Source organism: Mirounga angustirostris, unplaced genomic scaffold (assembly GCF_029215605.1).
Source record: "Mirounga angustirostris isolate CCGP_5_RB_7025 unplaced genomic scaffold, mMirAng1.0.hap1 SCAF_10, whole genome shotgun sequence".
In the NCBI taxonomy this organism is placed as follows: Eukaryota; Metazoa; Chordata; class Mammalia; order Carnivora; family Phocidae; genus Mirounga; species Mirounga angustirostris.
In genome coordinates, this window is record NW_026991718.1 from 38,039,301 (window position 1) to 38,182,378 (window position 143,078).

The 143,078-nt window shown below is 44.9% G+C and overlaps 5 protein-coding genes, 2 non-coding genes and 1 pseudogene across 14 annotated transcripts in view; 4 read left to right on the forward strand and 4 right to left on the reverse strand.

Annotated features, from left to right (window-relative positions):
* Positions 1-11,713, reverse strand: part of THNSL2 (threonine synthase like 2) — a 15,587-nt gene extending 3,874 nt beyond the window's left edge. For all 3 annotated transcript variants that reach the window (XM_045884584.2, XM_064572226.1, XM_054509728.2), the window contains exons 1-7: positions 11,581-11,713; positions 9,653-9,887; positions 7,973-8,167; positions 7,396-7,548; positions 4,253-4,483; positions 1,007-1,155; positions 777-902 (exon numbers count right to left, since the gene is read on the reverse strand). In XM_045884584.2, the coding sequence (XP_045740540.1) occupies positions 777-902; positions 1,007-1,155; positions 4,253-4,483; positions 7,396-7,548; positions 7,973-8,167; positions 9,653-9,875 (1,077 nt within the window). In that variant the 5' untranslated portion in view covers positions 9,876-9,887; positions 11,581-11,713. The remainder of the gene's footprint in view (positions 1-776; positions 903-1,006; positions 1,156-4,252; positions 4,484-7,395; positions 7,549-7,972; positions 8,168-9,652; positions 9,888-11,580) is intronic.
* A 26,079-nt stretch (positions 11,714-37,792) lies between these two features.
* FABP1 (fatty acid binding protein 1) lies at positions 37,793-41,447 on the forward strand. The gene is made up of 3 exons (XM_045883742.2): positions 37,793-37,859; positions 39,481-39,653; positions 41,316-41,447. The coding sequence occupies exons 1-3, from the start codon at positions 37,793-37,795 to the stop codon at positions 41,445-41,447; spliced, it is 372 nt and encodes a 123-aa protein (XP_045739698.2).
* Positions 41,448-51,157: 9,710 nt separating this feature from the next.
* On the reverse strand, positions 51,158-98,418 carry SMYD1 (SET and MYND domain containing 1). Of its 4 annotated transcripts, XM_054509729.2 has the most exons (11): positions 90,542-90,626; positions 87,593-87,644; positions 74,901-75,077; positions 70,713-70,926; positions 69,659-69,789; positions 67,575-67,613; positions 65,511-65,700; positions 58,793-58,885; positions 57,071-57,234; positions 55,876-56,044; positions 51,158-55,147 (listed from the first exon to the last, which is right to left on the reverse strand). In XM_054509729.2, the coding sequence occupies exons 1-11, from the start codon at positions 90,585-90,587 to the stop codon at positions 54,989-54,991; spliced, it is 1,434 nt and encodes a 477-aa protein (XP_054365704.2). In that variant the 5' UTR covers positions 90,588-90,626; the 3' UTR covers positions 51,158-54,988. The 4 variants fall into 4 exon arrangements, with proteins under 4 accessions (XP_054365704.2, XP_064428297.1, XP_045740541.2 ...); XM_064572227.1 differs by lacking the exons at positions 87,593-87,644; positions 90,542-90,626 and adding an exon at positions 98,327-98,418; XM_045884585.3 differs by lacking the exon at positions 87,593-87,644 and having other exon boundaries at positions 90,542-90,760.
* Positions 60,551-60,746, forward strand: LOC123852246 (U2 spliceosomal RNA). The gene has a single exon (XR_006792848.1). It is a non-coding gene; the product is annotated as a U2 spliceosomal RNA (small nuclear RNA).
* On the reverse strand, positions 69,333-69,521 carry LOC123852247 (U2 spliceosomal RNA). Its single transcript, XR_006792849.1, has one exon. It is a non-coding gene; the product is annotated as a U2 spliceosomal RNA (small nuclear RNA).
* A 176-nt stretch (positions 98,419-98,594) lies between the features above and the next one.
* Positions 98,595-115,971, forward strand: KRCC1 (lysine rich coiled-coil 1). 3 transcript variants are annotated; one of them, XM_054509730.2, is made up of 4 exons: positions 98,595-98,758; positions 110,397-110,502; positions 111,134-111,245; positions 114,588-115,971. In XM_054509730.2, exon 4 carries the CDS (start codon positions 114,610-114,612, stop codon positions 115,381-115,383), a length of 774 nt encoding a protein of 257 aa, XP_054365705.1. In that variant the 5' UTR covers positions 98,595-98,758; positions 110,397-110,502; positions 111,134-111,245; positions 114,588-114,609; the 3' UTR covers positions 115,384-115,971. The 3 variants fall into 3 exon arrangements, with proteins under 3 accessions (XP_054365705.1, XP_064428298.1, XP_045740543.1); XM_064572228.1 differs by lacking the exon at positions 110,397-110,502 and having other exon boundaries at positions 111,073-111,245; XM_045884587.3 differs by lacking the exon at positions 110,397-110,502.
* LOC123851083 (ribosomal protein uL24-like) lies at positions 111,780-112,260 on the reverse strand (annotated as a pseudogene).
* A 14,814-nt stretch (positions 115,972-130,785) lies between the features above and the next one.
* The window catches only part of CD8B (CD8 subunit beta), a 20,323-nt gene continuing 8,030 nt past the window's right edge, over positions 130,786-143,078 (forward strand). Inside the window, exons 1-5 of the mRNA XM_045883743.3 lie at positions 130,786-130,904; positions 131,446-131,497; positions 132,990-136,115; positions 139,101-139,460; positions 143,075-143,078. The exon at positions 143,075-143,078 is cut by the window's right edge and continues 86 nt beyond it. Of these exons, the coding sequence (XP_045739699.2) occupies positions 135,878-136,115; positions 139,101-139,460; positions 143,075-143,078 (602 nt within the window). The 5' untranslated portion in view covers positions 130,786-130,904; positions 131,446-131,497; positions 132,990-135,877. The remainder of the gene's footprint in view (positions 130,905-131,445; positions 131,498-132,989; positions 136,116-139,100; positions 139,461-143,074) is intronic.

A 143,078-nucleotide genomic window follows, 5' to 3' on the forward strand; every position in this document is an offset into this window, starting at 1 on the left:
AAGCGTCGGACTCTTGATTTTGGCTCAGGTCATGATCTCAGGATCGTGAGCTCAAGCCCTGTCTCGGGCTCCGTGCTGAGCGTGGAGCCTGCTTAAGATTTTCTCTCCCTCTGCCTCTGTTTCTCCCCCAACCCCATCCACTTGCACGTATGTGTGCTCTCTCTCTCTCTCCCTCTCAAAAATAAAATAAAGTAAAATAAATAAATAAATAAATAAATAAAATAAAAGCAGTCCTTCCTAACTAGATTCCTACCACTCTGAAGAAATAAAATTTCTCCTTTCCTTTTTAAAAAGAAAAAATACTCAAGAGGATAATGGTCAAACTGGATGGGCAAAATGGCTGCCAATCGTTGCTACTGCTGAAAATCAACAACAATAATAAATAAAAATAATAATAGTTAATGTATCAAGCCCTATATTTCCAGGCAGTGTACGAAGTGCTTCATGGGCATTATTTGACTTCAGTTTTCAATAGCAATAGGCATTCTCATTAGCCCCACTCTACATATGAGGAAACTGAGGCACAGAGTTTAAGAAAGGGGCCCAAGTTTTCATGGCCGGCTTGGAGCCAAGCCCTGTCTGACTCTAAATCAATGCTCTCTACTGCATCTCCTCATTCAATAAATTAATCCATAGAAAGTGACTGCAAAGCTGCCCACCTCTTAGCAGGTGCTCAAGAAACAGGTGCCCTCTTCCCGTAACCAGATTTCCAAACCCACGTTGGGTTTCATGGCTGCACCCTTTGCTGTCTCCGTGGTGCGTGAGTGGTGACTGACCTTGCTGTGCAGTTCCTTGGGTAGACTCGTGCTTTGGGTCCTTTCAAACTGCTCCATGAGGGCTCTTGTCCCCTGGCTGTCAGAGGCCAACAGCAGCCAGAAGATCCTCTCCATGTTGTAGGGCACCTGGGCAGGAAGGCAGGGTGCCAGGGGCCACACTGATCTCAGCCCTTGTCCATCCCCACCGAGTCAACACCTGGGCCAGGTGCCCACTTTCCCACAGGTCCTACCTGAATGTCCATAGCTGATGCCAAGGTTGGTTCGACAGCCTTGGACAGAGAGAAGTCTCCCCGCTGCACAGTCCTGTGGATGATGTCATTACGGTTCACTGCCGCGACCAGGCGGATGGGCAGGCCCATCTTCTGAGCAATGCACCCAGCTTAAGACAAGAGAGGAGAACAAAGGTCTCAGACATGACGCCCAAAGTACAAGAAATAAAAGGAAATTTAGATAAACTGGACTTCATAAAAATTAAGAAACTTTGGTGCTTTTGAAGATGTTGAAGATTTGTGCTTCAAAGGGCACGATCAAGAAAACGAAAATGCAGCTCACAGAACGGGAAAAAATATTTGCAGATTGTATATCTGATAAAGGACTAGCATACAGAATATGTAAATAACTCTTCAGGGGCGCCCGGGTGGCTCAGTCGGTTAAGCGCCTGCCTTCGGCTCAGGTCATGATCCCAGGGTCCTGGGATCGAGCCCCACATCGGGCTCCCTGCTCAGCGGGGAGCCTGCTTCTCCCTCTCCCACTCCCCCTGCTTGTGTTCCCGCTCTCGCTGTCTCTCTCTCTGTCAAATAAATAAATAAAATCTTTAAAAAAAAATAACTCTTCAAACTCAACAATAAAAATACGAATGGTCCAATTTAAAAGTGGGCAAAAGACTTGGAAAAGCATTTCTCTAGAAGATATACACATGGCCAGTGAGAACATAAAAGATACTCGACATCAGGAAAATAGAAACCAAAGTCACAGTGACATACCAGTGCATGTCCATTAGGATGGCTAGAATCAAAGTGTTGGTGGGGCTGTGGAGAAATTGAAACCCTCATACACTGCTGATGGGAATACAAAATGGTGCAGCTGCTTTGGGAAAGTCTGACAGTTCCTCAAAAAGTTAAGCATAGACTTACCATGTGACCCAGAAATTCTACTCGTAGGTATATATACTCGAAAAATGAAAATACTGGTCCACACAAAAACTTAGACACCAATGTTTACAGCAGCATTGTTCATAATAGTTACAAAATCGAAGCAATCCAAATGTCTAATAACTGATAAATGGATAAACAAAATGTGGTATATGCATACAATGGAATATTATTCAGCCATAGAAAGAACGAAGTAACTGAAACATGCTACAAATATGTGAAACTTGAAAACATATTAAGTGAAAGAAGCTAGACACAAAAGGTTACATATTGTATGATTTTATTTATATAAAACGTCCAGAACAGACAAATCGATAGAGACAAAATAGATCAATGGTTGCCTAGAGCTGGGGAGATGAGGGGAAATGGGGAGTCACTGCTAAAGGGAACAGGGTTTCTTTTCCACGTGATAGAAATGTTCTGAAATTAACTGTGGGGGTGGTTGCACAAATCTGCACATATACTAAAAACTATTCAGTTGTATCCTTTAAACAGGTGAATTGTATAGTATGTGAATCGTGTAACAAGCTGTCACTCACACACACACACACACACACACACAAAACAGGAAAGAAGAGATGTTACTGTTCCCTGATATTCTTCTCCACCTCCACGTTTCTCCCTCCCTCCCTTCCTCCCTCCCTCTCTCCCTCTGTCTCTCTCTCTCCCTCTCTCTCTCTCTCTCTCACACACACACACACACACACACACCAGGCACACATGCTCGCTACCACTTGCAGAAGAGAAAATGAAGGTTCTGGGAAGTTGAAATGACCCCCACTCAGCCTCCTAGAAGCAGCGTCTGTGGACACCCCGCCCCTCCTGGAGAGCCCCCTGGGTGGGGGGGAACAGAGCTGTGCCCTCTACCCTCCCAGCCACCAGTTCCTGTCTGCATGGAACAAACAAGGAATTCTTCACGCTGGGAGAGGGTTTTACATACTTCCACGAATGGTTCCTCTCTGGTGGGTCATTAAGAGGAGTTAGGGATCACCACACCTCACCCGGAATTTTGCAAAGCACTTTCACATTCTTATTTTCACTTGATCCCCATGTAAACATCGTGCAGAGGAGAAATGGATGCTCAAAAGGGCCCAGGAGCTTAAATTTACACGGCTAGTTCCTGATGGAGCAGAGATCGATAGGAGCACTCTCTGCAAACGTTCGTTTTGTGCCAGCCACTGTGGGAGGCACTGGGACAAGTGCAGGCGGCACCATTCACGGGAGGCTGATGCAAACTGGGAGCGCTGTGGGGCCCCCCGCCCCCCCCCACCCCCCATGGATGGTGAAGACCGCTGAGCTATCCTTCCCTAATCGCCAGCGCCGCTCTTCCCATCCCCGTGGGAGTGGAAGAAGTCAGGCAGCCTCGGGACCACTGAGATGCTTTCTCGGTCTCGCCGAAGCCATCCTTGGCGCCCATCAGAAGCAAAGCCATGGACAGAGCCATCAGAAACAGCCGTGCCCGTGAGGAGGCAGCCTCGCAAGCTCACGAGGACGCGGGCTCTGGAGCCAGCCCGCCGGGGTGGTCGTCCTGGCTCTGCCACCGACCGCTGTGACCGCGGGGGCAAGCTGGCCAACTTCTCTGTGCCCCCACTTCCTCATCGTGACGTGGAGACAATAGTACCGTCCTCACAGGCGCGCGTGAGCATTAAACAAGGTGATACGTGGACAGCACTTGGATGGGCGCCTGATGCACAGCAAGTGCGGGATGCATGTTTATTATTATTCTAGAAGGCGATTTTAAGGCCACGCAGCGGCACAGCACTGCATCTTCACGAAGTTCATACACACGCGTGAAGGATCTTACTTGCACTTCACAGGAGCCCTGAGAGATAGGATAAGCTATCCAATATTGTTTTTACAGCTGAGCAGCCGGTCTAAGGGACTGCCCCAGGGCCACTCAGCTGGGGCCAGAACCCAAAGTCCAGACATCTTTCCCCCTGACACGGTCTCTGGGTGGTGACCCTAGGGGTGGGAACGTGTTGTGCCGGTTGCCCTCATAGCAGGCAGCTGGCTGAGGCTGGGAGCAAAGTCAGCCTCTCTGAAGCGGGCGATGGCAGGCCTCCACAGCGGCTGAACCGTGACCGCATCTCTCCACAGCCCCCTGAGGGGGGCGAGCCCATCCTGCCCTCCTGCAGCAAGAGGCCAGGCGGTCCTCCCAGGGAGTGACCGGGACGTTTGCTGGGGACTTCTTCTGCCTGGGTGCCTGTCACCTTCAGAGCAGGGACTCCAACTTTCTCCTCGCAGTTGCAGCCCAAGGGCAGCTGGGAGGATGAGGGCCACAGGGATTTTTCCAGAAAGCCCATTTCTGCCCAGGGGTCTCCTTACCTGCAAGGTTGCCGGCAGCCCCTGTTGGCACAACCACTTCCACGGGGGGCAGGGGGTGCGTGTCTAAGGATGGCGCACACTGGAAGTAAGCGAAGAAGTGGTGGGCCATTTGCACGAGGACCCGGGACCAGTTGATGGAATTCAGACTCATCAGATTGTGCTTCTTGACAAAAGCCACGTCAGCAAACACGGCCTTGATTGGCTCATCAAGCTCGTCGCTGTTGCCCTCCACTGTCAGGGAAGAGGGGGGAGGGGAGCTATCAGGAGCACGAAGAACCCCCAGGTGGTCGGCACCTGCCTGGCACAAGGCTCTCGCACACTGGGCCCATCCAGCCGGGACCTTCACTAGGCCCTGGTGTCTGCTCTCCCATGTCCTGGCCTGGCTTTCTAGACTCGACATTAAGCAACTCAAGAAAAGAAACCATGTCTCATATTCTTGTGGTCATACTTCCAATGTTTCTACCATTGTATAAAATTAGACATAAATTATCAACCTGCTGGGAGGTTGGGAAAAGGCTTCCTCTTTGGAGTCCGTGCCCACCTGCCCCACTCTCCAGGAACAAGGAGAGATGGTTTATGAGGCTATGCGGTGGCAAGAGGCTGATCCTTTCTTCACTCCACGGTCCTCTACCAGGACATGGGGGTAAAGAGTCTCTGTTCTCATATGCTCTGCCCCTCTCTCAGTTAGATCACAGAGAGGCATTCTGCTCTCTGCTCCCACGTGGTAGGTAAGCTGGCATGGACCTTTCCTCCCTGAGCTGGGTGTGGGCACAGTTTAATTTATGGATGAATTACTGGGTAAATTTATGGGTGAGTTGGCTACTAATCCAAGTTGCACTCCTCAATCCAGCCCAACTAGCAATCAAGCCAATATTGATCTCTTATCTGAAACCTGGGTCTATTTCTCCACCGGATCCAAACTTGAAGGAGAGGGGTAAGGTTTACTGCAGGAAGTGCCAGAGTCAGCACCAAGGTTCTCATCCATTCTATCCTTCTCACTGTAGAGCAGTAATGAGGCCACAGGGCTGACTCTAGATCCACACACCAGCGGGATGTTTGCTGGGGTTCCAGGAAAAAATTTACTGCTCTTAAGATGGAGCCACAGGAAGAGAGACTTAGTTACCTTAAGTAAGCATCATATGCCATGAGAGAAATGAGCCTTAGGATGGGGAAGGCAGAGGAGAGAATGCCAAGAACCTGGGTCTCCGCTGAGGGACTGCTGAGTCACTGAATCAACTATTCAGGAACCCCATCCCACCTCTAGATTTCCAGTTCTATAAGCTGGAAAATATTCTTATTCAGACTGGTCGGAGTTAGATTTTCTGTTACTTCCAGCCAAAAATATCCCAAATAATGTATAACCAGCACTTGTTGATTATTCTGTGCAAGAAGAACCAAGTATAAAACATATGTGGAAATTAATGACTTTAAAAAACATCAGTGTCCAACACACAACAATCCAGGTGGCCCATCCCTACTCCCTGAGCTCCCTGGTCTAAGGGAAAAGACATGTCCACTCTTAGCTCTGGAACAAACACACATCCTCCTCGAAACCAAATCAGAAGATTCCAGAATGAAAGGAAGGACCTGAACAGTGCTATTTAGAAACAAAAATTAATTTCTTTAAAGTCCGCTGTCTTATTTTCTTGAAGCTCAGAACGTGGATAAAACAGAAATGCCCCTTGGGCTCCAGCAAGAAGACATTCATAACATGTTGCACTCATCACCATCCACATCTCTAGCTCTACTACTATTTTACAAATGGGCACCGTTCTCCACTCCGTGGTCAGGAACCGAGCTTACACACAAGCCCTTAGGTAAAAGCCTTCCAATATCTGGTATAAGGCAAGAAGGGAGAAGGTGGCAGAACAGACATAAGAAATGTTATTCTCTGCTTCGATTCTAGGCAAAGAAAGTCCTGGATCCATAACTAGCAATTTTAGTCCTTAGAGTATAATAGGGACCCTCAGGAGCCCAGATATCATACATCAAAATTTTGCAACGAGTGCAGGAAAATGCAGCCAAATATAGGCAACCGCCAACACTAACATGTAAGATTTCCCAACACCTGCATTAGCTAAACCCAGAATTTTCACTGAAATGTGTAGGTGCTTGTTAAAGAGTAGAAGGGGGTTTTGCTTACTTTTGAACCAGTGGACGAAGGATCTTCCTGCTACCGCCATGGGTAAGGTTTGTTTGCACTATGCTTTTTGCTCCTTGACAAAACCAGTGTTCTTTGAAAACATCCTCTGTGGGATTATATACCAGGAGGCCAGGCGATTTGTAGGAGGAATGTCTTCTGCTACCAACATTGCTCTCCTGCTAAGTGAGTGACCAAACCAAGCCAGGCCTCCGAGACAGCTCTCCTAAGGCCACAGTGTACAAAACCTCACCAAGACCCCCTACTCCTCATATCCTTACCCTTACTTCAGGGCTACCTGGGGTCTAGCTAGGTGTGCAAAAGTGGAAATAAGAGTTTACGGCTCCATTCAAGCTCACTCTGCCCTTCTAGAGTCTCGATTTCCATAGAACAGATGCCCTGACATTAAAGGAGATCATTTTTTGCTTTTCTGTGAGTACAAAATGCCAAAATTCATGATGTGGCTCAGGAAGAGGTGTCTCCAGCAGTGGGTACTATTGAGTAATTTCCCAGACCTGCTAACCAAATGCACGACTTAGTTGTTTCTACACCATAAGGGAGGGCCTGAGCTGTTAACATGTAAGGATACACTCTTTTAAAATATTTAACATTTTTGTGGCCTCTAAAGTTCAGTGCACTGAAACAAAGCCCGGGTCACTTGGCTTGGGCTATGGGTCTGGGGCTGCCTTTATATATGGTACCAGTAGGTTGAACCTACACAGAGGTGGCATTCTTTGGGGTTTAGTGTTGGGTTATACTGTCAGTAAAGGTTTATGCACTTGTCACCTCCAGTAGCTTATGAAACTGTGTTGCCAAGAGCTTGCCCAAAGCTGGGCAAGGCATATACCAACCTCATGATTTATGAGGGGAGGGAAGGACAGAGACAAAGTAGGAGCAAGGGTGGTCAACTAATCAATGGACCAGTTGTATTCCAGCCCATCTCCCAAAACAGACGCGCTCAAGGCGGCCATGCTTTCCCTGGAGCCTCCATCCCAGCACTCACCTCCAAACACATGGACATTCTCCCTCACCACCGTGGTCATCTGGAGCTCTTGGATCTTCGTGCAGTGACCCTGGGGCAGCAGAACGATGATGTCCACGTTCTTTGCTCCCTGAACACTCTCAATGGCAGCACTTCCTGTGTCCCCAGATGTTCCTGGATAGGAAGAAAAAATAACCCTCCCCTTTACAACAAGGAGACAGAAAAGGAAAGAAATGGTCCCTAAAGCATTGCTGCACAGAAGGCAATGTCTACTTCAAATACCTGAAGAGATGGAACCTCGTACTTAACCTGGGGTCCATTAACCTCCTAGAGATCCAGGGACAGAAATCAGGGCATCTGTGAACTTGGTACCACACAATCTTACATATTTTGTGTACTTAAAATATTCTTCTGAGAAGGTTCCGTAGCCTCCACCAAACTGTCCAAGGGTCCACACCTCAGGAAAAGGTGACGAACTCTGCTCTAGAAGAACCAGTCACACACACTCCTTGAGACATGCATGCGGAGCATCCCGTGGGTAGATACTGGCACGTCAGGGCACCTACGGGGCTCCGGCCCTCACGCGCACGATGCACACCTACAACCACAGTGACGTGCTTCTTCTCCTTCTCCAGGAAGTACTGCAGGAACTGAGCTGTGCAGCACAGAGACAGGTCCTTAAACGCGTACGTGGCCCCATGCCACAGCTCCAACACGTTCAGCCCATTCCTCAGCCTGGACAGATGGACCACCTCTCTGTGACGGAATCTGCGGAAGGCTCGGTCGATCAGATCTGTGTGGGGAGAGGGGTGAGACAGTGGGGGAAGGGCATTAGCTCTGCCTCAGGCTCTCTCCCCCCTCCACTCCCCTGCACCGTTTCTTTATGCTTTTTTTTTTTAAGAATTTATTTATTTATTTATTTATTTGACAGAGAGAGACACAGTGAGAGGAGGAACACAAGCAGGGGGAGTGGGAGAGGGAGAAGCAGGCTTCCCGCGGAGCAGGGAGCCCAATGCGGGGCTCGATCCCAGGACCCTGGGATCATGACCTGCGCCGAAGGCAGACGCTTAACGACTGAGTCACCCAGGCACCCTCTTTATGCTTTTGAGTGTGAAGTTTCTCTCTCCTGCTACCAGATAAGAGACCAGAAAGGTTTACCCCAAAGGAGACTATCTATGAATAAAATTACTTAATCCTAAGAAGTAGTCTGCAAAGACATGAACCACACTGTTCATAGATTCCTCAAAGTGATGCCCCCCAGAGAAGAGAAAGAGTATAAGACTTCCATTTTTTACTTTATAAACTTCATCATTTGGATGTCTTGCGTGCATGTATGCCAGTCAAATTTCAACTCAACAATTGTGCAACAAACAAATCAATGTCTCATCTCTTCCCATGTTCCCTCCTAAAGCCCAGACATGGTTTGTTTTTGCTATACTAAATTTCACACCTGTGATACCAGAACCTTGGGATGGTTCACATATAATCCTACCTAAGGCAGGTCCACCATAGGTAGTGCTTCTCAAACTTTAATTGACAAACCAATCACCTGGGATCTTAAAATGCCGATTCTCGTTCAGCAGGCCTGAGGAAGGCAGAGAATTCTAATAAATGCCCAGGTGATGCCAACAGGGCCGTCAGCCCACATTCTAGAGCAGTCCTCTTCTTCCCAGCCCTAAACTCCCACCATCACGTTGTGGATTAGTTCACATGTCGGGCCCATGGACCAGCAGCACTAGAATTATCTGGATGCTTGGTAGGAATGCAGAATTCTCAGGCCCCACCCCAGACCTACTGAATCAGAATCTGCATTTTAACGGGATCCCCAGGGAAATCGATGGGCACGTTCCAGTTTGAGAGGAGCTGGTCCAGGACACTCTCCAAGTCCCTTCTGAAATTACCATTCAAGGAAACAAAACAGTAATCTGAGGGTCCAGGTGTTTTATATACATACAGGTAGGAAATATCCCAACATTCAAGCATCTCAGGATGTTGGTGAAGTCTCTAGTCTTAAAGAGATTTTTGAAAAATAAACTAAAGGAAAAACATTCTCTGCAGATCACCATGGCATTCATCCCATTGGAGATGGAAGGTGGAATGGATAAACTCTTTGGGGATATTTCCATTTCTGGGATTCTAGAATCTGGGGGAAAACACCAACGTTTGAGAAATAGGACTAGAAACCTCCTAGGGGTTAAGTGACGGATTCGCAGCTCTGTGGGGGGCTGGACTGGCAGGGGAATGAGGTGGGAGAGTAGGGAGGCTGGGGGATGCTCACCGTTTAAGACATCTCTTGGAATGAGCTCAGGACCAATGAAGAGGGTGCACAGCTCCTTAACCAGGCTGGGGTAGGAGAGCGTACTCCAGTGACGCAGGGTCTCTATGCCCAACTGTGGGAGCTCCTCGGGCATGAAGAGACCTCCATCGGGAGCATAGCCAGAGAAGAGGGCCCCCTCAAAGTCGACCCGTGGGGCCATCCCCCGAGTGCTGATGTACCACATGATCCTGGTAGCCTGCAGAGGGAACAGTCCCAGAGGCACCTGATCTCCAAGCTCAGTACCCCACAGGAGGAAGCTGAAGTGTACAGAGCACCCTCAGCTAGCCCTTGGATCACCACTCACGGGGGTAAGCATCCCAGCCTGAGAGACTAGAGCCCTGTCGAGTCTCATGCCAGCTTCATTTGGGACTGTCCAAATCATGACCTCGCCAGTCAAAATGAGGCAAATTCACTGACCTTGGGAGAGGGGGTACCAAGTCATTTCAGGAAAGGAGAAAGTTTGGTCCTCACGGTCAAGGAGTAAGGGAGCTGGGAACAGATCATAGCAATAAGGCAACTGCCATTTTGATAGCCCTCTTGATAAGGAGAGGACCACCACAGTTGGTTGTACACCCTTTTGAGAGATATCTGGGTCCACTTCTGCTCAAAAAGTAACCACCGTCAATGGTTGTCTATAACCTAGTGGTTCCTCACTTTGGTAGTTTGTTGGAATCAACTTGGGAGCTTTAAAAAAAGTATTCCTATCTGGGGCCTTCCCTGGATCAATGAGATTAGAACCTCTATATGAGAGGCTCCATGGGTGAAGCTGTTGTGCAGCCAGGGGTAAGAATACAGTAACCAATTTGTCCCACTTTGCCCAAGACCTTCCCAGTTTTAAAACCGAAAGTCCCATGTCCCAAGAAACCCCTCAGTGCCAGACAAACTAGAACGGTTTGGTCATCCTAGTTGAGAACCAGTGCCCTACCTCTCAGCCTAATCCCGGAATCGTTAGAAGCGCTGGCACGCTACCCTAAAGACTGTCTAGCCAAGGCTAACTGGCCCTGTGTGGACTCAGGACTCCGATCGGGGTTGTGGGGAGGAGCATCCAAGAGCGCCCAAGGCCTAACTGTGGTCACAATGCTGCATCAGTTAGGTTCCCAGGAGCCAGGTGCCAGGTCGAGGAGCTGAGCTTGAGCTCTGAATACCGTTCTCTGGATCCAGGTGGTAAATCCAGGAGCTCTGGTTTTAAAGCCCCAAGGCCGGGAAACATTTCAGAAAGGGCCAGCTGGTAAAGAAATCTTCTGACAAAAGGTGGGGCAGGGCAAGGACTTGGACCCGAGGAGCTGAGCCCCTCGCCACTGATTGCAGGCAGACAGTGCCCCTGGGCGGCGGGGGGGCGGGGGTGGAGGCGCCAGCAGGCTCAAGTAGGCCTCTGCCTCTCTGGGGCCACCGGGGACCAGTCCTCCGGCTAACCAGGCCCCGGGTCAGGGAAGGAGGTTTTGATAAGGCCTGCAGGATAAGGCACACTCCCAGCCTCCGAAAACACGGTACTACAGAAACCCTACAGAAGGTGCAAAGCCTCGGAAACCCAGGTTCCTCCGAGTCCGAGCCGAGCGCCGCAGCTAGAGGTTACAGAAGGGGCCGGGAGGCCGACACAGCCGAGCGGAAGCCAACCGCGAGAAGTTCAAGAGCGCGGATGAACCGCTACGGACGCCCCCCCCCCCCCCCCGCGCGCGCCCCCGGGAGGGCTCCGCGATCGGCGGAAGCGCAGGCCGGCAGGGGCCCCCGCGGCCGGCCTGTGTGCGTGGAGCCCGGCCGCGGGGGCGCCGGCTCGCGTGGGGCGGTCGCCGCGGCGAGCGAGCGGCGCCCCCCCCCCCCCCCCCCGGGGATCGGCTGGCCTGGGCCCGAGGGGCCGGAGGGGCTGCCCGGGCCGGGCGGGGGCCGCTTACCGGGTCCGCGGCGCGGGCGGTGCGCGCTGGCCTGGGCTGCAGGGTCAGGCTTCCGCCGGGAGAGGGCGAAGGGCCGCGGGGGAGTGAGGCCGAGCGCGGAAGGCAGCGGCGCGGGAAGAGGTGCAGGAGGGCGCCCGAGGGAAGGCCAGTGTGAGCGCAGCCCTGTAAGCCTCACTTGGCATGTTTTTAAGGCACCTGGCAAATCACTGACAGTCAGTCTCCCAATCTTCACTGCCGCCCTGGAACCTCATTTTTTCCGATTAGAAGGCAGGACAAGATGGAAAGAAGAACCCCTTTTCTTTGGGCTTCGTGCTTCTCACCTGCAAAATCAGACGTCTGGACAAACTCCTTGTTCCTCAGACTAGGGCTAGTACATCAGGAATTCGGAATCCACAGGGATACATGGCATTGTTTTAGCTCAACAGTTCTTTGTAGGAAAACACTTTTTATTAAGTACAGAACTTTTCTAGAGTAAAAATCCTCCCCAGTTTATTTATTTTTAAAGAAGCAAGACACTTGAAAAAAATGTCCTCCAGACATGGCAAATGCCCCTGGATTCACATTCATCCTCCTGGGTCCCATCTCACTTAGGAGGCAAAGTTTGAGGAGCAGGACGGATGTCAGCTAAGGGTTAGTCTGTTCCTCTGTACTGGGCCTGGTCCCTGTAGCTGGGCCTCATGGGGACAGAGAATGTGGATGACTGCCCTCCTCCTTTCTTCCTCCTGTTTATGACATTCTCCTAAACCTGGTCTCTGCTTATTCAAGTTACCTCTCTCCAGACTTTGGCTCACATGTGCTCATTGGACATATCCACCCAAGTCCACATACCTGCCATTGACTGACTCGAGTCTGGATGGATCTCAGATTCCAGAAAGAGAGAGTCTGACTGGTCACTGCTCCGCTAACGGACTGTCGTGGTGGACTTCACACAGAGGCCAGGGAGCCATTCCCAGAGAGGGATCCAGGCCAGGCAGGACCCCCAGAGGGTATCCACTCCTTGTATCCGGTATACTTTGTCACTCAAAGGCCGGAGAAGCTGAGGCACTTGGCAAAAATGCCCTAAGACGCGGCCGTATATGTTACAATGCTCATGACCAACCAGGATGGTATCTCAAAAACCCCACAAGGACAAAAGTACCTTCCACGGAGTTCTCCCCTCAGGCCCCTTGCCAGACTTACAGAGGCCTCAGGACTTCATTTCTGACTCCCTCAGAAAGGAGAGGAGCAAAAGGCTCGGAGAAGAAGAGGTTTAATTTGTTAGGAATCCCCGCCCAAGACATTCAGAACAATGCGGCTCTGGAAAATAAAAACTTCTGCACGGCCGGCCTATGAGGGGGACAGAATTCGGAATGTCGAGCAGGAATAGTAGGGGGGCGCCTGGGTGGCTCAGCCGTTGAGCGTCTGCCTTCGGCTCAGGTCATGATCCCAGGGTCCTGGGATCGAGTCCCACATCGGGCTCCCTGCTCTGCGGGAAGCCTGCTTCTCCCTCTCCCACTCCCCCTGCTTGTGTTCCTGCTCTCGCTCTCTCTCTCTCTCTGTGTCAAATAAATAAATAAAATCTTTAAAAAAAGAAAAAAAAAAGGAATAGTAGGAATGTGGAGTTCCCTGAGACTTTTACACTGGACCAACGTTGAGTTTTTATAAGATTAAAAATTGCTTTTTATGTATTTATTAAAAAGCCGGTGCTCAGGCTTTTTCTGGAGTTCTGGTGGGGCAAGGGAGCAAGGCAAAGGGGAGAAAAGATGGCATTCAGAGACAGGACACGCCTGGTCTCTCTGAGCATTTTGACTTCCTAAACTGATAATCCATTATTTTACTTAATGTGTGTGGTGGTTGCTTGAGGAGATGGGGTGGTATTTAAGCTCACATACTCTGAATCACCCTCATTACTCTGAGTTCCTGACTCTGTAACTAAGGGTTTCAAATAATTAGTCTCAAATTATCAAGAAAAAACTGACTAGTATCATTCCAACTACCTTTTTTTTTTTTTTCAGAAACAGGTTGATCCTAAAATTTATATGGAAATGCAAGGGACTCAGAATAACCAAAACAATCTTGACAAGAAATTACAAGTGGAAGACTTACACTTCCTGAGTTTAAAACCTAGTTCAAAGCTGTAGTAGTCAGGACAGTGTGGTGCTGATACCAGAATAAACACACAGATCCGTGGAATAGAATTGATAGTCCAGAAATAAACCCATGCATGTATGGTCAACTGATTTTTAACAAGGGTGCCAAGATTCTTCAATGGAGAAAGAATAGTCCCTAAGCAAATGATGATGAGATAACTAGATATCTACATGCAAATGAGTGAATATGGACCCCTATGTCACACCATATGCAAAATTTACCTCAAAATGGACCAAAGATGTAAATGTAAGAACTAAAACTATAAAACTCTTAGAAGAAAACAATGGAAATCTTCATGACCTTGGATTAGGCAATGTTTTCTTAGATATGGCACCAAAATCAAATGCAACAAAAGAAAAAATAGACAAATTGGGCTTCATAAAAAATTAAAGCTTTTGTTCATCAGAGGAAACTATTAAGTAAGTGAAAAGACAATCTATAGGATAGGAGAACATAGGGGCGCCTGGGTGGCTCAGTTGGTTAAGCGTCTGACTCTTGGTTTTGGCTCAGGTCTTGAGCTCAGAGTTGTGGGATCCAGCCCCACATGGGTTCAGCATGGAATCTGCTTGAGATTCTTTCCCTCTTCCTCTCCTTCCCCCTCTGCTCCTCCCCCCGCTCATGCATGCATGCGTGTTCTCTTGCTAAATAAATAAATAAATAAATAAAATCTTTAAAAAAAAAAGGAGAACAGATTTGCAAATCATAAATCTGATAAGAGTCAAGTATCCAGCATATATAAGAAGCTCCTACAACTCAATAATAAAAAGACAACGTAATTTAAAAATGGGCAAAGGACTTAAATAGACATCTCTCCAAAGAAGAGCTATGAATGGCCAGGAAGCACATAAAAAGATACTCAACATCATTAGCCATTAGGGAAATGCACATCAAAACCAGTATGAGATACCACTTCATACCTACTGGGATGGCTGACATCAGAAAGATTCTGTTGGTGAAGATGTGGAATGATTGGAACCCTCATACACGCACCGAGATCCATTGCTGGTGGGAATGTAAACTGGAATATCCACTTTGGAAAACAATTTGGCACTTCCTCAGAATGTTAAAAAGTTACCAGATGACTCAGCAATTCCATTCCTTGGTGCATGCCCAAGAGAATCGAAAACATATCTTCCTACAAAATCTTGAACATAAATGTTCATAGCAGCCTTATTCATAATAGCCCCAAAATGGAAATAACCCAAATGTTCACCATGTGATTAATGGATAAACCAAATGTGGTATATCCGTACAGTGGAATATTATTCGGCCATCAAAGAAATACTATAGCATGGATGAATGTAATATGGCATGGATGAAACTTGGAAACATTCTGCTAACTGAAAGAAGCCAGACACAAAAGTCCACGTCTTGTATGGTTCTCTTTATATGAAATGTCCAGAACAGGCAAATCTATAGAGACAGAAAGGAAATTAATGGCTGCAAGGAGCTGGGTGAGAGGGAAATAAGGAATGGTTGCTAATGAGGACAGGGTTTCTTTGGGGGATGATTTACGTGTTCTGGAATTAGACAGAGGTGATGGTTGCACAAATTTGTAGTATAATAAGAATACTGAATTCTATACTTGAGAGGGTGAGTTTAATGCTCTGTGAATTATGTCATAATAAAAAAAAATTGCAAAAAAAACCCATAAAAATTGATTGGCTAGGAGTCAGGGCACATTATCCAAAATAGCTGCCCGGAGAGAAAAGCTTTGAAGTCCGGAAGGGACAGACTGAGTCCTGAGAAGGGGCACATTGCTCCCACTGGGAGTACAAAATAAGAGGAGAGTGGTTTTGATTCAGACGTGATCTAATTCATCAGTAAACAACTTTAGAAATCATTCATAAAAACTCAGGGAAAGACAACCAAGCCTTTTTCTTTTTCTTTTTTTTTTTTTTTTTAAAGATTTTATTTATTTATTCATGAGAGACAGAGAGAGAGAGAGAGAGGCAGAGGGAGAAGCAGGCTCCCAAGGAGCAGAGAGCCGGATGCGGGACTCGATCCCAGGACCCTGGGATCGTGACCTGAGCCGAAGGCAGACGCTTAACCATCTGAGCCACCCAGGCGCCCAACCAAGCCTTTTTCAATGCTGGAAGTTTCTTCTGTGGATTCTTTGCTACTGTTCTAAATAAATTCCTCCATTGCTGAATTTATTTGGAAGAGCAATCAATGGTGCATAATTAATGCAGGTCAGAGATGCATTATAACATCCTGATACCTGGTTTTACTCCATAACTTTTGAGAAACCTGCAGAATACACTGGGGAAGAGTACAAATAGTTCCGTAGCTGATGTCACTTCAGGTGCTGCTCTCTGACCATCTGAGATGAGTGCACAATCCTAACAGATGTCTGTCCTAAGGACTGGATGCTGCTTTCTCAGTCATGTCTTTTTCCTTCCCCTGGCCTGTGCCAAGCATTTCATGCTCCGCGTGCATGAAAGCATCTGTGCCAAGTTCAAAGGTACTTTTGCTCATGCAAATAGGAAATCATGCCAACCCAATTATCTCCACTGAAGCAGAATTAAGTAAAAGCCTAGACTCATGTTCCATGATCTCGAGACTGTAAGAGGTTATTACCACTATAAGTGGTAATAATTGTAAATGGCCTGTACAGTTCAGCAAGCATGGGTATTGTTGGCTGTCAGGATGTGAGGTCCTGTTCTGTGGACTTGGATATACCACGTCACTGGAGCAGGCTCTTGCTTTGTTCTGGGAGGGGACTTGGCTCCTTGCTGCCTGACAAGTGTTGGACCTGCCCTTTGCTCTTCCACTCTCTCAGCCAGGACTCACATTTCCTAAGAATCTTCACATATATCAGCCCATATATCCTCCCGGTCACCACTTCAATTCCAGTTTGCAGGAGCGGAGACTCAGCAAGATCGAAGCCTACCGAAGGGCATACCATTAGAAAGCAGGGCAGCTGGGATTCCCCCTAGGTCTCCCAATTCCACATCCAATTTTCTTCTCATTCCGCCACAACTGTAAGTTGCTTGGAACTTGGAAACGAGTTTCTCCATTAATGAGAAATGATGAAAACCTGGGAAAGACAGCAGTGTAAGAGCAGGCTTACAAACGTCCCAGGACAGAGCACTGCGAGATGCTTGACCAACATCCACTCTCACCTCCTCCCCCGCTGTGGCAAGATGTGCAGCTGGAAAACTCACATGTGTCCTCAAACCTCTCTGCCTTGAGAAGTGGCCAAGTGACCAAGTTCTGGCCAATGAAATATAAGCTAAAAATTCTGGGAAGGGTTCCAGGACAGCTTTTGTAAGGAATAGCTCAACTAGTGAATGCACCTGGGACTTAGATTTGTTGCCTGGTGTTAAGTCGGAAACCATGAAGTGTCTGGGACGTTACCCAGCTTGGAAGCTAATGTTAGCATGCCATACTTTACGTATATCTACTGACAGGAAACATGAGGTTTTCTGGATCGGACAAACAGTTGATCACTCCTGACAAAAACAGGCAGAGAAGCATCTTAGCACCAGTTCCCCAACCCCTCAACCCCCAAAGGAGAAGATGGTGAGAACCAGATTAAACCTGTACATACAGTGGGGTTGGCATCACGGTAGAGGAACCCTGAAATTCAGAGTTTCTTAGGCCATTGGCACATCTACCCCTTGAGATGAGTCATTTATTTGGCCTCCGGGAAAGAGGGAAGACATCACTAGGTGTATTACCTTGGAATGTTAAGAAATGTCTCCAGGATGTAGAAGGAGAGGGCTTTAACTTCCCAAATCTTTCTGGAGGTCTCTACATTTAGGGAGACACTCTCCATGTTCCCAGCGCTTTGCTGGTCATACATACCCTTTGTACAGAAAGCCTGGATCGGGCGAAACTATGAAATATCCATTGAGAATTTTCCCCCAACACCTCAAGGCTCAGCAGCCACTTTGTGCCATAGTGGACAGCAACAAACTAAGGATGGAGGGGCAGAAAGATTGAAGGTGCCTAAAGCCTTGGTGACATCCTTGAGCGGCTGACCCAGCCCTGGACTCAACTTGTTTAAACGTTGGTTTCTCAGGGTTTCTAGAAGCTAGAAGCCAAACAACATGCTAACTGCTAATGTCTTCTATCACAAAATGATAGGATGAAAGAGAATCCCCAAAAAGAGGGGGTGGGCAGGCAAGTGAGACAAAGAATCACTACGAAACTTGAGAATGGAAAGATGGCCTTTCATCTTCAATACAACATGCCATACACAGAACTTTTCATCCACCACCTACTCTTCCCTCGCTCGGTGGATGGTCTCTTATAGGCTCAGTTGCTAAAAACTCCCAAGTTGGAAATCTTCATTTTTCCTTTTTCTTTATCCCCCAGATCCAATCCATCACAGCCCCAAGGTTGTACCCACAGAATCTACCTTCTTGGTCCATGTGCTACCGTCTCCACCTCATCCCCACCAGCCCCCTGGTGCCTCTACCCTCCCAACCCACCATCACTTCTCTTGGCAGCAGGACTGGTCCCAGCACACCAGCCATTAAATCCTCAGTAGTTCTTGTCACTATTAGAATTTAGTTCTGAGCCCATGTGGCCCGAGAGAATTCTCCAACATCACCTTGAAATATTCCAACCTTCACCCACTGTGATGACTGAGCAGCACTCAGCTTTTTTCCCTTAAAAAATAAGCCAAGTGTTTTCATATCTCTAGGCATTGCCATTCCCTCTGACAAAATGCTGTTCCCAGCCTCTTTCACGACTGGCTTTTTCTCACACCTGAGGTATTTGCACTCATGTCCTCTTCTCAGAGAACCCTCCCTGATCACTCTCCCTTCCCTGTTTCTGTCAAACTATCCTTCTTATTTCCTTTATAGCACTTACTAGATTCTGCAGTTCTCTTGCTTGTTGTTATTCAATTTCCTGTCCACCTACCCACTGAAGTGTCAGCTGCTTGGGAGCAGACCTTTGCTCCACTCACCACTGTGCCTGCAGATCCTGTGCCCAGCACCATCCACTGAAGCTCTTAATCGGTGTGGGCTTGGGTAGGTGAGACAGCCACATCTATTTTCTAGGAGTGAAAGAGTAGATGGCCTTGGAGGAACCCTCAGAGCTCACCCTTCCCCAGCCACCACCATACGGCCCCGTTTGTCTTTTTTTTTTTTATGTTCAATTAGCCAACATATGATACATCATTAGTTTTTGATGTAGTGTTCAACGATTCATTAGTTGGGTATAATACCCAGTGCTCATCACCACACCGTTCCATTGTCTTCATGGCACACCCTTCTGCTATTTCTTCAGCTGCCATTTGCTACCTTTCAAGGCAGCTTGTTAACTCATCACTCTTCCTGAGTTTTTTTTACGACAATGGTCAAAAGCAAAACCCACTGTGCCCATTCATCTGAGTGAATTCAGCAGAGTGGGGAGACTATGACTTGGACCACATGGCTGGCAAGGCCTAAAAGCGGGCCCTTTACAGAAAAAGTTTGCCCTCCCCCCAACCGGGTTAGAAGATTTTTCTTAAGTAGAATTACAGTCAGGGAGGCAAAGGTGGGCAGTATTTATCTGAACACTTGGGAGGAGACTCAGAACTTGTCAACTCTGTTTCTCACGACGGGACTTCACAAGAAGAGTCAGGAAAACACCCACTCAGGGGAAGGAAAGCAGGCGTGGGGACCAGGAGGCAATGCAAGTCACACAGGGACTCAGAGGCAAGGGGAACAGTTTACCCCACAGGCTCCATTTTTAAAAAATATATGATACTGAGCTGAGCTTGCCTGACAGGAGTAGGAAAAGGAGTGGGGACACTCGACAATGCGTACCCCAAGCTATGGGAGGGGAGGAGAGAGCGGCATGTTTCCTCAGGTGTAGAAATGGGACAAGTCACTCAGGGCTTGAAAGAGATGGAGGCCGCTGGGGGCAGACCTCAGAAACACCCCAGCATCCTCAGGAATTGGATGTGATTCTATAAATGCAGACCTTTGCTCTCCCACATTGGTTAGTCATTGCCTGTGGCTGCCCCAGAAGGAAGCGTGACCTTGGGTAAGACTGGTACGGTCAGTGTCTACAGCTGTATCTTCAGCTGATACAATCCCCAAAGAAGGCTGGGGGCTGAAGGCCTTCTCCCCACAGTTCCCAGCAGCTGGGGAATAAGCTCTTTCTTCCTGAAGGAGGTTATGGGCAGCGCATCACAGCATCCCCTGTATTTAGAAAATGATTTAAGAGGAGCCCCACCAGGATTGGGAGTCTCATCTCCAAGGTAATATGGTTCATTTCCAGTAATCTCCTTTTGATGGGAATAAAATTCTCATTTCTTATTAACTAAGCCAGTATTGTGTCTGTGTTTCATAACTTTAGGGAAACTATATTTTCAAGAATACCAGCAGATATTTTGCAAGGCAAAGTTATTCATTCAACAAACATGCATTAGGCATTTGCTAGATGCAAAGTGCTGCATGGGGGCGGAGAGTCACTGCTGACTGGTGGTCTCAGCCTTGCAGATACTTACCATCAAAATGGGGGACGCAGAGGATGTTACACAACCAGTAAATGTCAAGGTGGTAGACATTTACTCTGCCATTCATTCATTTTTATTTTGTTAGTTATGTATAATTGTACATACGGTGTCTGGTGTATGATTATATTCCATATATATTGCGCACCTACAGAGTAGCAGGTGCTGGGCCAGGCTCTAGACATGAAACAAGACCTCTGCCCTTCAGGACCCCACACTCTGGGGAGCAGAGGGAGAGGGACACGCACAGCCCAACTGAGCAGTGCTCTAAGGGAAGCAAGCCCCAGCCTGGCTCAGCACAGAGAGCTGGGGTTCAGGAGTCACACCCAAGGCTTCCTGGAGGAGGTGGCCCCTGGTCCAGCCTCTCTGACTCAGGTGTGCAGCTATAGGTAGAACAGAAGAGGTCTTCTTTTGACCCACTCACACCAGGCAGGAATTTGGCTGATACAGAGCGTTTGACTCCCTTCTCTCTTACCTGGTACCAACACCCTGAGTGCCACCTCCCATTGCTGGTTCCATCATAAACCATAGCGCCTACATTCAGTGTCGCTAGATGGCAGTATTGGGTCAAAAGCGCTGCCACAGCTAAACTGCTTTATTGCAAAGTCAATCCCAGATCCCGTTGTGGTTTATCCTCAGGGTGAGCTGGGTGGGGGTGGGAGTGAGTTCCTGGGAATGGCAATAGGATTTTCTGTTGTTTTTTTTTTTTAACTTTAATTTATCAAACTGCATATGGTATATATATTCATGTGCCCAAAAGGATTAAAAAATCAAGCAAATGGTAGAGTATTGTTCTCCATAGTAGACTGAAATTACTCTTCCATGTTTTCCTAGAAAATGGGTAAACTGGAATTTTCATGGGAATGATCTTTTCTTACTATGTCCTCCCTGGCCAGGTACCAGGTGTACACATTGGTGATGTTATACTTAATTATCTTCATGATCTCCAGTTGGCACCATCTTCTATCACTTTTGCCTGTTCCTCCAGCCTCTCTAAGTACATGATGATTGGAAAGCAGCTATTGTCTGCAATGTTTATGATATGTTAGAATCAGAAGATAGGTTGGACTTCCCTGATAGTTTACAGATGCAAAACCAGGATTGGGAGTCTCATCTCCAAGGTAATATGGTTCATTTCCAGTAATCTCCTTTTGGTGGGAATAAAATTCTCATTTCTTATTAACTAAGCCAGTATTGTGTCTGTGTTTCATAACTTTAGGGAAACTATATTTTCAAGAATACCAGCAGATATTTTGCAAGGCAAAGTTATTCATTCAACAAACATGCATTAGGCATTTGCTAGATGCAAAGTGCTGCATGAGGGCGGAGAGTCACTGCTGACTGGTGGTCTCAGCCTTGCAGATACTTACCATCAAAATGGGGGAAGCAGAGGATGTTACACAACCAACTGCCTTTATGGAATGACCTTTTTTTTTTTTAAAGAACACAAATGGGAGAACAACACATTAAAGAATTATGGACAGTTCTATCAACTTCTCATGAGTTGGGGAGATGATATAGAGGGAAAAGGGTGCAGGCAGAGGAACGAAGCCGACACTGGGGTTAGGAGCCCATGGCAGAGAGGCAGCTGGTTGGCATTGCAACCCAGGAAAAGCAAGGAACCCCTCTCTTACCCACATGTGCCTGGAGAGAAGGTTTAGGAGGGATTCCCAGGTTTCTTGAGGGTTCAGAGCTGCAGTGGAAGGCAGGGGGGAACACAGCGGGGGTGGGGGGGAATGGGCCACTCTCCAGCGCCCCCCAGGGGAGGGGAGGATGGACTTGCTGTGGCAGGTGAAATGGGGTTTACTTGTACATCTAGAACATTCACCAACCAGAAAGATGGCAGAGGTGAGACCAGATAGGCACCTGGAAACCACCAAAGAAGTCTCATGATCCTAATCCCCCATGATAAACTTAGTTGATAATATCTATGGCTGAAAAAGGAAGGAGAGAAGTAGGACGAAAGAAGGAAAGATCATAAAACAGTGTTATTGAGAAATGTGGAGAAAAGTGCCAGGAAAAGAAAGCCAAAAGAGTTGAAAGTGGTTGCAGTAGTCTCATTACCTTACCATTTAGGTGTGGGTTTTTGTGTTGTTGTTTTTTTAAAGTAGGTTCCATGCCCAGTGTGGAGCCCGCGGTGGGGCTTGAACTCACAACCCTGACATCAAGACCTGAGCTGAGATCAAGAGTCAGGTGCTTAACCAACTGAGCTACCTAGGCACCCCTAGGGGTGGTCCTCGATTCTCGAACTTTAGCGTGCCCTAAAACCCTAGGGAACTTCCTAAACCCCCAGCCCCACCCTCTGACTCTGAGCAGGTCTGTGGCAGGCCCAGATACCTGAATGCTTAACCTGATACCAGAGTTCAGAGGACCACTTTGAGGACTTCTGCTCTAGGTTCTGAGCAGGGATAGAAAGCGGGTTAGAGCCAAGCCCCAAATTCTCTTCCAGGCCCACTGTGGGACTCTGAGCCAACCACTTCACTTTTCTGTCTCCCCATCTTAGCAAGGGATCAAATTAGGTCAGAGCTTCTTGAATTTTTTGAGAGGTGAAGGTTGAGAATCTAATTAAAGCATTATCAGAAAAATGTAGTATATGTTGCACACAATTTCAGGGTGTTCCTAGACCATTCGGGGTCCCTTAGATTTTTGGTTACAATCTTTTGGAAATAATGTTCTCCAATAACACGTCCCTTTCAGCTCTGATGTTCAAGACTGATCTGGATTCTGGAGGCTGTGGGCTGGCTGGCTGGGGAAAGAGGGCAGGACTCCCACCCAGACAGAAACTTTAGAGTCCTAGCCCATGGGTGGTCTCCTGCATTGAATGGGCACCTCACACTACATTTTATGGGATCGAAGATCTGGTCACTAACTTGGCAGATACAAATCTCTCCCACCTTGACCAAGACACTGGTGGCCAAGTATCCTGGGAGTGATGAAGGACCAAGGACATCCAGAGCTATAATAAAGCAGAACATCTCAGAAGAGTTGCATTTACTAAAAAACTGACTCTAAGAAAGACAAGTCATCTTGAGGAAGTGGTCCCAGCTCTACCCTTCTCCTTCAGATCCTAGAAAGAACGGTCTTTCTAGATAAGTAACGATATTGATAATGGCCATGGTGCTCATTCCTCATCCAGTTCATGGGCTCAGATGCACTGAGAAGGGGTAGGATAACCCGTGCAGTTGTGAGGCCCAAAGGTCTTCAGTCATCTTTGTCAAACCTGAGAAGACCTTTCATCCAGACCAGAGCCAGGGTACAGTTCTGCCTATTATCTAGGGCCATTGGAGGCCTCTAGATTGAATGCTGAGTTCAGACCATTTCGAGCCTAATCAAAGGAGCTATTGGCTTTTGATGCTTCCCTAATCTGAATGAGATTAATTGAATCTGTGGCACATGGCCAGCTGGTCAATGGTCACAGGGCCAATTTCTTAGATAGGAAGAGTAAACTCAGGGCCACTGAAGCTGTGAGCCATCCACAGGGACATGTGTGCTGGCAAAGGACTCCTGACTACTGTCCATCATCCTTCCAGCCTGGAGGAGAGGCCATACATGGAAGGATGGTGTGACTTGCCTGCCCAAGATATCTATGTCCTGCATCATCAGCCTACTGTCCTCTTCTTGTTCCCAGCCTCAATATCCCATTATTACATACATATATAACAGAGCAGAATAAGGCTGTCAACTGTTCCATCTGAGGTTATGCCTCCTTTTGTTTGTTTTTGATTTTTTGTTATCTATGGTATGACTTGATTATATTAAATTAAATGTCAGACAAAAAAGTATATATCTGGTATGATTGCATTTATACAAAACTCTAGAAAATTCAAACTAACCCAGTGACAGAAAGCAGATCAGTGGTTGCTTAGGAATGGGAGCAGTTGTGTGGCAAGGAGTGAGGGGAGGAATTACAGTGGGCCATGAGGAAAACCTAGACTGTGATGAATATTTCATTACCTTGATTGTAGTGATGGTTTTAGGGGTTCATACGTAAGTCAGACTTATCAAATTATACATTTTAAATATGTGCAGTTTATTGCATGTCAATTAGACATCAATAGAGCTGTTAAAAAATTAGTCTTTTAGTATAAAATAGTTCAACAAGGTTGCCAGATATCTGTCAACAACAACAAAAAAAGCACTTATCTATACCAGCAATAATCAATTAGAAAATATCAGCAAAAATCACAAAGCATCTAGGAACTGAATTTATAAAACATAGGGTACCTCCGTGGGGAAATTTAAAATTTTTTAAACTCTGTTAAAGAATTTAAGAGGATGTGCGTTTGATGGGATGACTCAATATTATAAGGATGACAATTCTCTATAGGTTGATGTAGACACAAACATAGGTATAGAAAGTACTTGATTTATCAGAAATGCACAGAGCTCCAAGTAAGAGAAAGTAGAGTACCATCTGAACAAGGATGGGGTTTTATAAGCAAAGAAGATATTAGGAAACAATCAAAATTGTCTGCTGCATTACTAAGCATGGTGTAGGGAAACATTTCTGACCTGGAGTCAAGAGCCTAGGGTTCGAATACCAGCTCCCATACAAGAGCACTGGAACTTTGGGTCAATCTCCTAACGTTTTTGGTCTTTTACCATCATCCATCAAAGCAGAGTCTAGACCATTTGATCTCTATAGTAAATTTAGCTCCACATTTTACCATTGAAGTAACAGGCTTCAGGAAGGTTGAGTGAGCTGCTTATGCCCAGCTCCCTGTCCCTACACCTTCAACCCAGGTAGTAAGGAGGTGCCTCCAGCCCCCGGGATCCTCCTTGCTTGTCCTTTACAAAGATATCCACGTGATTGATGTCCATTAATCCTCTCAGCAGGGGCACCTGGGTGGCTTAGTCGGTTAAGCGTCTGCCTGCCTTCTGCTCTGGTCATGATCTCAGAGTCCTGGGATTGAGCACCGTGTCAGGCTCCCTGCTCAGTGGGGAGTCTGCTTCTCCCTCCGCCTCCCCACCCCCCAGCTCTCGTGCTCGCTCATTCTCTCTAAAATAAATAAATAAAATCTTAAAAAAAAAAAAGATCCTCTCAGCAAAGCCAAGGGACAGCCATTCTGTCTCGTGGGAGGATCAAATCTCTGCAAACTTCTCAAGGACAATGGCCGCAATGTGTTAATATCTTGGATGAGCAAAGTCCTGGGAAGAGGTAAATGCTTGATAAATATTTGTTGAATGAGTGAATGAGTAAATTGCTTCTTATTCTACAAATGGGAAAATTGCAGTCAGAGAAGCTGATGCACCCCCAGGATGGTGTAGCCAGGGATCCATGATACCTGACCCACAAATCCTACAGTCTTTTCAATGGATGGCAATACCTATTTCTCATGTCCGTTAAAGATTGGGAGCAGAGGTGGGAGTTAAGAAGCAGCAAGATGAGCAGCAATAAATTGTAAAGGCTGCAGTCTGAGTCTGTGAATGGTTCAAGATACAAATCGAGGCAGTCTTGTTATATTCACTTGAGGGCCGGAGTGGTCTCCCGAAGCCAGGGTGCAGTGATCTGTTCTGGAGATCTGAATGGCAAGGATAGTAGTTAGCTTGCAGGGCTAGTGGGGGCTTTCCAAAGGGGGTGGAGAAGGTAGGAAAGGGGACACCCTGGGGAGATCCCAGGATGCTCAGACAGGCCTCCAGCAACACATTCAAACTTATCAGCAGAGTCAAGAGTCAGAAGTACAGAAATCTCCTTGTTTTGTTTTGTTTTCTCTTATAATGTGGATTCAAGCTTCTTTCTGTGACTATGGGACACTCATCCCTTGGTCCTGATATGCACCCCTGAGGGTGAGAGGAAGAAATGGCTCACACTAGAAACCGGGCAGGTCAGTGTGTGTTGCTTGTGTGTGGAAGCAGAAGGCAAGGTCGAAAACCACTTGCCGCCATAGAGGCCCAGTTCGGGGCATGGGCAGGGGCCAAGGGAGCTTCGGTGGCTGAGAAGCAGTGGTGACTGGAGCAGACGGGGCCTGGGAGCCGAGGAGTCTGCTCCTCCCTGGGCAGCTCCTGCCTGGGCTCAGCCTGGGCCTGAGCTGAGCTGATAGGAAAGGCTGGGGGTTGTTGCTGCTGCAGCATGGGGCCTTCTGAAACAGTAGTAAAACCCTAGTCATTCATTCATTCACTCACTCACTCATTCAATAAGTATCTCTTTAGCCCCTGCAGTGCACCAGGCACTGATTTCTCTGGGTCTTTGGTCTAGTAGCCAAACTTGCTGGTGATGAACTAAAAGAGAAATTTCCAAACTCTGAGTATGCATACTTCATTAAAATACAAAATTGTTTTTGCATTTGAATGAAAATGCGAAGAGAGGCATCTCTGGCACAGAGGACAGAGTTCTAGCATTACTCCCAGAAGGGCTGCCTTCTCTGCCGTTTCCCAGCGGTGCAGCCTCGGACAAGACACTTTCCCTCTCTGGATCTCAGTTTTCTCCGGGTGAAACGTGAGTAGCAGTATGCATCATGCCTTCCCAAGGGGTGCTTGGGAATGCATACATCCTGCTGAGCTGTGCTGTGCAGATTATGGTTTGGCATTTTATTCTAACCTTTGGCGATCTGGGTTCTCTTTGAATCGGTCTCCCCAACCACAATGAAAAATATCATCCAAAACCAGGGTCAAGAGTTTGTCCACTTGGGCCTATTTGGAAAAGGAGTCAAGTAAATGGTTTGAGACATCGGACTGGTTGCATTCAGGCCCATACATCTTTCTAATAAAGGTTTGATTCCCGTTTAACATGGCCAATGCTGCCCTTTCTCAAGATACCAGCATCTCCTTGGAAAACTTTGCCCTGACCTTGGAAAACAACTGCTATCAGAACTATTTTCAGCAAAGACAGCCAAAGAAAGCTGACAGACTCCAGGGCCCTGAGTTACAAAGGGGGTAGTTTAGTTAAATAATACTTAGTTGAAATTTAACCAAATTGTCAAAAGCTTTGGTCAAAGGAGAAACTTGGGCCAGAGCTGAACATGTGATTAAAAATGTACCTACCCCTGAAACACACACACACACACACACACACACCTGTCAGCAGATGGGGTGATCCCTCCTCTCAATGGACAGTGTGCATGTCATGAGCTCTGCCCACATCATGGAATCCTGTAACTTCCCCATGCTATTTTCCAAGGGTGGTGGGCTTTAGCATTTCTATGAAATGTTTATAAGGATATTGCTTAAACAGACCTGCTGCCCTTTCTCATAGATCTCTAATGACATCTCCACTCCGTACAATGAATTTGTTCCCTGTGTAATTGAAGATCCTGCCAGCAGGCAAATGCCAGAAGAGTTGTCACTTGTAAGCAAAGTTTGTGACATTTTATTCCTTTTTTAAAAGATTTTATGTATTTATTTGGAGCAGGAGCAGGGGCAAGGGCAGAGGGAGAGGGAGAAAGAATCTCAAGCAGACTGCACTGAGCGTGGAGCCCGATGAGGGGCTGAATCTCACAACCCTGAGATCATGACCTGAGCTGAAACCAAGAGCCGAAGCCCAACCGACTGAGCCACCCAGGTGCCCTGCATTTATTTTATTCTTATCTGTTCACTTGGTCATCCCACAGGCAGGTCCTGAGAGCTCTCTACTCTCAGGGACTTTGCTAAGCTCTAAAGATACACGTCAAAACACAGTCCCTGCCCTCAAGAAAGTTGCAAGTGATAAACAGAAGAAAACAGAGATAGAAATGTCATTACAAACCTAAACCTTCCAGTCGTATCATTGTACTCCCGAGTTAATATTATGATGATCATTTCCTCAAAGTTGAAATCCTCCCAGTCATGGATCAATAGACTGAAAGTAAGCAGTCAAAATTTTTTATTTTTTGTGTTTTGTGAGAACTGTACTTCTTAATCAAATTTTCATACATTTAAAACTTAATAATTCCATCAGAGTTGGAGGTACAAAAGAGGAGGTAATAATTCAGGGAGCCCCGAGATTTTCCCTTTAGCCTCAGACCAAATGGAGCCTCGGGCATCCCTGCGCTTGCTGACGGTGCTAGGGAATGCCTCAGACTTGAAACCTACCACTCTTGGAGACCTTGGCCGCCTCAAAAACTCTGCGGAGCATTTGGTGAGGTATCACTAATTGTGAGGCAGTCCCGAATGTTTGGAGAACATTTGTGGGAAACATCCTGATGAAAGATTTAGCATGGTTCCTCCTAAGTGGACTCACTCCCAGGTCCAGCATTAACAAGGAGAAGATCAGAACGATTTTGACATTAACAAATCCTTCAGCCTTGATTTCCACCCAAGTTTCCTATGAAGTTGGTGAGTGTAGGTGGGTGCCTGTGAATCAGGATGCACCTGGGAAATAGGATAGAGTCTGACTCCTCATCTTGCATTGATGTCACAGGTCTGGGCGGTGCAGCCAGACTCTGTGGGTTTGAATCCTGGCTCCTTCCTCTGTTCCTCACCTGGGAAGAGCTTAAGTTTCCTAACTTCTCTCTGCTTCAGAGTTCTCATCCCTAAAGCGGGTCTTAATGTGTTGCGAAATGGGTAATTCATGAAAGTGTGCCTGGTCTAACAGTGAGCGTTCAGGAAGTGTTAGCTGGAACAGCAAGGACATGCGGGAGGGACGCATGGGTCTGCAGCAGTGCCGTTGGGAGGCATCTATCTCCTCTCCTCGCCCACCCATGTGCTACAGGGGACCCCCAAACGCTCTCAGTTACAGTTTCACAACAGTGCTCCAATTCATACCCGCCCGCCTCCTCCCAAGATCAGGTCCTCCTCGTCTCTTCCCACAACTTTTGCTGGAGTTCCCTACCCATTTCTCCACCTCCAGATCTCTCCCCAGTCCGGCCAGTCTTTCCTGTTGCCTCCAGAGTAATCGTCCAAAACCACAATCTCACCTCTCTTCTGCTCTTTTGTTGACCGTCCATCGCCTGGCGTAGCAATATCCAAAATGCTGTCACTAGTTTATCAGCCTCACGGTTTCTTTTTGTCATAGCTTCAGGTGTCCCTTGTGCCAGGGTTTTGCCTGTGTCTCTGTATTTTAGGGACTTGGAGTCTACAAACTACATTTCCCGAACTCCTTTGCCCGCTGCCTCCTGTCCAGACCTCGGGCATGCCGATGAGCCAAGCGGCGGGAGCGTAGAAGGCGGAAGGAAGATGCAGTCCTGCTGGGCAGCATTCGCTCGCAGTTCTAGTGGCTGCTGGTTTGGCAGCAGGAATGCAGTGGCTCTAGGTTCCAGCAGCCTGCCTGGGGGTGGCCCCTCTCAGGGGTTCAAGCCCAAGCCAAGGAAGCACCACTTTACCAGTTCCACAGCTGGAGGCACCAGCCACCTCCAACCCTGTAGAAGCACGTGTAGACCTCTGGAACCCTGCGCAGGGGCATTCACAGCCTTGACTCCCCTTTCTTTTGCCGTTCCAGCTCTTTTGCTGTTCCAGCTCTTCCAACAGCTCGGTGACCAATCCCCTGTATTAAATTTCCTCATTTGAAATGCCCAAGGCAATATCTGTTTTCTCTCCTGGACTCCTGTCCTATGGGTTATTTTTTCTCTAAGTTACTCCTAAAACAACAACAACTCACCCTTGTCCTAAGCAATAACATCTATGAGGTCCTAAGTTGGTGTATGTTTTTCTAATCTGTATTAGACTAAATGCATAACTATTAATATTAATATATTAATATAAAAGTGTTTGTCCATTACCATCTAAAATCATGTCCTGTGCTGATACATACCCCATTCTGGGTATACACACACACTCTCATCTGGGGATACAAAGCAGTCTCCCCTTCACCATCTGGCTACGGCCTCCCTTTCTGGCTCCCATCCCCAGGTCTTCCTTCTCCTCTCTACTCTTCCTCTCTGAACCTCATGCTTTGTTCAGCAACAGCCTATTTTTCTATGCCTTTGCATGCTTTGTTCTCTATTCACGAATCTTTCATGAATCTTGACTCCCCTGACCAGAAAATTCCTTCTTACTCTTGACTCAATCATTCTCTACATTTTGAAGTTTTATTCAAACTTCATCTTGGTCAAAAGAGAGCTTTAATTCTCATCATGCTCCCTACTACACAAGTGAGTTCCTTTGTAGATTCAAAACATAACCCCTCGCCCCACAAATTTCACATAGGAGGTCAGAGTATGCTTGTTGAGCGAATATTCGAGAAGTAGATGAATCATCTGATGCTTGTGGCTTTGTTGGGATAGAAGCTGGGGAAAGGCTACCCTGGAGGAGGGGACAGAATGATGTGCATGATCACCACAGACAACAAGGTGTGTGTTTCCAGAGTGACCCATATGGGATATCCCAGTAAATCGAATATAGGAAGAACTGCAGATGCTAGCTTTAAAGAATTAGAATTTAGTGAAATACGCTTTGCACTCATCTCTACCGAACACAAAGCCAGCAACCACCTCAGGATTTTTTATTTCTCTGAGTTCTCTCTTCATGCACAAGCACTGTCAGTTTATTTGGTCTAGAATAAGAGGACATTTCTGAGCTAACAGTAAGCCAACCATGAATGATTCAAGAGGTCAACAATATCTGGACTATTGTCCTATCAACATTTTCTAGACACGTACTCCGTGGAAAGTGCAACACTAAGCTCTGGTTTAGAAGAATTTTCAGGAAAGTAACCAAGATATACACCTTTGAGAATTATAATATGGGAATAATAAAGGTTGGAAACATAAGCTTTGGAGTCCAACAGACTGGGTTCGTGCTCCTATTTGGCAAATTCCTATTTGCATAACTGGAAGCTGTTACTAACCTTTTCATACCTTAGTTTTCTCATCTGAAAAATGGCAATAATAACACCTTATAATACTGTTTTGAGAATGTGATGAGATAGTAGAAAAAGCACCTACTTAGTGTTTGGTTAATAGAAGCTATTGTTTTATCACTATGAATATAATAGACCTAATGGAACAGAATAGAAATTGGCATTGCGGACATTGATCTAGGACAGCAGAGAAAGCAGAGACCTCAGGAGGGTTGTACAGGGAGGGAGTGTAGGCTGAGCTTTGGGGATGTCAGTGGAGTGGCCATCCTGACTCCAAAGGGCTGATGACTCACAGCTCTAAAGCAGAGAGAATGCAGGGTTGGAAGATGAGGGTGACCGGTTGGCCAAGGATCACTTGGAAGAGATTTTTCTTTGAAGTGTCAGGCTGAATTTGAGGCCCACTGGGCTAGCTTTCAACCCTCAGAGGGTAAAAGACACAAGGACACAGGGATATAGGACAAGCAAGCACTATTAGGTTTACAGCCAAAATAGGAGCCTTATAAACAGCCTTAGAGATAAGTTTTGAGTTCTATTTTGATTACACCAGCCTGCAAATCACCCCCACTACCTGCCACGTAATCCATAGGATTTTCCACTCTACTGTGTCACAGTAAAGGAGAACTCACAGGGGTCCTTAAAATAACTCATAGGAAGGTCTCGTTTCTACAACAAGGATATTCCTAAAAATTATTTGTAAAAGGACATTTGGTTGAGTATACTATTCAGGGCAATCTGTGTGGTATGATTTTTTTTACAGTGCAAACCACCACCCACAATGTTTGTTTATCATATTTGCATCCTCCCCCCACCTTGGGTTCTTCAAGTGGGCAGACCTCCAAAAATGCCAAGGATATTGGATGGTTTTAAGGCAGATTCCATTCCAGGTACTGGACAGTTGTTTACAGGGGTTCTTTAAGGAAATTCAATGATCGAAGACATAGAATATGCATATGAAAAGCAAAACTTAAGAATGTCTTTTAAAATTATTTGTTGAAGGATGTACATCCTGAAATTCCACTGAAAGGATTTTTTTTTTTTTAAAGATTTATTTATTTATTTGACAGAGAGAGAGATAGCGAGAGAGGAAACACAAGCAAGGGGAGTGGGAGAGGGAGAAGCAGGCTTCCTGCGAAGCAGGGAGCCCGATGTGGGGCTCGATCCCACGACCCTGGGATCGTGACCTGAGCCGAAGGCAGACTCTTAACGACTGAGCCACCCAGGCGCCCCTCACCAAAAGGATTTAAAACAGCACATAATAAAAACACAAGACTTCCAGGACCCACAACATGGTCAACAGAGCTGATGCAAGCTCTTCCCTCAGCAAGGTTAAAATGTGCAGGTTGAACCATAACAGTTTTTCAGAACTATAGCTGAGGTCACAAGAAGGAAAGAAAGAAAAATCCCCAAGTGTCAGAAGCACAGAGAGAACTGAAAGAGCAGTAAACACTGCGATGAGGCTGGGGTGCCTGGGGTGATCGCCAGACCTGGAAATAGGCCTGGGAGGCCAGGAGTGTGGATTTCCATACCCTCAGGAGCAGGAGATGAGGCGCCGGGGCTTGTAAAAGACACGAAGTGGGGATGGAGATTCCCACCGGTAGGCCAGTGCACCTTAGCATACCGGGCAGGGATGGAAGTCACTACCCACCTGCCCAGGGAGATGGGAAGAAGCTTGTCCCCAAGCCAAGGGATAAACAAAAACCAGTCCTGAGCTAGGGATAGCTCTGAGACACCTGGAAAAGGCCAATGCAAAGCGCTCTGATCCCCTCTGATAAGAGCTTCACATTGCTGAAGGACTTGACAGTTTACCCAAGGCATTCACAGGGCAGAGAATGTCATGACCATTTCACAGATAAGGAAGCAGAGGCTGGTAAGGCTGAGTGATTTGTCCAGGATCACAGGTCAGGTAGGGAAATCTGGGCCCAAACCAAAGTCCTTCCTCTCCAGAGCCCTTTGTCTAGCAGAAGTATGGGCAGCTCAGGACACCTCCAGCAGCTCACAGGACATGAGCAAGCTGACGCGGCAGACACCCTGGGGTCAGACACACCTGAAGAGGGGCCTGGCCTCTCATGTTCCGGTCACCAGGAGGCACATCACCTCTTCTTGCCCACCTCCACACTGCTCACCCGAGTAGGGAGCATGAGGAGAGGGGATGTCTAGTGGGCACCGAGGAAGCATTACACTTTGGGAATTGAAAACTGCTCCCATGAAATGAGAGTCTTTTTTTTTTTTTTTTTTTTCTTGAAAGCCACTTGAACTTTGTCATTGCAATTAAGCTTATCTCTTCTTGTGTTTGCTTAGCTTGTGGACCGGAGATGTCATTACCCTCTCCTAATTTTATGGAAAACCACTTGTAAGTGTTAAATTTTGAAATGGCCACTGACCTCCTCAGCTTCAAGACTCACACACACACAAATTTGGCCTGAAGGAGGCCGTCGCGGATTGCCTGAGAAGGCCCCATCTGGGATCCTGGGGAGAGAGGAGGTCCTTGCGTCATGTCTGTCAGGCTGTCCATTTGCAGGTCTTCACCACTGTACCAGCCTCTGGGCCAGCCTCTGACTGAATCCTGCCCAGGTGCTCCCTGGACTGGGTAGGCAGGGAGTGAAGGGCCAAGGAGAAGGGTCTGCAGGGAGTCAGACACCAGAAAAGAAGGACCTGCCACAGCCTCCCTGCGAGGGCTCTGGGATGAGTGCTAACTTGCCCTAGGAGAAAAATTCATGACCGTCCTTCCCACTCTCCACCTTAGAGCCCAGAGAGAAGCACTGTGGGGTGTGTCATGTGACATCCATGGTCAAGGGGAGAGTGTCTGGATGTGGACCCAGGTATTCCTTTATCTGAGGAGAGATGCTGGGCAGGCAATGGCTGCGTGGGAGAGCATGGTGTATCCAGGAAACTTCCAGTAGATCCTCCCAAATTAAGCACTTACTGGCCGCAGGGGGAGGGGGTTAATGGCCTCATCATCGCCATTTCCTTAGTGATTATTTCATTGCTTTTAAAAACTCCCAGATTCCCCACTGAAGCAAGTTTCTACTGATTTGCTCCCTGATAAATGTTTGAGAAGTTCTTCGGATAGGTGGTGGGTGAGGTGGGGTGGGTGGGGTCTCAGGTCCGACTTGAGTTTAGTCTAGCACTCGGCCAATGCGGTCATTAGACAGACACAGACCAGCTATCAGCCTGTGGATATTAGTCTACGTCACCAGATACCATCTGGGATCACATGGCACTCTGGGATTTGGGTAAAATTAGCTTGAATTCCTCCAAAGCCCTCACTAAGATTTCTGGGGATCCTTGGGGGGACTGTGCTCCCATACACACCCTGCTTCCTGATACAGATAGTCCCTGACTTATGTTCAGCTTAGGATTTTTTGAGTTTACCATGGTGTGAAAGTGATACTCATTCAGTAGAACCCATACTTTGTGAATTTCGATCTTTTTCCGAGGCTAGTGATAATGCAGTACGATCATCTCCTGTGAAGATGGGCAGCCGCTGTGAGCCTTGGCTCCATCAGCCACGTGATCACAAGAGTAAACAATCAATACACTTAAAGCCATTCTGTACCCACGTAAACTTTGTTTTTCACTTTCAGTACAGTAGTCAATAAATTACATGAGATATTCAATACTGTGTTATATAATAGACTTTGCGCTAGATGAGTTTGCCCAAATGTAGGCTAATGTAAGTGTCCTGCGTACGTGTAAGGTAGGCTGGGCTAAGCTATGAAGTTCAGTAGGTTAAGTGTAGTAGATGCATTTTCCATTCATGGTATTTTCAACTCACAATGGGTTTATTGGGACATAACGCCATCATTAAGTCGAGAAAGATCTCTATGGTTTCAGGTGTACTGTCTCATCTCCATGGCATGAATCCAGAAATGAAACTCAGCCCTTCATCATTTTCCATTTGCACCTGTATTGATTTATGAATTACCTTTTACTAAAGCACCTGAGGTCGTCGGAGAGGGAATTAAAGAAAGATGGATGGGGATTCACTTGGCGGCAAATGAGCAGCTTCAAAAGCAACAGGAACTTTCGGAAGCGCTTCGCGCTTTACTGTCACCGGGGTGTCTTCGTGCCCCGTCACCCCACACCCACTCACTGGTTCCCCTCCTTTCTGCCCACTGCACTGCTCTTCCCTTTCCCGACGTCCAGGGGCAAAGGGGGGCCTCTCCCAGCGTCCTGCACAGCGCAGCAGGCCTTCCCCGTCACCGCCTGAGCCCTTGCTGATCACAGATTTTGGGTTTCACTCACTCTCTCTTCCAAGCAGCTACTCCAGCCATTTACACACACACACACACACACAGAGTTTCCTCTCCAAGAGGAATTCTGATGCCAATTCTTTTTTTTTTTTTAAAGATTTGATTTATTTATTTGAGAGAGAGAATGAGATAGAGAGCATGAGAGGGGGGAGGGTCAGAGAGAGAGGCAGACTCCCTGCTGAGCAGGGAGCCCGACGTGGGACTCGATCCCGGGACTCCAGGATCATGACCTGAGCCGAAGGCAGTCACTTAACCAACTGAGCCACCCAGGCGCCCTCTGATGCCAATTCTTAAGATAATGGATTTTTCACTGCCTTACATATACATATATAAAATAAAAAAACCATTGTCCCTGGGGCCACTGTGTGGCTCAGTCAGCTGAGCATCCGATTCTTGATTTTGGCTCAGGTCATGATCTCGGGGTTGTGGGATCAAGCCCCACATCTGGCTCATAGCTCTGCTTGGAGTCGCTTGGGATTCTTACCCTCTGCCCCCTTTCTCTCTCTCAAGTAAATAAATCTTAAAAAAAAAAAAATCATTGTCCCACTTGGAGGAGATTAGGCTCTAATATGGGTACCCTCAATACAATGAGACATATTAAAAGGTACATAATCAAGGTTCAGAACAAGATGTGGGTGTCATGCTTTGAGCCACTGTCCCAATGGTGCTAGGGCTTTTGTGGTGCCTAAAAATGGCTGTGAGTTCTGGGCCTCCAAGCCTGTGTAACGTTCTCCAGGGACCGTCCTGACCCGTGGCCCGGAAAGCACTCTGTGTCCTGGGCACTATCAGAGGAGGACCGAGCAGAGAGGGCAGAGTGGAGCACCCCTCTGCCCCAGAGGGAAAGGCTTACTGGGGCTGGGATCTGCGGGGCAGCTGTCAACAGGTACCCTCTGCCCGCGCTGCTCAGAAAGGACTGACCTCTCCGTGGCAGGGCATATGCTGACGCCACCTGTCAGGGACTCCAGAGGAGGGCTTAGGCATCGAGCACATGTGGGGATGAGAGGACTTCTCGGGTGCTTTGCTGGATCCACAGGTCCACATTCTGGAAGTTTGGGAGAGTACGTGTGAGGGAGTCGGAGACACCAGAGCACGACTCTCCGGTGGACTGACACGCTGTATTAGTGCTGGGCTCCTCCAGCTTGTCTTTCTGCAGTGTCAGTGTCCCTGGCATGAGCCCCCACACACTCACATGTCCCCCTGACTCCCATACAGCCAGAACCTGAGGGCTGCTGGGCTTCCAGGGCAGATGCCCCGGCAGCCCAGACAGTTGGCAGCTGAGTGAGTGAGCGTGCAGTCATCCTGGTGACCATGCTGCAGGTGAGGACAGACAGGGTCCCCTGGCAACGGAGAGCATTGTCCAGGAAACAGAAAGCTCCTGCTGCAATCTCCCATCATCTATCCTGGTGCAGGCTGGAATGGCAGAGCAGGACCGCAGAGGAAGGAGAAAGAATGGACATGGACGGGAAGAGAGTAGCTGGCTCTTGGTCTCAGGGTTACCCCGTTGCCAGCCCTGTTCACTGGAGTCTCATCTATGCATACTTGCCTGGTCAGACACACAGAGACACACACACACACACACACACACACCCTGATCCTGGCTGCCCAGCGCCAATGATTCAGTGATGTGAGGGGCTGTGCCAACCTAATTCTCCATATTTCTTATTTTCCTTTAACAAGAAGATCCATGGCCTCATTATCTTTTGATGGTTTTTATTTACTGACCTATTACAGACACCTACTAGGTGCCAGGTATTGGGAATGCCAAGGAAGAAATGAAAAAGAATACACAGAGAAATAATCCCAGTAGGATTTGGAACATAGGTATTTGCAAAGTGCTCTATGAGCCTAGAGGATTTCTAGAGGAGGTGAGCAGGTGGAGAAGGTGAGGGAAGGGCAGAGGGTGCAGTGGGAAAGCATGGCCCCCCTGACATGTTCGGTTGGCCCAGCAGATACTACCTGCTTTCTCTCTCCTACCCCGTCTCTGCCTAATAAAATGCATCTCAATTTCCGCACACCCAGTTTCCATGGTTCCCACCTGCCCTTCACTATGCAGTGCTTTGTCTGACACCTTTAAACGGAGACTGATGTGGATGGTGCAGAGCTTGGAATTATCAAGAGGAATCCCAGAATACAAAATGGTGCTAGGGGCTTATGACATCTTTGTAAAAATTAAGTTTGTGTAATAAGGTTGGAAGAGATCATAAGGTTATGTAAAGAAGGGGAAGTTTTGGGTTTAAAAGGATTCTTTGGTATTTTTCTGTGTGTCTAGATCTAAGTACACACACGTATATATGCACACATCTCTAAGCGCACAGGCACATACATACGTGTGTACAAATATGTATGCATACACATAGGCACACACACACATTTAATGGAGGATTGGCGCATTAAAGGCTGTAGGAACTTAGAGCTTTGCACTTGACTGACATCCATTAATGTTTGCTGAATTAGAGCAAACCTCTGCTGTGCCCATCCTGTTTTTTTATCGTTGACCATTGCTCTTAGCAGTTAATGTTTGAACCTGGCCATAAAGGAGTAGACAGCTGCTGACCTATGTCCAACATCCAAAGCGGAAGGAGCCCCCTATAAATCAGCCCACACTGGGCAGCCCAGCCAGCAGGGCTGCAGATCTGCTGTGGAGTGAGACTTGTCGCCACCATGAACTTCTCTGGCAAGTACCAACTGCAGAGCCAGGAAAACTTTGAGGCCTTCATGAAGGCAGTTGGTGAGTGCTGGGCTGGACACCAAGGCTGGGGGGTCACAGGAATAAGGGTCTGGCCCCGCTGGCGGTGGCTAATCAGAGTCTCGATGCTGGGATGGGAGAAAAGTTTCAGGCTTTGCACAGACCAAAGGCCATGTTATGCATGGGACTTTTTTAGTCATTTGCAGCTTGTGCTATTGCTCCCTGGACAAGGCCATTCCATAGGCAATCTCTGCTGGCACCTCACTGTGTGACCTCCCTCCCTCCCTCATTCATTCATTCATTCTTCTAACAGACGTTGATTCAGGGCCAACCACATGCTGAGCACGGTGCAAGACGGATACCAAGGAGACAGATAACTTGGAAATGGGCCCCATTTCCAAGTCACAGTTTAGAGAGAGAAAAAGAGAAGAGATAAATACAATAAAGTATCCCCTAATGTGTACTGAGCACTGACTCATTACCAGGCACTGTGCTAAGCCCTTAGTATGCAATATCCCAATGAATCCTCACCAAAAAACTCTGAGTTGGGTACTAATATTTTTCCCATTTCACAGTCAAGACAACTGAGACCTAGAAGGGTTAAGTAATCCCGACCAAGGTCACACAGGTAGGAAGCATTTGCATTGGGATTTGAAGTGGATGCTGGTTCCAGAGACCCCACTTTACTCCTCTGTGCCTCCCAGAGTCATGTGCACAAGGATGAGGGGCTCACGGGAGGGCACGGATGGAGGGCTTGCTGGTGATGAAGGTGAGCCTTGGCTGGGCCTTGGCAGATGAGCAAGTGGTTCCTAGGGGATGGGGGAAGGGAGCATGCTCCAGGTAGAGGGAACCCTATGAGGAAAGGGGCAGTGAGACAAAGAAGGGTGCCGGGGTGGGGGGGGGAAGTGTGGGGAAGACAGCAAAGGCAGAGAGAGGAGGACCTTCAGGGCTAGCCAAGAGCTAGGCTCTCCTCCTGCAAGGTGTCACACCACCTCTGTTCCCTCTGTTCCGAATCCCTTACCTGGGCCACAGGACCTTCTACCCCCACTGCCAATGCACATGGACCTCACTTCATATGACAGTGTAGATGTGCCCTGAAATGTGTAAAGGTCTGTCCCAGGGCAAGGGACTCCCACTGCACCTTCCTTAAGAGCCTTGACAGCAGAGGTCTAGGTGGGGATGGGTGGCCAGAGGCTCGCTGGACACTGTCCTGGCTGGCCCCTATTGTCCTGGCATATTATTCATTGTTCCCCCTCTCACTCTCAGGAGGGACCCGGCTGGAACACAAACTGTGTGGTCACTCTGGGTGTGGAATGAAACACTGACACTCAGAGCAAAGTCTGGTGTGAGATAAGAGAGCGAGCGGGAACCGGGGTGCTCACTAGAGGAAAGGTTCTTCAGGACACAGGAGTGTCTTCTTTATAAACCCACTCCCCCCCCACCCCGGTGAAATAGTGGACTGCCAGGTCAGGCGGAGTCAGGCCACTGACCCTTCCTTTCAGAGGTCAAAGCCCATGTTGCTCACAGGACTCAATCCGGGCCTCTGGCCCCTGGGGAGACACAGCACTTCCCTGTCTGACTCCACGCCACAGAGTTTCTCTATGACCGTCGCCCTACAGCTCCCACCTCTGCTCATCTCTGAACCTTAAATGGTTTCCACCAGGTCTGCCTGACGAACTCATCCAGAAGGGGAAGGACATCAAGGGGGTGTCGGAAATTGTGCAGAATGGGAAGCACTTCAAGCTCATCATCACCACGGGGTCCAAAGTGATCCAAAATGAGTTCACCTTGGGGGAAGAGTGTGAACTGGAAACCATGACTGGGGAGAAGGTCAAGGTAGGAGGTGCCCCCTCATACCACCCTCTGCTTCTGGAACTTTCCCTGGAACCTGGCCCCAGGGCCTGATCCCGCCAGACTCCCACCTCACAGTTCCCACCTCAGATACCTTATTTGTGACTCCACTTCTGGGGTGGGAGCCAGAGAGACCAAGACAGCCCTAGGGAAGCTCTAGGGAGGCCCTTCCCGTTTTCCTGTGACTGTCTGGGTGCTCTGGCCGGAGAACCCGAGCTCTCTCGTGTGGAGGACGTGGTAGGGACCAGGCACAGGTTCGCCCAGGCCCAGCAGTGGACAAGCAGGAATCCGTGAAACACCCTAAACAGAGCTGTGACGTCATCTTTGAGCCCAAAGTAAACTGGCCTTGCTGAGCCTACAGCTGCTGGTCATGGGGAGAGATTTCCTGAAGGAGGTGCTAGCAACACCAAGAACACCAGAATACCAAGGCCCCGGGGCAGGCTCTCAGACCAAGCCTTCAGGGGTCGCTGAGCCCCTGGCCTCAGCTACCTTATCTGTAAAATGGGCATAGCCACCCTTCGCTGACTGAAGGGAGTGGGCAGGGCGGCATCACTCTGCTGGGCTGCGGCTCAGGGTGTGCAATGAGAGCTGGGTGTGCATTGTGGAAAAGACCAGAAGATGATGGCAGAGAGATCCGAGGCAGTGCGGTGCCCCTCACTAGAGACTTCGCTTCCTCCCTGGGAAACTCCGCACGCCTAACACAGCCAACACCACAGAGCAGCTGTCTTCACGCCTCCCCCTCCAGACAACTTTGTGCCTTGGCCTCAGCATGTTGGTCTTTTTACCTCTTCTGACGGCCTCTTATTTCTGCCTCTCCAGATATGACATTACAGGTCAGAAAATCTGTGATAAACTTTAGGAGGGAAATCGTCTTGATGTGCCCGTAGGAAGGGCAGGCCATCTTGGGTTTTACCACAGGCCTTTTCCAATTGTCCATCTTGGAGGCACATTTTTAACCTTGGCCAGGGTCTTCTGTTTCCTGCTGGGATTCTGCTATCTCTTCCTGGATGCATAAAGTTTGGAAAAGAGACCACAGTAGAAAATATAAATGTGCTGGAAGGAACATATACCAAAGCTTAATAGGTGTTCTCCCAACCGGCCAGTATTTTGAATTTTGCTACTCCTTCTGCCCATCAGTATGGAGAATTGGGATTTTACCAATTTTATCTTAGTGCTTGCATTTGAGACCACTTAGGTGTCCATGCTCATTCTCATAGTTCACGTACCATAAATGAGAAGTTTGACCAAAGAAGCACTGGCATTTCCTTTGGCTTTTAAAGGCACCTCCTGGGGGCGCTCGGTGGCTCAGTCGGTTAAGCGTCTGCCTTCGGCTCAGGTCATGATCCTGGAGTCCCGGGATAGAGTCCCGCATCAGGCTCCCTGCTCGGCGGGGAGTCTGCTTCTCCCTCTGACCCTCTTCCCTCTCATGCTCTCTGTCTCTCATTCTCTCTCTCGCAAATAAATAAAAATCTTTAAAAAAAAAAAATAAAATAAGGGCACCTCCTGTCTTTAGAGCCGGAGGACTGGGGGACGTGAGTGGCTTGGCTGTTGTCTGCCAGGACCCAGGCAGGGAAACCAGTGTCACTGGTGAGGGTCCTGCTCCCTCCCCTGACTTTCCTCACAGCTCATTTCTTCTCTCCCCTGCAGGCAGTGGTCCAGATGGAAGGTGACAATAAACTGGTGACAACTTTCAAAGGCATCAAGTCTATGACCGAACTCAATGGCGATGTGATCACCAACGTAAGTTGGCACTCTGAGCTGCTGGCTCCCAGTGCTTGAGGGGAAGGGAGAGGTCAAGGGAGAGGTGCAGCTCCCCCGCCACCTTTCCTGTGCTCAGCCTCGGCTACCACTTACTGAGGACCCATGATGTACCAGGCAGTTTACACACATTATCTCCATCTTCCCACAGCCCTGACTTTTCTAAGTGGGGAAACTAAGGCAACAAATAGCCAGGGAATGGCAGGATGAGGGTTGCTCTGAGCGGGGCCTGTCACACAGGGCTGTCATCCACAGTTGTATATGCACAATCCTACACGGAGCCAGCCAATCCCATTATAGATGGTGTGGACTCGTATACTCAGTACCATCTTGAAGCAGATGCTAGTTAACCTCCCCCTCTTCCTTCTCTCCTCATTGCTATCCCCCTTTCTTCATGCATACCCAAATAGGATGGGGTAAGAGAGGTGCTTGTTAGAAGGAGATAGAGGGTCCTGCAGAGCCACCAGCATGACCCACCTTTCTCAGTCTCCACAGGGATGTAGCCATAAGACTTGCTCACAAGGAGAATCATATTCATAGCAATTTTATGGCAGCCTTTAAGAGTGGCACACTCCCGTTGTGCAATCATCCTTGGTGCCTGATAGTCGGCCATGTCCTGTCCCTGATTTGGGGGTGAATAGCACAGTGTTTCTCCTGCAGTTACGTTCCTCTGGATCTTCTTTGCCCCCAGGATGTGCTTTGGGGAGTAATAGAAGGCAGAACACTACCCAAGGGGTCTGTCACACCCCTCCTCATTGAAGTGGGAGAATCCCTCAACTAGGTAGAGTGTGAGGGTCAACAAGGAAACATGCTGTCCCCACCCCTGCCGGCACATTCACAGAACAGCAGGAAGGTACCAGTAGGGTGGAGGGAGATGAGCCTTTCCTGGACTCAGTCCTGGCCAAAGTCCTTTGATAGGCTTTTTTCCTGCTTTGATATGCTTTTGTTATCTCCCCTAACCTTCCCCTCAGCTGTGAGGGAGGCGGGATGAGGGATTTGATAGATAGGTTGACCTGTCCAAGGTCATCCAGCTAATGAGCTGTAGAACCAGGGTTCAAACCTAGATCTTTTCATTCCATTCCATTGCTGCTGAAGCTAAGAGGCTCCTTTGGTACATAGCAGGCACTCAATGAAACTTTGAGAAATTGGATTAGACTGGACTCGTTTGGATGGTCTTGCTCTCACAACCATCGATATAGAAAGGAATTCACTAAAAGGCAGGACAACTCTTCACATGAGGAAGTGAAGTGACAAAGACCTGGCATGGAATTTTAGAAAAGATTGCCCACCCTTTCTCTGATCTTACAAAAAACAGAGACATCTTTGGGTTGTTTCATATGCTAGCATATTTGGGATGATTTTGTGGCCTTAATTACCTTTTACGATTCAACATCAGATTAACATTTTGTGTTTTTCTGTTTGTTTTTACTTTCAGACCATGACACTGGGTGACATTGTCTTCAAGAGAATCAGCAAGAGAATTTAAACAAGTCTGCACTGCATATTCTTTTACTGTGTAAAATTAATGTAATAAAGTGAACTTTGTTTTAAAAAAAAATCTTTTCTTCTCAATGGCTTGTCATTGATGGGCTATTGGTATCAATGGGCCCTGATCACCTATATTTTTGTAAATCTTGATGATCTGCTTGTTCTATCCTGCTGGGTCAGGTCTGAAGGGTGATTCTCACCCTGAAAGCAGGCCCCAGGCTGCTCACTCAGGTGATCCTACAAGAAACATGAGATGTGGCTGGATCTGGGAAGCCACCCTGGAATGACCTTTCCCGGTCAGCCATACAGGCAAGGAGCTGGATGCCCCTTTCTCTCTTTTCTACCAATCTCCACTAACAGCTATCTTCTTTAAAAACAGCACTGATCATAATGCTTCCCATGTCATTGCCTAGCACCTAAGAGTAAAACTCCTAAACCTTCACGTCTCTCTATCAGGGGTTGGGAAACTTCTTCTGTAAAAAAGCCAGAGAGTAAATATTTTCAGCGTTGTGGGCCATCCACTCTCTGTCACAACTCCCCAGTTCTGCTCTTAGAGCACGAAGCAGCCCCAGGCAATACACCAACAAATGGGCATGCCTGTGTTCCAACAAAACTTTATTTATGGACGCTGACATTTGAATTTCATATTCATTTTCATAAGTCATAAAATAGTATTCTTCTTTTTTTCAACCATTTAAACACAGAATACCATTCTTAGTTCGCACACCATATAGAAACAGGTGGCAGCCGGATCTGACCCACGCACTGTAGCCTGTCCCGCCCTATCTAGCTGCAACCCTTTCCTATAATATGCATTCCAATCAAGCTAAACAACCTCTCATTCCCCCAGCAATTTAACTGCCACCTCCTTCAAGAAGGCTTCCTAAATTGCACCACTGAAAGTGCTCTTTCCCTCTCTCTGGCATTTTATCAGCACCAGTCTATTGGATGAGATTCTTCCTGCCTTGCACTATACATAGTATTTACCATGTTTTCCCTCCTTCTCCTGTGTGGAGCACGGTCTTGGGAAAAAAGGGAGACCATAATTTGGGGAACTAAGTCACTCTTAAGGAAAGAGTTTCAGAGCTTCAGTAAGAACTCAGAGTTGGGAGATACAGGGGAAAAATCCTATAGCACACTACAATATACCATTTACAAAAATAAATTCCAGGGCGCCTGGGTGGCTCAGTTGGTTAAGCTACTGCCTTCGGCTCAGGTCATGATCCTGGAGTCCCTGGATCGAGTCCCACATTGGGCTCCCTGCTCGGCAGGGAGTCTGCTTCGTCCTCTGACCCTATCCCCTCTCAGGTGTTCTCTGTCTCTCATTCTCTCTCTCTCAAATAAATAAATAAAATCTTAATAAATAAATAAATAAATAAATAAATAAATTCCAGATGAACTAAAGAGCTAAATGAATAAATGTGAAATATGAAAAATAGATACTGTAGATAAACAAGTATATATTGACGTATAGAAGACCTTCTTTAAAAAGGTGCAAAAACCTATGAAGGAAAAGATTAATCCATATTACTACCTCAAAAATATAAAGTTTTGCATAAAAAGAGACACTATAAACACAGTTTCAAAAATAAAAGCAACAAAGTGGGAGAAAAGATTTGTGACTTACATAATAGAGGTTAATAGAATATAAAAACCAGTAAGAAGCCCAGCAAGTCAATGGGAATGTGGGGTGAGCACATAATGAGCAACTCACAGTGTGAAATAGGCTTAGTCTCAAACTAATCAGGGAGGAGGGAGGTAAGATGAGATACCATTTTACAAATCAAACTAGTAAAAAGTAAAAGGATTGATAACATGGAGTGTTGGCAAGGATGTGAGGAATGGCTCTCCCATCAGTGGTACAGAAGAAAATTGTTACAGTCTGTGTGGAGCGCCATTTAACAATACTCACTAATATTTTCAATGTGAATTCTCTAACACCTAGCAATGCCATTGTTTTATTTCTCCCTAGAGAAGTGTTTAAACTCATACCAAAAAAAAAGCATATAAAGGATACAATAGCCAAAAACTGGAAACAAATACCCATGAGTAAGAAAAGGTTAAACTGTGGTACAGCCATACTTGGAAATAACCTGTGGTAGAGTAAACGTCCGAGGCAGATCTATTAAGTGCCGTCGTAGGACTCTCTCTGACAAAACTTTAAAAAAACAAAGAAAGTTTCTGAACAGGATCACCTGTACAATATCATGTAAATTTTGTTAAAATATGAAACAAAATTATATATTTATATAGATATACATGCATTTATGTGACCATGGATTGTTGGAACGCCAGATAATAGTCATCACCTTTGGTGTGGGAAGTCAAGAGAACTTTTTGCATTATTTATATTGAATTTTCTGCAAGGAACTAATTGTGTGGAACTATTTTTTTAAGTGAGCCATGACTTTTTAAAGAAGTAATTGACTCAGTCTGTTAAGTGTCTGCCTTCGGCTCAGGTCATGATCCCAGGGTCCTGGGATCGAGCCCCACATCAAATTCCCTGCTCAGCGGGGAGTCTGCTTCTCCCTCTCCCTTTGCCTCTCCCCCTGCCTCTTGTGTGTTTTCTCTCTCCCTCTGTGTCAAACAAATAAATAAAATCTTTAAAAAAAAAGTAGATGATTTATAGTAAAAATATTGGGCTTGAGGGGCGCCTGGGTGGCTCAGTTGGTTGAGCGTTGGACTCTTGGTTTTGGCTCACGTTGTGATCTCAGGGTCGTGAGATGGAGCCCCCCACACACACACACACCTTGGGCTCCACGCTCAGTGCAGTCTGCTTGAGATTCTCTCTCTCCCTCTCCCTTTGCCTCTCCCCGCCTACCGCTCCCGCACATGTGCTCTCTCTCTACATATATATAAAAAAAAACAGGCTTGAAGACATGGTTCCAGTTAACTAATCCCTGATTTTGGACCATAGTTTTCTCATCTGTAAACTGGGCAACACAATACCTCCTCTTGTGGCTTTGGTAAAGAGCAGATGAAATGATGCACGTGGGGGCGCCTGGGTAGCTCAGTCGGTTAAGTGTCTGCCCTCAGCTCAGGTCATGATCCAGGGTCCTGGGATCAAGCCCAGGATCAGGCTCCCTGCTCAGCGGGGAGTCTGCTTCTCCCTCTCCCTCTGCCTGCCACTCCCCCTGCTTGTGTGTGCATGCACATGTTCTTTCTCTGTCAAATAAATAAAATCTTAAAAAAATGATGCATGTGCCATCCAAACAAGGCATGTCATTACTGCCCCTTGGATTCCTGAGAAAACTGCAGTTGGGTCTGACCTCCAGACCATTAGCAGCAGCTCTGTCATGCCCAGAGAAGCATCTGTGCACAGATGAAAAGGCACGGAGAGGAAAGAGGTTTTCTAGGGCCACACAGCTGATGAGCTACACAGGAGGAGGAATGTAGTAGAAACAAGGTCTCTTCGACCAAGCCTCTTGGGATCTGACACAATTCCCAAAGCCTCCTCCTAACTGAGATCTTCTCCTGGGAACAAGTCTTGCTTTTGGAGGAGATTGTTTGTGTGTTTATGCCTGAAAAAGAAGTTTAATTTTCTGCTGAATTTGGATTTTGTACAGGTGCCCAGAGAACTTTTGGGCCTGAAGTTAGCTTTAAATAAATCGAATAAACAGTTGTTGATGGTATCAGCTATTTTTGCCTTGACCCCTCTCCCCTCCTGCGACTTCCCCCACCTCTCCCCCTGTCCTGTGGGCACCCCAACAACCGAGCACCCTCTGCGCCCATGAGTGCTGATTGATTTGTAAAGAGCCAGTTTTGGCATCTATATTCATGCAAATGTAGACTTTTCCACTTACCTTCTTTTTTTTTTTTTTTTTAAGATTTTATTTATTTATTCATGAGAGACAGAGAGAGAGAGAGAGAGAGAAGCAGGCTCCCAAGGAGCAGGGAGCCTGATGCGGGACTCGATCCCAGGACCCTGGGATCATGACCTGAGCCGAAGGCAGACGCTTAACCATCTGAGCCACCCAGGCACCCTACCTTCTTTTTTAAAAACGGATTCCCACTAGGGTAAAGAAAGTGATTTGGGGGGATGGGGTGTCTAACTTAATCTATATTCGATCTTCAGAGTATATACTTTTTCTCTATATGCTAGAGGCACATTAACCATCCCACGATTTTCTAGGATTTCATGGAGTAAACATGGGGTAAACATGGAGATATAAAATTAAATGTATCTTCTCCACACAACCTGGCCTCATTCAGTCAAATCAGGACGGGGCAGTGCTAAGCTCTGACAATGATCCCCAGGAGACTTGCTGTCTGGGGGGTGGAGATCAACCCACATAATCCATCATGGCGACAGTATGATCCATGCTGTGATCCTGGTGGGTACAAGCTCCAGACATTTCAGCTGACTCTCAAAAGCATTCAAGGATATTTGCCTGGCCGGGAGGCATGGTATAAATGGAGACTTGGCAAAAGATGAGGCAGAGGATACAGAGTCTCTGTTGTGAATATTCTTTTACTCTGGTAAGCAGTCTGGACTCGATCCTGGAGACAGTGGGGGATCAATGAAGAGTTTTTAGCTGCAAGAATAACATGATACTGAATGCAATGTAGAGGATATTCTGGCCATGGTGTCAAGGTCCAATGAGAAGAGTCAAGGCTGAATTCAGAGACACCATTAAGAGACTGTGGCAGTGGCCCAGGTGAGAGATGTGGGGGCCTGAACCAAGGCATTGCCTGTGAGATGAGAAGCACATTGGAAAGATATGTCAGGGATGTATCAGCAGGAAACAAGTCTCACTCAAAAGGGTTCTCCCAATGAGAATTTAATGGAAGCACTATTTACACAGGTGTGGTTTGAGTAAAGGGAGCCCACAAGGAAGGCGAGGCACCCAGGGACGAGCAACCACCGAAAGCCATTACCACCCATAGGCCTGAAGGGACAGTGTGGGGAACTGCATTACTTAAATTCACTGAGTACTGGAGCCATTGGAAAGCCACCCAACAGGAGCTGAACCCTGGATAGGCAGAGAGGGGGCAGGAATGGGAGCTTGCTGTGGGGAATAACATGCCACCTCTCGATCTTTCTGCCTTCCCTTCTTCTATTGGGTCCTCCCATTGGCTGAACAGGAAAGCAGAGATCAGCCTTCTGGGCACAGAGCAAGGGGTGGAGCAAGGATGTAAGATAAATGGAGACAAACTAGCACAATGGGAATTCCTTCAGTCACAAGTGGAAAAAAATACTTACTCTCACTTAGACTAAAATTAAAGGTGGGTCGGGCGAAGAGGCAGTTCACTGACTCAGAACTGGAAAGAGCAGGGGGGTCCAAAGTCTTACAACAATGTTACCAATAGTTCTCTCTTCTATCCAGTCCTTTTTCTCCCTCAATGCTAGCTGTGTTCTCCCAGAACTTTCCAAACAGCAGTGAGTATGACTACCGTCACCTCCAGGGTCACAAACTGAAAGTTGCATTCCTAGAGCAGAGCAGGGACTCTTCCTCCTCCAATTCAGAAGGGTCTTGGCAAGAATCCAATTGTCTAGCTTGGGTCACATACAGTGGTGTGCTGGAATCAGCTAGTACCAGCTCCCAACTCAACATGCAACTTGGTAGCTTAGACATTGGCCATGGTGAGGGTATTTACATATACCATAAAAATCAGCAAATGTCATAAATCTGGGCTCTTCTTAACAATGTTGTTAAATATTTACCAGCATTGTGTGTCAGGGAATGCCGCATCACGATAGGTCCAGGCTGGGTCCTGAGCCGACCTGTCCTGAGCAGCCTCCTATGAACTTCATAGTGCAGAGGAGAATCTCCAGAGTGTGAGTTGGTACTGTTTTCAGAAGTGGAGAAATGCCGGGCTGAAGAGACTGGCTCAGAAGCCCATTATAGCAGGTGAAGGAGAGGGAGGCACCTAATAGCCCAGATCTTGGGGAACTAGGTGGATGCTGGGTGGTTTGGAGGGAAATGATGAGTTCAGCTATAAACAGTATGAAGGGCCTGAACACCTACCATTGTGAGCAAGACAAAATTTCCCTCAAGAAACACACTCTGACAAGCTGGATGGTGAATAAGGAGAAAGAACCATCCTTCGAGGCCAAATGTAAATACCACTGAAGGACACAAACCACACGTCTGGAACACTATCTTCTGCTTCAAATTGTAGGTCCCTGCACTGCCCCCAGCTCTTTGCCATACCCAGTAAGGTGCCTGGTCTACAAAGGGATTCCACCACACCACACCTGCCCAGGACAGGCGGGCAGAGGAAGGCAGTGAGCCAGGGCTGTGTTTCACTTAGTAAGCACTTAGAACCCCTGTCTTGGTGAATGAGGAAGAGAAAGAAGGCAAATTGTACATGGCTGCCAATGTGATGCAAGGGAAGGAAGATTCATTCTCCTGGATCCTGGAGCTCCAGATTCAAGTCCCGGTCTTCTGCTTAGTGGCTTGCAGGTGTGCATAAATGACTTCTCTGAGGGCTTAGTAGCAAGCCTGCTGTAGGAGGCAGAATCATGACCCCAGAGATGTCCACACACTGGCCTGCAGACCTGTGAATATGTCACCTTACAGGGCAAAGGGCGTTTGTACATGTGATTAAGGTAAAGACCTTGAGATGGGGAGATTATCCTGGATTACCCCAGTGGGCCCCAGGTATCCTTATAAGTGAAAGAGGAAGGCAGGAGGGTCAGAGAAGGAGTGATAAGGTTGCTGACTGGGGCCACAGACCAAGGAGTGTGGGTATTCTAGAGGAAGTTTCTGGAAGCTGGAACAGGCCAGAAACAGATTCTTCCGTCAGAGTCTCCAGAAGGAACTTAGTCCTACTGACACCTCAATTTTAGCCCTGTGAGACCCCATTTTGGACTTCTGACCTCCAGAACTGTAAGATGATAACTGTGTTATTTTAAGCCCCTGGGGTTGTAGTAATTTGTTACAGCAACTATAGGCCATAAATACAGCTCCTAAAGACATTGGGGAAACCTTAGTCCTGTGCCTGGACCAGACTGTTCTCAGACCAAGCTGAGCTGGGGCTGCTGATAATGAGGATGAGTTCATGCCAGAGTTATGGAACACATGTGGTGGCCCTGGTCGTGCTGTGTGTTGTTCCTTCCTGAGACTGATGAGGTACTCTTGGGTGCGTTACATACAGATTGGGTGATCTGTATGTAATGCTGGGCCAGGGGCAAGCAAGGGAGCTCCCGAAAGTGCTGTTTATCCTCACGCACTGGATGTTATCATCTGTTACCATGGGCACACCTCGGACCGGGGGCTTGCACCTCTGACTGCCCTCCGATATGTTGCCACTCTTTCTCCTGTGCGCCCCAACTCTACTGATTCTCTCCTGCAGCCTTTAGAGAAGAAAACCCTGAGCAATTGGCCCAAGCTGTGGCTGTATCTGGCCCTAAATACATGTGTCTGTCGATACATTGGTGGTGCGGTGAGCAAGTGGCTTAGTTGGAAGGGGAGTAATCAGAGGTCTTAGATTTGTTTAGGCATGGCCCTGAGGGGTACAGGCTTCATAATGCAGATTTCACCCCAGCGTAAGTAAAGATTTCTTTAATGGTGTTTTTAACTATTCATTCTGTTACTTCCATGTAGCAAACCCCATTTTTAGAGATCGCCAACACCACAGATTAATGTGTTCTTCTAAAGTTAAGCCAATTGCTCCAGTATATTCTCACCATGGCCAATGTCAAGCTATCAATTATGTTGCCGAATGCGGAGTATGGAAGAGATGGGCACAGTCAGCTCTCAAGAGCTGCTCCTGCTGATCCTTCACCTTCACTTTCTCTGTAGGGGCAGGGATCCTCAACACAAGCATGGCTGGAGTGCCCCTGGAGCGCTTAGAATGGGCCAGACACTGTTCAAAGGGCTTTCACATTTTCAAAGCTTAATTCTCCCCAGCACATCCGTGTGGTAGGTAGGGACGTAGAAACAGGCCTGGGTGAACTCACCAGTCCAAGGTCATAGAGCTGACGATAGGAGAGCTGAGATAGGAACGTCACTGGTCTCAGTGTCCATAATCTTAAAAAGTACACTGTTCTCTAAAACTGCATTGTCTAATACAGGAGCCAGTAGCCACGTTGGCTATTTAAACTGAAATTAAATAAAATTTAAGATTCAGTTCCTCACTCACCCTAGACACATTTCACGAGCTGGAATAGTCACATGTGGGTAGTGGCTAGCTACTATATTCGATAACACAGACACAATATATTTTCATCATCACAGAAAGTTCTATTAGACAGCACTGCTCTAAATAGACTATCAGAAAGAAAGAAGTCACACATATTTGCTTGGAAATACAGATGATTTAATGGCCTTTGTTGACTGCTGTAACATAAAAACTCAAAATATGCAGTTTCAAGTCTCTTCTGCTCTGAGATAAGCAAATTCACTCACTTATTCATTCATTCAACACACATTAACTGAGCACCTACTATGTTCCAGGACCCCAGGCTAGGTTCTGGGGATAGAAAGACAAATAAAGGGACACGGCTCCTGCTCACAATCTGGTGGAGGAGGCAGACAAGTAAAAGGCAATTATAATGCCATGAGGAGAGTGCTCTGGTGGCAGGGGAGGTTCAAGGGTGATGTGAGAGACTCAGACAGGGAGCCAGCAGAATATAAGGCATTTGGGAAAGGCTTCACAGAAGGGGTGATTTCCTCACTGGATGTTTAAAGATGAATAAGGAGTTGACAGGTTTCAGATATTTTAGATAGAATGTTTCAAAATTCGAGAGGCACAGGAGAACGTGAGTCACTCAGGGACCCATGAGTGAGCGGGTTTGATTGATGTCTAGGATGCAGTGGAAGTGAGTGACTAGAGCAGAAGTCAAGTGTTCTTGGGTTGTGTGCTGAGGGACAGATGTGGGGGAGGGGACAAGGGAAAGAGAATGTTTCATTTTGGATGTGCCGAGTGTGATGTGCCTGGAGAACATTCGAGAGAGCATGCGGAGCTGGAGCTCAAGAACAAGGTCTGGGAATATAGAGTTAAGAATATCAGACTCAAGGTGGTGATTAAACAAAGGGCCTGGCTGGGCTCATGCAGGGAATGTGTGCAGAGTGAGATGAGAATGAACCAAGAGCGACCAGAAGGAACAAAGACAACCCCAGGAAATGCCAATGTATCGGGGGCAGGTAGAGAAACGGGGTTAGGGAAGAAGACGGCGAAACCACATACATCAGAGGATGATCACAAGGACGTGATATCCAGAAATCAAGGGCCCAGAGTGTCAACTGATGCAGAGAAGCCAAATAACATACGGACTAAAAGCAGGCCACCAGAGTTGACCTTGTATGAGCCATTTTAGTGGAGTTCAGGAAGGCAGCCTGCAGTGGGTTCAGGAAGAAATTGAAGAAAGTGAAGAAAGGCAGATAATAACTATGAGAGACAAGTCCTTTAAAAAAAATACTCAGCTGTGAAGATTATGACCCAAGAATCCTCAGCATGGTTGTTGATGAAGAAGGCAGCAGATGGAGGAATGTCAAGGATCCAGGGTGGGGAGGGAATTAGAGGTGAAGCAAGGCCCCAAGGACATCAGAGGGAAAGGGGTCCAGAGCACAGGTGGAGAGTTAGCTTTGTGGGAGGAGAGGGGTTCCCATTCCAATGGTATCAGAAGGAGGAAAAGAAGGTCAAGCACAGATAAGACGTGCATGAATGTGGGAAGAGGATTGAGGGCGTCCCATCTTCTGACCTCTGTTTCTCTACAAAGCAGGAGATGAGCTTCTGCTGAAAGCTGAAGACTGGAGGACAGGAGTGAAGGCCTGAAATTGCTACTGGGCAAAAGGGAGAGCCAGCCAATGAGGGGCACATGAAACACTTCTGGGCTGCGCCCAAAGGCCAGCTGAGGTTGGCAAGGCGTCTGTAGAAGTGCCTGTGTTCAGAAAGGTACTGTTCTCCTGGGCTGTGCTTAGCATCTCCTGGAGCAGCACAGGGAAAACAAGACAGCTACATGAACCCAGGGTTGGGACTCTGCCAGGCAGGAAGGGAGAACGGGCAGATAGGAAGGAGGGCTGATGAACTCGCTTATCTGGAAGGAAGTCAAGACAGGAGGAGGGTGAAATACTAGAGTATACATGATGTCATCTAGTAATCTGCGGTGGAGAAAAAAGAGAGGTGGAAAGGTAGGAAGCAATGACCAGGAAGTTAGACACGAAAAATGGAGAAATTATGACCAGGAGAGGGTATTAATGAAGAAACTGGAAAGTCATCTGTTATTGAGTAAATTGAGAATCTGTGAAGCAAGAGGATTAGATGATTTTTGTAAGTGGACATTGAAGACACCAAATTTGAGGCAGAGGGGATGGGAAATGAGACCATGAATATGGGAGAATGACCAGCAGAATGGCAAAGGACAGTGACAGAGAAGGGAAGAGGCTTGGGGGGAGGTTTTATAGGAGGGCAGGAGAGTGATCATTTGAATGTGCACTGGGTTCCTGGGAGATTGCTGGTGCCATCTCTAGGCCTGTTAGTATGAAAGCTTAGAAGACTGTCAGTCTTCCTGTGAAAGCTTCTAGAGAAGGGGGTATCCTTGAAGAAGAGCTGAATGCCAGGTATGAGTATTTTGCAAAGAGGTAGCACATTCACAGAGCTTTGGGCCAATTTTTGGCACATTTGCAGAGCCATTGGAGAGGTTAAGAGAGAGGCAGCAGATGGTTCTGAAGATGAAGGGGGTAGTTGGAGGAGCTAACACTTTAGGCACAGATGATAAATACGGGGCTTGGTGGAATCACTTCAAGATGGTAGCTAGAGCTCTGGGGTCAAGGGTGGCCCCAGATGGTATGGAAGACTTGGTGACACCCCTAAATGGATAGCTTTGCTCCAGGATTCCCCTAAAACACTGGTGAGAATTTTAGAACTCCAGAAGATAACAGGACAGCTAGATTGGCTGATTCCAAGACCCTCACTCTTGGGTGGAAACCACAGCAACCTCCCAGGATGTGATGGCAACTTGGTCATATTCCCAAGGAGATCCTAACCTAGGCGTGTGGAGTCTGGATTAGACATCCCTCCTGGTGAGAAGAGCAGAGGTCCCAGGTCATGGGCAGTGAAAGAAATTAAGCAAAGGAAATCATAATTATTCCTTACTAAGAACAGAAATTTACTGGGGGCCACTGATGATGTCTAAGCTGGTAAAGACCATCCAGGCACATGTAACCAAATAAAACTCCCCAAAACCAATTCTGCTGAACCTAAAACCATCAGGTATGTGTGTTTCCAAGTTTCTCCCTCAGCTTCATCCTGCTAAGACTTCAATCCTGGTTGGCCAATGGCCAGGAAAATCTCAGATATCGTCCAAGTGGCACCCACATCACAGGGAATCAAGGCTTGGCAGTGAGGGTGGGGGAAAGAGACACTCCTTCTGGGTGTTTTAGAAATAGTTTCCGAATAATACTTGGAATCCAGACCTTAAACTGAGGCCTCAAGTGGCTAGGGCAAAGCCCCACCTCTTTCTGCATATTCACCTCATTCTCATATTTACTAAGAGGTTTTGGTTCTCTGAGTAGAAACTAAATGGCCCCAACATGGCCCCTTCTTCATAGTTCCACGCTAACCTGAAGAAATTGAACATCACCCATCCTCGTCAGATAAGACTGTAGTATTCCAGACCATGAGTAAGACTAGCAGTCCCAGAGATATATGCACAGATAGGTGAGCAGCCATCTGAGACTCCAGGCACTTGCCACCCTCAGCTCAAATGTCATCTCCTCCATGACACACTTCCCAACGCATACACACACACCCCCACATACCAGACATATGCCTGCCACTGCACCCCCCTATATAGTTTACCATTGTATTTATTATACTGTGCTTTAATTGTTTACATTTTGCCTCCCCAGCTACATTTGAAACTTCTTTATCCCTAGGGCCTTCCACCCAGTAAATATTTGTAGGATAAGATGGGCTAGCCTGGGCTGGGATAGAGTTCAATTGGGAATTGAACTAAGTTTAAATGAACCAAAATGAACTGAGGAATACAGAACAGTACATTCCCAGAGCAACAAGAGTGAACATTATTCTGCTTTCCTCATCAAGGGTCTTCCCAGAAACCCACTACCTCCAGAATGTCTCCCCAGTTCCCCAGCCACGGTGCCCCTCCTCCACCAGACAGGTCCTCATTGCTTCTTATGGAACAGAGCCGGGGCTGGCTCATTGCTGGGCTCGGCCATGACCTGCATGGGCTGGTTGCTGAGGGCGGCCTCGCGCATCTTGTGGTACATGAACTCGTTCTGGCGGAACATGTGCAGCTCCATCTCCGTCTGCACCCGCATGGCCTGTGGGACACAGACACACCATAAACAGTGATGACAGGCTTAATATACTAGGCATAAAGTTAGTCTTCTCAGACATTTTATGGCACCAAAGTCTGTCCTCTTTCCCTGTACCATACTGCCCTGAGGACAGTCCTTTGGACCCTGTCACCCTCAAAAAAACCAGCTCTTCAAAGCACAAAGGAAACCAGCAATTATTAAGAGCATGCCATTTGCTAGGCACTGTGCTGAGGGCTTTTCGCACATTAACTCACAGAACCCTTATTACAACCCTATCCCTTTTCTCCATTTTACTGATGAGGAGACTGAGGCCCATACATTCCATGTTTGCGCTCACACAGCTGAAAAGTGGTGACACTGGAGTTTAATCCCAGCAGTCTGACTCCAGAGCCTGTGCTCCCCAGTTCCACTCTAGGCAGCACGTTTTCCAATGTACGTGGCTGCACGCACACTGCTGGGTAGGCTTTCTCCATCCACGCTTGGAGCATCTCGGGCTTCAAACCTCAACTTTGCCATCCGCTCTCTATGTGACTATGGCCAGGCTAAGCCCTTCCAGGGGCCTCAGTTTGCTCAGATGTAAAACAAGGGAAGTGGACTAAAGCATTTCTGAATTCCCTTCTGGTCCAGTGGGCAATCTATGGACTTTCCAAAAGCAGAGTCCAGAACCCAGCTCCCATCTGTAGAGAGAGCTCAGACCAGAAAAGAAGGCCCAGCCCTGACATGCTACTTGCCTCTAAGTCCTTGGTGATTGGGTGGGAGGGTCCGTGTGTCACCAAGAGAATGGCATAGGCTCTGCAGATCATCCCGTGCCCCACCTCAATGTTACCAGCATGCCAGTTGGTCAGGCCTGCCCGCATCACGGCCATGCCCAGTTGGGCATTGTTGGGGTGGTAGAGCTTCCTGTGGGGACACAGCAAGTAACTGTCACAGATAATCCCAACCTTCCTTATATCTGCACAGCATTTGACAACTTACCAAGTACCCTCATTGACTTGGTCCATCTGCTCTCCCACCAGTGCCATGAGGTATCTGCAGCCCGTGGAGCAGGGACTGAGCCACAGAGAAAGGGAAGAGTTACCAAACACCCCACATGGTGAGGCTGTGGGAGCTGAGACTGCCCTGGGCCACAAAGCCAAGTCCTCATGGGCAAAAGAGTCAGGACTCCACGAGAGAACAGGAAGTGGGGAGCTCTCGGGGACACCCCAGCCCTCTTCCTGGAAAGCAGTTCAGGGGAATAAAAAGAACTTGAATGTCCTTCTTGGGACAGAACTGTAGTCTCACCTCCTTGGCACCCTCCTAACAGAGCTTCCTTTTAGCATATTGTACTAATTTTCCTGGCTTTTGTTTATGAGTAACATTCTCTCAGAAAAATGGAACCTGCTTGTGCCAACTTACTCATTTGGCTAAAGATACAAAGTCACATCCAACGTGGACATGGAAGGCAAGAGAAGACATTGGCAGAGGGAAGGCAAGGGCTTTGCATTTTATAATTTGTAAGCAAGGATGGCTAACACCTCATTCATTCATTCATTCATTCATTCATTTTTAAATAAAAGAAAAGGTTGCTTGTGCTGACTGCTGGGGGGGAAACTTCTCGAAGCACTTAAAAAATCAGGCGGGACTTAGCCTTAAGAAAACCAAAAGCAGGAGATGCCGCCCATGTGATAGAGGAGCTGGAGGATTTGGGAAAGACCAGGGATGACAGATAGGTTTCATCTCGGGTACCAGCCCTGATGATGTGGTCATTACTCCTCGGAGCACCGTGGTAAAAAGGCTCAGTGGTAAAGATAAAAAGGACCGCGATCGATTACTGATGCCTGCTGCGGGTTACAGGAGGGGGACGTAGCAACGTGCGTGCCGTCTACATGCCAGCCCTGAAACAGACACATGCCAGGGCACTTTCTGAGACCCAGCATTGCTACCTACATATAGCCATCCACCATCCTCCTGGCGTAGTACGAGGCCTCCTCAAAGGCCTGGAGGTAGGAGAGGACCTCGGAAACAGTGCTCAGCATCCGCAGCGTGTAGAGGTTGGTGTCGGCAAACACTGGCTCCTGCTTCTGCAGGCACTCCCGGCATAATTTCACAACCTGGAGGAGACATGGGCCCTGTCCATTACCACTGCACTCACGTAGGGGAGCGTCACCACGACACTGGACACTCATTCTTTTAAGGTTGAGGACATTGCTGACGGGGTGGAAAAGCACGGGTTTGTAATCAGAAAAGCAAAACGGTCCTATTTGGCTGCAGAGTAGGGATGAAGAGGGTACCGGTGGGAGATGTGGCTGGCAGGGCAACGTGCAAAGTGAGGTGTTCTCATCGTCAGTAGGTGGCAGAGAGTTAGAAAGGGAGAGACTGACTGACTGACTGGTTCTCACAACCATACGATGACATAGGTACTACTAATATTCCCATTTTGCCAGATAAGGAAACTGAAGCACAGAGAGCGTAAGGACTTTGCCAAAGTCACACAGGTAGTAAAACATGGAGCAAGAATTCAAACTAAGCAGTTGTGCTTTATCTTAACCACCATTCCTGGGATTCTCCACTCTGGCCGGGCTCTGGAATTACTCGGAGACCTTTTTAAAAACCGCGTTGTCTGGGCCCTAGCCCAGACCAAGTGAAACCAAATATCTGGGGGAGGGACCCTGGCATCTGTACCTGGGTGGTCCTTACGCACAGTGAGGTTGGACAATCATTCCCCGAGGGAAGTGTACAAGATGAGCTGTCAGAGAGGGAGGCTCCCAGGAGGCTGGGAGTCCCGCCAGGAGGATGTCGCATTGGTTCCGGTAAGGAATAAGTTTTGTGCTGGTCACCCCACTAAGGGCTCAAAAATGTGCAACGAATGAGTAAATGAGGAGGATGAAGATAAAGGAAAAGCAGATAGAAACGAACACAAACTAATCTCCCACACTGCCATGCCTTGGTGGCTTCCAAACCCAGCTACATGCCTGAGATGTTTAAAGAGCTTGGATTCACAGTCTGTTGCAGATTGGATGAATCACATCTGAGGGGGTGAGACAGAGGACTGTGCATTTCCAGCAAGCTGCCCAGGTGAATTTGATGCAAATGCTCTGCAGATCAGTGTTTGGCGGGGGGTCTCAACTTTGGGTGCCTGTTGAGATCACTTGAAAGTTTTAATTAAAAGTCCCGACATCTGGGCTCCACCCCAGGAGATTTTGGATGAAATTGTCCTGGGTCGGCATCTGAGCATCAGGATTTTTCAACGATTCTAGTGTACAGCCAGTTGATAATTCCTGCTGCTTTGAGAGCCAGGGCTGAATGCTCAGTAGAGACTGAAAACTGCAGCCAGGACATACACTCAATTACGAAAAAGCAAGCAATCCACTGCCATCTCCATTGCTCCACCTCTGATGCCAACCTGAGATATCACAGATCCCCCGGGGACATTTGTCAGGCTGCCTGTGCTCTCCCCAGACCCAGCTTCAGTAGGCTGAACAATCACTGAGAACACACCTCTAAGAGGCACTAAAGGCAAGAAGAGTCACAGTCCAAACCAATGGACATCCTCCAGAAAAACAACCTGCTCGATAGCCTCCCCATCTCCACCCCACCCCATTTCCCCCCCTTGCCAGAGAACCATTCTGCTCTCTTCCCCTACCCATCCCTATAAAAATGAATTCTTACCTCATGGTACAGACCCTCAGAGCGAGCCCTGTCAATTTTTTCCAGTGTATCCTTGGAGAATTGTATCATCTCCTTTACCACTTCCTGAGATGGCTGGGAAAGAGAGGGATGATGAGTTAGACACCTCTTCACGAAGCAACCAACTGCATCTCTGAATAGCCGCCATCTTTGACATTCAGTGTCGTGCAAGATTGATGCCTTCCTCATTCTGAATGCTTCACCTCCGTACATGCTGCTCCAGATCCCTATAGCTTTTGCAGCTCCCTCATCAAGCTTCTGACTCAGGTGCATTTTCCACTGACCAAGCCCTGGAGCCTTGCTGCCAGCCGGTCATTCCCCACCTTGTGCTCATGCCTGGGTTTTGGGAGCCCAGGGCAGAATCTGACCTTGATCTCTGTGGTATTTTCTTTGGTATTTTGGATTTTTATTCTATCACCCAAAATAGTTTCCATTGTTCCTCATTACTTCAAGTCAACCACATATTGCACAGGTATGCCCTTGCGTTTTAGTCTTTGCTCAACTCACTGATTTTTTTTTTTTTAAGATTTTATTTATTTATTCATAAGAGATAGAGAGAGGCAGAGGGAGAAGCAGGATCCCCACTGAGCAGGGAGCCCAATGAGGGACTCGATCCCAGGACCCTGGGATCATGACCTGAGCTGAAGGCAGAAGCTTAACCATCTGAGCCACCCAGGTGCCCACAACTCACTGATTTAAATACTGACCAGCACAGGGCTGAGGACAGAAGCTTAAAGCTTGACCCAAAAAAATCCTTTCCCAGCTTGCCATTGGAGTTTATTAAAGAGGGGACTTGTGGCTGTGGGCATTTAAATCCTTTCAAAGTATCTTAGCATCCAGTTCCTATTTCTTTGTCTTGACCACGTGATATCATGCGAGAGTTTGTCAGCTGTCTCTGTGAAATTTGAATTCATTAGGCTTACAGTGTTTGCCTGAGCAGTCTAGTGCTCTTTTTTCTTTTTTAAGATTTAATTATTTATTTGAGGGGGGGAGGGGAAGAGGCAGAGTGAGTCATAAACAGACTCTGCACTGAGCACGGAGCCCAGTGCAGGGCTTGATCTCATGACCCTGGGATCCTGACCTGAGCCAAAACCAAGAGTCAGACATTTAACCAACTGCACCACCCAGGTACCCCTTTAGTGATCTTTTTTTTTTTTTTGATTTTTTTTTATTTATTTTTGCGAGAGAGAGAGAGTGCAAGTGCACGAGCAGGGTGAGGGGCAGAGGGAGAAGCAGACTCCCTGCTGTTCAAGGAGTCTGATGTGGGACTCGATCCCAGGACCCTGGGATCATAACCTGGGCTGAAGTCAGACGCTTAATGGACTGAGCCACCCAGGTGCCCCTCTAGTGATCTTATTTTTAAAGAATGAAGCTTTGATTATTTCAGGGAAAGAGGTACCTTAATTAAAAAGCCCATAAGGGAATCATAATTTTGAAGAAAAAGTGCCAAAGTTCTCAATGTCCAAAGACAAAGTTTACTTGCTTGTGCTCATCCATATCAGAAACTCTTTTCTAGAATTAACTTTTTTTCTTTTTTCTTTTGCTTAGGCAAATCTGATAAAACTTTCTTCCAAAATGAAAATAACTTAATTATTTATTTGGACCATAAAACTTATACATGGAAACTAAAAAAATAAAACATATGAAAAAAGCATGGAATAAAAATAGAAATCCCTAGAATCCACCCAAAGATGAACACAGCATTTTGAGGAACATTTTCCAATGCATATATACAGGAATATCGCTTCTCGGCCTTTTGGCTAAGATCAAGTGTAGCATATATACAGGAATAATATTTAAAATATTTAACAAGTGGCACAGGAAAGGCACTGACCAGTCAGAACAGACACTGACCGTAAACAGCAAGCATGTCGATCACGGCCTTCTCGGTATGTACTGGCTGAACTGCATTCCCATAGGCGTGCACATGCACGTGTGTATAGGCCAAGAGCACTAAATATCTCTTCTAACTGGAAGAGGACCACATCTCTGTCTATGGTCTGTTCTTTCACTTAGTAGGTATGGATATTTTCCCATACCAATATCAAAATATATCACCACTTTTAATAATTGTAGCAGTTTCCACTGTATAAAGCCAGAATAAGTTATTTAACCAGGTCTCCAGTTTTCCAAACTTTTCACTATAAGGAATTGAGTTCAGTGGCTCCATTTAGATTTGCTGCTTACATTGTTTTGTGAGGTCACCTTCACTAAACTACCAAAAAGTAACAGGAGGATGGGCATTCGTTCCCTTAAAAACATACTCCCTTAATAGATGGAGATCGGGATCTTCCCCTCAGTCTGGCAGCTGTCCTGAGCCAGTTCTGCAGTGTCCACCTTGCAGTATGAGAGGCCCCTGGCCAGGACAGCTTGCTTCTGGGTTAGGATCTCCTAAAGGAACGGGCTTTCTATTTACGCTTCTACCCACCTCACTTATTTTGGCTTCTGTGGAGTTCTTGACTATCCCCACAACTTTGACTATCCTCATTTCCTTCTGTATCTGGCCTCTGCACATCTACCTATACTTGCCACATTGCCTGACTCCAACCATTGATGCATCCACCACTGCTATGACTTCTGCTCACAGGCCTCACTCCTGACCTCACCTTTGTCTTGATCTTTGATATGGCTGAGATTTCTGGCTTCTGGCTATCTTCTAGCCCCAGAGTACTACTTAGCCTTCTGTTAACTTGGACCTTGTCTTGGTTCCAGACAAGTCATTTAAGTGCATATTCACTTTCCCAAACTCATTTGAATCAAGCTCATAAGTAAGAGGGGGTCCGTGTCTCACCTGGTTGTACAGAGTTCTATAACTGCTAGTCCAGAGGTGTACCAGTAGTCTGCCAAACCTAGATTCTTGGTGTCATCCATAGCTTGCTGCCCAAACAGTGGTTCATAAAATCAATCTAGTTTATGCCCACTAGTCTCTAATCTACTGTAAGTTCCATCATCTTTAAAACTCAAAATTCTTAGTGAATCTTCTGGAGTAATCAATAGCTTGCAGGGTAGAGTTGGAGAATACCAAGTGGTCAGGATGTTAATAAAAAGTCTTGTTCAATTTGATGTTGTAAGGAAGAGTGTTACTTCAAGCTTTGGAAGTGAATCAAATTTTTTCAAGGAGGCAACTGCCAAGATTCTCAAAGCAACCTGGCTAGAAGGTTGTTAATTACATGTGCAACATGTGATAAAGCTATTCTGAGAAAGGAAATGGGGGCTGTTCCACTTGGCTCCACTTTTCAGAGTAAAGGCAGGAGGAAAGCATGATCTGCAGATAGGATTTAAGGAACCCTACAGAGAGAGACTCCCCTCCTAGAAGCACAAAGTAAATAGACAACCAGGAGGAAAAGAGTGAGGAGCTGGAGCAGGGGGAAATGCCAGTGGAGAAGGAGCCAGAGGAAGGCTAGAGGGGGAAGGGGAGGAGTCCGCAGAAGGGGAGGAGCCACTGAGGGAGAGGAACTAGAAGAGGAAGAGCAGAGCAAAAGAAGGACGCTGGTTCCCCAACCTTGAAAAACTAGTGCCTTCTTATCGTGAAAACCAGGGGTGAGGGCTGGGGAGAGACAAAAAGAAAAACCTAAGCAACCTAAACAAGGAGGCTCCAAAGCCACAGTTGAGGGGAATGTTCTACATTTTGGTGTTATTTTCTCATTTTTTAAATATTTGGTTTTGATTTTTCTCCAGGTTACCGTATACATTTAACTTTGGAAGGGAGAAAAGAGTCTGGTCTCTTAACAAAAAATTAAGTAGTGGTGGGAGCAAGTTACGAAACAAATACTCAGGGCCACATATCAGGAAGGAAGACTGGCTGGCTTGCAGATAAAACACACATTATCCCACGGGTTCTAGAAGGTCAGGGTAAGGGTGGACACAGGAGCTAATTCTTTTCTGTAGCTCCTATGGTACTGTGCTTGGTGTCCTGGACATACATGCCAATATACAACGGCAGAATACAGAACCTTTGACTTTGTGAAAAGAAGGGTGTTCCTACAAAAAACCCGTATTAGGGGCGCCTGGGTGGCTCAGTCAGATAAGCCTCTGCCTTCAGCTCAGGTCATGATCCCGGGGTCCTGGGATTGAGCCCACCCCACACATTGGGCTCCCTGCTCAGTGGGGAGTCTGCTTCTCTCTCTCCCTCTGCCCCTACCCCCCGCTCATGCACAGGCTCTCGCACTCTCGCTGTCTCAAATAAATAAGTAAAATCTTAAAAAAAAAAAAAAAAAAAAAATAATCCATGGGTCCCAACTCCTTTGTATCCTATCTGGAAAGGGTGACTCTCAACTTGTCCACACCAAGCATCACTGATCTATTGCTTATAGCCTTCTCCTCCTCCTTCTGTCTGTATCAAGCCTGACTATGCTTACACAGGCATATGTGTGCATGAATCTGTGTGTGTGTGTCCCTTTTATTTTTTATAAATGGCAGCATACACAGTGTTATGGGTTGAATTGCATTCTCCCAAAATTCGTATGTTAAGTCCTAACCCCCAGCACCTCAGGATGCACCTTATTGGAAATAGGTCACTGCAGACTTAATTAGTTAAGATGAGGTCATAACGGAGTAGGGTGGGTCCTTAATCCAATATGACTAGTGTCCCTCTAAAAAGAATACCAGGTGAAGAGAAAGAGACACACAATGTGAAGAGACACAGAGAGAAGACAGCCATCTGAAAGTCAAGGAGAGAGGTCGGAGCAGAGCCTCCCCTCACAGGCCCCAGAGGGAACCGACCCTGCCAACATCTTGATTTCAGACTGCCAAGCTCCAGAACTGGGAGAGAGCATATTTCTGCTGTCAGCCACCCACTCTGGGGTCCTGTGTTATGGCAGCCCTAGCGAACTAATACAGTGGCAATGTTTGGCTCTTAATTCTTTTCCCTTAAGAAATAGAGCTCATTCCATATTTGTACACAAAAATCTACCTCATTGGTTTTAGTGACTGCAAGGTAATTTAATTTAAATATTTCCCTATTGGTGGTTATTTAGGTTTCATTCAGTCATTGTTCTCAACAATGCTGCAATATATCTCTTTATATGCATACCTTTGTGCACATATGCAAGTAACTCTGCTGGGTAAATTCTTAGAAGTAGAATTGCTTGGGCAAAGAGTAAAAAATATTATATCTTAAGAATAAAAATAAGTTAGTGACAGGGCACCTGAATGGCTCAGTTGGTTAAGCATCTGCCTCTGGCTCAGGTCATGATCCCGAGGTCCTGAGATCCAGCCCCATGTTGGGCTCCCTGCTCAGCACAGACGCTGCTTCTCCCTCTCCCTCTGCCCCTCTCCCCCACTTGTACTCTCTCCCTCTCTCTCTCAAATAAATAAAATATTAAAAAAAATAAGTTAGTGGCAAAAAACAAAGAAGTCTAGAATAGCCAGAGGATGAACAAGAGAAATGAATCAAGTAAGGAAATAGTGTTATCTAAACATTAGCACTGATAGCATTGAGTAATGAATTAATCGAGAGTGGCCCCACCACCTGCTTGTAGTCTTTGCTCTAATCAGAGGCAAACTTCTGCCCATTGTACAATGCAGAAGTTAACTACATCAAGAAGCATATCTGTGTATCTGTATATTAAATGTACTAGTGGACTGTGGATTATAGAGAAGGGCTCAGACAGCCTCCCAACAGGAGTCCAGCTCCTGGCTAAAAACCTATGTGTAATTTTTCAGACCTGACCACAGACAATTACAAAGGCTCTACCTGGCATGCCTGTGGGGGAAAGTGCCCTCCCTTCAGAGCCTGTTGGGAGGCCCAGTCAAGGACCCAGGTACCCTCTGCTGCTCATGTTCTTTGCACAGTTTCATTCCTAGCCAGGGGCCTTCATTCCTAGGCCTTACAGCGGAGGAGGAGGGAAACTTGAAGACACTCTTTCTCGCTCCAACTCAGTACCCAGCACTTTTCCACTCCTAGCCCTTCCCCCACACCTTCTACCTTACCATAAAAGTGCTGGAGCCCTTTATTCTGAGCCCCCCTCACCAGTGAGAAGACCCCCCCACATCTGTGCTGATCCACCTGACCCTCCACCTGTGCACCTTTCCATGGGGGAAAATGGAACAGGAGGAGTCCAGTTTTAGCCTTTTGTTTATACCATTGCTGGTCTCTCTCCCAGCTTAGCTGAGCTTCTGACATCCCCCTCCAAAACCCTTCAGATGCTCAACGGTCTCACCATCAACCAGGCAACAGGCTACTCAGGAGTTAAGCATACAAACCAATCTCCACATTGCCCAATGTCCACATTACCCATTCAAGGGGACTAGGAATATCTTGGTGATAACCAGGCCACTAATCCCTTTGCCCATCTGGTCTCAATAAATGAAATTCTCAGCATTACTTAACCAGCAAAAGGGCAAAGAGAGGAACTAAAATTTACTCGGTGCCTACCCTATATGCCACTCCCTTTACAGATATTATTTTGTTCAATCCTCTTAACAACCCCTTCTGGTGGGTGCTATCATTCTTATTTTACAGAGTAGAAAACTGAGCAACTTCCCAGTGCAGACTCCTGGCAAGGGGTGGCTCTAGGACGCTAGCTGGGACCTGTTGTCAGTGCTCTGTCCATTACCCCATAGCATAGCACCTTTCCAACAGTTACAGGCTGGTTCTCCAGGAACTAGCAGCCAGGGTGCGCTGATTAGCGGTGACCTCCAGCCTCACTGGCTCCTGGAGAAGTGGATCGCCAACACCCCAGTAGCAGGGCGCGCGTACCTTTGGGTCATCTTTGACCCCCAGAAACAGGTCATCCTTTAGCTTTTTTTGGCAGTGCTCACATGTGCAGTCAAAGTAGTACTGCTTCTTCAGCTGCTTCTTGCGCTCTTCGCTGACATTAAGGAAGTCGATATAGGACACTGTCAGCTCCTCTCCTTCTGAAATCTTGCCCAGGGCCCGGAGCTCAATCCTGGAGAGGGTAAAGGAAAGAGGAAGTCAAATCCAGGGTCATCAGAGTGGGGTTTCTGCTCTTCAAGGTCTCTAGGAGTTGAGTCTCAAAGACAGCTTCCACTAACACTCTGAGAAAACTCCCATTCCCCCCCACCAAAAAAAGGGGAAATGTGACCTAAAGGACAGTTTTCTGGATAATTCTGTTCTACTCATAGTAACAATCAAATCGGCTCCATTTAGTTAACTGCTCTGAAATCCAATTAAAGAGATTCCAGGTAGAGGGCTGGACCTGGTCACAAGGCCGTACCTAGCTTCCATGCCTGCAATTATCCCTGTACAGTTTGGCTACTGATGGCCTGCAACAAAGGGGATCAACCTCCCCATTTCACAAGGGAAGGCATTGCCACCCAGAGATGGGAAGGAACTTCCCCTGAGGTCCCACGGCACTTTGGCAACAGTCAAGATCAGAAATCAAGTGCCATGCATGCTTCACCTCACCATACCACTCTCCCTGGATAGTCCTCAGTTTGCCTCCCGGGTCTGCCATGTGCAGGAAAGGAGATACACCAAAGCCCTTGATTTTAGAGCTCTGCCAGTATTCTAAATAGTTCCATGTGGCCAATTCCTGGGCCAGTGTTGAGTGTGGATCTCTGATGTCTGGTCCTGGTGGGGTAAGTCAGCAGTTCTGCCCCCACCAACCCCTTCTCCAGGCACGGCTCCATTGTGGTATTCAATGGTGATTCAGTACCAGCTGAGTTAGGATTTCTAGCAGCTTTGCTTCCCATCATGATTCAGGCAATTCTTGCAAGGTTTCAGAATATCTCAAATTATTTCAATCGTGTTAAGAGAATTTTCAAAACCAAATTGATTTAATGTCACTCAAACACGAAAATACGCATGCCCCATTTTACCTAACTCGGAACTGGGGATCAGGGGATGAATAGTGACCACCACTCCATTCTGCCTCTTCCATGTCTAACGCCCTGCAATTCTAGAGTTCAGCTAATTGAGCCACACATGGACAATTTAAGCATTCCTTGGAGAGATGAGAAATGCAGCCCAGAGCCACAGAGACTTAGAACAAGGAAGGTCCCTAGAGATGCTCTCATCTTGACCTTTGCTTTATAGATGTGGAACCAAATGCCCAGGGGATGATGGGAATCATCTAAAGTCACGTGCAATGCAGGCTAACACAGACTCCAATGCACCAACTACTCCTATCCCTGCCTTCCCAGAGCCCAAACTCCCACACAGAGCTTTGTTCTTAATCCAAAGAGCATTTCAAGTACTTTCAAACTAAACCTGAGAAAAAGACCCATCTGGGGCCATTTATTTGTCATTAAGAGAAGTCAAAGCAAAATCTAACCCAAGCCACTAATTCACAATTGGCCAGAAGCAGTAAACAGAACAGTGTGAATAAATATTTATCAAAAATATCACAGTTACGGGTGCTATTTTCAGAAGCCAGTCTGGGTGGGAAGTTGGGGTTTATAAACAAACACAGTCCTTTAGTAGGTCAATAACATCAGCAGTCCTCATTTTATGATAAGCAGGACTTTGAGAGACAATGTGGGATTTGCTAAGGTGACGTGGACTAGAAAGAATCGTCATGCTTTGGGGTTGGGGGAGTGAGAGAAATAAGGTGTGAAAGATGGGGAAGAAAAGAAGCAAAGGAAAGCAAAGGCACAGCAGGGAGTGGGTGGGTGAGGAACAAAATGATTCATATATATGCATTTAAAATACAGCATTCAGCAAAGATGAGACTCTGGGGATGCAGGAGGACATTACAGCCAGAGAGCAGCCACGGAGTCCCAGGAAGGGATGGCCCCAGCAAACCGGGCAAGTGAGGAAGATGGGTCAGGGGAGCAGGGATGCTTGCAAAGACTGACCCACCTCATCTGGGTATGAAACATGGATTTCACTGCCTCATGACTGAAAGACAAAACAGACACCCGAATGGAAATCATTACCACTGGCCACTCCAGTACAGCTAGCAAGGGGGCACAGCATCCCAGCTGACGCAATCAAAGTTTTGGCCATCACAACCACCTTTATATCCCAGCCCCTTCCAGCTGGGCTCACTTGACAAGATGCAGCCTGGTATAGTGGAAAGTACACTGGCTTTGGAATGAGAAGTTCTGGGCTTAAAGGTCCTCAGCCTTTCCTGGGCTCAGTGTTCTCAACTGTAACCTGGTAATGGGATTGCCATGAGACAGTGCATTTAAAAGTAGGTGCCAAAAAATGTAATGGGATGCTATTGTTATCTCACTCAGAAGCATCTTGGCCGAATAAGTGTTGCCTCTTTGATGTCTATCTTGGAGGCTGTGTGAACTGTGTGTGGAGATTGGTTAGGTCACACAGGTCGTATATAAAATTTGTTGGGGTTAGAATTGGGTTCTTTCCACTATGGCAGGCAGCCAGGCTGTGACTGCAAAGTCACCTCTTGCACAACAGCCAAGAAGCCAGGTAAAATGTGGCTGCTCAAAATTAGTGGGTGCAAAGAAGCCAGAGCAGACACCAGAAATGATCTGAAGAAAGGGCTCCCAGGTTCCTGTGGCTGTCACATGCAGTGACAAGGGGAGGCCTGGGTCACCACTGCTTGGGGGAGTGGCATCCTGAAAGACCAGCCCCATATGTGGCTAAATTTGATCCTCGGCAACCAGGCTAACCTGGGACAATAGCCCCTCTGAGGAGGATTCCATGAGGTTTAGGAAGGGAACTGCAAATGCTGGGGGAAAATTATCATTTGGATTCCAAATAGACTTTCTCACTTGCTCAAGAGCTTGATGTCTTACAGGCCCTTCCTTCCAGAAATAGGAAGGAAAAGGGGAATAAGAGTCCCTGCTAGATTGGGGTTTAGGCTTGATTCCTGACTGAGAACCAGAAACCATTGTCTCTGGTTTTCAGGAAGTTTTGGGGGGGAAACCTGCCCATTGTTGATGGCTCAGAGATGACTTGCATCTGTCATGAAAGCTTGTCTCGTCTCTAAGAGCAAAATAAGTAATATTGCTTAGGTCTTGTTCCTCCAAATCCCCCCATCCCTGAGCCATGGACAACAAGGGTCTCTTCCTGTTTGCTGACTTCTCCACTGATGCCCACCCCCAAGACACATTCTTTGTCCTTCTGTCCCCTGATCTGTGCCTTTGGAGTGGTGGGTCAGGGGCACTGGCTTCTAAAGGGCTTCATCACTCAGTGTCCTTTGCTGTCTGGCTTCTGGTTGGAGTTTGGCCAATGGGAGGAGATCAGAAAGTGGGAAGAGAGAGACGTTGGGATATTCAGTCTCCTGGCTCCCTCTCTGCCTCACCATGGATCCAGCAGTGGCTGCTTTCTCTACCAGTACAGCCAAGTTATTGGGTGGGGGGTGAAGAAAGGAACCTCTCCCACGGCTGCAGCTCTCACCAGGTGCAGGAACAGTACACCTGCACCTCTAGGTCTAGAGGCGGTAATGATTTCATACTATTGCTAGACTCTGGACATCTCACCATTCCTTGTTAGTTTCTTAAACTTTACCCTTACTTCTGTAGATTGTCCTGTTATTAAATTCTCTCTGGGTAAACTCTGAGTGTGCCTTCTGATTTCTGCTGAGACCTTGACTAATATATGCTCCTGCCAAGCAGCTTTGCAGCTGATGCTGTTCTGCAATGACCTCTAGATAGATAATCCCAGGCTTCAAGCTTTAAAACAGTAGTCAGAGGTTTACCTAACATATCTAGGCAGACTCCAGAAACATGCAAAGACTCAGAAATTATCCATGTGGAATTCTTTGCTATCTTCATCATTACCTTTCTCCCATCCACAATGATTCTACACTTGATCTTAGCCAAAAGGCCAAGAAGCAATCCACAATGATTCTAGAATGAAATTTCTATTTGCTGCCCAGTCAAAACCCATGCTAGTTCAGGTTCCATAGTTTGGTTTAGGTCAAGTGGAGAAAACACCATCCCCGTCACACCATCCCCAGTTAAAGACATACTCACTTGCCATTGTTAAATATGACGGTGCAGTTGGGCCAACAGTCGTGGTTCACCAAGCCCAGGTTGGGGAAGATGCCCACGCCCACTGCCTGCAGGCCTCTCTGGTCACTGAGCGTGAAGCCATTGCAGCTAATCTACCCAGAAGAAAAGATGAAAGAGTTAACACACATAGATCAGGGACAGAATACCATCCTGGCTGCTGAAAGTTCAAGAAAATGGAAGACTCAGTCTCATCCTGGAGATGCTTAGAGAGTCTCCTATTCTCCAGGTCACTCCAAAGGACCCTCAAGATAAGCACCCTGGGAGAGTACCATACTTGCTAAAATGAAAGCCACCTTGCAAGTTTAGGGTAGCTGTATTCTACAAAGGCCGAAGATAGAATTGTTGGTTCTGAGAAGTCTCCCCCTTTTCCTGTATCTGGGTCTCACATGAGTCTTCCCCAGTCTCTATCTTGGTTCCTCTCTCTGCCCTGCTCTGCCTTACGCAGTGTGTCTGTGTGTGTAGGGGTGGGGGTGTTACGTGGCCTGAGCCTGCTGATCCACTAGGCTCCTACCCCCACCTCTTGGACTCTTATGGCTACAAGAGGTCTGGCTTTGCTACGCCGAGGCAGCACTCTCCCTGATGTCCACAGCCCATGGCTCCAGGCTCTCCATTATCCTGCCCACCAGATCTGGGAAAAGGAATGGTCTTACTTCCAAAGTGACTGGTGGGCAACAAGGGAAGGTGATTGGGTCTTTGCTTTCGATATGGACAGGAGAACAAGTAGAAAGTGTAGATAAACAAGAAGGTAAATTTCTATCCAAATCTACCATTTGGAGATAACAAATAGTTTGTGTGTGGGATGCCAGCTTCCAAGAGGGAGGGAATGACTTCCTAGTAAGCACAGCCAGAAAAACAGAAAGGCGATGAAAGTTCTTTACTTTAGGCCTCTGTTCCCTCTAATCCTTCTCTCAGCCTTCCCTCCCACTCCCCCTGGCAGCCTCTGAACACGTCTTGGCTGACAAATCCCAGCTGCCCCCTGCACTCCCCCACCCCGCCACATCATGAGGAACCATACCACGCCGAAGATGTGCGAGATGTACTGCATGCTGAACTGCTGGCTCTGGGGCGGCCAGTACTGCAAGAAAGTGTCCATGTCCACCCGCAGCTCCTTTTGCTCCTCCTCCCCAAAGTGCTCCACGTGGTTCTGCAGGTCATCCACAGCGACCAGGCAGCCCTCTGTGAGCCCGGTGCCCTCTCTCTCCACCCGCCACATGATGCGGGCAGCCAGCCTGTGGACAGGGGCAGGGTTAGGGATGCCCTGGCGCATTCATTCATTCAACAGACACTTACTGAGTACCTACTGCATGCCAGGCTATGTTGAACTATACAGACAGAATTTCTTTTATCATGGAACTTTTTATAGTAGGGGAGACCTAAGTTAAAAATTTAAGCTAGTGTTAAGTGCTATGCAGAGAATAAAATAGGGTAACATGATAGAGAGTGGCTGGGGGAGGGGAAGCCAAGGTGATCAGGGGAGGTGACACGGAAGAGGAGCACTTGAGTTGAAAATGGAATGAACAGAAGGAGCGGGCTCTGTGTAGATGGGAAAGGAGCAGTGAGTACAAAGACCCTGAAGAAGGAATGAGCTTGGCACAATGGAGAAACAGCAAGAAGGCCAAGGTGGCTGGAGTATAGGGAGTTGAGGAGAAGAGAGCAAATAAAGGCGGAGAGGTGGGCAGGAACCAGGTCACATGGGGTCTATGAGACCATGAAAGGGGTTTAGGGACACTGAAGTGTGGCAGCCTAGGTCTCTCCTGATAGTATGGCTAACTGATATGGTCACTGGAGAAGGAGTCTAACAACCTGGGTTCAAGTCCGTTTCCAGTTACTATGTGACTCTGGGTAATTCATTTGAACCTCCCTGAACTTAGCCCCAAGAGAGATAATACACATCCCCTGATGTGGTATTTGGAAGACAAAGTAATGGATGTCCACATGTGTGTGAACTTATAGTCTTAGTGATTAGAGAAAGAGGTGGGAAAGATAATCTAGGTGGGGAAATAGTATGAGCAAAGGCTCGGAGGCAGCCAGAGCCTGGGCATATGCAGGAAGCAGGGAGGGGCTGGCCTGGCTGGGGTACAGGGCTCTGGAGGAGGAGTGGAGGCAAGGTGGGACAGGAGGGAGCCCTGGAGAGCACAGGGCATTGAGTGTGAGATAGGGGTGCACTTCACCTTGAGGACAATGAGGGTCCCCTTGTTAATTGTTAGGCAGCCCAGGCCCACAAGATGAAGCCTATGATTGAGGTACATTTTGGGAACTCTCAGCTACTCATTGAATGCATACTGGCCAGGCACCTGTAAGGGGCTTGTGGCCTAAGGCAAATCCAGTCCTTGAGGGACCCCCTTGGCAAAGAACAGGCCCATTTCTCCTCTTGTTTGGGTCACAGAGTCATTTCTGCAAAGATGCCCTGCTGGGGATCCCAGGTGCTTGGGAACCAAGTTATCCCCACATGGAGCTCAGGATAGCACTGGAGAAAATAAGGCTTGGGTAAGGTTTCTGTTACCTCTAAATATTAGGGAAATGGTCACAAAACTTAGAGGGTAAAGACAAATGGGAAAAAGATTTCAACTTAGTATCAGAAGAAACTACGAAGTGGGACTATGCAGATAAAGCTAGTGAGCTCCCTATCATGGAAGGTAACATTTACTCTGGGCTTTAAAGACTAAGTAGGATAGTGAAGGGCTATATGCACTCCCATGTTTACTGCAGCATGATTCATAAGAGCCAAGATATGGAAACAACCTAAGTGTCCATCAATGGATGAAAGGATAAAAAAGATGCAGTAAACATACATAATGGCATATTATTCAGCCATGAGAACGAAGAAAATCCTGCCACTTAAGACAGCATGGATGGACCTTGAGGGCATTATGCTAAGTGAAACAAACCAGACACAGACAAAAACTGCATGGTATCTGCTATATATGGTATCTTAGAAAGAGAGATAGAGAGAAAGAAAGAAAGAAAGAAAGAAAGAAAGAAAGAAAGAAAGAAAGAAAGAAAGAAAGAAAGAAAGAAAGAAAGAAAGAAAGAAAGAAAGAAAGAAAGAAAGAAAGAAAGAAAGAAAGAAAGAAAGAAAGAAAGAAAGAAAGAAAGAAAGAAAGAAAAAGAAAGAAAGAAAGTCAAACTCAGAGAAACAGAAAAGTGGCTGCCAGGGTCTGGGGAGTGGAAGAAACAGGGAGAGGCTAGTATAAGCACCAACTTTCAGCTATAAGATGAATAAGGTCTGAGGATCTAATATAAAACATGGTGACTATAGTTGATAACACTGTATTGTACCATTGAAATCTGCTGAGAGAATAGAACATAAAGGTTTTCCCTTAAAAATAAAAAGGATGAATATGTCATGTGATAGACATGTTAATTAACTAGATGGGGGGGCATCCTTTCACAATGTACACATATATCAAGTCAGCATGATGTACAGTTTAAATATCTTAAAGAATCTTTTATGTCGATTATACCTCAACAAAGCTGAATTTTTTTAAAAATTAAAATAAGGGCGCCTGGGTGGCTCAGTTGGTTAAGCGACTGCCTTTGGCTCAGGTCATGATCCTGGAGTCCCGGGATCAAGTCCCACGTCGGGCTCCCCGCTCAGCAGGGAGTCTGCTTCTCCCTCTGACCTTCCCCCTTCTCATGTGCTCTCTCTCTCTCATTCTCTCTCTCAAATAAATAAATAAAATCTTTTAAAAAAATTAAAATAAAATTACAAAAGAACATTTTTAAAAAATATTTATTTATTTGACAGAGAAAGACAGAGAGAGCACAAGCAGGGGGAGCAGCAGGCAGAAGGAGAGGGAGAAGCAGGCTCCCCAGTGAGCAGGGAGCCCGACGCGGGACTTGATCCCAGAACCCTGGAATCATGACCTGAGCCAAAGGCAGATGCTTAAACAACTGAGCCACCCAGGCGCCCCAAAAAGAACATTTTTTTAAAGAAGCAGGAGTTCAACAGATGGAACTAAGGGGGATGGGGAGGCTGACTGAGCCATTTCATTTTGTAGTTTCTTAAAAATTTCTAGGATATGATGATTCCATTCTGTACTTTAACTTCACACCCTACACACCCAGTGAAATGCTCCCAACTTGACCTTCCGCATCTCCTCTGCTCTCCACTCTCACTTCCCAAGCACTGACCCACAGCCCTACCTGGCGGTGTCGGCCCTAAGATTTCTGGCCACAGCTGCCCAGGGTCGCCACTAACTGTTGCAAATGCCTTTTGCGTGTAATGAGTGCAGAGGGCAGTGTGCACAAGCCCAGGGACCAGTGGGCCATGGTGCTTGAAAAGCTCTGCATTTTTTCTTGGTTTGCTTCTCTCTTTCTTTTCCCTTTGCTCATTTGTTTTGTTTCTTAAATTCCACATATGAATGAAATCATATGGTATTTGTCTTTCTCTGACTTATTTCACTTAGGATAATACTCTCTGGCTCTATCCATGTCGTTGCAAACGACAAGATTTCATTCTTTTCTATGGGTGTGTAATATTCTATTGTATACGCGCATGCATACATATATATATATATATATATCACATCTTCCTTGTCCATTCTTCAGTTGGGGGACACCTGGACTGCTTCCATAATTTGATGATTGCAGATATGCTCCTATATAACTATAGAGAACACACTGATGGCTACCAGAGGGGAGGGAGGGTAATGGGGAAAATGTGTGATAGGGATTGAGGAGGGCACCTGTTGTGATGAGCACTGGCTGATGGATGGAAGTGTTGAATCACTATATTTACACTTGAAACTGATATTACACTCTATGCTAACTAGCTATAATTTAAATAAAAACTTTTTTTAAAACAGCTCTTCATTTTTTAAAGGTAGCTGCTGCTCTTGAGCTCTAGCTCATTTTGCCAAATCTTCAGATTTTTTTTCAATAGAATCCTAATTTTTTTAATGTGGAATTTCCCAGTTTTTTAAACACTGGCAGATCAATTTTTTTTTTTTTAATTAAACACTAGGGATTGAGAACAGGTCTGCAGCCAGCTCCAGCCAGTCGCCGTGGACTGGAATGGCTGCTGCGACACCCAGTTCTAGATGGGCTCCCAGACACAGAAGTGCCCCCTCCAGTCTCCTTGAGGCTCTATCCTGACTTGCGCTCAGCCTGACCTCCTTGGACCTGGGAATGCTCATCACTAAGGCCTTTCTCCACCTGACATTTGGGAATCCTAAGTACCACCCCAGGGCCCAGCTCTGACCTGATGTTCTCATTGGGCACCTTTCCATATCTCTTGATGGCTGAACACTCATTCTTGTGGTTCAGCCAAGCATCCTTCTGGCAGGTGCGGTCACAGTAGTGGGCAAACTTGCACTGTCCACAGCGATGGAGCTTCTCCTGCCTCTTGAAGCAGGTATGGCACACAAAGTTAACCAGGCTGGAAATGGAGGGAGAAACAAGTGATTGGGGTGGCACAGCAAAAAAGGACTGCACTAGACATTGGGCCCCAACGTGGGAGACACTATTAGACCCTGCTTATAAGACTTTCAATTTAACTCAGCAAGTGTAGATTTATGACCCATACGCAGTAGGCACTGGGAATACACAAGCCACCAGAGGCAAGTGAACCTGCATGAGGAGGCTTGATAGTGGACCCATGGGGTGTTCCTGGAACACACTGGAGCAGACACCTGAGGAGCCCAGGAAGTCTTCCAGGCCAAGGGACTGGGTGAAAATTCCTCATGGTCCCCTCGCCAAAAGCCACAGGTCCCTGGCACCATGGCATGGGAGGGAGTGCTCTGTGTGACATAACCTTCTCATTCTTGAAACGCAATGACCCTTTCCCCGAAGAATAAAACTCATAACTATCTACAATATGAGGGAACATGAAACATGATATATTTTACACAAAATGAGGTCCGCGTGTTGTGATATATGTCACAGTTCTGTGTGTTTTGCAAGAGTAACAATTACAAGGTCACTGATGTCAGCGAGGTCATCCACTGCATTCTCCTGGCTCAGAGAGCGAGTGGCAGTGACACAGAAGATTGTGCCTGCCCACTCAGTGGGAGAGGGAGAGAGGTGTAGGAAGATGACATTCCCTACCCCGTGCTTCCAGCCCCCAGTGTTCCCGAGAGAGAGCTGCGTGTCTCCCAGGTGAGAGCCGTCTTTCAGGCAGAAAAGGGCATAGGTTAACATGAAGGAAACGTACTTCAAGACATAACCAAAAACCCAGAGTGAGTGAAATCTGGTATGATACGCAATATCTCAATATCTCTGCAATGTGTGAAAAAGAAATCCTGGCCACTGAAGCAGAGCAATGATGAAAAGAAGCTCAGCAGGGAAAAATGGGAAATGTAAACTTGGGCTGGAGTTTACAGTCTAAAGAGGGATCACAAAAGTATAGGAAAACAGGGGCTTTTAGAATCACAGAATTCTAGAACCTGAAAAAAGAACTTTCAATAGAACATACAAGTGCAGAAATCCCTTGTGTCCGTCCCTAACCATGCCCTTTTGAAATTCCCATAGTGAAAAAGAGCGCACTGCATCCAAGAACAGTTAGCCCATTGTTGGCCAGTCCTAATTGCGGCAGATTTCCTCCTTGTGATAGGCTCGAATTTGCCTTCCCAAGAAACATACTCGGTCATCTAATTTGGCTCTCTGTCTGGATCCTTGTCCTGCGGAACAGGCCTGGGCAGGTCAGTGCTTCAAGAATTTGAAGGCCGCTGCTGTGACTCCCCTTCATTTCCCCTCTCAAAGTTGAAAACTCTCCCAGTCCCTTCAACAGTCCCATTCTGGTCCCGGTGTGCCCACAGTGGGTCCCTGCAGCCAAAGGAAGGTGGGTGCAGCAGGGCAATCAAGCAAGATCCAGCGGCCAATGCCAGGGCATCAGGCTCAAGGATCAGCCCAAAGGCCAGACCCTGTGGTCCCAGGATGGTATTAAGGACTAGAGAGGCATGGGGCACCCGGGTGGCTCAGTCATCAGGCGTCTGCCTTCGGCTCAGTTCATGATCCCAGGGTCTTGGGATAGAGCCCCACATCGGGTTCCCTGCTCCATGGGGAGCCTGCTTCTCCCTCTCCCACTCCCCTTGCTTGTGTTCCCTCTCTCGCTGTCTCTCTGTCAAATAAATGAATAAAATCTTAAAAAAAAAAAAGAAAGAAAGAAAGAAATGCAGAGACAGAGAGCCAAGCTGCAGAGACAGAGAGCCAAGCTGAAGGCACTGCATGGGCTATTGCTCTCAGCTAGGTCCTGGGCTTCCTGGAGTCCAGTTTTCAGTCTCTGGGTGGCCAACTCAACACACTGCCGTGTCCCCATTTGCTGTGAGGTGCATTGCTAATAACTTGTTATTAATCATGAAATACTCACAGGCATGGAAGGTTAGTGGTTATTTACAAGTTTAGAGCAGGTTCAAGGTTATCCCCATAATAAAGTCTTCCTCATTCCCCTGCAATCCCTTAAGCTTTCCCAATGAGAGAGGAAGGGTAGAATTACACTAGCAGCGCATCATAGCTATGCCACAGGGGGTTTCCCCTGCTTGAGAAGGTCATTTGCTATGAGCACTCCAGCAGAGCACAACACACAGGCAGGGACCCTGACCATTTAGGGGCATCAACAAACCCCTAGAGATGGGAAGCTATGAATTTCTCACATCTGCCTCAAGTCAAGATGGCCTTCTCTGGCAGGAATGTGAAGTTCATCAGCAGAGACTGAACTGCTGAAGAAGCCAAGTAATTTGGACCCCAATGAGGCTCTAAATTCTGTCTCCTGGCTACTCAAGGGTGGATGCTGGGTCACAGTGCTTTATAATTATGGTGCCCAGAACAGAGTACAGCATCCAGGTGTGGTGCTATTCACATTTTCTGGATCTGGACATTGTGATTCCATTAACTTTTTCAGCAAAAAATTCACAGTTATTTAAGATCAAATAACAAATCTAGTCACGAGAAGTTTTCTTAAAGGTGTTGCAGCCAAGTAGAGCTTCCCCCGATGTGTCCGTATGATGCTGCATTTTTTAAAATAGCTTTGAGGTATGACTGACATACATAACCAAAACCTTTAATCTGATAGACTCTGACATATGCACATACCTGTGAAACCATCACCATGACCGAGACAGTGAACCTATCCACCACTCCCCAAAATTTCTTCATGACGTTGAATTTTTTTAACCTGAAGTGGGGGCCTTCCCCTTTATCCCTAGCTGATAGTATTCCAGATGGTCCGGATCATTTTGAACTTTCATTCTGCCATCACTTCTATCGGTATGCTGAGCCCTAAGTCATCTACAAGTCTGAGAGCAAGTCTTAGGTTGGGAAGGGTAAGGAGGAGCAGATGCCCATCTCTGGGGTATCAGGACCTAGACCAGGAATACAAATCCAAGGCAGGAAAGAAAGGGAAATAGCCTGGAGAGGGGAGAGTTAGAAGTAAGCATGATCATGCTGGATGGAGCTCCATGCCTATCTGCTCTAGGTGTGCCCATCAGGGAACAAACCCCCACTGCTCTACCATTTTACACCCAAACTGATATTTTTAGAATATTCAAGCATAATATCCTCATATTTTTATTCATACAGATATATGCACATTCATAGACACATTTCATGTGGAAACTGAAATTTGCACCTACCAAATATTATGCTTTGCAGTTCTCACACTATTTCTCTGTTTCACATTTTATTTATTTATTTTTAAAGATTTATTTATTTATTTATTCATGAGAGACAGAGAGAGAGAGGGAGAAGCAGAGGGAGAAGCAGGCTCCCAAGGAGCAGGGAGCCCGATGCAGGACTCGATCCCAGGACTCTGGGATCATGACCTGAGCCAAAGGCAGACGCTTAACCGTCTGAGCCACCCAGGCGCCCCATTTCACATTTTAAAAAGAACCACAAACTCCAGGTGGTCACCTAGAATAACAGAAGTTCCTGCTGCTTCATCTTTGTGGGCTCTACTTATTTCTAATATATTCAAACTTCAGGAAGATGTAGTCGCACAGGGACTGGAGAAGTGAATCATGGCCTGTGCAAGCTCAAGCAACTGAGAACCTTAGAACTTGCTCTTGCAACAAACCCGTGGTGGAGGGCATGGGTGTTAGGGGTCGACCAGATGACTGAGAATCCTCCAGATTAACTGCCAGGAAGAATACAATATTTATTGAGGGATATGTGATTTTAAAATGTGCTAATTTGAAGTTTATGCAACAGCAATTGTTTTGAACTGAGACCAACGTAGATTTTTTTTTTTTTCCAAGGAAGAGTATTTTATCCTTGACATTGTTTAGAATTGCTGGTGCATGGTGATAATAAAAACACAAATCTTTTAGTCGGGTTTTTAAAAGTCAGTCTTGTTATTGTTTTTAAATTCTGTTCAGACAACACCTCCTTACTGTCTGCCCTGGAGATGGACCTCTGGCATTGCCCTCTCCTTGGTCCACACTGCTTACGAAGCTCAAATTTTCTTAGCCTGGCTCAAAGGCAGACAATGCATCTGTCCTGGAGCCTGGCTCCAGGATCCCAAGAACTGACTTAATATACTTCTAATGGGGCCTGATTATAATCTATCTGCCATAAACAATAGCAATAAAATGTACACAAGAAATTCTAGTGGAAAGCCCCTCATGTCTTCCAAGTCACTAACAACCACTGTGACCAGGAGAAGGCTGGAGACAGAGCCCCTCTTCTGCAGTGTAAAGACTTCACCCCAAAATGGGTAATGGAGAGACCTCTGCAATCACTATATATATAGTTATCAGTCCTTTAATCAACTCAGCTATCAGTTCAACAACATTTCACCATCATATTGTCTCACGAGAGTCTTTACAAACACTTTGCTATAATGAATTTTTAATTACTTCTCATAAAAAGAACATGTGATTAATTTGGCATGATTTTTTTTTCTTAACCAAATGTTAGCCACCAAACTATCCAAACTATTTTCTACAGGCTCACACACTCGTTTTATAATCCATCCTACAATTTTGCTAGGGCCTAGAGTCAAGTTTTAAATCCTGGTGAAAAGCATGTGAAAAGCATTGTGAGTTATCTCCTAATTTAGATCTCCTTTTCTCTCTATCACATCTCCTGCCAATAAGGCTTAGCCATGAGGCTGGAACCGGGAAGGAGGAGGGGGACGTGTGTGAAGCAGAGCTGAGCTTCTGGAACTTGGGTGTGCATACACATCACCAGAGATCTTGTTAAAATTCAGGTTCCAATTCAGTAGGTCTGGAGTGGGGCCTGAGATTCTGCATTTCTAACAAGTTCCTAGATGATGCTGAGCTGTAACTTTGAGTAACAAGAATATAGAGATGAGAGAAAACCTGCTCCTTCTGGTGGGGTATGCACGAAAGTATCAGGCAGGCAGGAAGGGGAAGTTTAATTTATTAATTTATTAATTTATTTATTTTGGGGGGGGCAGCAAAGCAAGGTTTATTGAGTGATAGCAAAGTGATAGTACAAAGCTCCCAAGGAGGGAGGGGACCTGAAGGGGTTGCCCTGGAAGGGAGAGTTTAATTAAAAAAAAAAAAAGCCTGTCCCTCTGGTCTCCATCTCCCTGATTGGTGACAGAATGGGTATTATGGAAGGTCAGACCTGGAGTCAGTCAGAGCTGGGTTCAACTCCTGATTCCAGTAGCTATCAGCTGTGTGACCTCATGAGCCTTTGTTTCCCTATGTGAAAATGGGAATAACAACACCTAGATCTTGAAATCTTTTAGACAGATGAATATTACTTGTTAATGAAAGATGCTTACTATTTTAAGAAATTCAAGCAAGAAGAAAATTACAAAGAAGTTCCAAAATCCCACCACTCTGAGTGATTTTAAAGATTAAATGAAATGTAAAGTTGCCAGCTCAAAGAGCCTTGCACAAGATGAGTGCTCAGGAGCTGTCAGCCTGGTCCACCTGCCCATCTGTCACGTGAAGAGGTCAGGCCAGGTGATCTCAGAGCTCCTGCTCTCCTCCAGCATCCACTAAGACCTCCCCGCTGGAGGAGAATCCCTGCTGGAGGGGCAGGGAATTCTCTGACAAAAATACCTCCCCTCCTACTTACTTCCCCCAGTGAGAGAGAGAGAGAGAGTATCCAGAAGACAGGAAGTCCTAAAACCACTTTTTGGGTTCCAAGAGAAAGATGCTTCTTCCAGCCAGGCTTAGCCAGGTGACCTTTGGAAAGTCCCATTTTTCTTCCGAGGATATTAACTCCCATTTTCACAACACTACAATTTTCAAAGGGATGCTGTAAGCAATTCTCCTTTGTTAAACCTTCACAACAACAATACAGAATAGTGATCCCTGTCCTCACAGGGGTATTATTCTTATAGGGGTTCTTGCTGCCTGCCACTGTGCCCAGCACAGAGGACAAAGGAAGCTGTCAAAGCCCACCTTCGAGCTCTGCCTGCAGCCCTGGCTAGCAGGTCCCCACTCACTCCTTGCTCTGCAGTCCTGTCCTGGGTAATGTCATCTGTCAGAGTCAAGAGGCTTGACGGGCAGCTGCTGCTCAGCTCCTTGTATGGAAACAACCAGTTACTGGACAGATAAATGCAAAGAGAAGGTGCCTGCAACGTGGACAAGCCCTCCAAAAACAGAGCCAGAAAGGACTGAACCAACAACTCTGGCTTTCTGGACTGCTAAAAAAAACTCTCGACCTGCCAGGGGCTCTTCCCTCAAAAGTGGAGGGGAAAGGAGCAGGTCTTAAAGAACACCCCATCCCTCAAGTACCCAGACGATTTTACAATATTTTCAATTCCTTTTCTCCTTCCTTCTTTGTTCCTTCCACTCTACCTTCCTTTTGCAAGAATTTATTGGGCATCTACTATGGACTGTGCATTGAACTTGGTAATAGAGGGCCTTAAAGATTAACAAGACACAAACCTTGCCTTCGAGCAGGCCCCAGGCTGAGCTGAGGCATAAACACATATAAGCAAGGTAAGGCATGCCATTCAGGAATGCAGGTAACTTGCTGACGGTTCAAGGGAGGGAGACCGAACTGACACTGAGGTGGGGGAGGCGAGGAATCTGGGAAGTCAGTCATCTACGAGGGAAGGAGGCACTGTTCTGACTCTCTAAACATGGGCTGAGTTTGTACTCAGACAATGTCAAGTTCTTCCATGGAGAGGCACTGGCTTGAGTCAAGGCGTCCATGTGGGGGGTGCAGCCATGAATAGGAGACAGGAGTAGCTATCTGACAAGATCATAGGATACACCACACTGGGAAATAATGCTGGAACAATGACCAGACACGGGGGGACCTGGAATGTTACTCTCAGTAGTATGTCCTTGCTCTCCAGGCAAAGGGGAGCCACTGAAGACTTTTGCAGAGAGGAGACACATGCCCAGGGTTGGGAGACTCATTTTCCTTTTCCCCATGGCATCTACTTAATGTTGTTTTTAAATGGCCTATGTCAACCCATAAGGGCACTGCTGGATTCATGTTTGTACTATACATACCTGAGCATAAGAAGTTAGGTGATACTGCTTCCTTAGGTCAGATCTAGGTATTGCCTATTTATTTTTAACATCTCTTCTATATTAAAGTGGCAATTCTCAAGATTTTCTCTGCCACAACTCACACGACGAAGTTCACACACCCCACTCAGACCTGTCTGCATTTCCCACACTGGGGCTGTGATGGAACCACATTTCCCATGCTCAAAACACATCTTCAGATGCACATGATGAAGATGACATCATTGTGGGGACAACCTGGCATTTGATTTAATTTATATTGAAAAAGCAATTATTCTCAAACTTCTACATTTAAGGATTATTTCATAAAATTTAGCAATACAGCACGTAACAGGTCATGTGACATTTCACTGTGTCTTATCTCTGCAACTAAAAGTGCCAAACTAAAGACATATTTCTAAGGGTGCCTGCCTGGCTCAGTCGGTAGAGCACGTGACTCTTGATCTCAGGGTTGTGAGTGTAGAGCTTACTTAAATATAAAACAAAATAAAGACATATTTCTAAATCTGCTATGGTTATCCTCAACATCGAGTGTAAATGTTTAACGACTGTAAGTTGAATAACAAACAGTGATTCATTCATTTTCTGAACATCAAGTGTAAATGTTTAACACTGTTAAGTTGAATAACAAACAGTGATTCATTCATTTTCTGAACTAACTGTTCAGGAATTTCCCTAATCCCTTTATTAAATGATTTCCATTTATAGCACCAGTTGCCCTCACCACCCACCCACCCACCAGCTGTTATCAGATTCAAGGCCACAGTGTGTTGGAATGTATGCCACGCTAATCCTGGTGTTCCCACAGGCCCATATAGAATTATAGCGGCTAAAAGCCCAGCTTTCTCCAGTGGATCTGACGCTCATAACATCTCCAATTTTCAAAAAAGCCTGGCTGGCATTAATTTCTTTTAAAGTACTCTACTTTTTCTTATATTCTTACATTTGGTTTTTCCTACACACATATGCATGATCTCCTGCGCACTTCCAATTCTTTCAGCAGAATCAGTGAGGATCCAGTCCAGTTTCTATTTATAGAAATTTTTTGTAAAAATCCACTATCCTTGATCCTTCTTAACATCTTCTGTGATGAGTTGGATTAATATGAAAATTCATCTTATTGGTTGTGATCGGTTGAATGATAGCCCCCCAAAAATGTCACTGTCCTAATCCCTAGGGCCTGTGAATATTTTATACTACGTGGCCGAAGGGACTTTGCAGATGTAATTACGATTAAGGACCTTGAGAAGGGGAGATAATCCTGAAGCATCCTGGTGGGTCTAATGTAATTACAAGGGTCCTTTTAAGAAGGAGGCAGGGGGTTAGAAGGGGAAAGGATGCAATGCTGCTGGCTTTCAAGATAGAGCCCAGGAATACAGGCAGCCTGTAGAAACTGGAAAAGTCTAGGAAACATAACCCTTCAGACCCATTTTAGATCTCTGACCTTCAAAAGTGTAAGGTAATAAATTTGTGTTGTTTAAGCCACTAAAATTTGTGGCAATTTGTTACAGCAATGGTAGGAAGCAAATACATTGGTTTGTTATTATAAGCACTTTTCTTCCTGGGTAATCACATGTATATTCCTGTTTTTTTACCTATTAGTTTCTGGATCTAACCCTTCTCAGGTCCCAGAACCAGATTCTGATTGTTTTGAAATTTATGGATGGGTACCGTTTCTTTTATTATAACTAAATATTATTAACGGGACTGACAAGAAAAGAAGAAATTAAGTAGGCAATGCTGGACCCACCTGGGGGGGGGGGCAGTGAAAAGTGATGGCTAGGCAAGATCCCAGGAATCTCAGTCCTGCCCTATGACTTGTCTGCATATGACCTGGGGACGGCCTGTCATCTCACTAAGCCTGTTTCCCAATCTGTAAGAGAGGATTTAATATATTCAATGGGTCTCAACCTTCTTCTGGGTTGAAAGTGATTTTGAAAGTGATGAAAGCTATAGACTTTCTCTCTGGAAGTAAAAAACATGGATGCACATCCACATAAACTTTGATCCTCCAAATACAGGTCTCTCCCTAGTTAAGGATCCATGAACCCAAAAGCTAGATGCACTCTAAATTCACAATGTCTAGGATTGTTAAAAAAAGGAACCATCAAATAGTATTTTTGGCTCCTAGAACTGCTCATGAGCACCACTTCCATGTCATTTCTTGTATTTAATGCTAAAATAAAATAATAATCAGAATATGCTCCATTTCTATATTAGCCCAGCACCCCTCTGGTGCTGCACTGGACTCCTTCACATGTACTGAAGAAATCATACAACCCATAGAATCTCACGCTAGAAGGGATCTTCAGGGTCAAACGACCCAATTCCCCTCTATTGCCCCACTCCCCATGGACATCATCTCTGCCAGGTTGTTATCAGGAACTACACAACCTTGGAAATAGCCTTTCCATCTCCAGACAGCACTGGCAGCCCTGGTCTCCCATTAGGCAATAGAGGCTCAGTGTCAAGGGCCTAAAAGCTTGTAGGTAACCCAGGAAAAGGTTTGGGACTCCTAACACCTTTGAATAGTCCCAAAATTTTCTTAAAACAAAAAAAAATGCAAAATGGAAATCAATAACAATTACAATAGCTAAGTTATAAAAATTCATTCAGAAGTGGTAAGCAAACACTACATTTTATATATTGTAAGGTGGTACCTCTAAAGGTAAAGGTTTCCAAGGCCTACTTAGTTCTTAGATGGCTTGAGCTCTAACTAGACTACCCCCTCCACACTTCATTTTGAACAGAAATATGACTCTGTAACTTCTGCTCAAGGTGCTCAGTTCTCACCCTTCTGTCAATTAAAAAAAAAAAAGTTCAGACGTTATTTGTAGATGGCTATTAGGGGAAGCAGCTCTCCAATATTACTGTAAAACATGCTTCAAATTCCTACCGTGGTCAAATCTGATTCCATGTCAGATTGGCCCTGAATTTATTTGGTTGTGGGTTTTGTTTGAAGATAACGATGATGATGGTGATGGTGGTGATACAATTTTATTCATAGTCTGATAAATTATGCCCCATGGACTTTGGTCTGTAGGGTTAACTGACGATTTTACAGTTTGGAAAGGATAGAGATTCTACTCAGAGTAGTGGAAGAGTCCTTCCAAGATGAAGCAGCAAAAAAGATAAGGATCTAATCTTGCTGAAGGCCTCAGACACTCTTAAGGCTAAAACCATTTATCTTCTCATTCCCCTTGACATAAAATGAACTAAAGAAGCTATAAAAAGGAAAGTGAAAGAATGCAATGACAATAAGTAACTGAAATAAAAAGAAACTAAAAAAAAAAAAAAAGAAACTTAGGCTTGGATATCATCTTAAAAGATATATGTAAGATAGAAAAATGAATAGTTTTTAAAATAAAAAACATGAAAAATTAAAGTCCAAAGTAACTGAGGACAAGGAGTGCCTGGGTGGCTCAGTCAGTTAAGCATCTAACTCTTGATTTTAACTCAGGTCTTGATCTCAGGGTTGTGAGTTCAGGCCTCACACTGGGCTCCACACTGGGCATGGAGCCTACTTAATAAATAAATACATGATTGATTAATTAAAATAAAAGTAACTGAGAATTACAAAAGATGTAAAATCAAAAAAGCTAATAAACCAAAATAATGCAGAAGGATTCAAACAATTTAGAAGTTCTGAACATTAAGGAGTAATAAACAAATGAGCTACACATATAGTTTTCAAATGAGGGCATCAATAGAAAACAGACAAATCATAAAAAAAGGAAGGTGATGACCAATAAATATATTTTTTAAAAACCTTTCACCTCCCTAATAATACAAAGATTGAAAACAAAATAATACTAAAATAAGTTTTTATAGATGAAGTTGGAAAATATAAAAGTCAAAGTTAGCTCTCTGTGTTGGCCAGTGCTGGGATAAGGAGGCAAATGCTATATTGCTCATGGAGAAAACTGGTATAATCCTCTTTGGTGGGGTGATTTGGAAATCTATATTAAGGGCTTTAAAACTGACTTTTGAATCCAAAATGTACACTTCTAGGAGTTTACCTTAAATAATCAGAGATGTATGGAAAGATCTATTAGGAAAAGTAGGAAACAACCTTGATATCCAAAATACGGCACTTGCTAAACTGATATGTAACAGTCAAAAAAAGGAATACTATATAGTCATTAAAAATGCTTTAGGAAGATAATAATGGTTTGAAAATTTGCTCATAACATATTTTAAGGTAAAGAAGTTACACAATAACCCACTTTTGTGAAAGGAAGAAATGTGTACATTAATTACATTGAATCTGAGATACTGTCAATTATTAAATATATCATTTTTTTTCCATTAAGAAACAAACAAATGCTCCCCATTAAACCATGAGCCACAGATTGTAGAATACATCATGATTTCATGATGTATCCTAGGATTAATAAAATACTATACTGTGTCATATTCCTTTAATTGTAAAATAAACTGCCCCCCATATTTTAATACAGTATGTTAATTTTAGGGAAGCATTTTACCATCAAGGTGTACATTTAATGTTGTGTTTCTCCCACCACCACTACCCCACCTAAAATCATTGGGATCAAGAAAATATTTCATATGGATCATATTTGCATAAAACAATTATAAGGAGCCAATTATATTTCAAGTAAAACAAAACAAAACAAACAATCATAAGGATATATGCCAGAATATTAACAGTAGTTTTCTCTGAATGTTAAGATTGCAGAGAATTTTTATTTTCTTACTTTGGTTTTTCTATAATTTCTACGTTTTCTAAAATAAGCTAAAAAATCTGAACAAGACAACATCATGAATTCCCAGATTAGTCCAATCTCATTTAGAAATAAGCAGGATCATTCAAGCTAAGATATCATAGGCTCCTATTCTCTGTCCTCCCAAAAACTGGGCACACTAAGAGTAGAGAGCACGAGGGGTCAAGAGCAACTTTTAACAGTTCATCTACCACCCTTGGGGGTTCGTCCACTTTAAAAGACCATGTCCATTAAAGACAGCTTCTTGGTAAATTGACTTTACCCACCTACTTCACCTTCATCCCTTTCCAGCACCCAACCAAACACCTAAAAGGGATGGCAAATAGCTGTTCTTTGAAATGACAGTTTTGATTGATTAGTAAGGGCTGCTTGGAGGACCCTGATAGAAAAAATCCTTATGCTAAGTTGGAGTTCAGGAAGGAGTTGCCCAATTGATTAACTATACCTAGCAGGGATCGTGGTAGCCCAAGTGTTACATATTTGCCAGCCCTAAAAAGATTGTCTCTACTTTATTCTTGTTCCTTTATAGTTAAGGAGACCACCTGTTTTTCCAACCAGCAAAATTCAAGAGATCCTAACCTGACTAAGGACTATATTATAAGGGCCTGGATTGTTGCTGTTAATGCTAAACTAAGTCTATCCTAACAAAGACAATGCAAACTTGCAAGTCAGTCTTACACACTACGGCATTATATTTTAAAGCTGAATATCACATGCATTATGATCGGGTATTTCCACTCCTGGATACACACCTGATGTATCTGTTTACCAAGAAATAAAATGAAAAATGTCCATTGCAACCACCTGCAGAAGAATGGAAAAATAAACTGTGGTACAAACTGACACTTTAGTTACACAAAACCATATGGATGAATAATAAAACTAACAATTGAGTCAAAGAAGCAAGTAGCATAAAGTCATATGTAATACTATACCATTGTTTCAAAGATCAAAAATAAAACACAAAAACTAAATTATATATTGCTTAGGAATATGTACACATGTGATAAAATTATTACTCAAAAGGTATGGGAATAATAACATAAAATTCAAGATACTAGTTACCTTTGTGACGAGCCAGGGACTGGATGGGGAAAGATAGAGAAGATGCAATATAATGGCATGCTCTAGTTAAGCAGGATGATGATTTCATGGGTGTTCAGTTATTGTTATGTTTCCTGGGTATTCATTTATTGTTATGCTTCATAACATTCATATATACAATATATGCCATGTATTGTTGGAAAGAATTTTCATTTAATATAGCACTCAACTAAAAATAAAATCTTTCCTCGTGTTTGTGTTGGAGGGTAGGGCAGAAAGCCTGGCTTGCAATAACATGGATTAGAATGTGCCTCTTTTATGAGTGACTCAGTCCTACCTCCCCACTCGGGTTTCTTATCTACAGTGGCTGAGTCTCCACCAGGAGGTTAAAATGGGAGGACACAATGGGCAAAGGTTTCCTTTGCTGCCTCTCCAGGCTATCCCAGGTACACCCAAAGAGCAGCCCCCTCATCCTTGAAGTGACAAATTTGGGGAAAAAAATCACTTTTTACAAGTATCTCTTTGAGATTTTTTTCAATCATTTTAAAGATCATTTACCCCAATCATCCCCATTTTTATTATTGTAATAATAATATAACATTTTGTTAGCATGTTATCTGAAATGTACACTAAAGTTGTTTTGTAGTTATTACTTCAAATGAATGATGGTTTAATTTATGGTAAGAAAAACATGTGAACATCCTAAATGTTCAGTCATAAAGAAGTGGTAGGAGAGCACACAGCCATTAAATACTATGCTTATGAAGAGAACTTAGTAACAAAGAAGTAGCTAAATTATTAAATGTAAAACATCATTTCTATAATAAGACCCCAGCTGTGTAGTATAAATGAAACCTCTGTTTTAAAATAAGCTGGAAGGAAATACACAACAATGTTTAGGGTTAGTATCTTTGTGTGAAGATATATTTTTTCTTCCTTAGTTTTACTTTTATAATGGAAAGGAAAACCCACTCAATTCCAAACACTCTTAAAAGGGATACTAATTGGCTATATTGGCTTTTAGGGAATTGGCAATGTGGCCATTCAGTGGCAGCACCAAGATCAGGGTTCAGAGTTTCTGTTTTCTAGCTTTTTAGTCTTAATTCCAAATCCAAGTGACTCCCCAACTACACTCACCTCCAGCCATGACGCTATACACAAGTAAATTAATCAAGTAAGACAAGCTTCCATTGAAGTGGTATTACTGTCACCTCAGGCACCTTATATTCCTCAGGTGACAGTCAGCCATATACTCCATTCACTGCCTTCTCCCTGAAGGGCCTGGTAGACAGGAAGAAAGGAAAGCTAAATACTAATCAAATTATCTCTGAAAAGCAGGGCCCATTCTCAGGATGGTGAGTACAGTGAGCCAACCACAAAGCCTAGATTATCAGAGGCCATCTTGATTCAGACCACATCAATGTCAGGCAGGTCACCCCAAGTTTGGGCTCGGAGAATAGTGTTATAATTTAATCACTTGGCCGGGTTTTTTTTTTTTAAATAAAGATTTAATACTAATTTAAAAGTTTGGTAGTCAAGTACAGACATGGTTGTGGGGAAATGGGGATGTAAATTTAATGCAGCCACTTTGGAGAGCCTATTAAAATAGAAATAGCACACTTTATGGCACAATTCCTCTTCTAGCCATATATCCTGGAGAATAATCACACGTGTGTACAAGTGGGCATGGTCAAGGATTTTAATTGCAGAAATGTTTGTTTTCATGAAAAACTGTAAACCACCGAATGTCTCTCAATAGGGAAGTGGATAAATAAGCTTTCATGTATTTATAGGGTAGAATATCTACAGCAGTCAAAATTGGCAATCCACCTAGCATATGGATCAACATGGATAGATCTACACATGGGTAAAAGAAACGAATCTTTGAGGATTTAAAAGAATTATTTATAAATTTACAGTTCCCATAAGAATACATATCAAAAACATGTTGTTTAGTGAAGAGAGCAAGTTCTAGAATGACATCCAAAGTATAATACCACTTCTGTTAAAAAAAAAAAACCCTACAGCTATACATTTCTGATAAATGCAGATATATGTATGTAATCATACAAGAACATTCTAGAAGGAAACACATTAAAATCATAACAGGTATTACCTCTGAGGAAAGACAGAGAAGATTGGGATTGGGGGTGGGAGAGGTAAAAAGGGCTTTCAGCTTCATTGGTGATATTCTAATTTTTCAAATGTAGATGGATTCCAGTGTTACTTGTGTATTTACAATTGCTTTTTTAAAGTCTCTGCAAATACTTTCTGCTCTAAAATATTGATTATACTCAAGAAGCTAAAAACATGGAGGCTTCTGTAAGAAATTGTTTCCTATAGCACCACACCCACCTTTCCATTCCCCTTCCCATTGCCCTCCCCACACACAGCACACCCACTCAGGCAAGTTCAACAGTACTGTGAGAAAATGCCCCAAAGCCTTTCCTCACCTTTACAACCCTCCTAGGGACCAGAACAAATCACACTAGCAATGACTCTTTCCAGAAAAAGTGATGCCAGAAAGCAGCTGTCAGAAGTGCCATTTTGTTAAAAATGATCACAAGGATTCTATCCCTTTCCCTGATGATTTTGAGAGCAAAAGATTTTAGAGCCACACCAACAGAGAAAAGGCAGCAACACCCCACATTCCATACCTGTCAAAAACCACTGCAGCATAAGCCCGCTCGGCGAAGATGACATCCGAAGCCCAGAACTCCTTAGTGGCCTTCAGACCCCTGCCCTTGCCCTCAGAAGTGAAGACCTCCACGTTCTCCATTCTCCCTACTGTCATCTCAGAGTCCTTCAGGCAGCTCCGTGGATATTTCACACTGAGCCACGTCCCTTGTCCTTGCTATTTCAGCACCTTCAGCATCCCAAAGAGCAAGCCTATAAATGGACAAGCCCCTCCCCTTTCCCTACCCCCTCTCAGCCACTGGGCCCTCATCTCCCCCTCTATCACGTTTCCTGGAGGTGGGAATGGGGCAGACGAGAAGACAGTGATCTGACAAGGGTCTTATTCATCACCCAGCAAAGCTGACAAGGCAGAAATGACCATGGGCTGGTGTGCCTCTCGAATTGGGCCTGAAAACTTTGAAAAGTTCCTTTGCAAGAAGAAGTTCAGTCCTGGATGGCAGTTGTGCTCAGCTTTAGTTGGAATAGGGAGCACTTCGTCAGTAGGATATTTTTAGCAGCCAGATGCCTCTGTCAATCCAAAGCAGACAGCTGAAATTGTCCAAGAGGAGAGGTGATGCTTGCTGCTCTGGGAACCTTCAGCTGTCAGGCTTATACTTTCTCAAGTGTGATGGGCCCCTTGTCCCTCCTCCCTCCTCCCCCAAAGGCAGACTGTTTGCAGAATACAGCAGATGCCAAACTGACCCCCTTGGTATATACATAACAGGATTATTTAGACTGCAAGGGGCATCCCTCTTCTGCAGTACTACCTGGGGTTCCCACAGCACCCCCACCCAGGGCATAGAGGTCTGGGAGCTCCCTGATGATGCAGGTGTGCTGGATGCAGGCTGTATTATGGAGAGGAGGCAGGCTTTGAAAATGAAAACCCTCATTTCTATCTTTTTATCAAATCTCCCTTAAACATGTGTCTGCTGCCAGGAAAATACCAACATGCTCTGTCTTTCTTCTTTCCCAGGAATGGGGACATTGGAGGGGCAATTCTAAAATGTCCATTGACCTAAATGTCACTTTTCTTTTTTTTTTTTCTTTAAGTAAACTCTACACCCAATGTGGGGCTTGAATTCACGACCCCGAGATCAAGAGTCACATGTTCTACCTACTGAGCCAGCCAGGTGCCCCTAAATGCCACTCTTCTTAATTGCCAGACAGCTGTTATTAAAGTTGAAAAGGCAAATACCATATGATTTCACCTACTATGGAATCTAAAAAACAAAACAACCAAACAAAGCTGAAACAGACCCACAAATACAGAGAACACACTGGTGGCTGCCAGAGGGGAGAGGGGTCGGGGGATGGGCAAAAGGGGAAGGGGAGATATAGGATTCCAGTTATGGAATGAATAAGTCAAAGGGATGAAAGGTACAGCACAGGGAATATCGTCAATGGTATTGTAATAGCTCTGTATGGTGACTGATGGTAAGTACACTTGCGAGCATAGCATAACGTATAGAGTTGTCAAATCACTTCGTTGTACGCCTAAAACTAATATAACATTGCATGTCAATGCCTCTTCAATTTAAAAAAATAAAATAAAAATAAAACAATTTTTTAAGAACAATTAATTAAATAAAATTTAAGTTGGGTGCCCCAAAGAGTAATACATGCTCCCAATGGAAAAAAAAAAAAAAAAAAGAATTAAAAGGAGCTCTTCAATCCAGGTTAGCTTCAAATGAATACCTGGACCCACACTGCCTGGCAACTCAGGGCCTTGCAGCAACCGGTCTTCCCTCAGGAGCCAGTGGCTCAGCCTGGGAGGGATTAGGTGGTTCTCGAGACACTCTAGCCCTGGAACAGGTTCAGCCCCAGCCAAGGTCAAGAAAGAAATCTAGCTGCCCCAAGTCAGAAGGTCAAGCCTAATGCTTTAGTTATATCTATGAGTCTCAACCTTATCAGAACAAGTATTAAAGTGTGATAGGGATGCCTGGGAGGCTCAGCCAGTTAAGTATCTGCCTTCGCCTCAGGTCATGATCCCAGGGTCCTAGGATCGAGTTTCACATTGGACTCCTTGCTTAGCAGGAAGCCTGCTTCCTCTGCCTACAGCTTCCTCAGCTTTGTGCTCTCTCTCTCTGACAAATAAATAAAATCTTAAAAAAAAAGTATGACAGACAGAATAAAGACCCCCCCAAAGATGTCCAGGTCCTACTCCCTAGACCCAGGAATATGTTACCTTACATGACAAAAGGAACTTTGCAAATGTGATTAATGATCTTGAGAGAGGGAGATTATCCTGGATTATCCAGGTGGGCCCAATGGAATCCTAAGAATCCTTATAAGAGGATGGCAGGGGGTCAGAGTCAGAGAAGGAGATGTAACAATTAAAGCAAGAAGGTCAGAGTCAGACAGACATTTGAAGATACTATACTGCTGGCTTTGAAGATGGAGGGATGGGCCATGAACCAAGAAATGCAGGTGGTCTCTAGAAAGTGGAAAAGGCAAGGGAACAGCTTCTCCCCCTAGAACCTCTAGAAGGAGAACAGCCCTGATGACACCTTGATTTAAACCCAGTGAATCCCATTTCTGACTTTTGACCACAACTTGTAAGATAATAAATTTATGTTATTTTAAGCCACCAAGTAATTTGTTATGGCAACAACAGGAAACAAACATATAAAATATTATCATTTCACATTCTAGTAAATATTATATAACATCCCTTTTGCTACTCTGAAATGAAATGGCATACATAATATAGTTTACTAGCTCTTATACCTAAAAAATATAAATTATTAATCCTGTAGTCTGAATGTTTGTGTATCTCACTCCCCTCCACCCCCATCCCAAATTGCAAAATGTTGGAAGTCCTCACCCTCTAAGGTAATGGTCTTAGTAGGTGCGGCCTTTAGGAGGTGCTTAAATCATGAACGTGGAGCCCTCATGAATAAGAAGCTCCAGAGAGGTCCCTAGGCCCTTCTGTTATGTGAGGACTACAAACAACCTGGAAGATAGTCTTCACCCAACCGTGCTGGTGCCCTGGTCTCAGACTTCCAGCTTCCAGAACTGTAAGAAATAAATTTCTGTTGTTTATAAGCTACCCAGTCTGTGGTATTTTGTTATTGTAGCCTGAATGGACTAAAATATTTCCCTAACCTAATAAGGGAGAAATAAAATGAAAGTTTGCTTATAATAAAAAAATATATATTCATGGTAAATTAAATATATCAATGAACTCACTACGTATACTGGGCACAACTGCAGTAGAAAACATGATAAAGTAGTCAGATGTTTGCGCCTCCATGCAGAATCGCTGTGATAGTGACAGCTAAAAATGTAGATTGATTTTGGAGATACAAATACCACACAGGGCACTGTTGTCTGTGACATGATTCTTCTGAAACGGTGAATGACTATTAGTCAAGTTCTGAACGGAAGGAAACACAATCCTTCAGTTAACAAGAGGCTGCATTCCTGGAAGATTTAGCATATATTAAAAAGACTCTATGGTTACATATAAAACAGAATTCTAGACTCTGATAATTATAAACAAAGTTTCACCTGCCTAAAATGTACATCTGTATATTTGAGATTGTGAGGGGCCAGGCAAAGAATCTTCAATGCATAAGGCTGTTCTTGCTTCAGAGGATATCCTGCATTTCTGGCCAGGATCAGTGAGCTAGGGGATGTTGGCTCTAGTTATTAGGCTGGTGACACGGAAGGGGGCACGTGGCCCTGTTGCACTGCCCATCAACCTAAATCCTATATAAAAATTTTCGCTCACCTTCCCCCCTCCAGTTTTTTTTTCCCACTGGGATCCAAACCCTTCTTTGTGACCCCAGTCCTGCGCACAACAGGCCAGCAGCACTGCACAACCAAAAGTCCCCCCCCACCACATATTTCTAAAATGCCCCCTAAGTGGTAGGACTGCCTTCATGAGAACTGCTGGTCTTCATTATCAGGAAAAACCCATCTAGAGTTTTAGAAGGATTTCTTATTGCCCTACTGGAGATGCTTAGCAGAAAAGATTCAGAAAGAACATAAGAGTTTTCTTCAACGTCATATATTGAGGTATGGAAAAAACAGATTTATTTGATGTTTCCCGAGAGATCAAACTCGGAGCCAGAGTAGACATAACCATATGACAGACTTGAGCTTCACAGACCTTGAAAGTCATGTTTCTGTCGAGCCCTTTTCTGCTCCAAGAAGATGGAAGATCTTTCCATTGTTAATGATTTTCATAGCCATCCAGTCTCTTTCTTTTGTGTGTCTGGATAAAGAAGGGTGGTTACAAAGGGAGAAAAATGAGACAGCTCAAGCCAGAGGACTCCTAGTCTGGGAGAGAGATCTGAGCTGGGAGATTTCAGACAAGAGGATGACAGGAATAACTATTATGGTTCTATTTACCTCTATTTCAGCTGAACTTCCCTTGCACCTCAGGCCACACATACGTGCCAAGATTATCACTATGGCTATCAAGTATTCCCACACCCTAAAAAGGTGTGAGGAAACCTGCAGAAGGTGTGGGGCCAGGGTAATGTCAGGTCCTGTCATGCACCTTAAGGGTAGAAGAAGGTGACATGAAGAGGCCAAGAATGGGGGCTATTTTGGAGTTTTAAGTGTATCAACACTTGGGCTTCAAGTATCCTCTGAATATAAGTTCCACTTGTTAACCTGTATCTTGGGTAGCAGCTGTTCCCAGATTCCAAGTTGCAACCCCCAGATCTTTAGCCATAGCCTGTATTCACATTATTTTCCTCCTGAGCCCTTGAGCAAATAATCTCAGAAAATTTGAGAGTGGTCGTGTTCCCTTCAGTTGGATATGCTGCAATAGAGGGAATATGTACAAGTAAGTGTGAAGGTGGAGACATAAATGAAACCCAAAGGAATGGTTTTGAAACACTGGGACAGTTTGTATGCCCGCATTAACATGGCAGTGGCTCATTTACCATACTCTACGGAAAAACTCCAATCATTCTTGCTATTGGAAAGACCAGCTCTCTGGGCCACACACCTACAAGGGAACACCATCTAGTGGCAAATCAAGAGAATTGAAAGATTTATTTAGTAAAAGAACAGCACTGGATTCTACCTCCTTTGTACCTGGAGTTAAGGTTCATTTCAGCCAGGGGTCAACAAGTTTTCTTTGAGACCTTGAACTAAGAATGGTTTGTACCTTCTTTAATAGCTGAGGGAAAAAGTCAAAATAAGAGTATGTTGTGACACATGAAAATTATATCAAAGTTAAATTTCAGTGACCATAAATAAAATTTTATTAAAAAACAGTCATACTAGGGGCGCCTGGCTGGCTCAGTCAGTGGAGCATGGCACTCTTGATCTTGGGGTAGTGAGTTCGAGCTCCACATTGAGCGTGAAGCCTACTTAAAAAGAAAAAAACAGCCATACTCATCTGTTTACATATTTTCTATGGCTGCTTTCACACTCTAACAGCGAAGTTGAATACTTGCAACAAAGACCATATGGCCCACAAAGCTGAAAACATTTACTATCTGGCCTTTTACAGACAATGTTTGCCAATGCCTGTTTTAAACTAATAATAACTTAATGCCTAGCAACATTAAATTAGCCAGGAGCTGCTCATTACTTTCAAGTGAATTCACTGGCTGATTCACTCATTTATTTTGTAATCACTATGAGTGACAGAATCAAAGAAAATATGCTAGATGTGCACCTCTAGTACTCACATTCCAGAATGACAGGGGCAGGCTCCCTCCTTAATAGTCCATTATATCCTGTATAACTACATCACTGGCAAAACTTCAAACTCTGGGCTCTGTGTTCTTAATAAAATAACATGCTTGCTTCCATCCCTCTTCCTTTGGCCCCAAGAAATCCTTGGCTGCAAACTTCTTTCTTCCCAAGAATTCCTAAATTTGCTTATTCCACATGCGTTTATTGGCACATGTATCAGGCACTGTGCTCAGTGACCCGAAACAAGATGAATAAAATGTGAGCCCTGTCTTTAAGAAGACATTGACCATTTAGAGACGATTATGGAAGAGCATGTAAAGATGGTGAGAGAGATATAGGCGCAAAGGGGAAAGGATATCCAGGGCAGCCTGAGAAGTCAGGGAAGGCTTCAGAAAAGTAGCCGACAAAGATAAGAAGGCAGGGAGAGAACCAGAGCTAGAGGTGACCATTTTAGCCCCAAGGACATAGCAGCATGAACAGAGATGTGGAGGTAAAGAAAGAGCACGATGTGCAGATGCTACGATAGGCTGGGTATCGTAGGAGCTATAGAAGCACACATATTCTGTTTACCATTCGAGCACCAGACTATTGCCTTTATGTCCCAGTGTTTCATATACATTTGAAAGTTTTCTAACAATAAATGTTTGAATGTCTGAAATTGTGCTTTATTAACATTACCTCATGGTTTTCATAATACCCTTCAAAGTGGGTATTATTGAGGCTTCTAGTTAAAAAGCAGCAGCATCTGTTAAGTATAAACCCCAGAGAAACTCTCACATGTGTGCACAAGAAGACTACATAAGAACATTAAGGCAGCACTATTATAAAAGCAAAAATGGGAAACAAGTTCAATGTCTCTCAATAGAAGAATGGATAGCTCACGGTGTGTGTATTCATGCAATGAAATGTTACAGAGCTGTGAAGGTGAATGAATTAGAACCTCACATCTCAGCATATCTGAGTATCAAAACATAATGATAAGTGAAAAAAGTAAGTTGCAGGGGAATAAACAGTATGTATAATAACATTTATGTAAAGTTTTAAATCATGCAAAGTAATACTTCATGTTATTTAGGGATAGATACATACATAACAAAAGCATTAAGAAATGAGTAGGAATGAGAAATGCTGAATTCAGGATACAACTTACTTCTGGAGGGAGGAGTTCATTAGGAAGTAGGGAGAAGGCATTTCAAAAGAAGGAGCAGCATATACAATAAACTGAGTCATGCAACAGTTTGGTATTTATAGTAATCAGTAAAGGTTTAATGTTGCTAAATCTTAGTGAAAGCAGGGTGGGGAGGTTACAGCAGTAGGAAGATAATGAGATCAAGGTGCACAGAAGCCCAGGAGTACTTGTCTTTGACTTTCTTCAACAGACTATGGAGAGCCAGGAATGACTTCTGGATAGAATGCTCTGGCAGTAGTAATTTTTTAAGAGTAGATTGGACTGGTGAAGTCAGAAGGGTAAGTGAGGCATCTGTTGCCATGATTCTACCAAGAGATGATGAGCACCTGAAACTAAGCAATGGCAGTGTGGCAGGAAAGGAGAGTCTACTCAAGAGAAATTTTTGCAAAGCATACCAGGAGACTTGCCCATCAACAGGAAAATGGGTGGAATATTGTACAGCAGTGAGACAAATAAATAACACCTATATGCAACAGCTTGGATAATCCTCCAAGTGTTGAGTGAAACAAGTTCCAGCATACTGCATAGAGGAAGATATAAATCTTAGGAAATTCAAAAATAAACTTCATTTTGCTACACATGTGTGTGAGAAAGATATATATATATGAAAGGAAATAAGGACTACAAGTCAGGATATTGATTCTTTGGGAGATGGGGAATGAGATGAGGTGAGGTTGTGTATGTGTGTTTAAACATACGCATATACTGAAGGAGGGGAGACAAAAGGTCATTTATGGACCAATGTGACAACGTTATCATGACTAAGGCTTCTGCTTACTCTAACTCTCTACATTAAAGACCCTAACAAAGAAAAGATGAACAGATAAAGGAGATGACGTATTTCTCAGATACTATGGAGGCAGAATCCAGAGGTTTCCAGACTTTTTCTTACTCAGTCGCTTTTAGATTCACTCACCCCGGGCGAGCGGCCGCACGCGTTCTCCCTTCCCTCGAACGACGAGGGGAAAGCATCTGGGAGAACAGCAGCACCGAAGGGCTCGAGCCCCGGAAAAGACGCGGGGGGGGGGGGGGGGGGGGGCGGGGCACGCAGGGGCGGAGCTAAAGGGCCTCTGTGGAAGCGGGGCGACCCGCGCACGCGCAGTAGCGCGCGTTGCCGCCATGGCGCCGGCCCCATCCAGTCAGCCGGCGTTGGTGGCGGAGACTTCCCCTCAGGAAGCCGGGTCTCCGCCTCCTCCTCTCACCCCGCCTGCTCGGCGGCGGAGGCGGCGGTGGCGGCAGCGGCTGTCCCTGCCTCTCCGCCACCTCCACCCCGGCCTATTCCCCGGCCGGCGGCGTTGGCGGGGAGGGGGAACAGTAGTTGTAGACGCCCGCCCCTGCCTCAGAGAAGGTGAGTTCCCGCCCCGGCGGCGGGGGCGGCCCCGTCTTCAGCCCCTCAACTCCGCGGCCCAGGGACGGCTGGGCGCGCCCCGAATGTGCGCCATGGCCGACCGGGTCGGGGCCGGAGTCCGTCGGCCCCCCTCACCACCCGCCGCCCCTGCAAAGAGGCGCCACGGTCCCCAGGTGGAGCGTGGAGGGGAGAGGGAGCCTCAGCACGCTGAAGAAGCTAAGGATTGAGGGGGCAGAGAGGTGGCCAGGCAGAAGCCTGGGGGCCCTGGGACTGTCAGGGAAAGGGAAGCGGGATTGATGAGGAAGCTCCGAGATAAGGAAAGGGCCGGTGACGTGCGAGCGAGGAAACCTCGGCTGGGTGCGAATTCCACATCCGGGAAAGCGGGTACTTAGGCAGAAGCGGAGTTAGGACTTGGTCGAGTGTAGGAAGGAGCCCGGGAACTTAGAACTGCGGGGGCCCTGAGGGAGAGGAGAGGGGCGAGAGTTTTGAGTGGAGAGTTTTTCTAGGTTTTTCTGAGGGTAGCACCCTGTAAAACAGCTTCTAAGATTTATAGGGCTCTCTTGTTAGTGGTCTGAGTTCAGTACGGATCTACCAGTGTCAAGACAGCAAAGCGGACGTTAGTGAGAGCGGTGACAGATTTTATTCAGAAACTACCGACAGTAGGGGAAAGAGCTGAGCTCCATTCGGATTTGCTCAGAGCTGGCTGGGAGTTTAAAGGGGAAATGAGGGACTGGAGGAGAGGGGGAGTTCAAGAAGAGTCAGGGAGGTGAGAAATTACAAAGGGTTGTGCCTTGTGGATGCTGTTACGCCAGCTGTGTCTGCGTGCTGGCAAGTAGGGAAGTCAGGATCGATCCTCCCACAGCCGCTGGGAGACCTAGGCTTATCCTTCCTGATGATTACACTTGAGAGGAATGGCTTCCAGGTCTTTGAGAAGCCTTTGAGAAGGCTCCTGAGTTGTAGGAGGTACACATCCGTCTCAGAGACCGGGAGGATTCACAATCCAAAGCCCTTTTTAGTTAAACACTCTCAGAAAGAGAGGTCGGGGCCTGTCATCAGGTGTTGGCTCTAAAAACAGTACATCTATTTTGACAGCTTTGAGCTTTTTCTAGCAGGAGCTCCAAAGGGGACTGGGTCATCCCAGGGATTCCGCCTTAAGCTGCTGGAGGCCATGTTACACTTTGGGCAAGTCTTCGTGCAGGAGTTTGGAAGGAGGGTTTCTGCCCAAAGTTGTCACAGTTCTCACCAACACGTTTCCCCTAACACAAAAAGCTATTTCTTGATCATCTCAATTTAACAGATGTTTGAGTTCTTACAAGTACTATATGCCTGTGAACAGCCTGCTTGTTCCAAACTAGGAGGTAAGGCTGTAAGACAGTTTTGGAATGATTTTAGATGGTGGAGCTTGATCACATTGCAGATCTCAGTAAAACATTCAACCAACCTCAGTTTCATAATTTTTAGTATTTACTGTGTTGCCTTCTATTGCTTTTTTGTCTCCAGAGTGAAAGATGGTGGAAGCCAAAATATTGTAGAATAATTTAGGTTCCTTTTTTCTGGAGAGACATTAATAAATATAATAACCTAATGAAAATAACTTCGTTTTCACCCTCTTTTCGTGATATTTTCCATTTTTCTGTGCTATTTTACATATTTCACTTTGGAGGAATGGCAAAGTAGTAAAAAAAAAAAAAGTACACATTTCTTAAAACATTTCTGTAAGCACCTTATATAAATTCCATACACTAAAAATGGAATTAGTCAATGCAACCAAATGATGTTCTGTTAAAGGTCTCTTAGTAAAGGCAACCTTTGGAAGACTAGATTTAGTGTCTTCAGTCAGCCTAGGTTATCATTGTTCTGAGAAAAAAAATAAAATCTGGATTTATTTGTTTTCATACCAGACTTACTGCCTGTCACCAACAAGTAAGCCTGAGCAGTTTATAGGTGTCAAGACTACAATTTGGCTCTTACATCCAGATCACAGGAAGATTTGGAAACAGTTTCTCATGGAAAAACAGTTTTTTGCCAGATGACATTTTTTGTTTGTGTGTGTGATGACTTTGAATGTGTGCAATTACTTAAGACTTTATACAGTGTCAGTTCACACAATGCTAGCAGTAACCTTTCTTTGCAACTTCAAGATGGTATAATGAGAATACTGTAATAGGAATCTTAAGAAGTAATAGATTGTAGTGTTAGTTTGTCCACTAGCAGTAGGACCTGAGTAAGTCCCAAACTTTTCTTTCAAACTCAAAGTCCCAAATTTCTTTTTTGAGTTTTGTTGTCTGTGGGGAGGGAAAATTGGATTAGCCCAATTGAGTGGTTCTCAACCAGGGATTATTTACACCCCCACCCCAGAGGACATTTGGCAGTTTCTGGAGACATTTTTGGGTTTCCACCACTGGGCAAGAAAGGGCATGGTGAGCACAGGTGCTACTTGGCATCTATTTGATGTAGGGCAGAGATGCTGGCAAACATCCTAGAATGGACAGGGCTACCCCAACAAAGGATTCTCCTACCCAAGATGTCAGTAGTGTCAAGGTTGAGGACCTCTACACCAACCGAACTCTGAGGTCCTTGACAGCATTAAAATTATGAACTGACTTTACAGGTCCTTATTGATGTTCTTTCCATGGATTGGCTGTGTACTAGAACAGCAGTTCTAAAACATGAAACTTTGACCTATAATGGTTATCCGGTGACATTCAAAAGATGATGAAATACAGACCATTCACTAGGATTTGAAAAGATATAATTCGTTACCTAAGAGATTACCTCTTGTCACTTTATTTTGGGTAAATATCCTTCATTAACTGTTCAGTTAACTGCTACCTAACAAATGGCCAATATTGGTATATTATACTATTTAAAACAATGATAGGAGTCAATATATATTTTTTTAAAGATTTTATTTTATTTATTTGACAGAGCGCGCACAAGTAGGGGGAGCAGCAGGCAGAGGGAGAGGGAGAAGCAGGCTCCCCTCTGAGCAGGGAGCCTGACACAGGGCTCGATCCCAGGACTGCGGGATCATGACCTGAGCAGAAGGCAGCCACTTAATGACTGAGCCACCCAGGCACCCTGAGTCAATATATTTTTAGTTGAGATATTTGTGGGGTTTTTTTAAGTTTTTATTTATTTGTCAGAGTGAGAGAGCCCAAGCAGGGGGAATGGCAGGCAGAGGGAGAAGCAGGCTCAGAGCCCAATGCGGGACTCAATACCAGGACCCTGGGATCATGACCTGAGCTGAAGGCAGACGCTCAACCGACTGAGCCATCCAGGCACCCCTAGTTGAGATATTTGTAAAAGACTTAAGTAATTGCCAATCAAGAGAGTTCATAAACAAGAAGTGGGGGGGCGAGGGGAGTGTTGCTTAATTACTTACCCAGTATTTTTTTTTTCTAAAAAGACTAAGGAGATTCATGTAAAATGTATGAAAGAATTATCATGCATCCAGTTACTAAAATTCCAGTCACATTCAAGATCCTGATAGGACCATTAAAACTGCTTTGAAGAACCTCTTCTATCCATTTTCACCTATAGCTGTAACACTTCTAAGAGGAGGATTAAATATTGGCAAGCAGGGAATATATACAAGGTGTAAGATTACAAGTAGGAAATTGAGAAAGTAAACTCAATCACAAAAAAAAAACAAAGAAATACCACGTTACCAGACTTATATGAAAAGAAATATACATAGAATTTATGGTGAAGTTGTCATAAGATTTTCCAGGACACTGTAATTCATTCAGTGATGTTTCTCAAGTATTTTTGACCGTTAAAAAATTTTTCACCTGGTAATGATATTCCTGAAGAATCAGTAAAACAAAACCACAACAAACAATTCTTGCATATTTGCCTCTCTCTAAGAAAAAAAATTAAACGGACTCAGTTTTGGAACAAAAGGACATTTTTGACTCCTTATTGAATCTAACCCATTCACATAGCAATTGCCTAAAAATGTTTTCCTTTGTTTTCATGATATTAAGCAGAGATTTTGTCATTTGATCCAAATGACAAAATCTAGCTAATAGCTAACATGTTAACATTTATTCAGAAAACATTTATTGAGCTCCTGCTATATACCAGTTACTCTGCTCAGTACCAAGGACGTACAAATGAATTAGGCATAGCCCTTTAAAGAGCTTAGTATTAATGTTTGTTAGTGAAATTAGAAAAAGAAAAAGTGGAGAAAATGCTGGGGTTTCTTTAAGTTTATTTCTCTCTCAAATTACAGTAAAGGTGAGTGCTCCAGAGCTGGCATGGCTGCTTTGCCATTGCTGACACACAGCTTCCATCTCTGAGTCTGAAATGGCTGCAGAGGAAATGTGGGCTAAGTAGTGTAAGGCAGATTCTCCATGGGGGGTGGGAAGGAGACAGGTTATTTGACAACCTCTAAAACTGGTAAGAAATAGCAGGATGAGCACATTAGAGAAAATGCAGTTGTAAGTGTAGATCAGCCAGGACTCCTGGAATAATCAGGAGTAGTTCACACACACACACACACACACACGAGAGCACCACATGTAAATATATTGACAGCTGGATAGAATGGTTGGGGAGGAAGATGTCTGGAGAGACATTAATGATTTGTGAGTTTCAGATTTGTTGACTTTATTAGGTGTCAATATGTAAAAATATTGACTAAGCATGTTAAAACAACTAACAAGATTTCCCCTACTATATTCATCAAATATATATTAGGACATGAGCATTGGGGTTTCTCCCCGCTTCTTACAGACCCATTCACATTTACTAACCCTTTGGAAGAAATGGAGTGTATTTGCTGGCATTCTGATGTAGGATGTCTGCCTTGAACCGAGTAAAATTAACTTCACGAGCATGATCCTTGAATTAGCTAGCCATAGAGTACTTATGATTATTGATGTTCAAAGACTTAGTTTAGATAAAGACATAAATGTTATATTAAATGTGAAGTACTCCCAATTAATGATTTTGTTAATTCTTTTGTATTTTATCATTGGAAATATGCCATAGTAGTAAACCCTTAGTTATTTTTGTGATTGTTGTATTGGTGTAAAATAGCTAGAGCTTGGCAAACTTATAGATCAGATACTAATCTCATTTCCTGAAAAGGCAAGGTTAATAACCAACATAGCTAAGAGTATTTATGATGCAAACAGGTACAGGGCTGCATTTCTTTTTTTTTTTTTTAGATTTTATTTATTTATTTGAGAGAGAAAACAAGGGGAGGGGCAGAGGGAGAGGGAGAAGCAGACTCCCCGCTGAGCAGGGAGCCTCGGGGCTTGATCCCAGGACTATCCCAGGATCCGGATATCATGACCTGAGCCAAAGGCAGACGCTTGAGCTTAACCAACTGAGCCACCACCACCACCCAGGCTCCCCAAAGGGCTGCATTTCTGTTACAATTAAGATCTCTAAAAAACACTTAAATAGGTAAAAAGAAATAAAAACATGCAAAGATAACAAATAGTTACAAAAGAGCAAAGACAACAGGATCAGTTACCTAGTCTAAAACTTAATGGGATGCTCTGCTTAGTCTTTCCTGAAATTATAATAATGTTAAAAGATTGCAAAACTCAAGAGCAGGAACAAGGGAAGGATATCCATTCTCACCACTTCTATTCAGTATTGTACTGGAGGTCCTAGCCAGTACAGTCAGACAAGAAAAACAAAAGGTGTTCAGATGGGAGAGAAGTAACTGTCTCTCTTTGCAGATGATATGATCATGTATGTAGGAAAGAGCAAGGAATCTAGGAAAAGGCTACTAGAATAAGTTTAGCAAGGGGGTAAAATATAAGGCCCATATACAAAATCAGTATTTCTAAATGTTAGCAACAAACGTTTAGTAAGTTTAGATTTTAAAAAATACTATTTACTACTGCATCAAAAAAACAAAATACTTTCAGATAGCTTTAATGGAATACAGAGGCTACATCTCTGAGAGAAAGATGCAAATAATGGAAAAATATAAAACATCTCCTAATGCTTCTCAGTGAATTAGATTTAAAAGTATAAGACTATGCCATTTATTTGGTGTATTTTTTAAAGGGGAAGAATTGAGCTAAAACTAACCAGATTAACATTCTTACTCTGCCCATTTTTTCTTCAGAGGTATTTAATAAACTTTTTTTAAGACCATGCTGTATGATGTTTAAATGCCACCCCACAACACAAATGATGTGCTGTAGGGCATAAAATTTTTTCTTAGATTTTTCACTTAGGTTGATTTATTCACCAAACAGACTTACTAAAAACATTTTATACAATGCAAAAGTTCTAGTTTTGCAATTTGTAAATGGGTGGTTGGAATGTAACAAATTCTCTGACAATTCTAGAATTAAAGTAGAGTTGTTCTTAGTTTTTTATTAAGATATGAAGCTCTTTTAGGCAGTTTTGAATTATGAGTAACTCATATTACTCGTGTTTCATATTTAACATAATAGTTGATATATAATGTTTTTATTTAACTTTCACAATGGCTTTACATATTTTTACTGAAATAAAAAAGACCAAGCCTTCTCCAGCTATTGAATAGCCTACACAGTTTCATTTCTCCAAAATAAAAGATTCCATATTCTTGCTCTTTTCACTATGATATCTTTCCTAAAAGTAAATGAAAAAAAAAAAAGTAAATGAACAATGTGGGTGTTCATCTATAACTAGGCTTGCAGTATATGTGCAGTATAAATAGGAACTCAAGTTTTCAGAATTTTGCTAGATTTGTTCTGAAAATACTAGAAGGTACATCTTTAAAAAATACTCCAGATGAGTTTCGGTCAAGACAAACTATTTCTTGCTTGGGACCTAATACAGCCTATAAATAGTAAAATTAGCTAGTGTCCTGGGTGTCTCTGCTTGATACTCCATACTCTTTTGCGTATTATACATGGCACACATTAACACAATATGAACTGAAATCTTCAAAGAATTGGTTCAAAATCAGAGCAATCACAAAAGACAATGATCAAGTCTAACTTTCATTTCATTTTTATTATTATTTTTAAAAATTTATTTATTTTAGGGGTGCCTGGGTGGCTCAGTTGGTGAAGCATCTGCTTTCAGCTCAGGTCATGATCCCAGGGTCCTAGGATCAAGCCCCAGACAGCCTCCCTGCTCAGTGGAAAGTCTGCTTCCTTCTCCCTCCTCCCCTCCCCCTGCTTGTGCTCTCTCACAGGCTCCCTCTCCCTCTCTCAAATAAATAAATCTTTTTGAAAAAATAAAGATGTATCTATTTTAGAGAGAGAGAGCAGGGGGAGGGGCAGAGGGAGAAACAGAATCCCAAGCAGCTGGGAGCCTGACTCAGAGCTCGATCTCATGACCCCAAAATTATGACCTGAGCTGAAGTCAAGAGTCAGACGCTTAACCAACCGAGCCACCCAGGTGCCCCCTAAGTTTTCATTTTTAAAAAAGTCCCTCTGAAACACGAGTTAGCTTGAAATAAAAATTAGGTACTCCTGACAGGTACTCTTGCTCTGTTTACACATAATCTTTCCTTTATTTGGCTTTCTGTAGTTACTAGAATAATTGGTTGGGAGAACATTTCACAATGTCAGTTAAATAGATGAAATCCTGAATAACAATAAAAGTAGCTCATTCATTCAGCACTTACCATGTGCCATATACTCTTCTTTTTTTTTTTTTTTTTAGTGTTTTATTTATTCATGAGAGTCAGAGAGAGAGAGAGACAGACGCAGAGGCAGAGGGAGAAGCAGGCTCCCCAGCTAGTAGGGAGCCCAATGCGGGACTTGATCCCAGGACCCTGGGATCATGACCTGAGGCGAAGGCAGACGCTTAACCATCTGAGCCACCCAGGCGCCCGCCATATACTCTTCTAAGCATTTTACATGTATTCATTTCCTTAAGGCTCACAACGGCTCTTTGAGGTATAGATCATATCCCTATTTTAGAGATGAGGAACTTAAGGCATAGAGAGGTTGAGAATTTAACCAGGCTTACACAGCTAATTAAGTGCCAGAACTGACTCCAGAGTCCCTACGTCTGGCTTGTAAGAGCAATGAGGTAAGTGACCTAATATGACTGGCAGTAGTTCTGCATAGGTGAATTGGCCTTTGATAGGTGGATAATTTTTCTGGAAACAAAGCCAACATTTAAAAATCCAGTTTAGGGGCGCCTGGGTGGCTCAGTTGGTTAAGCGACTGCCTTCGGCTCAGGTCATGATCCTGGAGTCCCAGGATCGAGTCCCACATCGGGCTCCCTGCTCGGCGGGGAGTCTGCTTCTCCCTCTGACCCTCCCCCCTCTCATGTGCTCTCTCTCTCCTCTCATCTTCTCTCTCAAATAAATAAATAAAAAAAATCTTAAAAAAAAAAAATCCAGTTTAACAAATTAAGGCAAAATTATTTCTTTTTCCAAAACATCTGTTATAGATCTTTAAGCTCCTCTGGTACACTTTATTGAGATATACTTTACTTAAAATATACACATATTTGAAATGTGTAAGGCAATCAGTTTTTGACAGGTGTATACTCCCATGCAACCATTGTAAACAAAATGCCAAATATTTCTGTCAACACCAAAAGTTTTCTCAGGCCTCTTTATAATCCATCCCACCTTCTACCCCTGTTCCCAACAACCACTAATCTGCTTTCTATCACTATAGATTAGTTTATATGTCTAGAACTTTTTACAAATATAGAATCATACAGTAGGTACTCCTGTGTCTTGCACTAAGCATGGTTTTGAGATTCATCCATGTTATGTATATATTGCTATTTTGCTTCTTTTTATTGCTGAATAATTATATTGTATAGATATACCATGTTTTGTTTATCCATTAGCCTATTGGCAGACATTAAGGTTGTTTCAGGTTTGGGCTATTACAAATAAATCTGCTATGAACATTCATGTACAGGTCTTTGCATGGATGTATGTTTTCATTTCTCTTGGACTAATACAAGTGAAATGGCTGGGTCATGTGGTAGATGTTTAATGTTTAAAGAAATTATCAAACTGCTTTGTAAATTGTACCATTTTAAATTCTAACTAGTAATGTATGAGAATTCCAGTTGTTCACCATCCTCACCAACATTTGGTATTTTCAGTCCTATTAATTTTAATGACTTCCAGTGATGATGTAGGGTTTCAAGTCATATTTATATATATAAATTATTTTTTGAGGTTTCTGTTCAAATCTTTTGCCCATTTGAATTTGAATTTGTCTTATTGAGTCATAAGAGTTCTTTATATATTCTAGATATAAGTCCTTGGTCTGATATGTGAGATGGGAATATTTTCTATTTTATAGCTTGCTCTTCATTTTAACTTTAGAGTCATATGTAATTAAGTTATATACCTTACAACAATTCAGAAATAATTTAGAGAGATACTCTATATAATAAATATTTTTAAATATTCATCATCCTTTTAAAAATGTTTCTGACTTACAGTTCTTAAACTCATAATTTTTTTTTTTAAGATTTTATTTGTTTATTTGAGAGAGAGCATGCGAGCAGTGAGTGGGGAGGGGGAGAGGGAGAGGGAGAAGCAGGCTCCCCTCTGAGCAGGGAGCCTGACACAGCGCTCGATCCCAGGAACCTGGGAACATGACCTGAGCCAAAAGGCAGACGCCTAAACGACTGAGCCACCTAGGCGTCCGAAACTCATAATATTTTTAAGCAAACCTTTTTAATCTTTATACTGGTACTGAAAATTAAGCTTAATTTGAAGATACCCTGTAGAACCTTTAAATCAAATTTTTATGGAGTTTTTAATTACAAAGTAATGCTTTTTGCAGAAATTAAAACAATATAGACATGTGCAGAGAGCAAAATGTTAAATATTGTCTATTACTCCTTTCCTAAGCCCATTTCCCAATCCCCATTAAGTTTAGTGTATATCTTTTCTGATTTTTTCCTATGGATATTGTAATATGCAAGATCAGACTGTCAAATCAGACTAACACAAATCAGTAATATTACCTAGTTTCAAGTTTAAGTATTTCAAGGATACAATCAATCACGCAACTCTAAAGAAGCAGAGATATCTAGGACATGAAAGATGGCTCCTCAAACCATGTTTTCCTACACTGGTCATGCATCTCTGACCCAAAATAATAGATGAGGTTTCTAAGTGAGGGTCACCTCTCCCAGTGGGAGTATTTAAGTTATGAACCATCTCCATTTTATACTTCCTAGTTTATGCCTCATAGATCCTGAATTTATTTACTACGGATAATCCTTAGCCAGGGACATCCTGCTAAGGGCATGTCAAAAATAAGTTCCCTTTCTTTTTTTTTTTAAATATTTTATTTATTTATTCATGAGAGAGAGAGAGAGGCAGAGGCAGAGGGAGAAGCAGGCTCCCCGCGGAGCAGGGAGCCCGATGCGGGACTCGATCCCAGGACCCTGGGATCATGACCTGAGCTGAAGGCAGACGCTTAACCGACTGAGCCACCCAGGCGTCCCAGTTCCCTTTCTCCTAGCTAGTATCATTCGTCTCTTTAGAGGTCCAGAAGTCACCTACCTTCTTCCCTCTCCCCCCGGCCCCAGGAAAGGAAGTAAATGGGTTGCAGGCCCCCTCCTTTAACTCCTCCTTACAATAAACATATATGAATATAATTAGTTTTTTGGTTCTATATGTTAAGTGTTTTTACACTAAAATTGGATTTTAGATTGATCAATAGATAGGTAAATAGGTAGACAGACTTCTACATCATTTTTCCCCCTTAATGTATCATGGACATTTCTCCACGACAGTACATGTAGTTCCAACTCATTCATTTAAATGGCTGCATAGGAAGTAAAATTCTGATGTTCCATGATTGGTATCATTTTTATAAACTAGTGAATTTCCATGAAATAAATTTCAACTGTTAGTAACTTAGATAGTAGTATAGACCTAAAGTGTAAATGTGGTCATTTTGGTATAGATTATTTATTCTGGTGAGAAATGCTTTGAACAAAAGTTCTGGAAATTAATATGTGAATAGGACTATAGGGTTTTTTTAATTCTTATGTTAATCCTCATACATTATATCATTAATTTTAGATGAAGTGTTCCATGATTCATTGTTTGTGCATAACACCCAGTGCTCCATGCAGAATGTGCCCTCCTCAATACCCACCACCAGGCTAACCCATCCACCCACCCCCTCCCCTGAATATGACTATAGTTTTGAGTGGCTTATCTGAACCTTGTTTAGTGAGCCTTGCTTGTGATCATGTTTGTACCAACTATGGAGGACTCTTGCCCACCACAGGTAAAGATGGTTTGTGGTTAGTCTGTGTGATTCCCAGATAACATTAGGGATATAGCTAGAATCAGAGACTATCCTAAAATAAACTGCATGTCTTGAAATTGTCTGCTATAAAACACAAAAATGCCAAGGCCAGATTTCTTAGCCCAATCTTTCAATAAAGTCCAGACTCCTACTGGTGACCCAGTAACTTCTCTTTTAGAATGGTATTTTCTGGACTGAATAAACATATATTACCAAAGTAAACACTAAAGACTTACTAAATGTTTTCATACTGAAATTTCATTCTAATTAGCAAAAAGCTAGTATATAGCCTTGCAGGCACTCAGGAAATTAAAATATGAGATGGTATATGAAATGATATCTATTTAAAGATTGAAAATATTACCTTAAATGTTTAATATGATCTTCTATCTTACCTCCCTTTATTTTATTCATAGATACCACGTTGAATGAACAAATATTCAACTTTTATAGTTACCCTTTGTAAAAGGAGTATGGGGAGTAGGGATATAGTTTGAATTGCAAAGGATTTCACATTATGAGGTAGGTTGAAAATAGAGATCTTCTAGATCAAAGAATTATTTCTACGAAGCTGACTTTTATTTGAAAGCAAGCAAAACTCTATTCTTAAACTCTTAGTTCAGACTAAATATATTAAAAATCATGAATGCTATCTGCAAATTTAGAGGTGGAAATTTGAGGTCACTTTGTTCTAAAACAAAATATTATTTATTTTTCTGGGGTAAAATATATGCTCAAAGAGTTAGCCTAACTTTCAGACTTACAGGAAGTAAAATGATAAGAAATTGGAGATGGATTTGTGAATTTTCAGTTGGTGAATCTCTGTTGATGGTATAATTCTAAACTTTGAACTATTTAATCTTTTTTTTTTTAAAGATTTTATTTATTTATTTATTTGAGAGAGAGAGAATGAGAGAGAACACATGAGAGGGGGGAGGGTCAGAGGGAGAAGCCGAGCAGGGAGCCCGATGCGGGACTCGATCCTGGGACTCCAGGATCATGACCTGAGCCGAAGGCAGTCGCTTAACCAACTGAGCCACCCAGGCGCCCTGAACTATTTAATCTTTATAACAAGATTTCACTTGGTTTCAGATGACTGGGAATAGAGTATTAGACAAAATCGATTTGGGGATCTCTGCATCGTGTTTTTTAGCTCCCTGGTTGTTGCACAGTCTCACCATGTGGGAAAATCCATGCTAGAAAACTGAAGAAATTAATGGGTGACTATGATCAGATTTCTTCACCAAGTTCTCAGCCTGAGAAGGGTAAGTTTCCATTCACCTCTTTATTGATCTCTGCATGATTTGTGGACTGTGGGGACTGACTTTTCTCACCTATCATGCCTTCAGGGTTCATCCATGTTGTACCATGTATCAGCACTTCATTCTTTTTATTGCTGAGTAATATTCCATTGTATGAATATACTGCACACTATTTACCCATTCAGCAGTTAATGGACATTGAGTTGTTTCTACTTTTTAGCTGTTAATGAATATTGCTGCTGTGAACATTTGTGTTCAAGTTTTTGTGTGAACATAGGTTTTCAGTTCTCTCGGGTGTATACCTAGGAGTGAAATTGCTGGGTAATAAGGTAACACTGTGTTTAACGTTTTGAGGAATTGCCATTCCTGTTTTTCTTTTTTCTTTTTAATTAGAAAATGTTTCCAGTGGTTATTCATAAAATTATTAATCAAAACAGCAAAAGTAGATTCACAGAGCCACATATCAGTAACAAAACAGGAAGGAAATGAAATATTCAAGAGACATTTTGAAAAGTTTCAAAGGAATACATAATCAGGCTAAAAATCTACAGTTAAGGCTATGGTTGCACAACAGATTATATTCATTCCTGCATTTTTCTCAATAAGTTCTTCCTTATATTTGCCTTTCTCTTTTCCACCTTGTTGAGATTTGGCTTTGCATTCAAGAATTTTTTTCAGATCTTTGTCCAGTTTTATCCTGGTGATAACCACCTTGCTTGGGTGAATGTCCACATGGACAGTTGTGCCATTAGCCTTCCCCCATTGTACCCGCTTGATGTAGATGACCTATTTCTTTCTAACACCTGGACAACCTTGCTGATTTGTTGACCTTTATAGTGTCCTCAAACCACCTGGACCTCATTATCCCTGCGGATGGGCATGTAGCAGATGTTGTACTTTTCCCAAAGCTCCTGGAGAGTGGGGAAGACACGATCTTCCCGTGCATGTGCAAGGAGACACGGAAGTGGCATTTGGGGTTTTTGCTGCCATCTGAGGTCAGGAAGGGATTGAACTTCATGGTGACCATCTACCTGGCTCTGGGTAGGCTCAGAACTGTGGGCACAGGGCTGGAAGTCCAGACTGTTTTTCAGAATAGCTGTACATTTTACATCCCCACAAGCAATGAATGAAGTTACTAGTTTTTCCATATCCTTGCCAACACTTAATATCATTGCCTTTTTTTATTATAGCCATCTATGTGGGTATGAAGTATCAAAAAATTTTAAACATAAAAGTAGAGAAAATAGTATAGTGAACCTTCACATACCCATCATCCAGTTTCAACGATTATCAACGTCTTTTTAATCTCGTTAGTGACTTTGTAAAAACAGCTTTACAGAGGTATAGTTAACATATAGTAAACTGTACATACTTAAAATACACAATTTGATGGGTTTTGACAGATGTATATACCATCAAATGATCAATATAGTAAACATACATCCAGACCCCAAAAAGTACCCTTTATAATCATCCCGCCCACCGCTCCCTGCCTCATCCCCAAGCAAACACTGTTACTATAGATAAGTTTGCATTTTCTAGAGTTTTATTTAATGGAATCATATATTATGTACTCTTCTGTCAGGTTTCTTTCCCTCAGCATAATTATTTTGAGATTCATCCATATTGTTGGCTGTTTCGATGGTTTATTCCTTTTTATCACTGATAGTATTTCATTGTATGGATATACCACTGTTTGATTGTTCCATTTACCTGTTGATCATCATTTTGGTTTTTTCCTTTCTGGGGCTATTACAAATAAAATTGCCATGAACATTCATGTATCAGTCCTTGTATGGACATATACTTTCTTTTCTTTTGGGGGCAATATCTAGGAATGGAAGAACTAGATCATACAGTAGGCGTATGTTTAACTTCCTCAGAAACTACCAGGCTGTGTGTTAGTGGTTGTACCATTTTACATCGCCAACCAGCAATGTATGAGAATTCTAGTTGTTCCACATGCTCACCAACAACACTGATAATGTCATTCTTTTGATCTCATTCTAGTGAGCGCTCATACTGGTGTCTCATTGTGGTTTTAATGGACATTGACTTGATGACTAATGTTATCTTTTCATGTGTTCATTGGCCATTTGTATATATTCTTTTCTGAAGTGTCTGTTCAAATCTTTTGCCTATATTTAATCAAATATTTGTTACATTATTTTATTCTAGTTAGAATTTTTATACTATTTAAGTTGAATAGGAGCTAAATTTTCTGACTCACCAAATGAGGCTTCATTTAGACATTATTTTTAATCTCAAATTTCCAGAAAAGATAGCTGATCATTAGTGACTCTAGACTGCTGTTGTCAGGCTTATTTCTTTCTGTTAAAGGGAAGAAATGTTCTGTTCTACATGGGGTATGCAGCCTCCTGATTTTTGGAGACAGAGTATGTCGCCAAAAATATCTAGGGCATTATCATCTTGTAGTAAGATATTTGCACTTATGCAGGATTTGAGGGAGGGGAAAGAAAGAAATCAGGAATGGTGCTACCCCCACCAAAAGAATCAAACAAGCCAACAAAAAACTAGTGTATCTACTTTATATTTCTTCTGAAACTTTTCTCTGCATCAATCTGACCCCCTCTCAGCTTTCACCTCCATTTCCTCCCTTAACCCTCCCACCAGTGTTTTAATAGAGAACAAACCAAAAAGACATTCTAGAATGCTTTTTTCACCAATCAGAAGTAACAGAATGAAATTCAAGCCCTATACAGAAGGTATGGAACTCTGTTCCCTCATCTTCTCTCATGCCCTATACAAAAGAGTGGTTTCATCTTATAGCTGAATTTCTAATTTCCAGCATTCCCAAACCATTTTGTAAACATCCTTTTATTAAGTCTTACAGTACTCTAGTCAGGTAAGTATGTATCTTTATTTTATTTTGTTTGAGTAAACTGAAGAGTTTAAAAATTAAGTTAGTTTTCTATGGTTCTATTACTTCTCTTAGAAAACAATATACAAGAAACTGATTAAATCAGAACTTTAGAAAATATATGAGCATTTTATCAGGCCACTTATCAGGGATCTATAGTCCTTATCCACACATCCCTGTGTCTTACATTTTCAGCCATACAACAGAACCCTATATTCCATCTCCTTTCTGCCCTCTTCATCCCACTTCTGAGAAAGATAAAGCTACTTGTAAGTGGCTTAGGAGATATTTGACTATCCTCATGTACCTTTTTGACATACAGTGTCATGGTATTTAACTTTTATGCTGAATTAGGTTTTAATTTGTTTGGGCTTCTTTGTTTTTTGAAGCTCTCTTCAAGAGCAAAGGAAATACTCAGAATAAAATAATCTAGTAAGAAGACTTTTCTCCCATCTTCTCTACAGAGAATCCCTTGTTGTCAACCTAATGAAGCATTCAAAGAAGACATATGACTCTTTTCAAGATGAACTTGAAGATTATATCAAAGTGCAGAAAGCCAGAGGCTTAGAGCCAAGGACTTGTTTCAGAAAGATGAGAGACAACTGTTTGGAAACCTGTAGATACAAAGAAGAGCTTGATTACCGACCAAGGTATAGAATGTTTGATCAAAGACTCTCATCTGAAACCGGGCAGACCTACCCAAGATCATGCCCTAGTTCACAAAAAGTGGAAAACCGGTTACCTCAGTGGCTACCAGCTCATGACAGCAGGCTAAGACTAGACTCCCTGAGCTACTGTCAATTCACCAGGGACTGTTTCTCAGAAAAACGAGAACCCCTTAACCTTAGTCAGCGAGAATATAACTGTAGCTCATACAGTGTAGAATCTGGAGTTCACAAGCACCTCTCCTCAGAAAACAGTGCCAGTGGCCATCCAGCCAATCATAAACAGCTACATCAGAAGGGGAAAAAGCACCCGGAGGAAGGCAGAGAAAAACCAGAGGAGGAGCGGCCCAAGCATAAGAGAAAAAAAGGTTGCGAGGAAACAGATTTAGATAAACACAAGAACTTCCAAAGAAACAAAACACAGATGGAAACAGTCAGGGTCAGTACAGAAAAGCTTAAGAATCGAAAGGAGAAAAAAAGCCGAAATGGAGCCTCTAAGAAAGAGGAACGTAAGCGTAGAAAAGAGAAAAAGGAACAAGGTAAAGAGAGGACAGAGGAGGAAATGCTTTGGGACCAGTCTATCCTTGGATTTTGAAGCTCTTGAGTTGGTTCTCTTGAGGTTAAATTGAAAAAATAGTTGAGGGGCCTGGTTTTCTGACGTTCATGTTCATATCGATTCTTTCCTGTGAACAGGTACTGCAACTTCTAACAACAGGCCAAGTGAACAGAAAGTATTTAATACGCTTACTCTCCAACATGGAAATTACTTTTCCTCATTTTCTAAAAGCATCCTTACATTCTCATATAATGTGATTTCCCTTAATGACAGTGGCTCTGCTTTTACTCATCAAACTGCGATGATGGTAGAAGTATTTTTCCCTTGGGAGGTCATTTATTTTAAATTGGAGTATTAATAGGTTTTGCAGAATCTATTTCTTGATTGGGTTTGTTTTAGTTTTGGGTGGGGTATTTTTCATTAGTTTTCTCTATGACAATTTAGACTGTTTTTTTTTCCTTTTTAGATCTAACTTGCAGTGTATTTTCTAGATTGGAAGGTGGAGAACGAAATACATTATAATAATAATAAGCTAAGGTTACATATAGTTTTAAAAGTTTCAAAGAGTCTTGATACAAAATCAGTTTATATTCTGGAAATATTTATAATAAAGAGTTCTGATTTCTACATTTTCTTGTTCTGTGTCAATGATCTGTTCCCATTCAATAATGATTTTCTTTTGGAAGAGAAATAACTGAGCAGCTTGTACTTAAGAGGCAAGATCACACTTTGCAGTTGTAAAAATTCTTACTGTACCTTGCTTATTCATATTTAAACCCACTTTTTAGGATAGAACTCTATTAATGACCACAATTTTTCCAAATAGCTGAAATTGAAGAGAGAGGAATTTATAAGAAATAAAATGCTAGCAGATTATTCTTTCCTAACCAATGTTTTCATTCTGATAATCCCCCCTTTTTTATGATAAGCATATGGAGTATTAGAGCATCAATATCTTGTAGAAAGACCTATGGCCTAGGAATCTGAATCCCAAAATTCTAGTCTCAGCTATGCCATCAAGTTGTTATGTGACTTGGGGGGAGTCACTTAACTTCATTTTCCTCATTATCTAATATGATTAGGATTGGCCTCTAAAATGCCTTGGATAATAAGATTGTGTGATATGAAAATTCTCTGCATTCACAATGCTGTGTTTACATATCTATTTTAATATTTTAACTTTAGGATTATTTTGCTAAAAGTGTTTTTAGTTATTCTGCTAAAAGCGTTTTTAACTTATATGCTAAAAGATATATAAATAAAATATATAAATATATCTATTCCCTCCCACCCATCCTTTTGCATATAACCGGTCTCCCTACCCTTGCTGAGCTGCTGCCTTACTCAGCCCTGACCCTTCTCTGGGTCACATCACCTAGCCTCCTACCACCCTGGGCCCCAAATAGCCAAAGAAGGAAGGAAGGAAGGGGAGGAGGGAGGGAGAGAGGGTAGATGACCCATTTTATTTTAAACTAATGACCACAAACCTCCAATCCATCAAGTTTCCATAGTAAGTTTCCCACTCAAAGATACCACTTTTATATTCTCCTCTCTCCTCAAATCTTTCCCTTCCTTGCACCTTCCATATAGGCCTCCTTTCTCAGCTCATGACTTCACCTCACACTCCAGTGAGAAAATAGAAGCCTTCAGAAGGGGCCTTAACTCATTGCTGTACCACCAGATTTATAAACTTCCCTCAAGAACTCTGTTCTCCATCTTCCCTCCTGTTACAACAAAGGTGTCCCTGCTCTTATTAAAGACAAGTCTCCCCTCATGTGCTGGATCCTACATCCTTTCACCTTCTTGAGGTCTTCATCTCTCCTGCACCATGAATCTCTCCTCCTCTACTGGATTATTCCATTAGTATGCAAACATGCTTCTGTTTCCCCTCTACAAAAAACAAAAACAACTCCCTTGACCCCCATATCCTTTTTCAGCTACCTCCTTTCTCCGTGACATCAAAACTCGCCTACACAAGCTGTCTACACTTTCTCACCCCTCATTCTCTCCTTCACCTATTCCATCTAATTTTCTGTCCCTACTGCTTCTCTGAAGCTATTCTTGTCAGTCAAGGTCTCCAATGGCCTCGATGTTAAATCCAATGGATATTTTTTATTTGGATTCAGTTCAGCCTCTAGCAACTCCCATCTGGTTTGTCAGTCCCTCTTCCTTGAAATGCTCTTCCCTCAGCCGTCATAGCACCACATTCTCCTGATTTTCCTTACCTCTGTAGCCCCTCCAGCTCATGGGCTCCTTTCCTGGTTCCTCCTCCCCCTACCTACCTCTAAATACGTCATCATGTATGGTGTATCAGGGACCAATCCTAGACCACCACTCTGTAATCTCACATCCTAAGTGATCTTATCCAGGCCCATGGCTTTAATTTACCTGTATGTTCTTGTAGATTACATGTTCCCAACCCCCCAGATTCATATGTTGGAATCTAATCCCCAATGTCATGGTATATGGAGGTGCGGAGGCCAGAGAGCTAGCTCAGCCACCTAGCCTATGGTAATTTGTTATAGCAGCCCAAACTGTCTAAGACAGCTGATGACCTCTAAATTTCTATTTCTAGACTAAATCTTCTCCCTGAGTTCTAGACTCATATCCAACTACACTTGTTAATATTAGAAACTCAAGAGTATTTGCTTCCCTCATCACCAGTCATTCCTCCCACCTCCTCCCTGTCCAGTTTCCCCATCTCTGTGAATAACACCACCAATTAAATTGTTCAACCCTTCCTCTCCTACATCAGATCCATCAGTAATTCCTCCTGGTTATATCATCAAATTCGCTCTCCTATTGTCCAGTTCTCTGCACCTTCATTGACACCATCCCGTCCCAAACCATCATTTATCCTTGTACCAAACAGGACAAACAAGTCTAAAGAGAACTGCTACCTCCTTTCAAAAGGAGGTTTCTTCCAGCAAAACTGGAAGAACTCATCACATGTTCTGAGTTGGTGAGTGCAAAGCTGCAACAGAGGCACCCAGTGATCCACTGCTCTTATGATCATCTACGCCCTGAGGATTTCAGAAATACCCAGCAACTATTTCCTTCAGAAGGACAGACCATGCCTCAAAACAAACAAAACAAAAAACCTGCTAGGTTGAGAAACCAAATCGAGCAGGGAAATAACAGTAGGAGTAAGGAAAAGAAAAGGTTCAAATAGGGAGCAGGGAAAGGTCCCAGAGGAAGCAAAACCCAGAAACAACTGTAACAGCAAAATATAACATCAAAGGTTCTTACCTTGGCAGGCAAGACCTGTAGGCCAATGGGAAATAGAGCAGACTTTTCTGAAGCAGGCTTAGCCCTGAGAGGCAGAGAAATAACCATGTTTGGCACCCTTCACAGTAACAAAGAGGGAGCCCTGAGCTGTGAAGCTGGGAAAGGTACCCTTGGCCATTCCCTTGTCCTCAGAAATGTCCTTCCAGTAGTCAGGGTTAACACATTTCATTTAAATTTTGGAAAAGAGGAGGAGAATGTGATCTCACCACATGTAAGGTATTACAAGAGAAAAATGAACTGTGAACTATTTTGACAGAAAGACACCAGAAAAATGTAGACACAAAACAGATGAAAACTCTGACCTAACACTTCAGAAAGGGCTGAAATAAGACAATGATGAAAGCTTTGAGAATGCATCAACCAGAAAAATAGCTCTGGAATAAAATGGCCAGGCAACTATGTAAATGAAAAAGAAAAATAATTATTAATTTCAGGGAAAATAAAATGTAGTGCAGTAAAAAAAAAAAAGTAATTCTATTTTTCAGTCAGAAATATTCATGGAGCTCAGCTAGACATGGTTACAAAACAATGATCCCAACAGACACAGGAAAAAATCAGCAAAAGAAAAAAAGCATTTCAGAAATAAAAAGAATACAAGAGAGTATAGACAACATAGAAAAAGGAAATAAAGGGTAAAAAGGAGAATAATGAAGATAATGCAAAAAAAATAAGGAAAATAATACAAAAGACTTGCAAGAAGGTGATAAAGATACAAAGTAAGCAAAGGAAACTCAAATATACTTGGAGGCTCTAAAGAAGAAAACATGCAATGAAGCAGAACAAACATTTAAAACTGTGTTTATTGAGGTATAATTTGTGTTTATTAATGGCACTATGTATATACATTTGCAAAACAGTTGCAGGTGTGCATGCAAAATGTTGTGGACTTGTTTAGGCAACGCATAGAGTGTTGTGGACTCTCAGACCCTGAGCGATAACTCCCAAGATAGTTTTGAACTTTCAGATCTAACAAACTTGATTTTGAACTCCAGTTGGACACTTCCAAGTATGTATGGTACATTCTTTGTTGGGGTAAATGGCAGCAATAATTCTCCCTCCCTGTACCACCCCTGAGGTGGTCCCTTCCCATACTGCTGGACTTGGCCATGGGACTTGGTTTGGCCAATGGGAGAATAGCAAGCGAGATTTGGAAAGTGCCCCTGTTTGCCCTTATGCTACTTTTGGAACTCAGCCACCTTGTACAAGCCCTGCTGAATCATGAGGGACTCGTGGCCATGTCTCCATCACCCAGCTGACCTTGAACTAACTCTTCCTCTTCCCACATACCAGGCACCTTGGCCTTCCAACCCCCACTGAGCCAGGCCAGCCAGCTCACAAAATTGTGAGAAATAAATGCTTGCTGTTTTAAATCATAAGTTGTTGGGTGGTTTGTGATGCAGCAAAAGCTAACTTATATACTACATGATTTTAGGTGAGTTTCTTAATCCGAAGATAAGACAAGTACCCTTGCAGGGCTATTTTGAGGATTAAATAAGAGGATATATGCGAAGTGCTTGGCACAACATAAATACTCAACATAATAAAAACAACCTCCCCAGGCTGGAACGAGGACAGCCCTCAGGCTGGAGCACACTGCTTTAGTACTTTGTAAGCAGTCCTCATACCTAGAATGCCAGAGGAAAGCATGTGAAAGAACTGGAAGGATGGGGCAGCAGGGGCCACGATATGTGGGTGCATGCCCCAGGTCACAGCACCAATCGTGGAGGAGAGGGGCTGCACTCTAGGCTTTTCCCTGCCACCCACCCCCATGCTATCTGCCCTGGAAACGATGGATGCAAGGGCACTCAGCATCCCAGCTGGCCCCTCTAGGAGCAAAAAGTATGGACCTCCATGGACAGGAAATAAACCAAAGAGAAGGACAACCCTCATAGGCATGGGTATCCAAATGTGTCTTGGACTGCCTGGAGACCAGAGCCCCCAATAACAGTGGATGCTCACTGGGCCCATTTGACATTGTTGCACATCTCATCCCCAGAGCTACCATAGAGGCAACTGCCATTGCTCCCACCATTTTACATGGAAGAAAGCTGAGACTCTGAGAATCACTCAAAGTAATTTGTCCAGGGTTACACTGGAGCCCAGCCCTGTCTCCTTCCAGGTTTGAGGTTTGAACCCTAGCCTTTTAGGGAGCTGGGATAGAATCCAGGAGGAGGTGTGGTGGGGGGTGGGTACCTGGCAGATGGGTACTGGCTGGACTTCACAGGATCTAGGGGCTTCCTGGAGGGGCCAAGAGTGAGGAAACAGGTTTACTATAGACCGTGAATGGGAGGAGGGAGTCACCTCAGCATATATGAGAGAATATGCAGAGAACGTGAGGGCACAGAAGGCACTGGAGGGCCTAGAAAAGTGAGGTCATAGTCTTGGTCTGATAGGAAAGGGGTGATGGGCTGTTTTTAGGCAGAAAAAGAGGGCATTGGACTGGTTCGTCTCAAAGGTCCCCCTCCAAATGGGGAGAATGGAGCCGAGCACCAAGAAATTTCACCCTTTATCATTAGCTGTCCATCAAAAGATGCCACAAAGTGAATAAAAACACAAGGCAAAGAGTGGGACATCTCACACCCGAAGAACCAGCAAAGGGCTCATTGGCAGAATATAGGCAAACAAGGCAGTAGGAAAATGTCCAAGAGACCTCCACCAGAACTTCACAACAGAGAAAAATCCAAAAAGCCAGTAAATATTAGGAAAGGTACTCAGTCTCCTTGGAAACCGGGAAATGCCTGTTTTTTTGGTTTGGTTTGTTTTGTTTTTGGTTACTCTGAATTTTATTTTAACTATTACAATTAGATACAGAATTTAAGGTCTGATAATTCCAAGCATTAGAAAGAATGGGAAGCAATCAAACACTTCTGGGGGAGGATTTCAACTGGTAGAACCTCTTTCAAAAAATATTTGGTGTTACTCTGTTTGGTAAAGCTGAATGTGCAATGCCATGTTACATAGAAATTCTGCTCTTAGGCAAACAGCCTCTAGAGATGCAGACTTATGGATATCAGAAGATACATCTCTGAGGATTCGTGACAGCAGTGTTTAAAATGGCCCTAGACTAGAAACATTCGTAAGCCCATGAATGGATAAATGATCTGTGATTATGTATTTTTTAATAGAATGGAATACCATACAACCATGAAAAGGAACACATTGTGGTGAAGTTCAGAAGTGAGCTGAACAAAAGAAGTGCATGCTGTATGATTCCACCTATGTAAAGTTCAAACAAAAAAACCAGGGGAGCCTGGGTGGCTCAGTCGGTTAAGCATCTGCCTTCAGCTCAGGTCATGATCCTGGGGTCCTGAGATGAACCCTGCATCAGGCTCCTCGCTCAGTGGAGAGCCTGCTTCTCCCTCCGCCTCTACCCTCCCCACCCCCACCCCCTCCCCACTCATGCTTGCTCTCTCTCTCTCTCTCAACTAACTAAATAAAATCTTTTTAAAAATAAATAAAATAATAAAAAAAACTAAATTACCTTATTTTGAGATGTCAGAAGAACGAGATTACCACAGAAGTCAAGCTAACCCCACACAGTTAAGATGTGAAGGGGAAGGAGCCAGACTTCTGGGGTGTGTGGGCAGTGTTCTATTTACTGACCTGAATGTGGTTTGGTGGACGTTTCCTTTGTGATAAATCATTGTGCTTTATATTTCTTTTTTTTTTTTTTAAAGATTTTATTTATTTATTTGAGAGAGAGAGAATGAGAGACAGAGAGCACGAGAGGGAAGAGGGCAGAGGGGGAAGCAGACCCCCCGCTGAGCAGGGAGCCCGATGCGGGACTCGATCCCGGGACTCCAGGACCATGACCTGAGCCGAAGGCAGTCGTTTAACCAACTGAGCCACCCAGGCGCCCTATATTTCTTTTTTTTTTAAGATTTTATTTATTTATTTGACAGAGAGACCCAGCGAGAGAGGGAACACAAGCAGGGGGAGTGGGAGAGGGAGAAGCAGGCTTCCCGCAGAGCAAGGGAGCCCGATGGAGGGCTCGATCCCAGGACCCTGAGATCATGACCTGTGCCAAAGGCAGACGCTTAACGACTGAGCCACCCAGGCACCCCTGTGCTTTATATTTCTGCATGTGTGCTATAATCTACAATTTAAGAGTGGTGGATTTTATTTAAAATTTTTCTCATGATAAACTTCAAACAAGATATAATAATGTTGATTAGGTTGAGAGATCGCATTCCAAGGTGATGAGACTGGGTGGCTTAGGTGTTCCTGAATCACCTTAAAAACTTGATAGGATTTGTTTCTCCTGATAGCCTGGATCTGTAGGATAATGAGGTCTAAAACCCAAAAGCCCGAGACAAAGGAACGGGCGTGGCTTGTTGCTTCCCAGCTCCCAGGGGCCTGGCTGAGAAGTCTGAGCAAGGAGGAAGCTGGGATTCTTCTCCTGGATCTCAGAGTGAAATCCACCTTCCACTAGGGCTCCTTACTTCTTCTTGAGATTCTAGTCAAGCGGCCTCTGCTCTCTGTGGGCCCACAGGACTTCTCCTTACACGGCCTCAAAGACTTGTAAGTTTGAGGAAGTGAGGGTTCCATCTGTTTATGGAAATTTCTCTCAGTAAACTAGTACATTCCAGGTAAGAGGTGAACCAAACATGTTTGTCTGTTGCTCTGGTGGCATTTGGAGTGCTAGTTGGGAGGGAAGGTGGCTGAGGTGTGAACCCGAGGGGGGGGGGGGCGCAGGTAGGACTTCCTGGGTCTGGGCTACCTCGTGGGCCCGCACATTGAAGTGTCAGGAGAGGTTCATGTTCATCAGTACGTATTAAGCATCGACTTTATGTCAAACACAGTTTGATATGGCAAGGAACTTCTCTTCCAGGGTCGGAGATAGACCAGATTTCCAAGTTAAGTTGTATTTAGGTGCTTGCCTCTCCAAAGTGTAGCCCGGGTACAAGGAGCATCAGCATCAGCTGAGGGTTTGGTAGAAATACGGAATCTCGGGCCCCATCCAGACCAATGATTCAGAGTCAGCATTTTCACAATTATCTTGAAACACTGTGTTAGGTCATAGAAAGTGCCTTGGAGAAAAAGTAGGGAAGGGGCTTAGGCTGTCCCAGGGGTTGAGGGGGTCAGTCGAAACTGTGAGATGACATTCCACCTCGGACTGGAAGGAGGAGCCTTCAGAGGAGAGTAAGTAGATAAGAGCTTTGTAGGCTTCAGAAGGAGAAGGACAAAGTCCCTAAGGTCAGGGTGTGCCTGCTCCCCTCCAGCCTGGAGAGCAGTGTGGCCCGGAGACCTCCCGTCCGTGTGGACGACCAGTAGTGTCTGGGCGTTCAGGCGCCAGGGGGGATCCTTCCTTCTGTGTGAGGGCAGACATCTGATGGGTTTTGAGCGAAGGAGTGACTTTAGGCAGGACGACATCATAGTTAAAGGATTCTTCTGGCTGCCAGTTTGGAAATAGACTCAGTAAGCGGGAGCTAGGAGACCAGTTAGCAGGCGACAGGCCTGATTCAGCAGAGATGTGGTCTGGCCCTGGCAGGAGCCGTTTGAGTGGAGAGAAGTGATCCGATTCTGGATGTCCTTTGAGTGTAGAGCGGGCAGGACCCACTGATGGTGCTGCATGAACCCTGTGAAACCAGGAAGGGAGCAGCGCGTGTCTCCTGCGGTTCTGGTCTGAGCAATGGAAGCAAGAGCAGGGGTTGAAGGAGATGAAGAGCCTGCAGGAAGAGCAAGCTCCCCAAGCTTCCCACAAGCTCCCTGGGAGAAGTGTGGACTGGAATCTTCTGGGTCTGGGGCGAGAGCTCGATGCAGAAGGAAATGCCTTAGGGAACTTGATTTCACCTGGACGTTAGTTTGCAAATTCTGCTTTCTACTGTGTAGTGAGCCATGTTTACCTTAATAGACAGCACCCCAACTAAGAAAACAAAGCCAGAGGGGCAGAGATGAGGCAGAGAAGTAGGCAGGGCTGTGACAAGCTAGCAGACTATGGAGAAAAGTAGCAGTTGAGGTAAGGACTCAGGAAGGGCCTGAGCAGAGGTTCCGTGGCCTGAGGGAGCATGGCTGTTATAGAGAGGCTGGAAAAAATGGGGGACAGCAGTTGTGGCTGGTACTTGGAGACTGAGGAATAGGTCCAGGCCAGCCGCAGGTGCCCTGGGGGACTTACTAAGGACTATTTTAAAACAATAGGAAACACAAGGGGTTTGGCTGGAGGAGGCATAATCAGACTGACTTTAAAAAAAAAATGACTCTGAAAAAATATATAATTCCTCTGGCTGCATCTTGGACCATGACTCAAGGGTGTGTTAAAGTGGACAAAGGCTGATTTGTAGCACAGGTGAGAGAAGACGGGGCTCAGACAGGGGAGGGAGCTGCGAGGATGGAAGGCAGGGGTTAAATTCCAGGGGTGTTTCGGAGGTAAAATAGGCCAGACTTGATGGATCTCACGATACATCTTCTGCCAACACCTGAGACCTTTCTAAGCAGGGCCCGTTTCACTCTGCTCAGCATGCCTTCCCCCTGCTCACGTGTCCTCCCATCCGCCTCCCAGGACACAGCCAGGACCTCGCTCTCCCTACCAGCACTTTTCTTGGCTCTTGTCCGCGTCCCCAGGGCAGGGACCATGTCTGTTTAGTTCCCATACGTGCCCAATAGCACGCATAACACCTGGCTCAGAGTGAGTGCTCAACGAACATGTGTCACAGGTGGGCAGAGAACAATATCACACCTCACACCACAGGGGGCACTACACACGAGGAAACAGAGGCCCTGAGGGAATAAGATAATGATGCAAGTCAACACATGAGGAAGCAGCCAGCCCGGCTGCAGATCCAAGTCTGCCCACCATGGTGACCTGCCCGAACGCACTCCTACCGGAGGTGAAACCCGGCCCCAGCCCTGGCCGGTGGGGCGAGTCCTCCCAGGGGATAGGCACCCTAGCGCGAACTCTGGCACCTTCCTCTCTTAGGCTAGGCGCCCTGGGCTCTTAACCACCAGCCTGGACTAACAAATCCTTCCATCTTGAGGAAGTGACCTGAGGCCTGTCTGGAAATTATTATTTCGCTAGGATCCAGAATCGATTGAAAAACCTCTACCAAACATTGGACCCCTCTTATGGAAAATACAGTCTCATTTTAGGTTCAATTTAAGGAAGAAGGTTTCCTTGCTGACCAATGACGTTTTAGGACCAGACCGGCCAGACCTTCCCACGGATGAGGGTCCCGGCCCGCAGCTCTCCGTCTGGGTGGGTCCCCCACAGCCACGAGTGGGCCCAGAACGCTAGGTGTATATACAACACTGCTGCTTTGTCGGTCAGCTAAAAACTAGGAGAACCTGAATTTGTAGGGATTTTTTTTTTTTTTTAAAGATTTTATTTATTTATTTGACAGAGAGAGAGAGACAGCGAGGGCAGGAACACAAGCAGGGGGAGTGGGAGAGGGAGAGGCAGGCTTCCTGCTGAGCAGGGAGCCCGATGTGGGACTCGATCCCAGGATCCTGGGATCATGACCTGAGCCAAAGGCAGACGCTTAACGACTGAGCCACCCAGGCGCCCTTGATTTTTTTTTTTTTAAATCACGGTCCACACCTGTCACAGCAAGCAGCCCTCTTAAAAATGAAGTAAACCCTTTGTGCACTGAAATAGAAAATGGGTCTAAATACATTGTTTGGGAAGAAAAGCTGAGTTCAGAACCAGAATGTACCATCTGATCTTACACCTGTTGGATGAGTTTAGTTCTTTTTTTTTTTTAAAGATTTTATTTATTTGACAGAGAGAAACACAGCGAGAGAGGGAACACAAGCAGAGGGAGGGGGAGAGGGAGAAGCAGGCTTCCCGCCGAGCAGAGAGCCCGATGCGGGTCTCGATCCCAAGACCCTGGGATCACGACCTGAGCCAAAGGCAGATGCTTAACGACTGAGCCACCCAGGCGCCCAAGTTGGATGAGTTTAGATAAGAGCCTGCAGGAATACAGTAGTTATCTCTGGAAAGGGAAACCAGGGAAATTTTGATTTTACAGTGTATAATTGTCACTGTGATTTGTTTTTTTGTTTATTTGTTTTGGGGTTTTTGTGAGTTTTTTTGTTTTGTTTTTGTTTTTGTTTTTACTTTTAGCACAAACAGGTATTTATTTTGATTAAATGGAAAGACAAAAACAATAAGGTAGAATGGACACAAGTTCTCCAAATAGACCACTGGTAGCCCGTTAGATGCTGCCACATCATTCCAGCATCCCACTGAGGGCATTAATCACTTACGGCCACTCTCTGTACCCAGCACCATTCCAAGCCCTTCGTTTGTAATCACTCTTTAAACCTCACAACACCCATAAGGTTGGTACCAATGTTGGAGTGGTTAAGTGAGCAGACTCTGGACCCTCTCTGCCTGCGTTCAAATCTTGGCTCTTCCACTGCCTAGCCTCGTGACCTTATGTTATTTGAGCTCTCTGTAACTCCGGTTTCCTCATTTGTAAAAAAAGGAATCATGATAGGTCCAGATTTTACCACAATTAACAGCATCCTCCTCTTCTTTCATGCCAGCTATGAAGTTAAGACATATATACGTGTGTGTGTGTGTGTGTGTACGTTCGTGTATGTACAAACACATAGCATGTGTGAGAGAGAATGTTTGATGACCCCTATCATTTCTCGGTGCATAAGCATGGGGACAAGCCAGTTCTGTTTTTAGAGAATTTATGAATGATTTTAGTTTAAATTAGTTGCATGATTTTTTTGTTTGTTTTCTTATAAGTAACTTGATTTTTTTCATCATACAAGTAATAGTATTTTGGCAAAAAAAAAAGTCATAACATACAATTAAGTAAGAAAGACTAAAATTATCCATAATCCCCAAACCTAGGGATAAATTTTACACATTAACTATATATTTCTAATCCTCAAATTTACAGTGATTTAAGCCTCACTTTCTTAGTCTATTATATTTTATGATTCTCAGCCTATGTCAAAAGTGTACACTTTCAATATCAATGGCTACACGGTTTTTAGTATATGAACATACTATAATCTCCACTAGAAATTTGAGAGCCTGACCTTTTCAATGACAAAGAACACATCTGTAGCAAAATGATACATTTAACAGAAACTTTTCCCTCCGTCTTTCCTAGCAGAGATTCATCCATAGTCAACATAATGGAAAATCCTAAGATTTATGACTCTTTTCAACATGAACTTGAGGATTATGTTAGAAAGCAGAAAGCCAGAGGATTACAACCAGAAGTTTGCTTTAGAAAGGTGACAGAAGACTCTGCGTACAGAGAAAGGGGCCACACTGCACCCAGACGTCTGATGCTGGAGCAGGGACCCTCCTTCAGGAGGACCCACACTTTCTCTAGTTCCCACACAAGGCAGAGAACAGCGGAAAACCAGTTAGCCCCATGGCCCAAACGTCATCACTCCAGACAAAGATTGGAACCTCTGAGCCACTGTCAGAAAACACATGGTCATTTCTCCAAGAATCTGTGGCTTACAAGGCCACCTGTGCAAGGAAAGACCCCTGACCCCCATGCTGCACAACGCAGGAAAGATACCAACCGCCTCTGGGAGAAGAGTCCCACCAGAGCCCATCAGGCCAGAGATCAAGATCAAGGCCAGGGGAGAAGGTTCAGGGTGGAGGGAAGAGGAGGACGAGACAAGGAGGAGTGGGGAGGGGGGACTACAAAGCATCTTGAGGATGGAGAGTCCCATAAAGAGAACAAGAAAAAGGCCAAGGTGCAGCCAGTCAGCACAGAGAAACCCAAACACAGAAAGAAGTGTAACCAAGACACCACAAAGGAGGGACGAAGATCCCAGAGAGAGAAGCAACCTGGCAAAGAAAGCACGTAGGAGAGGGACTTGTGGGATGAAGCTATCCTCGGCAGTTGTTACTGATGGTGGGGATTTGGGACCCCCAATATTAAATGATTTGGATATATTGGAAAGGTTGGATTAAATGACATTGAAGCGGGCGCCTGGGTGGCTCAGTTGGTTAAGCAACTGCCTTCGGCTCAGGTCATGATCCTGGAGTCCCAGGATCGAGTCCCGCATCGGGCTCCCTGCTCGGCGGGGAGTCTGCTTCTCCCTCTGACCCTCCTCCCTCTCATGCTCTCTGTCTCTCATTCTCTGTCTCTCAAATAAATAAATAAAATCTTTAAAAAAAAATGACATTGAAGCAATTCTGTGACCAACACTTGGAAGAAAATAAAATTTGATCCCCACCTCAGATTTATATTCAAATATAAAACACAGATGGCTTAATGATGTCAGTGTAAAAACTAAAATATGAAACTGTTAGGAGAAAATATAGGAAGATTGTGTTTAATTTTGGAGTGTGAATGGTATTCCTGAATGAGACACATTATTCAGGATCCCTGAAGATGAAAAAATAATAAATGTAATTGCAGAAACATTTAAAATCTGTATAACAGAACATCTTTTTGTAAACTTTCTTAGAACAAATTAAAAGATAAGTGTTGTATATATGCATAGAACACCTCCAGAGAGATACACTGAACTGTTGGCTCTGGGGGCAAAAACCAAGTGGGTGGGGGACAGAGGTGGCAGGTAGACTAACTTTTCAGTGTTCTTTTCTTTCTCTTTTGAATTTGGTAGTATCTAATACCTGTTTTGTTTTGTTTTTTAAGATTTTTTAAATTTTTAAGTAATCTCTACAACCAACTTGGGGCTTGAACTCACAGCCCTGAGATCGAGTCGCCCACTCCACCCACTGAGCCAGCCAGGTACACCAAGATCATTACCTTTTAAAAAAATATCTTTTTTAAAGATTTTATTTATTTATTTGAGAGAGAGAGAGACACAGTGAGAGAAGGAACACAAGCAGGGGGAGTGGGAGAGGAAGAGGCAGGCTTCCCACCGAGCAGGGAGCCCGATGCGGGGCTTAATCTCAGGACCCTGGGATCATGACCTGAGCTGAAGGCAGACGCTTAACGACTGAGCCACCCAGGTGCCCCTAAGCAAATATTTTTTACAGGCAAGCAACACACTGGGAAAAAACATTTGCAACACTCTATATTAATATCTCTTGTGTCAGTTATCGAATTATTGCTTCTTATCTCCAAACAGCTGCTTTGGCCCTCTGTTAAACTGGACCCTGGAAACTGGTCTCCTTTGCCAGCTAGCTTGATGTTATTCTTAGCCAGTAGAAGGCGCTGGAGGGACATTGTAAACTGGGAGCAGGAGGGACCTTTCCTTTTCCTGAGGTTGCTGGTTTCCCGTAGCAGCAAGTCCTTGCCTTTGTGTGTGTGATGTAGCTGCAGTCCACGCCCTGTGACAAATTTTTTGTGTCTGGTAGGCTGTGTGATCTGTGTGTTCCATATTCTCTCTGCAGTGGTCCAAATCTCAGTCATGTGGGGAGCCCCTCTTCCAGGTTTCTCTCTTTCTTCCATGTTCACCTCCCTCAAGGGTCAAGGGTAGGCAAACTGCAGCCTACAGTCCAAATCCAGCCCCCTGCCTGTTTTTGTACTGCCCCCATCTAAGAATAGTTCTTACATTTGAACCCCAACTAAGCAAAAGGTTATCCCAACGAAGTGGATCCCATTCTTCTCATTAAAGAACTTAATTCCAAAGCTTATACTCACTTACTATTATATTTTTATTTATTATTTTTTAAAGATTTTATTTATTTACTTATTTGAGAGAGAGTGTGTGAGTGCAAGTGCAAATTGGGGGAGGGGCTGAAGAGAGGGAGAGAATCTTAAGCAGATTCCACCCCGACCCCAGAACCACACTCAGGGCTCCATCTCACAACCCTGAGATCATGACCTGAGCTGAAATCAAGAGTCAGGCGCTTAACTGACTGAGCCACCCAGACACCCCTACTATTATATTTTTAATTTTATCAATACAAAGGTTGTGGAGATTTGTATTCTGTATTGTTATACATAAATATTCCACAGAGCCTAAAATATTTACTACCTGGCCCTTTACAGAAAAAGTTTGCCAATCCCTTGCCTCAGAGTCTACTTGTACCACTTTGGTAGTTAACAACATTTTATTAGTTTAAATTTTTTTATATTTAATTTTCTCTGTTTAAATTACTAGGATGGTTTGCATTCTGATTGAGCCCTAACTGATATAGCCCTAAAAGACAAATAGCATTTACCAATTAATAAGAAAATATAAACAACTCAACAGAAAAATAGGCATTTACCTATACATTTAGTTAACAAATACTAAATTCCAGTTGTTGTTCCAGGTACTGAGATAAAACAGAGAATGAAATACAAATGAGATACAAAGATGGAAAGAAGAGAGGAAGGCTTTGTTGATGTACAAAATGGAGCTCATTTCTGGGCTTGCGTCATGATGAGCAGGTAACTCACCTGGATGTAGGCCTGGAAGGAATTTGAGAATCTTGGAGGTTGTGGGAGTATTCATTGTTTGCTGATTGGTACCATCCCACAGTTGTTGAACATCTGGCGTCCCTAACCCCACCTACAAAATGCCAGTAGCTCCTTCTCCCCACCTAAATGTTGAGACAATCAACATAGGCCCCCATAAATTTACAAAATGTGCCCCCTCCCAGAGTTTCCTACTCACTCTGAGAAAGCCTGGCTTAGCTCCTGGAAGTTCAACTGAGAGTTTAAAATCAGATCCCTGATTTCCTTTGTCCCTGATGACAACCCAGTTATGCAGGCAAGGCTGGTATCTTAACCCCATTTATCAGATGAGGAAATCAAGGCCTGAGGGCTGGAAGAACCAAGAAAGTATTCTAATCAAGATTCTCTGATACCTGACCCACTGTTCTTTCCACCCACCTTTGTTTCCAAATGTTACTTTAAGCAATGCACAGACCATGAAATGACACAAGGAGGTTACTCACTTTGTTCTCTTTCCCTCCATGTGCTCTGCAAGGAGAAAGTCTCCATTCAGTGCAAGGAGTGAGACCCCCCTCGAGGAATGCAAGGTTAGTTCAACATAAGAAAATCAATCAATCTACCACATTAATAGAACAAAGGGAAAAAATCCTCAATCGAAGCAGAAAAAGCATTTGATGAAATCCAATACCCTTTCATGGTAAAAAATACTCAGAAAACTAACAATAGATGGGACTTCCTCAACGTGATAAAATATACTTAGGAAAAAATGTAGCTAACACCATATTTGATGACAGAAGACTAAAAACTTCTCTAAGATCAGCAATGAGATACAGATACCTACTCTCATCACTCCTATTCAATATTATATTTCTAATTTTACCAGAGCAATTAAAGAAGAAAAAGAATTAAAGGCATCCAAACTGGAAAGAAAAAACTATCTCTACTCTCAGATGGCATGATCCTATATATAGAAAAATCTCAATCCACAAAAAAACTGCTAGAGCTAATAAAATCGGCAAAGTTGCAGGGTACAAAAGCAACACACAAAAATCAGTTGTGTTTCTATACCCCAGCAATGAACAATCTAAAAAGGAAAATTTTTAAACATTTCATTTATAATAGAATTCCCCCCAAAATACCAAAGAATAAATTTAACCAAGAAGGTCAAGGATTGTACACTGAAAACTAAAAAATATTGCTGAAGGAAATTAAGGAAGATTCAAATAAATGGAAAGACATCCTGTGTTCATGGATTATAAAACTTAATACTGTTAAGATGGCAATACTATCCAAAGCAATCTACAGATTAAATGCAATCCCATCAAAATTCCAATAGGCTTTTTTGCAGAAATGGAAAAGATGATCTTCCAATTCATATTGAAAATATAAGGGGCCCTAGATACTAAAATTTTTTTTAAAAAATTTTATTTATTTATTTGAGAGAGAGAGCGTGTGAGAGAAAGAAAGAGAGAGATCAGAGCAGGGTGGAGGGGCAGAGGGAGAAGCAGACTCCCCGCTGAGCAGGGAGCCTGATGCAGGACTCAATCCCAGGATTCCAAGATCATGACCTGAGCTGAAGGCAGGCGCTTAACAGACTGAGCCACCCAGGCACCCATAAAATAACTTTTAAAAGCCACCCAGGCGCCCATAAAATAACATTTAAAAAGAAGGACAAAGTTGAACAACCCATACTTGCCGATTTCTTTTCACACTTCCTGATTTTAAAACTTATTACAAAGCTACATGTAGTAGTAAGGAGAGATAGAATCAATAGGATATCAATAGGATATATACGATATATACATATATATTATATGATTTATTATAAGGTATTGGCTTATGCAATAAAGGAGGCTGAGAAGTCCCATGAAACGCTGTCTGCAAGCTGGATACCCAGGAGAGCAAATTGTATTGTTTGAAGGCCTAAGAGCCGGAGGGCCAGTGATGTAAATTCCAGTCCAAGTTCAAAGGCCTGAGAACCAGGATTGTGGGGGGCAAGAGAAGAAGGATGTCCCAGCTCAGGCAGACAGGCAGAGGGAGGGCAAATCTAACTTTTCTCCACCTTTTTGTTTTATTCAGGCCCTTGGTGAATTAGAGGATACACATCCATATTGGGAAAGGCCATCTACTTTACTCAGTACACCAATTCAAATGCTAATCTCTTCCAGATACAACCTCACAGACACACCCAGAAATAAAGTTTAATCAGATATCTGGGCATTTGTGGCCTAGCCAAGTTGACATAAAATTAACCATCCCATTACAGCAATCAAAACAGTGTACTGCTGCCATAAAGACAGACATGTAGATCAGTGGAATAGAATTGGGAATCTAGAAATAAGCCCGTACATTTATGGTCAATTGACCTTCAACAAGGGTGCAAAGACTTCAGTGGGGAAAGAGGAGTCTCTTCAATAAATGATGCCAAGACAACTTGCAGAAGAATGAAGTTGGATTCCTACCTCACACCATAAGCAAAAACAAACTCAAAATGGATCAGGAACTGAAATATAAACGCTAAAATTATAAAACTCTTAGGAGAAAACATCAAAGTAAATATTATAACCTTGGACTTAGCAATGGATTCTGAGATAGACACCAAAAGCATGAACAACAAAAGAAAAATACATAAATTGAACTTCATCAAAATTAAAAAGTTTTGTGCGTTAAAGGACATTAAAAGTGAAAAGACAACCAACAGTACAAGAGAAAATATTTGCAAATCATGTATCAGAGAAGGGTCTAGTATCCAAAATATATAAAGAGCTCTTATAACTCAATAACAAAAAGGCAACCCAATTTTTAAAATGAGTAAAGAATTTGAATAGACATACAAAGAAGAGATACAAATGACCAATAAGCACATGAAAAGAGGTCTAATATTAATCATTTGGGAAATGCAAATTAAAACCACAGTGAGATATCCCATCACAGCCATTAAGATGGGTATATTTAAAAAAAAAAAAAAAGTAACAAGTGTCCGCGAGGACATGGGAAATTAGAGCCCTCATACATTATTGGTAAGAATGTAAAATGGTGCAACTCCATGGAAAATAGATGGGCAGTTCCTCAAAAAGTTAAACATAGAAATACCATACAACTGAGCAATTACACCCCTACGTATATACCCAAAAGAACTGAAAACAAGTACTCAAATACGTATTTGTACAAGAATGTTTATAGCAGCCTTATTCACAATAGCCAAAAGTAGAAATAACCCAAATGTCCATTAATAGATGAATCTATAAGCAAATTGTCTTATATACATACAACAGAATATTACTTAGTTATAAAAAGGAATGAAGTACTGATACATGCCAAAACATGGATGAACCTCAAAAATGTCATGCTAAGTGAAGGAAGCCAGACACAAAAGGCCACATATTGTATGATTCCATTTATATGAGATGTCCAAATCGGTAAATCCACAGAGACCAGGTGAAGATATGGGGAGGGGGGAAATAGGAGATTTCTTTTGGGGAGATTAAAATGTTTTGAAGCTAGATAGAAGTAGGTGGTGGTTGCATGACAATGTGAATGTACTAAATATCACTGGATTATATACTTTAAAATGGTTAATTTTATGTTATGTGAATTTCACTTCAATTAAGAAAAAAAAAAAAAAACTCACACTAGTGTGGGTCTCCCCAGGGCTATCTGCCCTGTGTATGCTCAGCCTCACAGTTGGTCATGAGAACAAGGAAAATATTGAGGGAGACTCTAGCCTCTGACTGGGCTGTAGGAGCAGGCCTTCCTCCCTTAGAAGTGTGCACCCTTGAGGTCAAGGCCTGGGTCTTTTTTTTAGTTAGTTTCAGAGGTAGAATTTAGTGATTCATCAGTTGCATTTAACACCCAGTGCTCATCACATCACGTGCCCTCCTTAATGCCCGTCACCCAGTTACCCCATCCCCCCACCCACCTCCCTTCCAGCAACCCTCAGTTTGTTTCCTAGAGTTCAGCGTCTCTTACTTATGGTATGCCTCCCTCTCAATTTTCATCTTATCTTATTTTTCCTTCCCTTCCCCTATGTTCATCTGTTTTGTTTCTTAAATTCCACATATGAGTGAAATCATATGGTATTTGTCTTTCTCTGACTGACTTATTTCGCTTAGCATAATACCCTCTAGTTCCATCCACATGATTGCAAATGGCAAGATTTCATATATATATCTTCTTTATCTATTCATCTGTTGATGGACATCTAGGCTCTTTCCATAGTTTGGCTATTGTGGACATTGCTGTTATAAACACTGGGGTGCAAGTGCCCCTTTAAATCAATATGTTTGTATCCTTCGGATAAATACCTAGTAGTGCAATTGTTGGGTCATATGGTAGCTCTATTTTTAACTTTTTGAGGAACCTCCATACTGTTTTCTAGAGTGGCTGCACCAGCTTGCATTCCCACCAACAGTGTAAGAGCGGCCCCCTTTCTCTGCATCCTCACCAACATTTGTTGTTTCCTGACTTGTTAATTTTAGCCATTCTGACCAGTGTAATGTGGTATCTCATTATGGTTTTGATTTGTATTTCCCTGATGCTGAGTGATGTGGAACATTTTTTTCCTGCGTCTGTTGGCCATTTGTATGTCTTCTTTGGAGAAATGTCTGCTCATGTCTTCTGAGGGCAAGGCTGGGTCTTGGTCACTCAAGGCCCCACTGAGCCGGAGGGCCTCTCCAAAAGAAAAGAAGTTAAAAAAAAAAAAAAAAAAGGCAGAAGGAGGAAAAGGAGGAAGAGAAAAGAGTGACCAGAATTAGGGTCCAGCTCCACCCTGCATATCCGGGGGACCTTGAGTATCCTGACTTCTCTGAGCCTCAGTCGCCTCAACTGTCACAGGGAGTCATGACCCTTCCAGGGCAGGGGGCGACCACACGCGTGCAATTGCTTGGCGCAGGACAGCGTTGTCACCTCTTCACCGGAAAGCAGGGGGTCCTAGCGGGCTCTTTGGAAACGCACGCAAGACCTTTGAAATGCCGGAGGATGAGGGCGGAGACCTTGCCAAGCTCACACCGGACTCCCTCCCCTACCCCGCCCGGTCCTGTCCTTCCTGTCCCTCCCCCCACAACCCACCCCAGCTGCCCCGCCCCGCCCCGCTCCCCACCCGCCGCCAGCCTGGACGGTCTCAGCAGCGTCCCGCTGGGACCAGGTGTCCCGGACGTGCCAAGATGCAGCCGGGGCTCTGGCTCCTCCTGGCCGCGCAGCTCGCAGGTAAGACGGGGAGACTCGCGGGGCGCGCGGGGCTGGAGCTGGTGGTCTGCCCTGGACCCGGGAAGAGCCCGAGCCCTAGAGTTTAGAAAAGGCTGTCCCGGGAGGATGCAGAGCCCAGAGGCCGGGGCTGTGGGGGTCCCCGGGAGGCGGCGCGGCAGGCACAGACCCTGAGCGTGGAAAAGAAATTCATCTCCCCAGTTCATTACTCCAGGGATCCCTGAAGCCCTAGGATTGAGGCTACTCTCCCCCAAAAGCGTGGAGGGGAGGGAAGAGAGGAGGCGGGGAGGGGAGGATTTGAGAAGGAAGAAAAGAGAAAGGGGAAGGATATACAGAGAGGAAAGAAAAAACCGCCCTTGTCTAGGGTTCCCACAGGGATGTGCCCCCAGGAAGGTTCCAGAGGCTCAGTTTGGCTTTGATGTCCCATACTTGGCCCAGGGTTCTGTTGAGACATTTTTAGTACTTCCGGGGAAGTACTTGTGGTACAATCTGCCAAACACCAAGCTACTGCCCGCTCTCGGACAGGTGTGGCCGAGGACTCCCTCGGGGTTCCCTGGCTTGTGGGAGCTCTGTGGTGCAGCTCCCAGAACCAGCTGCGGGAGTTGGAATGTTGCAGTCGGAATGTAGCGGGGAGTCTCCGTCCCTCTCATAAGCCCAACCAGACTGCCTCTTGGAAGAAGCCCCTCCACACCCCAAACTGCCCACTACCCTGCGGTTGATTGCTCTTTTCCCCAAAAAGCCCAAAGCTGGTCATCCTGCCAACAGTCACAAGGTCTGCCAGCCCCCTACTGTGATCCGGTGAGCTCAACCCCATCTCAGATAGAAGCTAGTCCAGGCCATTCAAAACTAGTAGTTATTGCTGATTGTTTTAGAAACAGCAGGTCCCTCTGAGTATGGAATCACTGGGAGAGGGTCAAATGAATTCCACGAGACCGCATGGGTATCGAGGCCTGGCTCTGTGTCTGGCACGGAGATGGGGCTTGGCCATGCTGGGTATTCAGCCTCCGGGGACACAAGAGAGAGACCAGGGTGTGTCGCAGCAACAAGCCTGCATGTCAGGACACAGGAAGGGGAACATACACACAAAGCCCAGGATCCTTTTGGGCCCCTTTACCCCTTAAGGAGTCACTTCTAGGCTTTCTTGCAAGAACTTCAGGAGTCTGCATATTTGCAGACCCACTATGTGCACAGGGGGACAGGACAGCGATCCAGGAGAGGATCACAGGTCTCCTCGATTCAGGGAGTGACTCAGAGCTCAGGTTCTGTGGTCCCAGACTTGGGTTTGAATCTGGATCCACCACATACAGGCTGTGTAACCTTGAGCATGCCCATAACTTTCCTGAGCCTCTGTTTCCTCATGTGTAAAATGGGTGTAAAACAGGATCTGGTGAGGATTAAGTGACATAATGCATGTACCATGCTGGGCACAGTTCAGTACAGATTGGCATCATTGTTTCTTATTATCTCCCCCAAGATGTCAATGACCCCCAAACAGTGAAGAAGCTCTGCTCTGCTGAAAAGGCAGGATGGTGTTTAGGGAGAAAAGAGAAGGCCCAGTAGGCACGTGGGCACCAGGTACCATGTTATTCTTGGTGTGCGCCGAAGCTCGGAGTGGCCTGTGAGTGGAACCAAAAAGCTTACGTTTGTGGCCCGCTATGGGGCCATGAAGCCTGAGACACAAGCATTGTCAGGATTGTGACTCTAGGCCGCTGCCTCAGTAGGCCAGCTCCCCTTGGGTACACACACACACACACACACACCACACACACACACCCTCTGGACTCCCGTGCCCTCCCATGCCTCGAAGTTCCTAGGTCTCTGCCCCGGTCTGTAGGATCTCCCTTTGCCCCACAGCTAAAATGGAAGGCTCACCAGGTCAGATTTGGTGTGTTGGACTTGGCTGTGAAGGACCCATTCAAATCTTTCCTAAGATGTCATCTGCTGCCTGTAACATCCCCTGGTGTGTGAGACACGTAGACAATGAAGTACCCGTGTACAGCGCTTTACAGTTTGAAGTGGGTTTTCTTGGATGTTCTAACCCTCGCAGGCGAGCAGGCAAGCAGGCCTCCAGCTGCCCTCCTCCTAAAGGGCAGAGACAGACTCCTTGACTTCCTGCAGTCCCACTGCTGGTAGGGGCAGAAGCTGGGTTCAAGGCCAGGTCTTGGAGTTCTGGTCTAGTTCTCCATGAACAATCCCCTACTTATCGATGCTTCCCAACTTGAGACTAAAATGAAATTCCAGGGCTGCTTCTGGGGTGTCTGACCTTCCCTTCGGGGATGGGGATCCAGTGACCTATCACTTGCTAGGCTAAGAATTTGAAGGCCGTGGTGGCTCGTATGGCAACAGTGAGTTCCTCTTGCTTGAGCATGTCTTGCAGAAAGAGTGGTTGGCCCTCTTTTAGATTGGCCAGACCAGCCCCGAGCTCTGCCTCTGATCTGGGGCTCCTCCGGGCTGCCTGAGTCTCCGCCACCTGCTTGGAGCCTGTTGAAGGCCTGTCCCTAGACTGGCAGCAGGACAAGGAGAAAGGCAACCGGCTTTGACTTCAGGCTTTGAATCTTTGAGTTTGAATCCCAGGTCACTTACTAGCTTGTCCCACTTGGTGGGACTTTGAACAAGTAACTTCATGCCTCAGTTTCCTCATCAGTGTCATGGGGATAAAAATCCCCCAATAAGTTTGAGGTTGGATTAAGATCATTTATACAAAGAGCCAGGCATATAAGCAAGCAATCAATAAATGGCAGCTCTCTCCCCATCCCCTCCATAAAACCGGCCATAGGAAACACCTGATTGCAGATGGTCTCCTGGGAGGTGGGGTGCTCGAGCTCCGAGTCCGGGAGCCACCAGCGGCGTTTGCCACAGCCCCTGGCCCCTGCAACTGGGCAGGGACTCCCATGGCTTTACTTCGATGCTTGACTCTGTGACTCTGAAGCCCCACAACTGTGGTTGGGAAAACGTGTTGGTGATCTCTGCTTCTTCTGCTTCTCATAGCTCTCCATGGCAGCTCAGTGCTCCAGCAGGCCCCTGGGTCCATACTGGTTCAGACCAACCAGAGGGTGATAATGTCCTGTGAAGCCAAAACCTCCCCCACTAGCACACGCATCTACTGGCTGAGACAGCGCCAAGCTCCGAGCCCGGACAGTCACCATGAGTTCCTGGCCTTCTGGGATTCCGTAAAAGGGACTGTGTACGGCCAAAAGGTGGAGCAAGAGAAGCTAACTGTGTTTCCGGATGCAATGAGGTCCATTCTCAATCTCACAAGAGTGAAGCCAGCAGACAGTGGCGTCTACTTCTGCATGACCATCGGGACCCCTGAGCTGACCTTCGGGAAGGGAACGCAGCTGAGTGTGGGTAAGAATCTAGCTCAATGCTGTCGATGAGCATGGAGCACCTGCTGGGTGCTGGGTGCGTGCCAGGCACCGGAGCTGCCTCCGCTCTCAGCCGCCCGCCCCCGCCCCTGCCCCCGCCCCGCAGGAGAGAGTGCCGGCTAGCACCGTAGCTGGTAGGAACGGACTTACCCAGAGCCAGGCAGAGGCAAGTGTTCTGTGTAGTCATTTCAGTCCCCACTGCCATCTACCCTGGGAGGTAAGATGCTGATTCCTATTGCAGATGGGATGCCTCAAAACATTGCTGCTTCTTCTGGGGACAAGGCGGTGCTGTCCTTCAGCCACATCAGGTCTCCCTGAGGCTCTGCCTAGATTGGGCTGAGTCCTGGGGCCTAACAGTGGTCTCAGAAATTCCCACTGAGTGTGCACACCAGGAAAGAAGGTCATCACTGCCTGGACATACCCAGTGAGAGCATTTCTAGGGCCGGAGGATGCCCTTACATACTGAATGGGTTGGGGGAAGCTGTGGCTCATACCCACACCCAGAGGTACAGGGAGGAAGGAGACTGGACCCCAGGCCTAGCTGCAAATTCTGCTGCATATTCATTGTGTGCCTTTGCACTGGGGTCCCTCTGCTCCCTGGGCCTCAGGTTTCCCATCTGTTTCACGGGGCTGCCGTTGGCCTCCATGACCCCCTCCAACCCCGAGAAGCTGCAGTTCTGGGAGTTAAGTCAGCACGCCCCATAGAAAGAGATGATAAGCCACAGATGTGATTTAAAAATTTCTGATGCCACGTTAAAAAAAGTAAAAAGAAACAAGTGGAATTAATTTCAATACTGTATTTTTAACCAGTTTATCAACAATACCATTTAACTTGTAATCAATATGAAAATTATTATTGAAATATTTTGCGTTCCCTTTTCATACTAAGTGTTCGATGTGTTTCTTACCCACCGCACACCTTGAGTGAGACTGGCCAGTGGCACAGAGAGCAGATGGCCACACTCTTGGACAGTGAGGAGTAAGCTCTGAGAGGTGTGAGGGAATCATGGCAGAAATTCTCAAAGGCCTGCACCTGACTTTAGCCCCCTCCCCACGTTAGCCAATGGCCGGCCGACCCCCTGCGCTCCTCCCACTGTCCTGCTTCCCTCTCACCTGGGTTCTTCTCAGGCTGGGGGCTGAAGAATGACAAGGGGACCCCCCCTTCCCAGGAACTGGACCACTCAGCATGGGAAGATGCAGAGACAGCTGGGGCAGCAGCACCATTAGGAAGAAAGAAACAGGGGTGCAGCTGTCTCATCTCACCAGCTTTGGGTCTTCAGTCAGGAGGTAGGGGTGGGGGCGAGATCTCTGGGCAAGAAGCCGAGGCATGCTCAGTAGGGTGTCGACTGATTCCTGTATTGAAAATTGGGCTTTGGGGGGTTTGGGGTTTTGGTTTGGTTTATTGTTTTTGTCTCTACAAGCCTCACATTTTCCCACTCATGAGATTTCGGGGTCTGAGGAAGGTAGATGATGAAATAAACAAAGCTGGTTTCTAGAAGCTTCCCCTCCACCTACACCACCCCCACTCACTCCTGGCTTTGATATTTCCAAACCCCTCATGCTGCTCAGCTCCCTGAGAATAGCGGACCCTTCCCAAAGCATGTGCTTGCACCTCGCCAGAATTAGGGTATCCAGAGCCACACCCCGCCCTTCCTGCCAGAGGTCAGCACATATTGAAGGAGGAACCTCAGGTAGTAAAGAAAGTATTGGAGAAAGACAGGGCCTTTTGGGGGCCGCTTAACCATACCATGGGCTCAAAAGTCCTGTCCTTTTCAAAGAGGAGAGAAGTGGGGAGATTAGAACGGGGACAGGGGGAGTCAGGAGTCATCAAGGGGACCCAGCTCTGGGCAAGAAGAAACTAAAATGGAACAAGCCTCCCCACAAACCCCTCATCAGACACAGACACCGAGCCCAACCAAGACGCTGAGGTGCTATAGACTGGCTCCCCTGCAGGCTTCCCACTGACCAGCCGAGAGACCTCTGTGCCTCCTCATGTATAAAGTAAAGGGAAGGGGCACTTCTGGGGCCGTAAGGAGGAAAGGAGGAAACAATGCTGGGCCCCCACTGGGCAGAGGGCCGTGCTCCCGCACACTTTGGGAGCACCATAGCCAGTGTCCTTTTCCCTCTTATGCTAGTTTCCCTCAGCATTCCCATGGCTGAGGGCCTTGACCTGATGTGCCTAACTTTTTGTTAGAAAGCATTTGCACCTGAGGAAGGGTGGCGTCGTGAGAGCCTGGAATCAGGGTCTCTTGGCTCAGATCCTGGTAGTGCTGTTTAAGGCTTCCTGAACTTTAGACGAGCTATTCCAGTTCTCTGAGCCTAGGCCTCCTTGGGGATAAGATGGGGGTCCTAGTGCCTGTCCCAAAGTTGTTGGGTTCAATAAGCTTAAGCTTAAGCTCAAGTGCTTGGCTGTGCCCCTGGCACATGGTGAGACTTAGTAGGGGTCCGTTCTAGTTAGTTGGTTCTCCCCAGAAACCTCATGAAGCAGGCAGAGGATGCGTGTTATCTCCACTTTCCAGAGGACACTCAGGCTGGCGAGGGTCCACAGTGTCCACTTCTTATGGAAGATGCCAGCCCCGAAATGGCCATTTCCTGGCGGCCCCTCTCTGTCCCCTTGACACTAGAGTTTAAATTTATGGTGTCACTATCTTCCCTCTCCTACCGTTTTGCAGAAAGTCATTGCAGTGAAACGTCTTTGCTCACCTCACAGAGACAAGGGTTGGATTCAGCAGCACCCGGTGCTCACAGCATTCCTAGCACCTCAGAGCCTCCGGTGCCTCCCTTGGCTCAGTGTGCTTGTCCCCCTGCCCTGCCCCAACACATCACAGTGTGACACTGGATTAGAACAGAAGAGAGGAGTGACCCACCCAGGCGTCAGGAGAGGGGTTGGTGGGGCCAGGCAGGCACATTGCACTGTGGGGCCTCGGGGCCAGCCCCTCACATCGCTGGTGTTCATCTTTGAAATTAAAGGTTGAGACTAGAGGTCGTTCCAGCTCTGATAGTATATGATTTGTAAAGACACTTGAGAAGGAAAGAAAATCCCCATTGCAACCTGCATGCTATTGTACATATGGGAAAGGGCACCCACCTCCTTTCCATGAGCTTCCTCCAACCACTTAGGAATTAGCAGTTTGGCTGAGGGGCTGGTCTTGTCAAGGGTTTGGGGACTCTGGCTTCCTCTCAAGGTCTTCGGCCAGGGGGAGCCTGCTGAGGCCAGGGGGAGCAAATCTCGGGATGAAAATCCCGAGAAGGAACTGGGAGTCATCTTTATTTCAGCAGATGGGGAAACTGAGGCACAAAAAAGTAATAGGACTTGCCCCAAGTCACACAGTGGTTAATCAGGGCTGCTGGGGCTCTGTTCAGGACCATATGGATGCAGAGCCCCTCTCTTTCCTGGACAGCAAAACAACCCCCTGCCTAGGCCCTCAGTTAGGTCTGAGAGTTGGGAAAACACCTAGAAAATTCTATCGCTCTGTAACCTTGGAGCCCTGTAGCAGCCTAGTCATAGAGGCTTTAGTACCTGGATGGAAGACATGAGATTTTAACTTTTGTCTGGAACTCCACCCACTGTTTACATGTCTTGCTTGCTTTCTGTAGTTGA

What these genes read in the sequence shown, in the direction of transcription:
- FABP1 (XM_045883742.2), top strand. Translation starts at nt 37,793, where the DNA reads ATGAACTTCTCTGGCAAGTACCAACTGCAGAGCCAGGAAAACTTTGAG. An exon ending in GGCCTTCATGAAGGCAGTTG is followed by an intron (nt 37,860 to 39,480) that starts GTGAGTGCTGGG and finishes GGTTTCCACCAG; the next exon opens with GTCTGCCTGACGAACTCATC. An exon ending in TGACTGGGGAGAAGGTCAAG is followed by an intron (nt 39,654 to 41,315) that starts GTAGGAGGTGCC and finishes TCTCCCCTGCAG; the next exon opens with GCAGTGGTCCAGATGGAAGG.
- SMYD1 (XM_045884585.3), bottom strand. Translation starts at nt 90,678, where the DNA reads ATGACAGTAGGGAGAATGGAGAACGTGGAGGTCTTCACTTCTGAGGGC. An exon ending in GCTGCAGTGGTTTTTGACAG is followed by an intron (nt 75,078 to 90,541) that starts GTATGGAATGTG and finishes CTCCATTTCCAG; the next exon opens with CCTGGTTAACTTTGTGTGCC. An exon ending in GGGTCAAAGATGACCCAAAG is followed by an intron (nt 58,886 to 65,510) that starts GTACGCGCGCCC and finishes TCTCTTTCCCAG; the next exon opens with CCATCTCAGGAAGTGGTAAA.
- KRCC1 (XM_054509730.2), top strand. Translation starts at nt 114,610, where the DNA reads ATGAAGCATTCAAAGAAGACATATGACTCTTTTCAAGATGAACTTGAA.